Source organism: Culicoides brevitarsis, chromosome 1, assembly GCF_036172545.1.
Source record: "Culicoides brevitarsis isolate CSIRO-B50_1 chromosome 1, AGI_CSIRO_Cbre_v1, whole genome shotgun sequence".
Taxonomy (NCBI): Eukaryota; Metazoa; Arthropoda; class Insecta; order Diptera; family Ceratopogonidae; genus Culicoides; species Culicoides brevitarsis.
In genome coordinates, this window is record NC_087085.1 from 43,687,344 (window position 1) to 43,831,522 (window position 144,179).

The following is a 144,179-nucleotide window of genomic DNA, read 5'->3' on the forward strand; positions in this document are numbered from 1 at the left end:
TTATAAAAATGGGGCATTATCGAAAAGTGCTTTTGCTACTAACGACGCTGCTCGCTGTACAAAACGCAGCGGTGTGTCAGCGAATAATTTCTGGAAAATGTCCCAAACGACGAGTCGTTTCTCAATTTGAGCTTGACAAAGTATGTGACTCTCTCTAATGGAACGCCATAAATTATAACCTCAATTTGCCTCCATTTTTTAGTATCTAGGTCTGTGGTATGAAATTTCTCGCTACGAGCATTTGGATTACACGCCAGATTGCGATTGCATCACATTACGTTACACAAAGGACGATAACGGGAGCATTTTTGTGCGGAATTGTTGCATGATAAAGGGAAATACGACGGAATATTGCGCTCAAGGTATCGCCATGTTGAGTCGACCTGACGAGAATCCCATCAAAGGAAAGTTGAATGTCGAATTTGGGACACGTAAGAAAATTTTTCGAAAATTTTTTCTAACCAAAAGTCATGAAAATTGATATTTCAGAGGTTACAGAACCAAATTACTCGATACTCGCGACGGATTATTACAACTACGCCCTCGTATATCACTGTCAAAAGATCAGTAGGCGTGAGGCTGTTGAATCGGCGTGGATTCTCGCACGAGAAAGACGCCCCGTTGCCAGTGTTCAGGCAAAGATCAACGAACTCATCGACAATTACTTGGATCCGGTTTACCTTTACACGCAAAATCCGAACGAATGTTACTCGTAGATGGCAGTGACTCGAAACTGACAGACAAAAAGTGTGATATCCTTGATTTTAAGTTAAAACTAACTCTGATAAGCGAAGAAATAATATTTAAAGTGACTCTCTGAAGTAATTTTTTTGTCCTATATTCCAAGTGTGAAAAAAAACTCCGAAAAAAAAGCTGCACTCATTTCTCATAAATTTAAGTGTCCTCGACATTCTTTCCTTTCTTTATTCGAGCCTCTTTATTAATAAGAATGAGGATGAAAAAAAATGCACTACTACCTACTATCATCATCGTCATCTGCAACGTGTTTAATTCATCTAAAATGCAGCATTCTTCTTTTATGCCTCCGTCGCCGCGCTACCGTCATTTAATAGTAGTACGTGAGATAATTTTTCCATTCGCGTCTCGTAAAAAAGTGGTAAGGTAATGAATGTAATGCAATGCAAATTTACTAAAAACTGTGTCATTTTCATTTTTCGCGTCATTATCGTCATGGCCTACAGGAAAAATATCTTCACTTTTTATGGGACAATTGTGTGCCATTGTTATTACTATCTTAGACACACGATCTACATAATCTATTTCTTTCACGTTTTTTTCTTACTTTTTCTTCGAAAATGAAGAGAGAGAGAGAAATACGACACGAAAAAATAGTTTATCCCTCATACATTATTTACCTGTGCGATGTAGGAGTTTCGTAATTCGTGCAAATGCAGGAATTTACATTAGCAATTTTGCACAATAGTCAAAAGTTTTCTGCTATAGTCAGTAGGAGAAGAAGAAGAACAAGTCTGATACATTTTTGTTGGATATGAGACGAAAATATTACCATATTGAATTAGCGAGTTGGCAATTTTTGAAATGTTTCATAAAAACAAAAAATTTTGAATAATTTATCGAATTTTTGAAAATTCATTCCATACAATAGATTTAAGCAATTTATCGAAAGCTCCTGTAATAAAAGCTATAAATGAGCTTTAGAATCTTAACATGCGATCAATATATAAAATTTATAAAAAAAAAATTATTTAATAGAAAATGTATTCTTTCTCTTCAAAATCTTGTTAAAATTTCGTATTTTGTTATTCATATTGTTTTTGCACATTTTTGTTTGGTTATTTACAAATATGTAATTTATTTGAAAATGTGTAATGATCAATGTTGAATTTTATCCAACTAATTATCCAATTAAATTCTTGGCTGAAGAAAAATATTTTCTGTACGTCGTTTTAAAAATGTTAGACTTATTTTCAATCCTTAAAAGAAACATCGGAGCAACATATACTTTGAGGTCTTTTTATATTGTTTTTATATATCGTTTTTAATATCTTATATATCGAGATTGTCGTTTCTCTTTTGTGAAAATAAGTTTTGTAATCGTGTTCTACTAAATAAGTGTCAGTCTTTTTGCTTTCCATATCGCTTCCCATCGAATTTACGTCTATTGTATGGTTAATTTTTGGATGCATATTGTACAGAGGCATGAAAATGCAAGTTTGTCTTTTCTTTGTAATTCACTTAAATTTTTAAGATGACTGACTTCGTATTGACTTTGGATTGAACGCCTTTCGAATGACTTTGTTTTCCATGTTTTCAGAGATGCTAAAATAAAAAAAGAACATGAAAAATACTGAGAATATAAAAGAATTGTTTTTCTGCCTTTCAGATGTTTAGAATATACCTTTGAATCTAAAATCTGTTGGAGAATTTACATATTTTATGTTTAGATGTGTATTGTTAAAGGCATAAAATTTAAAAAAATTTTTCTTTATAATTTTTAAATTTTTACAAATATGGCTAAAAAAAAATAAAATTTTTTTATAAATTGTCGAAAAATTATTAAAAATTTAAAAAAAAGATTTTTTTACGTTTTTCTATATTTAATTTTAAAGCATATGAATCATCAAAAAGAAATACAAAAAAAATTCCATAATTTTTAATCAATTTCAAGCTTCAGAACGAAGAAATCGACAATTCGAAAAAAATTACGTATTTTTACGGATTTTTTTACGTATTTTTATATAAAAATTAATTAATTTTTAAATGAATATAAAATTTTTTAAATTTTGCATTTTAGCAAAACCAAAAACAAAACTTACCTCAATCCATGAACTAACCTCCAATAACACAATTGTAACTCGTTCACCAACTTGAAACGCTGAACTACATTCTCCAATTGTAAATCCTCCATGTTTCCAAACGAAAAGAAGCATCGTCGTCGTCGTACTAACACACATCTAGAAAGAAAATTTCCGTCATAAATTACATTTTGTTTCAAAACTTTTTAACAGTTCATTGGCACGAATCAGCAGCTCACTGAAAATAAAAAAAATCAACAAAAACAAAGTTCCTGACCAAAAATTGGGCAAATTAATGAAAATCTGCTCTTTTTATCCAGTTCATTCATCATCTTTTCTCCCCCTTACATTTTTCGCAGCTCCAGATTCTTTTCATCTGTGTTAAAATAAGCGTATTAAAATGGATTAGAGAGCTCAAGTCTTCAACCGGCAAATGAAACGATACGGAAAGTAGCAAGAAGATGATTTGCTACAACTAGTCTTCTCCTTTGTTCGTCTTCTTCTGCTGCTTTTTCTATTAATAAAAAGTTCATAATCATAAATACAAGATGTTGCATGTCTTGCAAAAAAAAACGTAATACAATGGGGAGTTTCTTGCTTCTACGTTTTTTTTTTCGGAAGATGTTGTTAATGCAAATATGAAAAGAAAAGAAAGTACGTGCACGCACAAAAAAGAAACGTGAGTCTTTTTACCTTTTGTTATTTTTATTTTCTCGTATTTTTCTTTTTTTTTCCTTTATAGCAGAAAAAGAAAACACAGGACGCGTCTTAAACAGTAATCGCTGTTGATGATATCGCAAAGATATTGCATTATTGTGCATTTCTATTCCATTTTCTATAAATAGAGGAAAAAAATAAAGGGGGACGAAGCCAATTTATTACATAATGAATAAAAGGGTGGCTTTGTCCTACATCTGAACATTACAACACTTTCACATCACACGCAGAAAATTTCTCGTCTTTCTTCTTATGTAATATTAAAAATGTCGTGTGTGTGCTAGAACAGACAGAAAAAAACGATAAAAGCTGTTTTATTGGAAAAGTTGTCTGTCGTTGTTGTCTGTGATTCGCATTAAAATTGCATGAACAACGAAGTGATATTTGCTCAAACCAAATCAAGCACACTCCTCAGGAAAGCGGCAAGTGTGTAAAAAAAAGGGGAGAAAATTCAATGGAAAAGTAGAATAGAATAGAGAAAAGTGTTTGATTTAATAAACAAGTGAAAGTGCGTGAGATTTGCTTTACATACTTTTCAACATGGGGCACAATGGAAATGCTTAGCAAAGGTACTTAATCGAGTGGTTCGTATAAATATTGACAAATTAGAGATTTGATTCTTATTTACTCTTTTTTTTAAGGGAAACTATTATCAAAAATGAATTTTAAAGACTTTACTTGAAGTTTTTTTTTGTATTAAAAAAATTTAAAAGGAATTTTATGGATTTTTCAATATCGAAGGTAAGTATAATAATTGAAAAGCTTGTAAATGTCAATGACTTATTTGTCTTTTAACTTCTTTCTTTTTCTTTTAAATATATTCTTAGACAAGTAAGTTGCTTTAAAGCTCTTTTGTTTTACTCTATGATAACTCCTTAAGTACTTTTAAAAATACTTGAATGCCCATTATTTATTTGCTTTTACAGTAAAAACATCTTGTTAATGCATTGGTCGCTTATTTTCACACTGAAAATTTTTTCTCAATGGAAAAAAATTGTCTTGAAGTACAAAAGATGTCAGGAAAGTTAAAAATATTTAAAAAAAAAATTAAGAATAAAAATAAATAAGAAAAAAAATTGAAAATTATTCATTTAAATTATTTTTTATTAAAAAAAAATTGATAATAAAATTATTTTTTTCTTGAAAAATTTAAAAATAAAAAAAAATAATTAAAATAAAAAAAAAATTAAAAAAAAAAAAAATAAAAAAAATTAAAAATAAAAAAATAATTAAAAATAAAAAAAATTATTTAAAAAAAATTAAAAAAAAATTATTAAAAAAATTTAAAATTATTTATAATTTATTTTTTTTTTAAATTTAAAAAATAAAATAAATAATTTTCTCGTTAGTTAAAAAAAAATTGTACAATGCATAAATTTGAAAATAAAATTTAAAAAAAAATTAAAAATTATTTATAAAAATTTAAAATTAACTTATAACATTAAAAATATTAAAAATTATTTTTTGTATTAAAAAAATTTAAAATTAAAATATTTTTTTTTAAAAAATTTATAAAAAAAAAATAAAAATAAAAAAAATTAAAATTAAAAAAAAAATTAATTCAATTAAAAAAAATAAAAAAAATTAAAAATAAAAAAAAATTAAACATGATAAAAAAAGGAAAACAAAAAAAAAATAAAAAAAAAAAATTAATTAATTAGAAATAATTTTCAATTTTTAAATTATTTTTTAATATTTTTTTTTATATTTTCAGATCCGTTATTGATTTTTAAAAAAAATCTAATTATTCCAATTAATTCAAACCAAGCAATTATCAACATTTTAACAAAAATTTCAACTAAAAATTTAAAATTCTTACCCATTTCCTCGCCATTGTGCAGCAACTCTTTTCATTTCACGAGAACAAAAAACTAATGTTCACACCCAAGAGACGTAAAAATGAATTGCATGTCGTTAGAGAAAAGGAAAACTTTTTTTTATCAACATTATTTTTTACCTACCCAAACAAAGTACTTGTCTCATTCTCTCTGTCTCTCCATTTTGTCACATAATATTGCGAAAAATTAAATTAGTGGGACTGCAAAATTTTAAACATTTTTTGACATAATATAATTTTAACGCTTTTTTCTTGTTTGAAAAAAAAAATGTTTGAAACTTGTTGTGAACATTTTTCAAACATATTTTAGTTTTTAGTTGGAAACGTTCATTTCACTATAATGCGCCGCCACAGAAAACTGTTGATGAGACTGATTTGTGGTATTTTTTCGTGTGCAAAAATTAAATTTATATTTCATTTTTATTTAGAACTTTGACACGAGAGTAACTTTTCGTGTTAGTTTCGGAATGCTGACGGCGCATTTCTGACACTTTTTTGCAAAAAAAAAAAAAATTTTTTGTATGCGGTAAAAGTTTTGTGGTTTTTTGAATTGACGTGAGTGGATTAAAAATCACTCAATTTGTCTTATCGGGCAACATTGTTGATAATTGTTCGAATAAATAAATAAATATTTATTTGGACTCAGTGATAAGTGAATTTTTAGTATTCATTCAAAAATTGTCGAAATGAAATCGTTCGTGATATTTTTGATTTTTTTCGTGTCTTTTGGGAGTTCGAGGCTTTTTGAGGGACAATGTCGAAGTCGTCCTGCTCCTGTAGTGACTTCCTTTGACTTTTCTCGTTATTTGGGAGTTTGGTACGAGATGGAGTGGTATGACGATGAATATCCAACCGATGATGAATGCATCAAATTTACATATACCCCAACTGGATTCGGTTCTTTTGACTTTTTACTTGAGTCGAAACACGCCAATGACAGTTTTCGTTACGAGAGTTTCAAAGGACATGGAGTTGAAGCATTTCCTGATGAAAAGTTGGGACAATTAAATACGACTTATGGCAAAGGACCTCCAAAAAGAGTAAATTATGAGATTTTAGCGACGGATTATGATAATTTTTCCTTTGTTTGGGATTGTCACAATGTCAATAACACTTTTTATAATGAGAAATTTTGGTATTTTTCGAGAGATTTTAGACAAAGTGAGAGACCTAAAGTAGTTGATGATCTTTTAAAGGAATTTTTTGACCCGCAGTTCATTAGAAAAACGTACCATGGACCAAAGTAAGCCTTGAAAGTCTTAAAAATTAATTTTTTGATTAATTTTTGACGTTTTTTAGATGTTTCATCTCACAGAAGTTCATTTCAGTTGTCAATACGTTACATGAGTTCATCTAAAAATTCCTCTCCGGAGATTATTTTTTGCATTTTGGACTTGAATTGATAACAAAATAAATCTTTTTGTCAGTTTACTTTTGTCTTTCAGTGAGAAAACATGCATTTTTCTCTCCTTTTGTGTCTTATTTCCTTATCAACTCTTTCCAAAGGGCAACATGTAGTTGATCACAATTGTCCATCTCGTCCCGTTTTAACTAATTTCGATTTGAAAGAATATTTGGGACGATGGTATGAGATTTCTCGCTATGAGCAATTCTTCGAAGTCGGGTGTGATTGTGGATTTGCGGATTACACGTTGAATGAAGATGGTACGGTTAAAGTAAGGAATTGCTGTAAGAGATTGCCAAATACGACTTTGTCGTGTTCCATTGGGAAGGCAGCTGTGAGTTATCCGGATGAAAAGCCTTTGCCAGCGAAATTGAGTGTTGCTTTTAGAGGAAAAGGTAATTTATTTTAATTTTTCTTATATTTCAAAAAAAATATTAAAAAAAAAAAAAATTTTTAATTTTAAAAATTAAAAAAATAAAAAAAAAATATTTAAAATTCAAATTTAAAATTTAAAAAAAAAAATTTGAAAAAATTTTAAAAATTAATTAAAAATTTTTTTAAAAAAAAATTTTAATTAATTAAAAAAAAAAATAAAATTTTTTAAAAAAAAAAAAAAATTTTTTTAAAAAATTATTAAAAAAATTAAAAATAGTTAAATTTCAAAAATTTTTTTAAAAAATTAATTTTTAATTCAAAATAAAATAAAATAATTAAAAATTAAAATTTTTTTTTAATTTTTTAAAAATTTTAGTTTAAAAAAAAAAAAAACTTTTTTAAAATTAAAAAAAATAAAAGGAAAAATTTTAAAAAAAAATTTTTTTTTCAATTACTTAATTTTTTTTTTAATAAATTAATTTTTTATTAATTTTTTTAAATTTTTTTTTTTATTATTTTTTTTTTAATTTTAAATTAAAATTATTTTTTTTCTTTAACAGAACCAACTGAATCGAATTACTGGATATTAGACACAGATTACGAAAACTTCTCCATCGTTTACTTTTGCAAACCTTTACCTGAAAATCCTGAAAAGTCAGCAGAAGCTTTTTGGTTGTTGTCAAAGTCGAAAGTTTTAGATGAAGAAACTCGTCAAAAAGCTGACACTTACATTGAAAAATATTTCGACAAAAATGCTATTCGCGTTGCAAAACAAAGTCGTGATCAGTGAGTTTTTTATGTTTTATTTTTTAATAAATTTTTACCAAAATTTTATTTTTTTAGATGCGGAGGCGACAACCAAGATTAATGTTTTTCTATCAATTGGGTGCATCTAAAAATTAAAAATAAATATTTTTAATAATTTTTTTTTTTGTTAAAAAGCTTCAGTAACTTACTTTTCTCCTTGAATAGTCTTTCGGATAACATCACGGTTGAAATGTGTATCAATCAAAGATTCGACTTTGGCTGGGCGAGGACTCAAAACTGGTTTACGAGATAAAACCCACAAAAATTCTATAAAAAAAATAATTTTAAATTATTTAAAAATCAAATTTTAACTTTTTTGACAGAAGATAATTTGACAGCTGTCAAAATTTTTTTTAAAAAAAATTATTTTTTTTTAAGTTCAATTTTTTTTTTTAACTAAATGCCAAAAAATTAATTTTTAAAAAAAATTTTAAAATTTCAAATTTTTTTTTAACAAAATTTTATAAAAAAAAATTGATAGCTGTCAAATTTTTAAATGTCAAAAAATGACAGCTGTCAAAATTTTTTAAAAGAATATTTTTTTTACCATTTTAAATTAAAAAACGTTAAAATTAAAAAATTTAAAAATAAATTTTTAAAAAAAAAATTGACAAAAATTCTTTCAAAAGAATTTTAAAAAAAAATGACAAAAAAATTTTAAAATTGTTAAAAATTCTAAATTTTTTTTGAGAAATTTTATTTCTTTTCAAAACCAAAAAAAAAATTTCTTACCTTCTTTCGTATTTTCAGTCAATTGATTACAATTCCAAACCAAAGAGTAAGTCACGTAATCCGTATCCATCACCTGATAATTCACTCGATTGTTCTCTGCACCGAAAAACGAAACATTAAGCTTTGCTTGTAACGGTTCCTCATCCGGAAATGATACCGCTGCCCATGCTTCAATGGAAGTTGGTCTCAACACTCCATTTATCAACAAATTTTCATTAACAACCTTCACTGTGGCGTTATCATTCAACGAATATGTTGCAGTGACACAATCGAACTCAACCTGGAAATCAGCTTCGTAACGTTCTTGTTCATACCAAACGCCCAAATAATCGTTAACTTTAAAATTTTCAAGAACTGGACGATTTTTCTCGCATTGCCCGTCAAGACGAAGCGCGAAACTGAAATTTACAAGAGCTAAGAACGAAATTGCTGTGAAGAGCTTCATTGTTGATCCAAAACTAACAAAAAAAAATATTTTTGTTTACTTATATAGTAAAATTTTTATCAAAAATGGTTAGAAATCAATTAAAAAAAGATTATATATATGGAGTGTGTTCCGCACGTGGAACCAAATTGGCTAATTTTGGTAACTTGAAATATTATTATTTATTTTTTTAACGCATTTCGATAAAAAAAATTAAAAAAAATTACATGGTTAAAAATATCGCGTGACAAAAAAAACTGTAATTTTAAAAAAAAATTAAAGGTTAAAATTATTAAATTGTTTACAAAATTAAAATGCGATATAATCGTTGGTCATTTCCGTAACGACAACATTTTATGTATTTTTAAAAATAAAATAAAAAAAGATAAGATTTTTTTTCTTATCAAGCTAAAAAAAACAACGAAACTCGTGCGACCTACATGAATGAGTCAAGCTCGTGGCATGTAATTATTTCGGTTCAAAAGTGTGTTGTAAACACTCATAATCCTTCCTCATCCTGACATTTTCCTGTTAAAACATTTAAAAATCTCTCCGGCAAACAAAAGTCGTCGACGACACAAAATTAAGCTTAAAGTATTTTAGGAAATGCTTAAACACTCGCAACTCTCACACATGGGAAAAGAACACTCGACGTTGACTCCAGTTGCGCCATTGTTCGGCGACAACAACAAAAATTTACAAAATCCCCTGCGATGACCTCGATTATATCATCCGAAAACTGTTGTAATGTTTTATCCAATATTAAATCATATTATTACGTAATAACATGAAGGGATTTACTCTCGAAAATTTTTAGAGATGTGTTGTATGTGGTTTTTTTAATGGACCTTGTGTATTATGCGAAAATATGGACAATTCAGGGATGGGAAGGATTTTTTTTGATTATTAAATGGTTCATTAATTTTTATTTTAATTTTTTGTATTTAAAAAAATTAAGTTTTTAATGAAAATTTTTATTTTTAATTATTTTTTAACTTTTGAGTACTTTTTAAATTTTTTTTTTTATTTTTAAAAAATTATTTATGAAATAAAATTTAAAAAAATTAAATTAAAATAAGAAAAAAAATTAAAAGAAATAATTTTTAAATTTTAAAAATTTTTTATTTATTTTAATATTTAAAAAAATTTTAAATTTAATTTAAATATAAATTTAATTTTATTATATTAATTTTTATTTTAATTATTTTTTTAAATTTAAATATTTAAATTTAAATATTAAAAAAAAAAAATGGAATTTTTTATTATTACTAATACTGCTAATTGAAAAAATTTATTTTTTTTTATTTTAAAAAATTATTTTTAAATAAAATTTAAATTTTATAAAATATGAATTTTTTAATTTAATTTTTTTTTTTAAAAAAATTAAATTTTTTTAAAAAAAATAATTTTATTTATTTTTTTTTAAACTTATTTTAAAAATGTTATTTTTCAAATAATTTTTTTTTTATTTTAAATTTAATAATATTAATTTAATTAAATTAAATTTAATTATTTTTTTTTTTTTTTAATTTTAAAAAATTAATTAAAATTTTAATTTTTCATTTTAAATTTTTAATAATTTTTATTAATAATTTTTATTGAATATTATTTTATTTTTTTTTACTTTTACAATTAAAAAATTTAAAATTGATTTTTTATTTAATTTTTTTTTTTCTTAACAAAAATTTTAAATTAAATTTTTTCTTTTAAAAATTTTTTTTTTAATTTAATTTTATTTTTTTTTAATAAATTTTTATTTTTTTTTTTTTTAATTTAATTTTTTAATTTATTTTTAAACATACAAATTTAATAAATTCCTTCCCTGTCATTGACACAGATAAAAAAGGCTAAACAATTTTTAAATCGTCTGTTTATCATAATTTTAACTCTTTGCATTACATTTTCTCACATACGGAAAATACAATTTTGGGACGAACTTTTTAATTTTTTTGTAAATAAATTAATCGGATTGTTACCGAAAATTAAAGTTATTTCTCCTAAAAGGCACGTTTGTGTCCTTTTTCCTTGGCATTTAATTGAAATTGATAAACACTCGAGAAAAAGTCGAAGGGAAACAATCGATAGTTACTCGGAAGGAGAGTAATGGCATTACGTGACCAGTCAAATGAAACAATAAATTTTGTGTACGTTTTTCGTCTTTAGCGAACTATTTGCGCGCCAAAAAAGCATCCAAAGAGGATCAATTGATTTTTATTCATTTACTTTTTGTTTTTTTTTTTAAATATCTTCAAGTGTGCGCTTTTTTTAATATTAAAAGACATTTTTAGTGTTATTGCCGAGCGAACAGGCACTCGACAACAATTCCAATGTTACAGTTATTGTTATTGCGGGGTTTCGTAGAGGAGCTAAAATTTTATGTTGCGAACCCGAGTTGCAGTAAAAACGTGGTTCTTGACTATGGCAATGAATGAGTAAATAGGTCAAGATTTTTTTTAGTGTTTCTTGGTTTTTTTTTAACACGTGGCTGTAATTGCCGCGATTTATGGCGCAATTTTGAGGGAAGTTTTTTTTTTATTTTCTAAAGTTTTAATTGCCGTTGCAGATGACAATCACCCTCACTCTTGGATGGCTTTTCACTAATGAACTTTCTTTTTTTACCTATAGCGATTTTTCAATAGAAGCGATGTTTGAATGGCTTGGGATTCTATTGAAATCCATCTCCATGTCTCGCACTTTGCACTGTGAATAGAAAATGAGGAAATTTAACATTAATAATATTCAAAAAATATTTTTATAAATAAAATTTTAAAATAATTTTAAAATTAATTTTTTTAAAAATAATTTTTTTAAAAATTTTAAAAAATTATTTTTTAATTAAAATTAATTTTTAAAAATTATTTAAAAACATTGTGAAAAATCATTTTTTTTATATTTTTTAATTTTTATATTTTTTTAAAAATTATTTTTAAAAATATTATTTTTGAAATTTATTTAAAAATATATTTAATATAATTTAAAAATATTTGATTTTTTTTTTAAATTGAAAAAAATTAAATTATCAATTTTTAGTTAAAAATAAATTAATTAAGTCCTAAAAAAATAATTACTTTAAAAAAATAATTAATTTAAATTTAATTAAATTTTTTTTATTGTATTTTGTAACATTCATTTTTTTTAAGTTTTTTTTAATTATTTTTAAAAGAAATTTTTTTTTTTTAAATATTAAAAAAAAAATAGTAAAAATTATGTGAATTTTTTTTAGTTATAAATTAAAAAAAAATATATTAAATTAAAAATTATTTAATTAAGTCCTTAAAAAAATTATTATTAGGTACCTCAAAAAAAATAAAAAATAAAAAATAAAAAAAAAAATTAAAAAAGAAATAAAAAAAATAAAAAATTTATGAAAATCTACCATTTTTCATTCGCAGAGCAAAAAAATATTCCAGACAAACAAACAACATGGCAAACAATCAACGACACTGACATTGTCTGCGGAAAATTAATTTAAAAGTGAACAATAACACTCACACGTCTGTCAGTCGATATGCCAGCGCGAGTCGAAAGAGGAGAAAGAACTTTTCATGTTTAGTCGTGCGTTAAATGCTGCCAACACATGAAAACATAAATTTGTCGTCGTCTTGATGTTCGTCGTCGTCGTCGCTGTCTCGCACTATCAAAACATTCAAATTCAAACTCGACGAGAGAAATTGATTTCTGCCTCGAAATGCTCGAATCGCACAAAGGGAACACCTGTAAGTGACATAAGTTGTCGCAATAATGTAAATTTTAAGCAAGGTTCTTGAGAAGCAATTTCACAAAGTTTTTTGATTAATCGTTCGCTTAAAATTTTATTGGAATTCGAGTGTGTGTGTATTGTGTGCGGGAGTGATTGAACGAACGATAAATTAAAATTTCCCTCATTGACGTTTATTGAACATTTAATAGTTGCCGATTTAGTAACGATTTTACTTTAACCACACATGAAACGAGAAAAAATGCTCTGTGGATGAAAATCAAGAAAATTTTATTTTCTTAAAATTTTCTCAAAAAAAAAAAATAAAAATAAAAATTAAAAAAATAAAAAAATAAAATAAATAAAAAAATAAATAAAAATTTCTTGAAACTTGAGTTTTTAAAATTTTTGAAATTTTTAAATGAAGTTTTAGATTTTTTAATAATTTAAAAATTTATTTTAACATTTTTTTTTAATTATTTATTTTATTAAACTTAATGTATTTATTTTATTTTAATTTGATTTATTTAATTAATTTTTTAATAAGATCTTATTTTTTTAATTTTAATTTTATTTTTTTTTATTTAATAATTTTTTAATTAATTTATTTTTTTAATTTTATTTCTAAAAAATTTTAATTTTAATTTTGGAGTTTCATTTGAAGGTTAATTAATTAAAAAATTATTAAAATAAAAAAAAATATTTTTAAAAAATTTCTTTGAATTTTTAAATTTTTCCTTATAAAGTTATAAATTTTTTAGAATTATCGCATTTTTAAGAATTAAGAAGATTTTTTTTTCTAAAAATAATCCATTTTTTAATCATCGAGCAACAAGAAACGACATAGACAAATTTCGTAATAAATAAAAACCGTCTAAATAATAACAATAAAAGGAAGCCAATATCACCGAAAAAACCGTAACAATGTAACCGAGAGTCTCATTGTTGTGAGCGAAACGATGCGAGATGGAGGAAAAGTAAGTAATGACTGCTCAGTTTAGAAACCAATAGAAGGTAATAAAATTCAATGTTCATGCGTCTGTAACAAAAATTGTATTTTGTATCGAAACAAACAATAATAATAATTTAACTTTTCTGTTCCACAAAATCGGATGGCAATAATTCAAAATAATAGGCAATATTTTTTTCTGCTCCAACTCTTCATCGAAACATTTCCTTTTGATTTTTCTCTGGGATGCCATTATGTTCGGTTCCCGGTGAGTTAGTTGAGCTCGTGTGTGTGTGTGTGTTATTTGCTATTTTTGTTATATTAGTGCATGAGTGCGTTGTTGCGTTCTTATTTGCTTCTATGTTTTCCTTTGCAAAAGGTTAGTTTACTTTTCCAGTTAGTAGACGAGGAAGAAGTTTTTATTTTATGATATCGGTAGTCGGTAAATGGGTTTTGAAGACGATTAAGGTGACTAAAAATTATAAAAAAAATTAAATTTAAGTTAATTTTTGTTTTTTTTAATTAATTATTTTAATTTATTTTTTTTAATTTAATTTTATTAAATAAATTAAAAATTTAAAAATAAATAAATTAATTTATTAAAATTTATTAATTATTTTTTTTATTTATTTTTAATTTTTTAATCATTAAGTTTTAGTTGAATATAATTTAATTTTACTAATTAATATAATTTTTTATTTAAATTTTTTTTTCCAAAAATTTGAAAAAAACAAAAATAGAAAAAAAATCATTCATAAGATTTTTTCTTCATTTTTCCTTAATATTTTTTTAAAGAAAAATTTAAAAAAAAAAATTATTATTTAATGTAAATTTTATTTTTTTTTATTTAATTTGTTAAAATTATTTTAATTAAAATTTTTTTTATTTAAATATAAATAAAAATTTTTGAAAAATTTTATTAATTTTAAAATATTTTTTTTATTTAATTTAATTTTTTTTTAAATTTTAAAAAAATTTTTTTATTTAATTATTTTTTTTTAAAATTATTGGATTTTAAAATTAATTTTATTTATTAAGAAAATTTTTTATCTTTTTATTTTTTTAGTTTTTAATAAAATAAAAAATTTTTAAATTTATTTAAAAAATTTTTCAATTAAATAAATAAATTAAAAAAAAATTTAAATTTCATTAAAATTTTTAATAATTAATTTTTTTCAATAATTTATTTTCTAAAAAAATTTTTTTTTGATAATTTTTAAAAATTATCAAATCTTGTCAATGTTCGATGATTCGGGCAGTCTAATAACTTTCCCTCAGTTTTTCACTCACTCACCGACGAAACAAAAAGAAACATAATTGTTTGTCAGTCTCTGGTAGATTTATTAACTTACTCAAACCATTAGACTCGTTCGTTGGCAAAACTCACGAAAAACAGCAAAACAACAAACGGGAAACATTCGTTTTTCCTTTTCTCTTTCTCGATATTTATTGTTATGTTTTAGCCTCGTTCGCCACATTAAATTCATGATATGAGACACAAAAAAGGCACCGAAACGACACGAAACGGAACAAAAATGCTGCCTCGTATGATTGATTGCTGGAAATGGAAAACCACAAAACAATTATGTTACAGTCAATTTTTTTCTCGAGCAAAAAACAAAAAAAAAACGATGAGATTATTTTGCGGTGCACAGCTGACAAATTCCACAAAAATAAGCCTTTAACTAACAAGAAAAGTGCGGTCATTACTTAGGCAGGCAGAATTTTAATTACTCTTGTTGTTTTTCTTTTTCGTAAAAAACTAAATGTCATTTTTATGGTTGAGAGAAGTTTGTGTTCCAAAAGTTTCTCTGTAAGAAGATTTTTCTTGCGTGTGCAAGTCGTTGTTGTTGCACTTTGTTTGAAGCATAAAAGGTTCAATTTCTTGCTTTATAAATTTTACTGCGTAACGAAATAAAAGTAAAACAAGGCTTTGAAAAAGTTTTTCTTGCAAAGAAAAATATTTCGAGCAGAATATTTTAATTAAAGTTAATGAAAATTGCCATAAAATGAATAAATTAGGTGCATTTATTTTTTTTTTTGAATTTTTTAAAAATTTTTAAATTTTTAATTTATTTTTAAAAATTCATTAAAATATTTAAAAATTTATTTTTCATGATTTTTATTTTTTTTTAATTTAATTTATTTTTTTTTTAAAATTATTTAAAAAATTTTTGAATTTTATTAATTAAAAAAATTTTTTAAAATAAAATTTTTAAATTAAAAAATTTATTTTAATTAATTAAAAATTAATTTTAATTAATTAAAAAATAATTTTAATTAATTTAAAAAAATAAATTTAAAAATAAATTAAATTAATTTAAATTCATAGATCAAAATGTACAACAAATTTTTTTTTTTAATTTTTTAAAAAATGCGTTAAAGACTTACATCTCTCTGTCAGTCGAGAAAGGTGTGCTTCAGAATTTATTACGCTCGATAAATGCCCGAGAATTGTCACACACGCGTTTCGTTTGTAGTTAACTTGTTTAAAAATCTTCCTTCAGCATCAGAAGGCAAGACACAAAAAAACAAAACATTTTTTTGGCAAACGATTGAACACAGCAGAAACAAGCGCGTTGTTTGAATGCACTGCAGCCAACAAAAATCACATGGCGAGCAGAGAGACAATTTATACGGAAGTTGTGATGCTAGAAAACAATGGCGAAAATTGCAGCAAAAGGCTCCTCCCATAGAAAAATGACAAATTAAAGAATAAATTATTACTTCCGCATATTTATTTTACATTTCTATCTGCATTAATTTAATTTTTCGAGGGAAATCTGTTGTTTTTTTTTATTTATTTCCCTTTCTTCAGCTGTTCCAAAACGCAAAGAGCGAAAGACATCTGTGACATTTTTGGAATATAATATAGATAATTATATATTTGGCGGAAAAATGTTTAATATTTTTTGGCAGAGCGATTATGAATTGTACAATAGTAAAATTCAAATTTTTTGTCGAAAAATTGATAAAAGTGTATTTTTTTAGTTTAAAAAGTTTTAAAATATTTTAGTTAATTTTTTAAAATTTAAAAAAAAAATATTTCAAAATTAAATTAAAATTAAAAAAAATTAAAATTAAATTAAAATTAAATAAAAATTAAATTAAAATTAAATTGAAATTAATTTAAAATTAAATTAAAATTAAATTAAAATTAAATTAAAATTAAATTAAAATTAAATTAAATAAAAAATTAAATTAAAAATTGAATTAATTAAATTAAATTAAAAAAAATTAAATAATAAAATTAAATTAAAATTAAATTAAAATTAAATTAAATCAAATTTAAATTAATAAAAAAAAAATATTTAAGCCGACAGACAATTTTCCATATTTTTTCCTTAAAATTTTTTTTCATATGAAAAATTAATAAACGAAACAAAATAATTTCCTCCAATTATCACTTCTCACACTCCCGCAATAAAATATCTTCTTATAGCAACAAAGTAGTAGAGTAATCATTAATGATGGTGACATTGTACAGAAGGCGACGGGCGCCGCTGTTTCTCTAACTCTAAAACTCTCTCACGAAATGTTACAAATTAAATTAAAGTTTTCCTTGTGGCAATCACATCTCGCGCACAACTCTCCTCGCAAAATTGATAACAATAATGATAACCACGAACCACACGCCGCGTCGCATTCACCGCACCATAGTTTTAATTTTAATAGGCATTTGCTGTGAAATTTCGAACGCAATATATTTAATGCTGCTGTTTCTGAATATTACTTACGAACCTATATTGGTAAAATTTTCCTAATGACAAAAAAAAGTTTTTTTTTTATCTCGCTTGTCTCTATAGAGAGCGACGGCTTAAAAACAGACAAACTTTTGTTTTGTCGAAAGTTCTCCTATATTTATATTAGTGTTTAATTGAAATTCGAGGTTTTCGCGCAAACAATTGAATAGGAGTGAGTCGATAATTAATATTTAGCTAATATGCTAATATGTTGGAAGACTCCCTGCATCAATTGGGATTTGGAGCCATCAACATCATTTTTCAATTAGGGATTCCAATTAGGATAGAGATGGATAAAGTTTTCAGCGGTTTGGATTTAAATTACTAACAAAATTTTTAAAGATTTTTTTCTTCGCTCTTTAAATAAATATTTAAAAGAGAAAAGTTAAGAATTGGCGTGAAAAACAAGGCCGACGAAAAAAAAGGAGCAGAGAAAAACTGTCGTCGTTTTCGTTGGATCGGAACATATGGTGCATTATTTTATATTTTTTTCTTTTTATTTTTACTGTTATTATTATAGCAGCGCGTTGCATTTTTACTCTCGTCTTGACAATTTCTTTTCTACATCGCTGCTTGTGCTGCTGCTGCTGTTGAGTTGTGTTGCGAAAATGAATTGCAAGCCAGTTATTATTATGACCATTATTATTATCATATTGCGCTCCCCACGAACGTACATGTGCAGACAAATACAAATAGTTACTCTGTGGTTTAAAAATTGATTAATTTTACTCATCGTTTCATTTTATTAAATTCAAACTAATTATTTAATTTTATAAAAAAAAAATCTTTTAAAGATTATTTTGATCTTACGTTAAAAAAATTCAAGAAGTATTTGTATTTTTTTAAATTTATTTTTTCCTATCATTTTTTCTTTACTTTAATTTTTATCATATCAGTGATACAAAGTCGAAGTTGAAGGAATTGACAAAGACGAAATAATAAAAATTTAATTTAAAAAAGAATATGTGTTAAATTAATTTCAGAATCAATTTATTGAAGGCAAGCAATTACCCATTACTACATATTTACATTGAAAACGTCGAGCCATCACTAAATTTCTTGTAATCAACATATTTCGAATGCTTAAAGATAGCAAACCACACACATGATGCACTTAGATACCTCGAAGAGCAAAGGACCTTATGCTTGTAAGTAAGATTAATTTTTTCTCTTAGTTCGAACTTTTTTGCAGACTTGTCATTAATTCTTTTTGTGAACCTTTAATTTAGTATGTTTTCGTCTTCAGTGCGAAGTCACTTACTCAAGCAGTTCTTCAAATGCATTTTTTCCATATCGTTGCTAAATAAGCTTTTTCTTTTGAACTAAATAGCATATTGATTCTTAAAATAAAAATATGTTGACAACTCTCTTAAAGCGTAAACGAATTATTAAGTCTTTCTGCATTCATATGTACATATAATTAGCTTCTTGCCTCATTGGAGGATGAATTTATAAGGTTTAATTTCTGACTAATGGAAATGAGAATTTTAATAACGTTCTATGATTCCTTCTATCAGCCAAGATTGATTTTCAGTTTTAAAAGCTCAGATTCTGATGTTTTCTGAAAAAAAAATAAATAAAAACATGCATTAACTTTAAATCAGTTTATATGAAAATATGTTAAATTTTTTTTTCATACTTATTCTGTTAGAAAAGTTTTTTTTCAATTTTTTAAACTTACTCAAATTTCCATCCTGTAAAGAAATAATTTTAATGTAAATTTTCTTTTAAATAAAAAAAATTAAAATTAATTTAAATTTAATAAATAAAATAAAATAAAATTAAATAAATTTAAATTTAAATAAAATAAAATTTAATCTCAAATTTAAATTTAATAAAAATTAAATTTAAAATAAAAAAAAAATTAAACTAAAAAAATTGTTCAAACTTACCCGATTTCCAACCACAGGGCAAACTGAAAGAAAGTACGAAAGAATCGAGACACGAAAAAAAAGTTGTATGAGAAGACATTTTGCGAGATATTAAAACAAACAAACAGTGAACTGCAAAAAAAAGTGAAATAATAAAGCAGAAAGAAAGAAAGAAAATTGTTGAAGTGGCTGCAGTAGAAATGTGAAGAAAAATTGTAAAGCCCACTATTTTAAAAAGTACTTTGTGAAACATTCTCGTCCTCTCATTGTCGTCATCGTTGTCGTCGTTGTCTGAATGGCAATTTGAATTTAATAAAGTGTGTCCTTAACTGTTTATTGCTGAAATGATTTCTCCTTCCAGTTCTTCGTTGTCGCTATTGAATGGGTGAATTTGCACTGAATGGACGAACTAAACACAACTTTTATAATGGGTTTTTTAATGCAACTTTGTAAATAAAATATAATTTAATGAAAAGTCCTTTCTTGTTGTCTCGGTTTTGTCTTTACAAACGACAACCATGATGATAATGACTACGAGGTGTGTCTGTATTGCGCCAGATAGATAAAAGTTTGTTTTAAGTGCAGACTTTGTGCAAACAAACATGAAAACTTTTTCCTATTTTTCACGGAGACACGAAAAAGGATGGACAAACAAGCTGCAAATTACAGTTAATAAATAATTTTTAGTAATTGTCTTTTTATTTTTCAGCAACACGAATTTTTGTCAGGTTCAAGACGAATTTTGTCGTTATTCAGTATGATGTGATTAGCTCGAACTTGTATCGTATTTTGATGTCTTAAAGTTTCCTTTACTAAACAATCAAAAGCTTCTTCGACATTTTCTCCTGTTTTTGCCGAAGTTTCAAAATATTTCAAATTTCGACTGAAACACCAAAGTTGAGCTTTTTGCATGGAAACTTCCCTCAAATCTTTCAAATCAACTCGATTTCCAAATACAATAATGGGAATTTTTTCATTTTGTGAATTTTCGAGCAAATTCTTGAGCCAAAATTCCAAATGATCAAAAGTTAAAGGGTCAGTTATGTCAAAAACGATAATTGCACAATCAGCTCCTCGATAAAATGGGGCATTGAAAGCCTTATAACGTTCCTGTCCCGCAGTATCCCAAATTTGCAAAGTGATTTGTTCGTTATCGCCATATTCGATTTCTTTCAAGAGAAAATCAGCTCCAATTGTGACTCGGTATTCGTAAGAAAATGTTCGGTTAACGTAACGATGTGCCAAAGATGATTTTCCGACAGCTACATCTCCTAAAACCAAGACTTTGAGGAAGGTTTTGTTGAAAGGCATCTTTGTACGAAGAATTTCTGAACAAAACTAAATTGCTTGGTAAGTACAAACCGGATGTTGATTCATCACGGAACTTTGTTTATGACAAATCCAGATAATTTTTTAATTAAATTTCTGTCTGACTGTCACAATTTCTGATAGAAATCATTCAATTTCAAACTATTTTTTTTTCTAATCAAGATTTTTTCCTACCTTTTTTTCATTTAATTTATATTTTAAAATATTGCCCGCCATTTGAAGCTTCAGATCAGCAGAAACAGTGAGTGACAAAAATAATTTCATTTGTCTCAATTATTCATCGCAGCCTCTGCTTCGCTACTCGACATCACATCCAGAACCCCATTTTTTGTGCATTGTAATCACAATTCAGATCTAAAAACAAAAATTTAATCAACAAATTGTGTGATGAGAAAAACAAAAAAAAAATTGCACTGAATTTGACACAAAACGATCAAAAACAGTGGGCATCCCGGATATTGCGATGCATCAAACAAAAAAAAAATAATAATGAAAAATATTTACCTATAACATTTGGAGCGTTTAAATTTAAAATAAATAGTCGTCCGATTTTTATCTGCACTGCATATGAATTGAATTCAGATTGAAAAATAAAAAAAAAATTGGAGCAAAGATAGGTAAGCAATTTTTTTCTCTCTGTATATGACATGATTTTTGATTCAATTTATCTCAAATAATTTTTTTTTCTTTTTTTTTATAAAAAAATAACATTTATGATTTTGTAGCGAAATCTATTTCAATTAATTCAAACCAAGCTAAAATACATAAATTTCGGTGATTAATGATGCTTAATAAGGAGAAACGCCCTCTAAATGTCAATATAATTAAAAGCGATAATGACCGTGTAAGAAAAAAGAAAAATAAATAAATTGATTCAAATTACCATAAAGAAGTCATCTTCCTTCCTTCTAAATACAATCTACGGGCGAAGAAGGCTAAACCCTTTTTTGACACGAGCCAAGAGAATTCGAAATAGAAAAATAGAGATAGAAAGAGAAAAACATTATAAAGTAAACGACTTGAATTGATGGTGACATTAATTCACTTTACTTTATGTTTCTTTTATCGTTTAGCAGATATTTAAGCAGAATACAAGATAGTGTGAGCAGGAGGAATGGATTTGTTAAGGTAAGAATTGAATTGATGAGATCGTATTTTTAAAAATAATTTTTTATAATTTTAAATAAAAAAATAATTTTTAATTTTTTTGTAAAATCTTAAGAAAAAAATTTAAATTATTTTCAAAAGAATTATTTAATATTAATTAAATTTTAATAATTTTTTTTACATTTTTGTACTCCTCAAAAAAATTAAAATTTGTAAATTATTTCACTTTACAACTTAATATTTTTTAAATTTTAGAATTAAATGTAATTTTAGTAATTTTTTTCATTTTTGTACACCTCAAAAATTTACAAAAATACAAATTAGTCAATTTTTTAATTTTTTCGTAATTTTTTAAAAACTTTATTAATTTTTTTTTTTTTTTCAAAATTTGTGAAAAAAAATTAAAAATTTTAATTTTTTAATTTAAAATTAATTTTTAAAAAAAAATTTTTTAAACTTTTGGAAAAAAGATTTTAAATGTTAATTATAAAAATTATTTTTTAAAATTAATTTTTTTTATAATTAAAATTTTAAATCTCTTTTTCAATTTTTGTTTTATTTTGAAAAATTTTGAAAAATTTTAATAAATTTAAAAATTTTAAAATTTTAATTTTTTTTACAAAAATGTAAAAAAAAAAAATTTTAATTAATTAATTAATTAATTAATATTAAAAAATTCTTTTGAAAATTTTTACTTAAATTTAAAAAAAATATTTTGAAAATACTAAAAATCTAAATTTCTTAAAGAGTACAAAAATGTGAAAATTTATTTAAATTACATTTCATTTAGAAAATTTTTTAAAATTCATTAAAAATTTATTTTTAAAAAATTCCATAAAATATAAAAATTAATTTATTACTTGAAATTTTTAAAAAATGTAAAAATATTTTAAAATCAATTAAATCAATAAATTTTTGCAATGAAAAGTTTCAAGGACAACCATCATTAAAACGCAATTTCCCAACAAACCTTTAAAATTTCCCAAAAACTGTCCTATCACACTATCTTTCTCTCCCCCATTAAGACATAAATTCCTTACTTTTACTGCGTGTTGTTATTTCTCCTTCTTCCTTTTTCTTCGCCTTCCCTTAAAACATTTATGCTTGTCCATTAATTCTCAATTTAAGCACTGATCTCATTTTAATATTATTTTTCCAGCAGTTTCATCTGTCATGTCACCGTTTATCTAAATTCTCCTTCAAAGCGAAAAAAAAGACTCACCGCAGACAAGAGAGCGCGACAAAGCCGTAAGTATACAGTAACAACAGCTGAAAATAGTTGAAAACAAAATTATTTTATGTTGGCACCATTATTGTTGTTGCCCTCATCATCATCTTGTACCATTCCATTCGCAATTTCTAATGTGCGAGAATTTTCAAAAAATACACAGAAAAAAAGCAATAGCCATAAAAAAGACAGAAAAGTGGTATCTAAATGTGTTTTTTTAAAGAAAAAAAAATAGAAAAAAATGTATCTTCCTCTATTTATTTAATAATGTTCAGTTTTCGGTACGGAGTAAAGTGAAATTGTGCAAGAAATTCTATGCAAATGCGTACGGAAATAAAAATAAAGACAGACAATGAAAGGAAATGAACGAACGAATGAAGGAGAGAGAAAAGAGACATTTTCAAGCAATATTTGTTTAGATTTTGGCTTTTTAGCACTTTTAACGTCTTTTAATAAAATTAAATTGAATGGAAAATGGCCAAAGCCAAAAGACGACGACTTGATAATAATCAAAATGGAAATGCAAATCTCTTCATCGCTAATTCCAATTTGATGATTTCAAATCGAACGAATCTCCATTTCTTAAAATCACAAAGAAAAGTCGTGTCTGAAAAAAAAAACTATGGAGAACTCTCAACTGTGTCAATATAGAAAGAAGAAAGAAAAAATTTCAACCATGAATAAAATAAAATAAATTGCATTCTTCATTTTAACTTTTCGCATAGAAGTAGCAGCAGCAGCAGAGTAGTAGTGTTTTCCATTCTAAATACAATCAAATAAATCCGCTTTGTTTTATAAAAATATTTACTTTATTTCTTGATGTTCTTCCGTTTTTTTTTTTATTTTTTCGCGTTTATGCACAAGAAGGAGCACACACTTGAGACATTTGCTTCTTTTTTTTCCAATTGTTAAGTTATTATTATTATCCTTTTGTACTTTGCAGATTTTACAGTTTTTCTTTTCAATTTCAATCTTCGCTATGTTATTTTTTTTTCTTTCTTTCAATTTATCTTAATTTTTTTTCAGTATTCCTTGAAATGTTTTTCATGCTGATGAGGAAAAAAAAATTGCAAAGAAATTGTATTCAAGTAGTTTTGTGAGAGAAAGAAAAAAAATGCAAATTTTTATTATTTTTCTACTTTTTTTTTTGTTTTTGCAGACAAGAAAAAAGTAGAGTTCTTAACTGAATAATTTTTTTTTATTTTGAGGTTTGTTCGTTATTGCTTTAAAGTTGTACTAAATTATTAAAAAATTACAATTTTAAAAAAAATATTTTATAAAATATTAAAAAATAATTTTAAAAAATTTAAAAAATATTTTAAAAAAGATTTAAACAAAATATTTTAAAAAGATTTAAAAAAAAAATATTTTATAAAAAAATTAAAAAATAATTTAAAAAAGATTTAAAAAATATTTTAAAAAATATTTAAAAAATATTTAAAAATGTTTAAAAAATAGAGAAAGTAGTCGTCTTTTTTTGGCAGTTTTGAGTTATAAAATGATTAAAAATGATAAATTAGAGCCCTCCGACAAATTTTTATTCATTTGGAGCAAGATTTGACAAAACTAGCTTTGACACAGTTTTTGACACAGTTTTTTTTGCTCTTGATTTAGTTTTTAAAACAAAACTATGTCAAAGAAAAAATGTTTTTTCAGTTTCAATTTTTTGGCAGTTTTGAGTTATAAAATGATTAAAAATGATAAATTAGAGCCCTCTGACAAATTTTTATCAATTTGGAGCAAGATTTGACAAAAATAGCTTTGACACAGTTTTTTTGCTCTTGATTTAGTTTTTAAAACAAAAATTTTTTTTTTTTTCAGTTTCAATTTTTTGGCAGTTTTGAGTTATAAAATGATTAAAAATGATAAATTAGAGCCCTCTGACAAATTTCAATCCATTTGGAGCAAAATTTGACAAAATAGCTTTGACACAGTTTTTGACACAGTTTTTTTGATCTTGATTTAGTTTTTTAAACAAAACTATGTCAAAGAAAAAAATTTTTTTCAGTTTCAATTTTTTGGCAGTTTTGAGTTATAAAATGATTAAAAATGATAAATTAGAGCCCTCTGACAAATTTCAATCCATTTGGAGCAAAATTTGACAAAATAGCTTTGACACAGTTTTTGACACAGTTTTTTTGCTCTTGATTTAGTTTTTAAAACAAAACTATGTCAAAGAAAAATTTTTTTTTCAGTTTCTATTTTTTGGCAGTTTTGAGTTATAAAATGATTAAAAATGATAAATTAGAGCCCTTTGACAAATTTTCAATCCATTTGGAGCAAAATTTGACAAAATAGCTTTGACACAGTTTTTGACACAGTTTTTTTGCTCTTGATTTAGTTTTTAAAACAAAACTATGTCAAAGAAAAAATTTTTTTTCAGTTTCAATTTTTTTGCAGTTTTGAGTTATAAAATGATTAAAAATGATAAATTAGAGCCCTCTGACAAATTTCTATCCATTTGGAGCAAGATTTGACAAAAATATGATTAAAAATGATTAAAAATGATAAATTAGAGCCCTCTGACAAATTTCAATCCATTTGGAGCAAAATTTGACAAAATAGCTTTGACACAGTTTTTGACACAGTTTTTTTGCTCTTGATTTAGTTTTTAAAACAAAACTATGTCAAAGAAAAATTTTTTTTTCAGTTTCTATTTTTTGGCAGTTTTGAGTTATAAAATGATTAAAAATGATAAATTAGAGCCCTCTGACAAATTTCAATCCATTTGGAGCAAGATTTGACAAAATTTGCTTTGACACAGTTTTTGATTTAGTTTTCAAAACAAAACTACATATGTCAAAGAAAATTTTTTTTTCAGTTTCTATTTTTTGGCAGTTTTGAGTTATAAAATGATTAAAAATGATAAATTAGAGCTTGATTTCAAAAAATAGCTTTGACAAACACTATGTTTTTAAAACAAAGAAAAAAAAATTTTTTTTCAGTTTCTATTTTTTGGCAGTTTTGAGTTATAAAATGATTAAAAATGATAAATTAAAGCCTTCTGACAAATTTTTATCCATTTGGAGCAAGATTTGACAAAATTGGCTTTGACACAGTTTTTGACATAGTTTTTGATTTGGTTTTGCTCTTGATTTAGTTTTCAAAACAATTTTGAATTTTCATTCTAAATCGAGACCTTAGGATTAAAATTAATTTTAAAAAATATTTTCAACAATTACCCTTGACTCGATGAAACAAAAACCCAACAGAATTAGGTCAGTAAGTGCAAAACTACATATTTTTTCAAAATCTAATTTATCATAAAACCATTAAAATTATATTATTACAGAGACACAGAAGGGATAACGAGAGAAGGCAAGGCTTATAATATCCTCTTAAATTTAATGCTTCACATCATTTCCATACACACAAGATTTAAATTACGTTTAATGTTCTCTTGCGATGCGGAAGCCCGGATGATAGTCGTTCGTAATAATAATCATAATTATTATAATTTTTGGGCATGCAAAAGACGTAAGTAGTACGACGACAAAAAGTTAGTCAATTGTAAATGTTTTCGTTTTTCATGAAAAGGGATTTTTTTAATTTTATTTTTAGGTCAAGTTAACGCCTCCAACGACGACGATTCCAATAAAAACTGAATAACGACTTGACACGAAAATTAACAAAAGTGTAACAAAAAGTTAATCCCCGTTGGTTCGCATATTGAGAGGATAACGCATGACGATTATCATTAAAATAATTAAAGTTTTAGTGTTAAAGCCGATAATAAGAGTCGCTTTTCCCCCATCGCCGCAGTTATTTACTTACCGCCCAACATAAACATGGAAGTCGTAATTAAAGTTGATTGCAAAACGAGCTGGAGTAAAATCGGGTAATATGTTCCTCGAACGTACATGAAGCAAGATTAAATGTTTGATGTTACATTTATTATTACAAAATGAGCATTTAATATATGTTATGCTTTTAGTGTTTCTTCATATGTGCATTTCCTGCGAGAGATACGGGTGAGAAATGACGAGTTAGAAATAATGATGGAAATTTACGGTAGAGTTGCTTTATCGCATCAAGGTGCTTTTAATGGTGAAATCATTGCTAAAGTAACAAATTAATAATAATAAAATGATCTCATGATAATTACTTTTACTTGCAGTCAGATAACGTTAAAGTTTGTACAAATTTTGTGATAAGAGATAAGAGAGAGATAAGTACGGAAAAAGACAGAATTTAAATAAAAATTAAAAGTGATCTAATTAGTTGTTGAGAGGAATTTTGAACTATTTATGAGTAAATTCTAATTTTGGTTCATATTGAATTCGAATTTCTTTATGATCAATTTTATGGTAAATTTTTTTGAAGTATCTTATAAAGAATTTTTTTTAAATTGAGTAATTTCATCCTTTTCAATAGTTTTAGGTTTTCAACGAGGTTAAATTAAAATTGGTAAGATTTGAATTTTTTCTTTTATTGAATAATGTTATTTTTGTTAGAATTACAGAATTTTATCAAGGCAACCTCAACAAGAAAGTATTATATAAGAGACATTTAATATTAGAAAGTCATCCATATTTTCTAACTATTCGCTGCTTAAGAGTTTAATATGCTATAAATCTCTGCCTTGTGAAAAAAACTTAAAAGAAAACGGATTATGCAGAGTATGGAAGACTTTATCTGGATCAAAAATACTTATTGTCTATATGGAAAAGTAGTTCGTTAAATTGTGATTAAAATAATCTTTTTGGAGGCTGTAACATCTTTGATGACACTCCTGATGTGTTCGATAATGTGATTGGGTCGACTCTATTTTAGCACATGGATACGAAAGCTTCGTAACATACACTTGAAATTACTTTTTACCTACTATGTCTATCTTGTCTGATATTTATGTTCTTCAATTTCTTTTTAATGTTCTCTATTATCGATATAATTGTTTATTAATCGTATGTAAACACATGGATCCAAACATGGATCCTTTGATCCAAACATCGTATTAATTTTAAAATATTTTATTAGATTTAAATGAGAAGCAAGCTTAAAAGAATTTTGATTCTGAGACATGAAATATTTTCTTTTCAAGAATTCTTTCAAGATTTTATGTTATTTTTTTTCTTTTAAAATTCAAATTGCGAATTTTATTTCAAATTTTTTTAGTTAATTTAATTCAATACAAATTTTTAAAGCTAAACATTCAAATTGACCCTCTTGCTAATTCAATATTTTCCTAAATATTTACTTTCTTTCACAATAAGATGTTGTGAATCATTTCCTTAACTCGCAGTCTCGATAACCAAGCTGACGAGTGCAAAACACCTTGGCGCAATAAATTGTCGTAAACAAAAACATCCAAACAAACAAATAATAAAATTAAACAAGTCTCAAAATTACATTGCAAGTCACATACTTGTCTGAAGTTCTATCGTCGCTGCAGCGATAAGACCAAATACTTACGACTTTCAGTGTCACTGCAATTCCTCGCATTCACTCACTTGCATTTTATTTTCCATTTTTTTCCCTCATGTATGTGTCTAATCAATTAGCATAGTCTATTGAACGAACTTCAGCCATAAATCTAGTTCAGTTATTTTGCAGTTGTTCGCGGGAGAACAAGTATAAATTTTAATAACAAAAAAAAAAAAAAAATTGTGAATAAAAATGAAAAGTTGGATGATATTGTTTGCCCTACTTTACGCGGTAAACGGTCAAACGCAAGTACCCGGAGTGTGTCCATCGCATGTCGTTCAATCAAATTTCAATTTGACTGCGGTAATAAAAGTTTTTTCACGCAGGAAATGAAATTTGTATAAAAAAAACTTTCATATATTTTTTTGTAGTATGTCGGAAAATGGTACGAAAATAAGCGATATGCTAATAGTTTTCAGAACTCGGGGGATTGTGTGACTGCTCAATATACCATTAATCCGGATAATGCAACTGTGCGCGTTGTTAACGAGATGGTTATTCTCCCGGATACGAAAAATGTTCTCAGTATTAATGGAACAGCTAAATTACAGTCGACAACACCTCCGATCGATGGAAGGTTGTTAGTTAACTTTTTCGGGAATTGGTCTGATTATTGGGTTTTGAACACGGATTATAATAATTATGCTGTTGTTTGGTCTTGTTCTAATGTGGGAAATAATTCCATGCGTAAGTGACTTTTTATTATTTTAAAATTTTTTTTTTTTGATTAAAATTGAAAAATATTTTTATATTTTTTTTTTAATTTTATTTATTAATTTTATTTTAAAAAAATAATTTTATTAATTTTATTTTAAAAAAATATTTTTTATTATTTTATTTAAAAAAAATAATTTTTATTAATTTTATTTTAAAAAAATAATTTTTATTAATTTTATTTAAAAAAAATAATTTTTAATTTAATTTTATTAAATATTTTTTTAAGAATCTGCTTGGATTTTAACTCGAGAAAGAAGACCATCTGCTGATATTTTGAACAAAGTAAACTCATTAATGCCAGTTTTTCGTTTAAATGAAACTCTCTTCCGTCAAACTGAACAATCAAAGAAGATTTGTATGAAAAATGGAGCTCCAGTTATGAAAATAGTTTCACCTATAGTACTCTCATTGATGGTTGGGCTATTTTGGTATTCGACAAGACGATAAACTGTAACAATAGATCGCGAAACAATAAATTGCCTCGCTCACGTGCAGTTTTTGTGTTAATAATAATAAATGGAATGACGTCGTAAATTGTGATTTTTTTTCTTTAAAAAATTTAAAAACTCTAAAAATTGAATCTTTACCCTAAAATTATCTTTAAGATAAGATTTATTGAAATCTAATCTCTTCTTATCAAAAAATCTGCAAAAAACCAAAATAATCGACTTGCATTGTTGTTTCTTCAAATCAAAAAAATCAGTTTGTCTCGAAGATTCTACTCAAAAATACAAAATTTCAAAAAAAAATGCTTTTGCAAATAATTTTCTTATCACTCGCCTTTGCATTTTCAACATCCGCTTTGAAAGTTGAAGGCCCATGTCGCTACAATGAAATAACGGTAATGAAAAATTTGGATTTGAATGCCTATTCGGGCTTGTGGTACGAAATTGAGCGTTATGATTTGCCTCTTCGTCAAAACTCGGATTGCATTAAATTTGACATTAAAAGTGAAAATGGAAATGAAATTTATTCTACGGAAACTGGATTTAATTATTTCAATGGACAAAATTATGAAATAAAAGGTCAAGGAATGAAGGAAGATGGAGTTGATGCGAAATTGCGTTTTTGGTATGAAAATCGTAAGTAAATGAATTATTTTTTTTATTGAGAAATTTTTTTAAAAATTTTTTTATTTTTTTTCAAAAATTAAAAAATTTATTTAAAAAATTTTTAAATAAATTTATTGAATTAAATTAATTTAATTAATATTTTAAAAATTTTTTTAATTAATTTTATTATAATTTTTATTTTAATTTAATAATTTTTTAACAAATTTCTTTTATTTAAAATTTAAAAAAAAAAAAAAATAAAAAAAAATAAAGTTGTTTTAAAAAAAAAATTAAAATTTATCAAATTTATAAAAAAAAATTAATTAATAATCAATTTTTCAAAAAAATTTAAATTTGTTTTTAAAATAATCAAATTTTAGAAAAATTAAATTTAAAACAAAATAAAAATTTAAATTTTTTAAATTTTTTTTATTTAATTTTAGAAAAAAAATTATGTTAAAAATTTTAATTTAATTTTTTTCTTTAATTTTCAGAACAAGAGCCTCAAGACACGAATTATTGGGTTCTCGACACAGACTACAAAAACTTTGCTATCGTTTGGGGTTGTAAAAATTTAGAAGATGGCAATTCTGAGGAATACTATACCTTAATGTCACGCGAAAAAAAGATCACTTCAAATCGTGATGTTCGAAAACGAGTCATGGAAGTTATAGATCAAGCGGAAGTTGATGTCAGATACATTCGCATTACAGTTCAAGAAGATGATGTGTAAGTTTTTCCAATTCTTATCTCAAAAATTTTATCAAAAATTATTTTTTTTTTAATATTTTAGGTGCTAAAAAAGCATTTTTTAGATTTTTCAATGAAAATCTTTAATAAATTCCAAAAATTTCCATTAAAAAGACGGCTCTAATTTATAATTACATCCCTTTCCTTGTTTATAAAGCGACATTTTAGAAGCATCCAATCCATTCTGAGCTAAAATTTGGGTCCATTTTGATCCGTCATTCTCGTAAATGACACCTTTTCGTGTCAAAATGAAATATTCTTCAAATTGCGTATCGTCATCGTATTTTTTGCAACTATAAAAAATCGCATATTCGTCTTTGACGATGTCTAATAAGTAAACATCGTACTTAATTGGCACTAAAAATTGTAAATTTTTAGTCTAAAATTATTTTTAAATTTTTTTTTGTAAAAAAACTTACGATCTGGAATGAAAACCATTCCATGCCCAGTTGGAGAAACATGATCGACAGAAACAAAAGTTGCTCTAAAAAAATTTTTTTTTTTGAAAAAATTCAAGTTTGAGAAAAAAATATTACCCTATCATGCATTTTGCTTCTCCTGCTTCATCTTGATGGCATAAAGTAACGTCAAAAGTTGAACAATTCACGAATTTAAACTCAATTTGGAGACAATTTTTATGAGGACCTGGATTAAGCTCATCGTAGATTGCTGTGTAGAACCAAACTCCTTCCAAATCGTGACAAGGGAATTTTTTCAAGTAATTCATTGGACGACATCCTCGGCATCCTTTATGAAGAGGTTTCTCTTTTTCATCTTCATCGGGATCTTCTACATTTCCTTCGGGATCTTCTATTTCTATTTGTTCACTTTCATTGCCTTCTTCATCATCTTGAGCAAAAGAATTTTTTGCTAAAATCACTAAAATTCCTAACAAGAGAAGCTTTTTCATGTTCTTTACTATTTCGCAGTTAACGTAAAACTAAAAACTTCACTTTTAAGTTTCTTAACTTTAGAGCTTCATATTTTTCATGTTTTAACTAAAAAGCACGTCGCACAATTGTTGACTCTTAACTTTTTTTTTAGTACAGAAAACCGACTTTACTGCACAAATTTTATATTCTGCTATAAATTTTTTAACAGATTTTTTTTTGTTCATTTAATGTCACGCAAATCTTCTCATTTGGTCGCCGAAAAAAAAAACTCTGAATGAATATAAAAATTTTTATGATGCGGATTTTAAAGTTAATAAATTTCCTGAGTAGTTTTCCTCTTTTTCTTCCTCTAAATAACGAAGTCGACGGGATGATTGATGGTTTGTTGAGATCCCGAGTTTTCACTTTATGACAAACAATATTGTTTGAATTGGCAGAAAATTTGATGCTTTTTCATCATTTGATTTAATGACACAAAAAAGAGGAGATTTTGTATTAAATTCCAATAAAATTTCTTACGCAAGATTAAATTTCTGTCGATTTTGACTTTTACAGCAGTTTTTATTATTATTGTATTGTCATTTATTTGAAATGTTTTTTTTTATAGGAGTAACCAGGCGTTTGCATGAAGAGTTTTTTTAATCAGCTTTGAAGTATGCAATGAATATTGAAAAAAAATTTTTTTTTGAATTGAGGGATTTTGACAGTTAATGAAGTTTTAAGGTAAGTTTATTCGAAAATAATAAATTTATAGAAATTTAATTTTAATTGAAAATAATATTTTTTTTTAAGAAAATTTTTTAATGAACTGATTTTCTAAAAATTTCATTTTTACCGAAAATAATATTTTTTTTAAGAAAATTTTTTAATGAACTGATTTTTTTAAAAATTTCATTTTTACCGAAAATAATATTTTTTTAAGAAAATTTTTTAATGAACTGATTTTTTTAAAAATTTCTCTTTTTACTGAAAATAATATTTTTTTAAGAAAATTTTTTAATGAACTGAAATTTTTTAAAAATTTCTCTTTTTTACCGAAAATAATAATTTTTTTAAGAAAATTTTTTAATCAACGAAATTTTTTAAAAAATTTCTTTTTTTACCGAAAATAATATATTTTTTTGATGAATTAATTTTTTTTAAATTTTTACTGAAAATAATAATTTTTTTAAGAAATTTTTTAATCAACTGAAATTTTTTAATAATTTCTCTTTTTACCGAAAAAATTATTTTTTGAAAAATTTTTTTTTTAAATTTCAAAAATTTAAATTTAATTGAAACGATACTGAACATTTACTTACCATTCAACTCCAAAGAAATTCAACCAAAAAAAAATTTTTAAATTTTTAATTTAAAATAAAAAACAAATTTTTAATTTTTTCATTAGAATCGTTTTTTATTCATTTTTATTTACTCTTTTAATTTTTTCTGTTTATTTAATTTTTTTTCGTTTATTTATTTTTTTTGTAAAAAACATATAACTTAAGACTTATTGCAATTTTTTAAATATTTTCTGTTTCATTTAGTTTTCATTAAGTATCTTTCTACGTTAATTTATCGTGTTTTTATTAAAAATTTATTTATTTATTTACTGTTTTCTGATGAATTTTATTTATGTAAATAATTGTAGGTAGGTATTAAGTGAGATGATGTTCATTCAGCGCGTAGTACATTTATCATAAAAGAAGTTCATATCAATAAATAAAAATTAATTAATATTTAATCATAATAAAAAGGACTAGTTAAACTGATCTCTCGCTGAAAAAATTTATTTTTTAACAATTTTTTTTATTATTTTTTATCTTTTTTGGGAATAATAATAATAAATAATTTATCGCATTTATTAACAAATATTTACATTATTCAATAAAATTATTTTTTTTAAGTGATGTGTACATTTTTTGTATGGAGTGTTGCAAAAAGGGAAGTAGGAGGAAAAGTTTTTTTTATTTATTTATTTTTTTTTTCATTTTTTATCATTTAAATAGGTTGGATGGCAAAAATTATTATTACATATTTTTTTTTGGAAGGTAAGTCAGCTATTTAATGGGATATTTATTTACTTTTTTTTAAATATATATCTCTAAAGCGGATGATGATGAATGATATGATAAGTAGTAAAATATTTGATTTGGGAACTTTTTTTTTTAAAATTGATGGATTTTTTTAATAATTAATATTAAAGCAGGTACAATTTTTTTAATCATAAAAAATGAAAATGGATCTAGGTTTTTTCTGCACTTTTTGTGATTTTTTTTAAAACCTCTAACTGAAATTTACAACCACTTGGAGTACTTAATGTTTTTTTTATACAATTTTTTGCTACGACAATTATTTCCATCGATTTAAATTTTAATATTTTTTCATAGGACTCATAAGTGTGCTCTTATGGATTAAAAAAGAGGAAGTTTTTTCTATACATGGAATGAAATGATACAAAAAATGTTAAAATTCGTTTATATCAGTACAGTTTTGATTTTTAAGCCGTCATCGAAGCTATTGATATGAATTTAAAAAAGTAGTCTAACAGTTTGCCTCAAGAATCGCGATTCAGTGAAGAGAGTGTCGTGCCTCGGTTGTTTCCTCGTCCTTTACTTCGACTTCTATTCCACCAACTGTTCGTTTGTTGCTGCTGCTGCGGCGGTCCTTGTTGCGCACTATTTGGCATCATCACATTATTCGTATTATTGCTTCGGTTGGAGTTTTGTGTGTTGTGACTGTATCCCGAGTCAGAACCGAAACTCGAGTCTCGCGAATACACAGCCATTGGTTGTCCATTAGGATTAATAGTTGCTGATGCCGCCATCTGCGACGGATGTCTAAACGTACTAAATTCCGGGATAATTTGGTATGGCGTCGAATATGTAGCATGCGACAGACATCCATCGTACAACATCGAGCCATCATGATGATAAACGGGTTCTTGATACAAGTAGTTTGGATCGCCGATAGGGGGCGTTGCGAATCTCCTGCGATCTAAAGATCGGGGATTCGTTCGACTACGATTGGAAGAGTTCATGTGATGATGATGCAGGGCACGCGGGCGATCTCCGCGGAAAATTGTCGCAACCGGATGATTCGACAATTGACTATTGATACGATTACGACGCTCTACTTCACTTAATTCGCGATCATCTACTGGTCCATAGAAGTTATTGGCGTGATTGTTATTTACATTATTCACAGTATTCACAATGGTACTATTATTATTACTATGTACATTCGCGTTGTTATTGACTGATCCGCTGCTATACGACGGCGGCAGCGACATTAAGCTCCTGTCGTCGTAAATGGCGGGCGGAATGTCACTTCCCGCCAAAATAACGGGCGACGTTGGATCACTTTCAACATGCGCGCCGCCATTTCCGAAAGTATTTGGTAATTTTTGCCTACTTATGCTACTATTCTTATTGCTAAGGTTATTGTTGCTATTCCGACTACATCGAAATAGCCCGCTATTATTGCTATTATTGACACCACAGTCTGAACTTGAATTTGAGTTTCGAACCGCACGCGATTGATTGTCATTATTCGTGCCCGACGAACTCGACGACAGCAACGAATTCCGTTCCGTGCGATTTCTCTCAATCGTATAGGGTTCAACGGGCACTTCGTTACTACTTCCCGCGCCATTGCTACTACTTCCGGTACTCCGTTCTTGATAGATCGTCGCTACTGTAGTGCCATCTGGCGATGATTTTTGAAAGGAACGTTCGCCCGGAAGACTCAACTCATCTTCCGCAAATTCGTCGTCGGAGTGATGCGCTCTTTCCGAATCTGAATCGGGGCGATGTTCGAGTTCTTCGTAGACATTATCGTGCGATCTGTAGGGATCAGGTCCCGGCGAGGAACATATGAATAATGGCGGAGAACGTGGCATCGGGAAACCGCTTGGATAGTGAAGAGCTTTCGGATGGAGCATCTGAAAAGAGAAAAAAAAGACAAAAAATTATTAATAACAGATAGTACGAAATTTATGAGTGCTTTTTAGTACATAAATAAGCTTTAATCCCTCATGCAGCCTAATATTTAATATATATTGAATATTCCTCCATTATTTATAGCCCCAAACTCTTGAATTTATCATTACCACAGAGAACATACTTTACGTCGAAATATGGCATGGCATGGCAAGGAATAAATATGTTAAAGCAAACAAGTTATTCGACGTAAAACAAACAGGTAACACATAACACATAAATAACCTTCTGCGCTGTACTTTGACGACTTCATTGTTTATATTTCTCTTCCAACGGAAAGTACGAGGAAAAAAACTTTGCGTACTGCCTAATACTGATTTGTGAAGAAATTTGCCGCAAAGAGTTTAAATTTATGGAAATATCTATTCAATACAATTTATTTTTCTCTGAAATATCTCTCTGACACAAATTTCAATTTACGTACACGCAGAAAAATGTATCCATTAATTTATTGTAACATTAATGAAATTTCTTTTTTTTTCTCATAAATTTCAGAAATAATTTATATAAAGAAGCTTAAGTTTTTAAAATTGATTTAAAACCCATTTTAAAAGATTTTAAATAAAAATTGATTTTTTTTTTTACTGAAAACATTTCTCTCAGTGTATTAAATCGAGCAAAACGACAACTTCAAACAACTACCTCAAACAGGTATCAAAGACCATGTTTACTCACTTTGATCTTTTTCGAAGCTATGAAACTGCATATCTACTGTCCAAACTAAGTGAGGATTATGTGACACAAAGACATTTTCAGAGAGAGAGACAACCCGAAGAGTCATTGATACAATATTAATTAATGTGAAGTAAATTTCAGTGTACATTCCAAGTCTCTCTATATTTTGTGGTTTACTTTTCGAAATTCCTTCCTTTACTCGGAAAGACTTCATCATTCACTTTATTTTGCAATTATTGTGAATTACAGAGAAGAATGATGATGAGAAAATATCCCAAAATTGAGACACAAAAAGGACAAAACACTTCAACTTTTAATCGCTTTAAAATCTCATATTTCCCATTCACAAAAAAATTTCTATTCAAGTCGTCGTCGTCCAGTCTCTCGATTTCATAGCAACACGAGACGACGAAATACGAGACAGATTTTTTGCAGAGATTTTACTTTGTTGATATGAAGTAATGAATTTCTGCTTATTATATCTTTAAAATGTTGTGACATGTCTTGTCTAAATGTTTTGACAGGTTCGCCATTGAAATTATTTTTATTTATTTATTTAAGTGCACAAAAAATTAAAAAGTGACACAACTCTCGTAGTTTTGCTTCCTGTTAATTATTTCGAATCTTTTATAGTAAAAGAAAATAAACGAAAAAAAATTATTATAAAAAGGAAGATGAAAAAAAGTACAGAAGCGACAATAATCCCTGTTCAGTGCTTTGTTTTGTTCATTCATTCTTCCTTTTTATAACAATTTTTTTCTTCTTTCAAACACTGACATTAACACTATTTTGCCGTTTTTGTGCAAAATACATAAAAAAAAACCTCAATAATCCCTCACTCCTCTCGACACTTTTTCGTCATTACTGAGGCGCTCGGAGTACAAGGAGACGATATGCCAGGTGAAATTGAATCTAAATGAAACCGGAAATTAGGTTTGAATAAAATGTAAATCCATCTCATCCATGCCTCAAGCGAACATTTTTATTTTCGTATATGCCTGAGATTTTGCACGCATCTAAGTGACTTGACGAGAAATGTGTGTAAGAGAAATTTTAGGTATTCGTGGTAAACCATCAAGCAGAACTACGTTGAATGGTTCATGTTTCCTCGAAAAGCAGGATGAGGAGGAAAGTGTCTTAAATTACGCGAAAATGAGGCGAGATTTAAAGATGATTGACATCGTAAAGAGGGATTTTGACGTTAATTTAATCAGAAAAAAAAATGAAAATGGACAGAAATTTTGTTAATGTCAATTTTTTGAACCTACGTGGATGGAATGGTCAAAGGTTAGAACAGAGATTGTAAATTCCCGAAGTCTTCAAGCTTTAAATTAATTTAAAGTTGAATTTTGGGGATTGACAATCTCTGTGAGTCTCTCAAGATTGTAAATTCCCAAAGTCTTCAAGCTTTAAATTAATTTAAAGTTGAATTTTGGGGATTGACAATCTCTGTGAATCTCTCAAAGGAAGGCTTTGGTAAAGTTGTCAATTAATAATTTCAAGTCTTATTTTTCTTTAAAAGGATTTGACTTAAATTGAAATGTTTTCATAATGAAAACTTTTTAACTAGACTTATAAACAAATTTTCTAATCCTCTTGAATTTAATTAAAATTCAATCAGCATAAGTTTCATGTGCTTTCCTCTTCTCTTTTGTGTGACCAAAAACCGAAAAATCCTTATCTCGAATTTCGTTTTGAATTGTATTGGTGTTCGATTTATATTTATTTATATGAACATCATCAAAATGACATTTATTTGAAATATTCGAAACAATAACGGGGCATTATGTTTGTGTCTGTGTGTTTGTCGCATTTTATTAGAAATTTGCATCCCAATAATATGAACTAAAATGGCAACAAAACTTTTCCCTAACTCGCAATGCGATGGCACAGGATAAAGTTTGTTTTGTATCCTCTTTTTGCAAACATGTCAGCAATATTGTTACACAAAATATTTTCAGTTCACTTACTGAAGACTCTTTCCCAAAGACATTTCCATATTGAAACGAGTCGAGAGAGACAAAACATTTTATTTTTAAATAAAGTTTAAATTCATATTTTCATATCCTTTCAGGCTTGCGATCCATATATGCAGCGTGTTATTATCGGAATGCACACAAATGAAATGGGCATTAGTAAAAATTTTATCGTAAATTACTTTAGTCTGGTTGGCTTTTGAAAACAAACATCAGAGAGAGAGAGAGACAAGCAAATACAAATGAAGGAACTTTTTGCGGACATTTATTGAATCGAACATCGGAGACAAAGCCCGTACATTGTAGTTTGGCATGGAAAAATAACTTTTTGTATGAAAATCACCACATTTGGACATTCATTCCAAGAAGGTTTGAGATAAATTTAGCCACACATATTTGTGTTGGGATTTTCGTATTATACCAATTCCGGAAAGTTATCATTAACATTATTTGTTGTGTTTTGAGCATTTTTGTGGAATTTGGGTAAGTTTTCAGATTTTATCGAAAAAATATTATTTTACAGGTCCTCGAACTGAAGAGCCCTCGAGCTATAATATTTCAAGTAATCCAAACCAAGCACGAGCGGTGATTAATTTTTCACGCCTCATGAATACAAATTTGAATTGAAATGAGTGGTTTATTTAGGATTTTAATATTTTTCAGGGGTTATCGAGCATCTATATCGAAAGAACGAGTCTCAAGTGCTTTTGTTGTAAAGTAAAACAATAGCACTTCTCGTTTCCTTGCTTTCACACAAACTTGATGTATATTTATAAACTCGTATGATAATTTATGCCACCTTTTCGCGTTCATATGAATTTTATTTAAAAATCGCTTTTTAATCTTTTTATATAAAGTTTAATGAAGTTATCATCATCGTTTTTTCTTTAACGTGTTTTTTTTTTATTCAGCAAGTTGTAGAGACTTGAATAAATTTTAACAAGTTCATCGTTGAGTTTTCAATGAATGACACTAACGTTTAATAATATGACACACGGAGGATGAATGAATGGCGGTTTAATTAAATTCAGAAAAGAAACAAAGTTCTCATCATCATCTTCTTGACGCTTGCATGTGTATGAAAGATGCACATTTTCATCATCACTTTATGCACTTTTTACTTCTATAAAACTGAAATGTATTAAAAAGCAGGTATGTAACTTCAAAAGGGCAAATTATTTTAAAATTTTTATATTCGTATTTTAATTTTTTTTAATTAATTTAATATTTTTTTAATTTTACATTTTTTTTTATAAAATAATTATTTTTTTAATTGATTTTTTTATTTTTTTTTTTTTTTTATATTTTTTTAAAAATTTATTTTAATATTTTTTTTAAATAATTTTTTTATAAATTTTTTTTAAATTATTTTTAATTTTTTATAAAAATTTTTTATATTTTTATATAAATAATTTTTAACTTTTTTTTTGTTTTATATTTTTTGAAATAATTAATTAATTTATTTTTTAAAATTTTTTTTAAATTTTATTTAATATTTTTTTTATAAAAATTAATTTAATTGTTTAATTTTATTTTTTTAATTTTATTAAAATTTTTTTTTATATAAAAAAATTATTTTAATTTCATTTTATTTTTTTTTTAATTTAATTTTTTTGTTAAATATTTAACAATATTTTTTTTTTTACTTTTCAGATATTTTCTTTGAGAATTTTTGTGAAATGGTAAGATTTGATTTTTTTTTAAATTTTTTCCAATGAATTATTCCAATTAATTCAAACCAAGCATAGAAACGAATTTTATAAAAAAATTCAAAAAAGGGATTTTCTCAAGAAACATCTCTGTTAAAACGAAGATAGTGTTGTGTTAAATATGCAATATAATATAAATGATACACTTCACGTGTTTGTAAAGAACATCATCATCATCGTCGTTCTCGGCGACGTCAACAGCGACGATACTTGACAACTTCTCCTTTTGTTTCTCCCAATTGGGGTGTGTTTAAAGCGAACGCACTGATGACGATGACTCGACACTAAATTTGACGAGTGTCAAAAAAAGGCTTCTGGAATGTCTTCATCATGAGAAAACCGAAAGAAAGCTACGAGATTAGTTTCTCATATAAATCCTGATTGATTGACCGTTGCAATCATTCGTTGTTCTTTATGACATTGCTTTCATTATACTATTCCTCTAAATACAAAAAAAAACTAACCTCAAACAGGTTTTTGTTCGCAACATGAACGAAACGCAGTTGGAGCCTTTACTAAATATTTCATGGCAACAAATAATTGCAATAATTCTCTTGCGATTTGCAGTTATATAACCAACAACGACGTATGTATGTTAATAAAAAGAGGCCGAGAGTAAATATAATAGTAATAATATCAACTTCTCTATGAAATGCGAAGCGGAATGGAAGGAATGATTTATTTCGATGAAAACTGTCATCTTTTGTAATTTAATCGGATATTTCAATTAAAATTCTCAACCTTTGCAACTCACATGGAATTAATGCAACAACGATGTTGAGAGATAGGTAAATAATGAAATAACTGAAATAATAAATTCTGCTGCATGTCAATTAAAATGAACGGGAAATGTTGTAGAAAATGCTTCGTATCGCATTATGACACTTTTTACGGAGAAATTTTTTGTTTGTTTTTTTGGACAAACAAAATTTTTTTAACACTTACCTCCATATTCGGATGATGATGTCGCATAACGAGAGGTCGATGTCCCAAATGTGCATCGGGATCTTCGTACGTCACTCCCAGCCCGTGCGGAGATACTGTCGTGCCATCCAAAGGACCTCGGGTTGGTGTCTTGCAGGGTAAGAAATTTTGCACTTTTCGTTTGTGTCTGAAAGGAAAAAAAAATGTAAAAAAAAATTGTTAGTATTTTTAAACTTGTAGGACTATCAAAAAAAAAAGTTTAAGAGCACACTTGAAGGGAAAAAAATGATGTACATGGGCATCGAAGGAAGCAACGAAAGCGAGACAGACATTTTTGTGACATTTTCAAGAGTAAGTTTTGAAGGACTCTCATTGCTTTTATATCTTAGTCTTTAAAGTTCTTCAGATTTGAAGAATTCAGTCTAGTTCTCACACAGCATGTCTGATAATTTGACATACCATGACGATGCATTTCTCTTGATTTCTCCTTTAAAAAAATTTAAAAGACAGAAATTTAAAAATCTTAAAGAAATTTGAGCAAATATTAAAGACACTTGCTTAATACGAGCAATTTGTTAAATCCCTGTTCATTTAAATATTATGCGATCGAAATGTGTCAAAAGGATTAAGAATCTTTGTATTGAACAAGCTATTAATAATGATTAGTTAGCACTGAATTTAAACAAATTTCTCATGAGATCGATACCTCCCACAATGTTTAACCTAATAAGATATTCCCTTTCATGCCATCGAATTGATGACGCTACTAACGACGACGACGACAATTGAAAGGAATTCCTGTGGATGTGTGTGTCCATACTAATGAAGAAATCATCATCGGTAAGCAATCATTTATCATCTGCTTGTCGCATGAATGAAGTGAAGATAATTTACCTGCCTTTTCCTGCATTTCATTTCATTTCAGGCACATACTTATGATAATCCGTAGTTATAATAATAAATTATTCAATTTTTTTTGTCGAGCCGAAAATTTCTCCTGCATTCGAATTGAAGCGGTGCGATTGTAGATGAGATCATTTAAAATTAATGTTGATTAATTGCATTTTAATACGAAAATTGAACAAATAATTTTCCATTATTATTTTAATCGTATCGCACATGGTATGGAAAAAAATAATAATATAATTAAATTGTGTAAAAATAATGTGCATTGCAAAATAATCGCGCGCACGGCACAACTCAACTCAACGAAGCGAATGTTGATAAAATTATATTGAAATATTGTAAAAAAAAATGCGTATCTGATTTAAATTTGCAATGGTAATCGTTATTAAATGACGTCTCTTGAGGGGGTTTTAAGTAACTCGTGAAACAAATAATGCGATTTTAGCTGATATGGAATACTTCGGAGCTCAAGAGACTTGGATCAAATGGGTAAGTTTTAAAAAACTTTTAAAATTTCACAAGACTTGTCTTGAATTGGTGACCTTTGCAAAAAAAACTCAATTTCAATACGAAATTCATCGTAAATCGTAAAGCTGTTAAAGGATATTTGTCGAGAATCATTGCTTGCTTATTTGTTCGCTGACAGCTATTTGTCGAGTTACACAATTTTACATATTGAATAACAAAATGGGCATAAATCGCATTTGTGTAAGTCAGCTTCTTTTTTCCTCTGATACATAAGAGATTTTGTTGTCCTCCAACCAGCAGAGACATTCGTCAAGCATTGTATATACAACAAAACGTCAAGTAAGTACTTTTCCTATCCTTTTTTTCGTTGCTCACATTCGTTGAAAAGTAGTGAAATCCGATAAACTGGCATTAAGTAAAATTGTAACAAAATCAAATCAAATACCAACTGGAGGCGTTTTTTACTTCGATACTTTTTTTACATTTTGAAATTTGCTTTATTCCTTTTTTCATATAAGAGGCAAAATCCAGAACAAAAAAAAATTCATGGAAAGGATAAAACTTGTCGTGATTCCAAACTTTTTTTTATTTGACAATTAAACAGGAATTTTCTATGAATTTTAAACCAGCTAACAAGCTGTCGTCTACGAGCTGAATGAAAAAAAAGTTCGTTGTTTGTATTTTTCCAAAAGTATATAAAAGTACATAAAATAAACGCAGAACGTCTTAAAGGCAAATTTAAATTGGAATCGATATTTTATGCGCAATTTTGCGACTGGAAGACAACGACAGGTAAACTCTTGAAACATTGTCTGTTTTTTTGTCGCATTTTATTTTTTTTTTTAAACGAAAAGCAATAAATTTTGTCAAAGTCACCAAAAAAAAAATGAAAACGCGCGAGCAATATCGATTTTTCGTATAACCTTAAACTGTTAGTTGATTTTTCTGTATAACGAAAAAAGAAAAATATTTTTCATTTTAAAACGTGGTAATGTTATGACTTCCAGTTTGCTACCTTTTATCAACTTAAACTAATTGCATTTCCATTTACTTTAGTTTTTTATAATCGGTTAAAGTTTTTTCCTCTTTTTTAAAAAATTCACAGGAAAAGTACAGGAAAAAATTCAATTATAACGTGTTACCGCATTGGAGTAATACAACTGCAGTAGATTCTCGGAAAAAATGCATTTGTTAAGTACACCTTACACTTTTTTTTACGATATTCAGGGAAAAAAAGTGTTAAGTATTTATCTGTTCTTTTAACAGCTTAGCTTTACATAATATTAACAGTTTTTTTTTCCTTCCTGCCTCTCGAATTACCCAAAGCCCCATCAAAGAGCAACAAAGGCATTAACTTGACGCACACAAATACATGGCAAATATTTCGTGACACCATTACAAAAGTTTTAAGTATGCCTTTGAGAAAATTTGTGCGAAATTTCTTACATTTTGTCGTAGAAGGACCATCATCACCATTTAGACAAAAACTTTAGAATCTAATTAAATACCCTTTTATTTCGCTATTTAACTGGAAATAAAATAACAATTTTTGGTACGATTTACGGATTTAATCGTGTGACAAAAATTATCATCATCATCATCATCATGGTCGTTGGTTGAATTTAAGGAAGGATAGGAAAATGTCTTCGGGGAGTTGTAAAAAAGGATATGAACAATGTTTCTATCACCCGCAACATTTTAAGGCTTTTCGAGGTAAGTTGCTTGATTGCTTTTTAATCCATGTCTTTAAAATTTTATTAATTTTTTTTTTTTAATTAAAATTTTTTAAACTTTAATTTAGAACAATTTTTGACAGACAGACTTTATAAAAGCCCTTAAAACGCTTCTTTTTTTTTGAAAAAGTTTTTGAACCGAAAATAAGGAAATACAAGTGAAAACAATAAAAATTCATGTAAAAATGGGTTTTTAAAACTTTTAATTGAAAACTGAGTGAGTGATGTTGAACAACGATGTTGGTCACTTTTGTAATCCCTTAATTGTAATAAAAGTTTACATTTAAGGATACAGAGAAATTGAAGAGAAATCCTTAAAAGGCTTCTCTCTGATCCATTTTCTGAAGCATTGCATTCAAATAAATATTTTTTAACGACTTTTTAATGAATTGAAATGCTAGAGGCAATCATTAAAATGGAAATATGAGCTGTTTCCACATTTTTTTCTGCTGTTTCTGCATGAAAATGGCAGCAAAGCGAAATGAATGATAAAAAAACGCACACATAACAAATTTAATTAAAACTTATTTCATTTATTTCTATCTCGCTTTTTTGTTCGACAAAACGTTAATCAAGCGGAAAGTTTGTTTGAAATACATTTTCATTAATAAATGATAATTGCGCGATGATAATTAGGTCAAATTCTTTTTTTTTTTTTTTTAGGGAAAAGTGAGGAAAATCCAAGCGAAACGAGAACAAAACAAACTACGAATAAACACATTATTTTAATGGATTTTAGAGTTGAAAATGTTCGTGTCGGATGGCAGATGAGTGATGTGTTTGTTTATTTATTTCCATCGGGATCGGTTGCTTCCGACGGATAGATGGATGAAAATGTCAACATTTTGCGATCTAATGCTTTCTTTAATGGATTTTGGCTTTGCTGCCTCTATTTAGCAAGTCGATTCAATAACTTTCAAAACGAACTAATGGATTGTGTCTCACCTCGTGCTCCTTCATAGTCGTCATCATTGTTGTTGTGACCAATATGGCATGAATGCATTTATGGTAATGAAAACGATGGAGGAGTAAGGAGCTATTTGTAAATATTTAAACGAATCAAAGGTAACAAGAGAGCAAGCAAGATGGAATACGAGACGTGCATTATTAATGATCCGTAAAGGTATCCGAGATTTGATGGATCGGGGAATAAGGAATTTATGGTTCCAAAAGTCTAATGGGAATCACATTCTAATGGGGAGTTAATGGATGGAGTAAAATTAAATCATATTTCATCACTTTTCGTAAGTCATTAGAGGGAAATTCTTTGCAGAAGGATGCACGAAGAAGAGAATGATGACCACTCTCACTAATGAACTCATCGTTCATAATAATCACACACGAACACTTTTCTATTGAAATTGTAAGTATTTTATGTTTCTCAAAAAAAAATCTTTTTTTAATTTTTCATATTTTCAGGTTAAAAACCTATGGAAAAAATCAATTTTTCAATTAATCCAAACCAAGCAAAATTTTATTAATTTTCAGATTGAAAACCTATGAAAAAACTTCAATTTTTCAGTTAATCCAAACCAAGCAAAAATTTTATTAATTTTCAGATTGAAAACCTATGGAAAAAAAACTTCAATTTTTCAGTTAATCCAAACCAAGCAAAAATTTTTTTAATTTTCAGATTTCAATCCTTAAAAGGAAATAAGTAATCCAAACCAAGCAAAAAAAAACTTTAATTTTCGCGAAACACAAATTTTTCACAAGACACAAATTTAAGAAGAACAACTCTCAAAGTAGGTCAGAGATAAACTTTTCTCTCGAACATTCATTAACAAAACTTCTCCTGACATGGAACCTTGAATGGATGACTTAGCCTTAGACAGACAAACACTCACACGAGAGTACATCAATCATTTGGAGCGGAAATTAATTCATTTAGTTGCGAGGAATAATTATTAACTCACACACTGAACTGTTGTTGTTACGGGTTTCAAGAAAAAATATGAGAAAAAACTTCCTGTTCATCTTTTTTTTTCTTGCTCTTTGGGTTAATTCTATATCTATTCATTTAACAAAAAAAAAACTTGCTTGAAAAATCGATCATTACCTTTCGTAACAGTTTTCCTAATTTCACGAAAAGGAAAAAATAGCAAGAAAAAATGTTTGTTTGCCATGTCAGGTGAGGCGTTCTTGAACAAACTTTATTAAATAATGACTTAACATTCTCTCAGTTGGTAAGCTGTATGCAATTTGTTAACAAAATATCAGCTCGGAGAAAAATACAAAAAAAAAAGAGAACAAAATGAAAAAACTTTTGTTGTTGTGTATTTTTTGCTTGCATTTCCTTGGAAAGTTGTACAAAAACTTTTTTCCAAGCGGTATGATTTATTGTTGAAAATTGTGAAAAATGTTTAAAAAATTGTAACGAGCACCTAATGAACATGAAAAAAGTGTGACACTTGCTTGTTTTTCAGCTTCGTGTTTGTTTTCCTCCGACAAGTACAAACAAAATAAACGTAGAAAAAATGGTAATTTGCCAAATTATTCATGATTCATGAAGACAATACGCAGAGAAAAAAAAGAGATAAAAATTATTGTACCTTCAGTGAAAAATCCAATTGACCCACATATCTCAAGTCAAACAATTAGCTTTCGACCTTTTTCAGCACTTTGTTCGCATAACTTTCCGCATAACTCAGCGATGATGAAAAAAAGGACTGAAAACACCATCTGTCCTTTATGATATATAGAACCCAATCCTCTACATTTCCTCCTTGGCATGAGTTTCGAACAGAATTATAAAAAAACCGCAAGTAAGAAAATACAAATAACACAAAAAAAAAATGTGAGACTTGAACGAGATAAAAGTTGAACCGCATATGTGTAACATACAGAAGCATTTTTTGTGTGGTTTTTTCCTTTTTCCAACCGGATACCGAAAACACACACATGCCAACCAACAAACTAACAACTCTGAGAGAGAAACAACAATCAGACACAAAGCATCCTTTTTTTGTGTCTCTCTCTCCCGCCATGAATGAATGGCGTTGTTAAGTTTTTTTTGTCATGTAAATAAATCGGAAAATATTATTATGGTTTTTCGGTCCTCCTTCTAACAACTCCTCTCTTTCGCCAACAAAAATACAACAATACAACTTGCCTGTAGCCAGACTGTTGTTATTTTTATTATCATCTGAATTGTTATCATTCATTCCATCACTCCAGCCTTGCTATTGAGACACGAGTCGTACTACTTGAAAAGACGATGAAAATCGAACATATTGTAATGTTTGATGACAATGTTCGATATGGAATTTTACCACAATTTGATGATCATTTTTGAGAAAAAAAATAGATTTTTTGATGTTAAAGAGTCTGTCGGTAAAATTAAAATAAAAAAAAAATAATTAATTATAAAGAATTATTTATTTTTTCTAATATGAAAAAAATAAGATTAATTTTATTTTTTTTATTTTGTTTAAAAAAAAAATATTTTTAAAAATATTTTTTTATTTAAAAAATAAATTAATTTATTTAAAATTATTTCTAAAAAATTTATAAATTTATTTAAAATTATTTTTTAAAATTATTTCAAAAAAATAAATTAATTTATTTAAAATTATTTTTAAAAAATATTTTTTTTATTTAATAAAAAATAGCAAATTTATTTAAAATAACTTTTTTTTAAAGAAATTTTAAGACTTTTAAGAATTAAATTTAAAAATAAATTTAAAAAAATTAAAAATGAGTTAAACAATTTAAAATTATTTTTAAAAAATATTTTTTCTTATTTTAAAAAATTAATTTAAAATTATTTCTTTAAAATAAATTTTGAGATTTTGATTTTTTAATTTTTTTTTATAATTTATTAAATTTAATTAAAAATTAAACTTAAATATTTTTGTTTAAAGCTCTTTAAAATAAAATTAATTAAAATCATAAATTTTTAAAAAAATAAAAAAATCTTAAAATACGCTTAAATTCATTCAAAAAAATTCTTTTCATCTTATAAAACTTTTTTGGCAACGAATCATTATTATTGTGATTTTTCATAGAAAAAAAAATCTGTAGAAAATCTCAATTCAAAACGACAATAAAAATGAATCAAATGGAATATTTGATGGGCGATGATTCCATGTCGATTATCATTACTAAAACTTTTTTTGTGCTCAGTAATAACATATAATAATCGTTTATCAACCAAGAATAACGGAACCAAAACAAGAATTACTTGATGATTTTTTTTGTCACACTTTTAAAAATTTTTTTTTATTAAGTCTTTAATTAGGAAATGAAATTTTATAATGAACTTCGTTAATAAGAGACAAAATTCGACACAGTCAATTAATAATTCAAGTTGAAATTTGATTAACACCTAATTTTTAATTTATTTAAATCTAGCTCGTGCCCTTTAAAAAATTTTTAAATATTTATTAATAATAAATTTATATTTATTTATAAAAATTATTATTAAAAACTTTCATCTTGAATTAAAACATCGAATATTTTGTCATTTATCGGCTTGAGTCAAAAGCTTACGAGAATTGTGTATGTTTTAACAAGTTATGTTATATTTTTAATGCAATTGATTTCCAACATAGATATGGATTTTTTTTGTTAAAACATTCACATTCTAAACATTATGTTTTAATATATTATTAATATATAGAGAAAAAAGTCACATAAAAAATTTAAAAGACAAGAACACTAATCTAACTTGATTTGCTTAAACGCCTTATGTCAATGTATAAAAGTATATTTTATAATCCGCCTGTTTATAACAATTTTATCATGTCTGTTAGTAACTGGTTTGGTTTATGTTGCCAATACAAAACAATATACAATAATAAGGAGATTAGTACGACATCAAGTTTAAAACATTTAATAAGTGTTTCTTTTTATTTTTTTAAATAATTTTTTTTCTTAATATATTTTATAACATTATATCATTTTTGCGTTAAAAAGAATAACAAATGCTTTATCTAACAAAGTAACATGTAAAGCATTGTAAAGTATTGTAAAGCATGTCAATACATTATTATATGATTATCTGTGCTTATGGCATACTTATACACTGCTTATATGCTTCGAAAAAAAAGGCGAAATAAATATTCAAAAAAAATAACGAAATAAATTTATTGGATTATCACTCCTTTTTTATACATTTTTATACGTTCATTGTTTTATATACGTGAAATTTTTGAATTATTAGCTTTGTGATAAAATAATGTTATAAGAGAAAACGAAAAAAAAAATCCAGACAATCACTTATAACGCATGTATTTTTGATAAATGTGTGAGGATATTTGACATGCGACAAGATATCTGGCGTATAGAGTTTGGAATAAATTTTATGTTATGGGCCATGTGTCAATTTTATGATGCTTGACATTTATCTTAAGATGTGTTTTTTGGAGGATTATTACTGCTTGTATGTATTTTTTGTGGGTTATGTGGTTGGTATGACAACATAATATTTCGTGTATGGTTTTTTTTTGGAGTCATCGTTATTATTATGTTGTTAACGCAACATTAGACAAGAAGTGATTAAAGTAAAGGATGTATTATTTTTTTTGTTCTGTTTCCTCATTTTTTATAAGGATTTTTAAAAATTTTAAGTGCATCCTTTTTGTGATTGTTGGTTTGATAATAATTAACGACTGTTTTTTTATTTTATTTTTTGTCTGAAATAATTTTTTTAAAGATAATGACGATGATTTATTAACAAAAAAAATTATATAAAAAAAATAAAATTTTAAAAAATAAATTTTAAATATTTAAAAAAAAAAATAAATAAATTAATTTCAAAATGAAAAAAAAAAATAAATATTATTTTTTTAATTATTTATTTAATTTTTATTAAATTATTTTTTTTAATTTGTTTTTTTTTAAATTTTTTAAAATATATTTTGATAAAAATTGTAATTTTTTTAAAAATTATTTTTTGTTTAAATTAATAAATTATTTGTTTTTTAATTATTTAAATATTTTTAAAAAAAATAAAATTTTTTTTAAAAATATTTTATTATTTTAAAATAAAAAAAAAAATTTAATTTTAAATTAAAAATTTTTTTTAATTAATTTTTTTAATTTGAAAAAATAAAAATTGTAAAAAAACTTTTTAATTAATAATTTTTGTTTAAAAAATTAAATTTATTTTTTTTTAAAAAAAATTTAAAAAAAAAAATTTAATTTAATTAAATAAAAATTTTGTTTTTTATTTATTTAAAAAATTATTTATTTTTTATTAAAATATTTTTATTTTTTGTTTTAAAAATAAATTAAATGAAACAATTTTTGACAATATAAATTGATCAAAATTATTATTTCGTAAAAAATTGAAAATTAAAGAAAAAAATATATTTTTTTTTATAAAAAAAAATATTTGACATGAAAGACAAAAAATTACGTGACCCCAATCTGTCTTCAATCTCAATTATCTCAAACAAAAAAGTTCAAAGATTGGATTGCTTACACTAAAATTCTCGAGTAAACAACGAAAAAAAAAATAAAAAAAATTACAAAAGAAATACAATTCTAAATGTAATACTATAAAATTTCATGTGTAATCAAGAGTAAGAGAATACCGTTGAACATGAATTCGATTTTATTGGTGGTTGAAATTCGATCGCATTCAACGAACGGTCTGTTCATCAAAGTTTTATTTTTTGGGAACGTAGACGTTGAATTATTTGTGAAGTGATATGTTGACACTTTACACCGCGACACAAACAACAGACAGTTATTTATGATGCGACAATCTCTTCTCGTTCCTTGGTTGTCGCGGAAAAATCTCAACTTGTAGAACTTTGTGTAATTGATATCTTTTTGCTTTGAGATTGAGATGAAAATCGACAGAACGTGAAATGAATATGTTGACAGTTGTTCGAAAAAAAAAATGAAAAAATCATGTAGCAACAAATTTCGTGGACAATAAATTAAAAGTTGGAATTAAATGTTTAGATGAACAGGAAGCTTCTGTTTTGGAGACTTAGACACATAAATCTAACGTATCTGTTCATGAAAAAAAAAAATTAAAAGAAAAAAAAATAACATTAATTAAAACTTGTTAGATGCATTTCAGTCGCACTCTTCATTAAACCAGCCTGAGGTTGTTTGACTTGAAAACTTTTTTTTATGTGTTTAAAAAGTTCTTCAACAAAAAATGATTTCAAGACGAAGATGAAAAACCGATATTAGAGGTCATGTTTCCTTTCATTCTTCTTCGTCAATCTTGCCAAAACTACAATAGAACAAGGAATATCGCCCACAGCTAAGAATGAAACTAACTTTCAACATCACACAGAAGAAGAGAAGAAAAATAAAAAAACCACACAAAAAATGTACAACACAAAAGTTTTAGGTGTGTGAGAGAACTCTGAGAGAGAGTCGAAAGGAAAGAAAAAGGTGAAATTCAATTTTCTTGTCGATTTAATCTGACTTTTTCCCTTTTGTGCCATGTATTGTGCCGAGTTTTTATTTTTCTTCTTCTCTTTTAGTTCTTGGGAGTCGAGACGAGACGAGAGAAAGAGTTGAAAAAGTTGAATTATTATGATAATAGTAGAAAGTTTCGTCTTTCAACACATCCATATCTACATCTCTTTTTTTAAACTGTGAGAAGTTGATGTTTCGTAATAATTTTTTTTTTATATAAATTCATCAGGTAATTTTTTCTTTTTTTTAATCAATTTTTCTTTTAGTTTTTCAAAAGACTCAAAATTTTGAGTATTCAAGTTTCAATTTCAATTTCAAGTTTCAATTTCAAGTTTCAATTTCAAGTTTCATTTTCGAATTTCAATTTCAATTTCAATTTCAATTTCAATTTCAATTTCAATTTCAATTTCAATTTCAATTTCAATTTCAATTTTCAATTTCAAGTTTCAATTTCAAGTTTCAATTTCAAGTTTTAATTTCAAGTTTCAATTTCAAGTTTCAATTTCAAGTTTCAATTTCAATTTCAAATTTCAATTTCAATTTCAAGTTTCATCGTATCGCTCGTATCGCGATAAGACAATCAAGGAGGCACGGCAATGGCAAGACAAACAAGAAGAATAATATCGTGATAATTAAATCCCGTGCAGATTCTGCGGTTGCATAGCACTGATAGATATGCAACTCGGCAAAACAAACATTAATTAACATTGCATCATGAGTAGAATGCGATTTATGAAAAAAAAACAAGCTGAGAAAACTTTGTTGCTTATCTCATTACTTTTTCGCTTGTAAAATTCCTTGCTAGCCGTGAACTGAATTGAATATGAATATGACACAAAATGATAATAATATTAAACAACGAAATATAAACAGTGTGACCGTAAAAAATGCAACCAAGCAAATAACAACAAAAACCTGATGTCTGATCAAATCGATGAATATTTACATTTAAATGCGAAACATATTCGCTCAATTCGACCACACCTTGTGATTTATTTTCATTTATTTTATATTTATCTTCCGCTCTGTGTATGTTGCTGGCAGAAAAAAAATACCTTTAAGGGCAGGCAATAAAATAATGCGCGCATCTTTATTTGCTGTTTGATTGCATTTTTATTCGGCACTCGAAATTTTTTTCTGTGTGTTCGATTATAATCAAGACACTTGCCTTGCCTTCGAAAATTTATTGAAACCAAAACCGATTGAATTATGTGCATTCTGACTCGCATTTGGATGGAAATTAGTTTCGAAGAACATGTGTTTGTTCATTTCTCGCTTTTACGATCGTAAAAGGCATAAACTTGTGCTCTGAAAAACTTTTCGTAACGATAATAATAATCATAAAACTTGATACAGATGACACACGAACAAAAACAAAACAAACAAACAAGTCTTTTGATTAAAAACAGCGCGAATCAAATGTCATGTTTTTGATTTTCTTACATTCATTATCGTCGCTGAAAAATATTTCAAAGAGCAAATTTCGGAGGCGCATAAGAGGAAAATATGTTTTTGACACAAAAAGGCTTTTGTTTTGTTTTTAGCTGCTGGTAATGATTTTCTTGTGAAATATCTCTAAAGTTTCTGCGGCGCATGAAAGTGACTTGTGTGAAGATGTTTATTGTTATTATTTTGGTTGTTTGAGTCTGACAAGCTGTTTAAGTGGATGCCATGACGAAGTAGAAGAAAATAAGAATCTTTTGTGTGTGAGCTGGATGAGACAATAGATTGGGCTTGTTCAAACTCGTCTTGCAACTGTCATGTCAGGAGAATCAAAAAGTGAATTGGTGAGATAATTGTAGCTTTGGAAGTTTTTAAAAAGTGTCAAAGAATCATTTGAGGTACTTGAGGAATCGTTTTAGATTTTTATGAGTTAATTTTTGAACTGAAAAAGTTCTTTTCAACTATTGAGAGTTCATTAAAAAATCTTGAGAATTTATTTTAGTTCATAGAAAATTATTTTCGAAGTCTTTCAATTTTTTTAGAGCTTCATTTTTGAATATTTAATTTTTAATCATTAATTTTTAGCTTTTAATTTTTTATTTATTTATTTTTTGATTTTTAACTTTTAATTTTTAATTATTTAATTTTTGATTTTTCATTCTTAATTTTTAATTTTATTTTTAAATATTTAATTTTTTGTTTTTTAATTTTTATTTTTTAATTCTTAATTTTAATTTTTAATTTTGATTTTTATATTTTTAATTAAAATTTTTAAACCAACGCGTTTTTTCAAAATTTTATTTAATTTTTTGGAATTAATATTTAATTTTGTAATTTTTATTTTTTTATTTTTATTTTTAATTTTTAATTTTTTGTCTAAAAATCATTTTTAATTTTTTTTTAATTTTTATTTTTTATTTTATTTTTTAATTTTCATCAAATATTTTTTTAATTTTGTAATTTTTATTTTTTTTATTCTTAATTTTTAATTTTTATTTTTTAATTTTCAATTTTTAATTTTATTAATTTTAAATTTTGAAATTTTAATTTTTAATTTTTAATTTTTAATTTTTTTTTTTTAATTTTTTAATTTTTAATTTTTATTTTTTAATTTTTTAGTTTTTAATTTTTAATTTTTTTAATTTTATTTTAAATTTTAAATTTTTTAATTTTTAATTTTTTATTTTAAAAATTAAAAATTTCAAAATTTTGAAATTAAGCTAAAAAATTTCAAACTAAATAAACGATAACTTTTTTAGACAAAGTCAAACAAAAACTCTCCAATTACAGAAAATCACGCCAGACGCCTTGATTTTAATTGCTGTTGAACAAAAGACGCGACAAAAGGAGAATTTTCTGTTGAACTTTATTGAATTACGAATTCATCGTATATTGAAAGGGTTCCATGTCTGTTGCTCACCCCTTGACTCGAAATTTTTTGCATATCATTCTAAATCTCATTCCATCGTCTCTCTCGCTCAGTAGACAGGAGAAGAATCCCTTATTTACCTCTCACTTGTTCGTAACTTTTACAACATTGTTCGCCACTTAAGAGCAACAGCACAACAAACAAACTGATGACTCACTCTATTATTATGATTATTGTGCTTTGTTGGTAAGTATGATGTGTCGACTCCAACATATGTCAAATTACGGCCCTTGTTCGTCTTTCTTTCGCCGTTTGTATCAGGATATAATTTGCATGATGCCGCTTTACTTGGGCCGCTTATTATTACAAAAATAAAATATTTTCATACAAAGGCGTCACGATATCATGATCTATTATGTCAAAATAAATATATGTGCGCGTCGCTTCGATCGTGGCTCGTTTGTAGCTGAGGTGTCGGGATGATGACATTTGTTGGGACAGTCAAGATTATTTACTTTTCGGTTCTTTTCATTTGCATGCACGAGACACGAGGAACAGAAGAGCTGTCCGTATAAATATTCAACATGTGAATCTTAATGCAAATCGACTCGTTGGAATTTCGCATTTTATTTACTCGCAATGGTCTTCACATAATAAAATAATAATAAAAATATCATGACACGATTGGTGTTGGAAATGTGATACATTTAATGCCTTTTCATTGTCGGTTGTTGTGTTTTTTTTTGTGTTCATGCAATGTTAATGATATTTCCATTTTGTAACAAACAAATGTAGAACAAAACAAAAGGTGAAGCCAAAGAAATATTTTTTTATGTAAATCGGTTTTCGGTTTGCTTTAAATGTTGTTTGTACGATAAATGAGGAATGCGATTGTTTTTCGATAAATTATTTAAAAAAAAATTTTTTTTTTCAAGAATTTGAAGAGCAACAAAGTATCAAACCCTTTTACTGAAATTTCCGGAATCATTAACATGGCAAAGAATTGCAAGGGTTTTACTAAATGGATGACAAAAAACTACTGCAATGATCTGCATTGTGATTTAAATTTTAGAGTAAATTTGAATAAGTGAGAGAGAAAATGGTTTTTCTCTATTCAGAATATCGAGAGAAGAGAAATTGATTGCCAATTTTTTTTATTAGATTTTTTTTTAAATTATTTTCATTTAAAATTTTGAAAATTTTCAAAAAAATTCATAAAAAAATTAAAATTTAAAAAAATAATTTTTTTTATTTTTTGAAAATTCAAACTTTGAAACTTTTATTTGAAAATTATTTAAAAAAATAAATCCAAAAAAAATAAAATTTCATAAAAAATTTTTATTTAGAATTATTTTCATTTAAAATTTCGACGTCAATTTTTTTATTCAAAAATTCATTAAAATTAAAAATTATTATAAATTTAATTAAAAATATATTTTTTTAAATTTTTTTTTATAAAACTTTAAAGTTCAAAGTATCAAAGAATTATTTTTATTTTATAAAATTTTATTTTTTTTTTGGTTTATTTTTTTTTAATTATTTTAAAATAAAAATTTTGAAGTTTGAATTTTCAAAAAATAAAAAAAATTATTGATGTATAAATATTTTTTTTTTAGTTTTTGAAAATTTAACTTTAAATAAATAAAAAAGAAAATAAAAAAATATATTTTTAATTCTTTATCGTTAATTAATTATTTTTTTTAAATATTCAAGATTTTAAAAATGATAACTTTTTTAATTAAATTAATTTTTTTTAATTAAATTAATTTTTTAATTAAAATATTATTTTTTTAAATAAATAATTTTTTTAAATTCTTAAAAAAAAGTCTAAAAAAAACATCAAAACTATTCAAACTGTACGCCATCTTCCCAAACCCTTCCCATACCATTTTTTTCTGCAAAATCCAATTAGCACATCTTTCCACGACTCGACGAGTGTTGAATATTTCCAACATTCATCAAGTACTTAGTAGAAGAAGTGTGTGTGAGTGTTTGTTTGATTCTGACAGTCAGTCAATGAATACGAGTAAATATAATAGACCTTGATTACCAATAATCATCATCCTCATCACCATCATCATTTTCATCTCTTTCGTCGTCGATTCGTTGCCAATTCCATTGATTTTCAGTCAATTCCGCTCGTACAATTATTATTGAGCACTTTTTGTTATTTTTTTCTGTGTTCTGTTAGATTGCAAGTTTTTTAAAGCAATAGAATTCATACGTTGAATAATATTCGTGCCCGGTAATAAATCACAAAAAATTAAAAAAAAAAGATAATAAATTAGACTTTGTGTTGATTTATTATGAGTTACCATAACAAACCCTTTTTGTAACCGATGAATAAATATTGATGGATCAAACACTAATTATCTGAGGTTTCTCCGTACAGGGCATACTTGTACAGAAATATACGTAGTTCTATAGATACACGTGAAATTCTCTTCTTTTCATCTTATTACGAAGTTATTATTGGTAATTCTTCTTGATTCTGTAGCTTTGACACCTTTAATATTACCGCGCATTTATTATTTATGATGTAAAAAGCGAAGATAGTCGAAGAAAGACATAAATTATGCAATAAAGATCGAATAGAGGAGAACGGATGATTAGCGCGACAGTAAAAATCCATAAAAGTCAAATGTCAAGAGATATTTAAACGAACTCTAATGAGACAACTTTAACGTTTTTATCATTAGTTTTCTCTTTACATTGTCAACGAAAGACGTTACAAAGTATTGAACTCAACCTTCATTCATATTAATAAGTGTCTCTTTACACGCCTAATTGAACAATCTTTGCTTTTTTTCCTTTTTTTTAACACAAATCTGGGGAGAAAAATATTAAACACGCAAAAAAAGAGGTTAGGGACCTAAAATAACAACGATAATTAATCATTGAATTAAAGATGTCAATTAGCCATTTGTTGCGTTTCGTATCGTTTTCCACGTAAAATCATTAATTACTTAGAAAAACCGGAGGAAAAACAACAACAACACATTGAAAGGTCGAATTCCCAAAAAATGAAACCAACAAAAAAATAATTGGATTTAAATTAACCTTAAAATCAGTCAAAATTGTATTAAAAAAGATGCGATTGTTGAGAAGTGATTAACCTTCAAACCAAAAAACATCATTGTTATCGATTTTATTTGCTTTTCATGCTTTTGTGAACTTTGTTGAAAAAAAAGAAGAAATAAAAATCGATTAAACTGTTTAAATGATCTTGAATTTTTGTTCAATATTCATGTACGCGTTAAAAAATGTAACAAAAGGGTCAATTTTTGATTTCTTTTGTTTGAGGTTATGTTGTGAGGTAAATATTTAGGTTGGAATAATTGTGAAGAATGTTTCTCTTTGTTAAAAATTTTTTGTTCAATTTTTAAAAAATTATTAGATTTTTTTTTATTTTTCAACGTGAATTTTTTTAAACTCATAAAAAAATTAAAATTAAAAAAATGAAATTCGTAAATCGCTTTTTTGCTAATTCAAATATTTTTTAATTAATTTATTAATTTATTATTTATTAATTTTTTTTATTTGAATAAATTCATTTAATTACATTTTTAAAAAATATTTGAATTAGCAAAAAGGCTATTTACAAATTTCCAAATGTCATTTTTTTAATTTTATTTTTATGAATTTAAAAAATTAAAAAATAATTTAAAATTGAAAAATAAAAAAAAATCTAATATTTTTTCAAAATTAAGAAAAAAATATTTTAAATAAGATTTAATATAAAAAAGTTTAAAAAATAATTCTAATATGTAAATTAATTAATTTATAAATAAAAAAAAAATAAAAAAAAATTAATTAATTAAATAAAAATTATTTAAAAAAATTGTTTAAAAAAATATAAATTAATAAAATATTTTTTTTAAATTAAATGGAAAATTAAATTCAATTAAATTAAATATATTTTTAAAAAAATAAATAAAATCAAAATTAACATGAAACATTTTTCTTCATTGCTTCAACCTCTTTGAATAATATTTAAATTTCCTTGAAATAAAAATCACGCTCAATTACGAATTTTATTGCATGAATTAAGTCATAAAAAGTGAAATTTTAGAACATTTTTTAATGATCCGTGGAACAGCAAAAAAATTTCTTTTGTTCTTTTTTTTATATTTTTTTATTACTTCACTGACCGACAACATTTTCATCGTTAACCAACTAACCACATATTGATCTCTCGTCTTTTTCTCGTCTTCGCTCTAAAATGTGCCTCTAATAAAACACACTTGTTACACAACAACATGCTTAATATTTTTTATCGTTTGTCATGATCTGTTGTGTGCACATTTTTATGCGAAAAGACTTGGAAAATCGGAACGGAAGAAATTTACAACAGATTTTTATTAGTAACCGTATTTAATGAATGTCTTGTAGGGTGTCTCTGAGTGTTTTGATATTTTGTTTGAATATTAAAGAATAATATTTTGCGAGAGACAAAGAAAGTTTTTTGTTCGAATATTGTGACATATGGTACCGGCATCATCATCATCATACAAAAAAATGTATAACAAGTCGAGTGGTAGCCTCCTCCCATATAATCATACACATTATTATTATTATTATTATTATATTACTACACTACACAACATAGGGCCATTATGTACGGTGCTAAATTTGATTTTTATGCGTAAAATTTTCATATCACATCATTTTATTATTGCCTCTTGTTTCTCTCATCTTTTATGTTTAGTATGTTGAAAAGACTTTTTTTTCTTCGTCTTCGTCTTTATTTTAGACAGAAGAGCTCCTATCATGATCATCATTATTATTGCTTGCAGCATATTGTTAAAAGTTACTGTTTTTATGACATACAAAACTATGTTAAATGATGGGGTTTCCTTGTCGTCGTCGTCGTCGGCGTTACGAGATTTGAATAAATGTCAAAAAGTTGTGCTCAGTTTTTTTTTCGTTACTTACGACGAAGACGTTTATTTTAGGTTTTGATGAAATTACGACACTTACCTAAAAAGAGAAGAAAAAAAAAAATAAAATTATTAGTTAAGTTTTTTAAATTTAATTTTAACTATTAGAATTAATATTTTTTGTTAAAATTACGGAAAAAAATTTATATTAATTTTTAATAAAAAAAAAATAATTAAATTAATTTATTTTTAAAAATAATTTTAATTTTATTTATTTTTTGTTCATTTTCAAAATTTTTAAAATTAATATTCTTAATAAAACATTAAAATATATTTTAAAAATTTTTGATTAATTTTTGTTAATTTAAAAAAAAATTAATATTAATTTTTAATAAAATATTAATTTATATTTATATTAATTTATATTTTTTTTTTATTTTTTTAAATTAATTATTTTTATTTTTAATTAATTAATATATATTTTTTTAAAAACTTAACAAAAAATTATATTGATTACAATAAAATATATTTTTAAAAAATTTTACTTAAAAAAAATTTTTATTCAAATTTTTTTTAATTAATTTAAATAAATAATAACAAAAATTAATTTTTTAATTCCTTATTAATATAAAATATTAAAATATATGTTTAAAAATATTAATTAAAAATTTTATTTTTTTTAATATTAATTATTATTTTTTAGAATTTATTTTTTATTATTATTTATTAATTATTAAATAAATGTTAAATAATGTATAATTAATTGTCGAAATAAATTCATATTTAATTAAATAATAATATATATAAAAAATATTATTAAATAATTAATAAAATAATAATCTCAAAATATTTTTCATTCAAATAAACATTATAAATAATTTATTTAAATAATTTATAAAAATATTTTGATGACCTCCCTGAAGTGTGCTTGACCGTAAATACACTTTGCCTAATTGTCACACAAATTTCGGTATTTCTCTTTTAAATATTTTTCTTTCATATTCATTATTACAAAATTTATCATTATTATGTTATATTTATTATAATAACCAACTCACAAAATTCTTAATTTTTATTCCGAAAGTTAACCCGAAAAGTACTTTCAAATTTATTTATGTATAATGACATAATGAAAAAAAAGTTAAATTAAATTTGAGAGTAAAGTAACATTAATAAATCTTTTGTATCCAATAAATAATAAAAATAATAAAGAAAAAAGTGTGTGAGCATCTTTTTTGTATCGTATTTAAATAAAATTATTTTTCGTTGACTTCCCTTTCATTTTTTTTTCTCTGTACAAATTTGTTGTTGTTTTTGTTTATATATTAAAAGTTATAAAAATATAAATTTGTATAAAAAAGTACAGAGAGAAAAAAAATTGAAGATGATCAACACTATAAATAATATTAAGTGAGTTCAAGTCAAGTGTTCTGTTGAAATTTCTTCCCAATGTATAAAAATATATATGATTGTATATATATGTATAAAGATATATATTGAATTACACACAAATTTATTATTCTAAAATTACAAATAAATTACCACGAAGACTTTTTGTGAATGGCTCTTCATCATCAAATATGAGAGATGTTCTTTTTTTTTCATAAAATTTTATTTATTATATTTCAATATACATTTGTATATGTTTGCATTGTATTTATTTATATAATATAATCCTTTTATGAAATTTAATAATCTCTTCATTCAACTCGTTCATTCATTTCATTTCAAATGTTCACATGAAGTGAATTCCTCTCCATAAAGTTCAATAAAGTGTACTTGAACTTTTGTATTTAAAAAAACTTTTTTTTTTTTTATTTTTGTCAAGAGTTCATTATGATTGATTTTACCGTATCTCACATTTGTACTTGATTTCGGATTAATTCAATAAGATAAAAGAGAAAAAATAGCGCGACGACCAAAATGTAGGTCGTTCGTAAATAAATCCGGGTCTGTAATTTCTCAAAACAATAATAAAAGGGATAATCCGTGAGTATCAAAACGGAATTACTAAAAAATCTGTTAGGGACACATTTTTTTCTCTCTTCTCCGTTGCTTTAGTGTCTTAACACCAACCGGCAGGCTTGGATTGTTCGTGTGAAAATACAAAAAAAAAATGTTTTCCTTGTTTGAGGAAAGTTGTCGTTCATTCAATAATGCTTAAAGTGTATTTTAGGTTTTAACCACGTGGTTTATATACCCACGTGATTTATTTTAAGTCAATTTTTAAATATTTTGAAAACTTTTTCAACGTATTGAGTATTTATAAATATTGTCCCAATGCATATTTTGAGTTTTTGTTGAGTTTAAAATATATTTTATGAACCTAATGCACATTTTGAAAAATTTAACCACGTGACCTATTTTAATTTCTTAAATATTTTAAAATATTTTTTTAAAGTTAATTTTTTTAGGATTGAATTTTTAATATTTTCCCAATGCAAATTTAAAATTTTCCCTAATTTGAAATTTTGAATTTTAAGCCCAATGCACATTTCAAAAATTTTTCAACCACGTGACTATTTTTTTTTCTATGAAACGTGAAACGACTTGACCTAAAAATCATCGACGTACAAAAAAACACGTAAAACCATATTAAACATTATTTGAATATACATAAAGCTCCTACTTTTTTTCTTGTTCGTTCATGAAACGAACATACCCTGCTTAAGGCAAAATGTGATAAATTTGGCGCTAAATCAATATTTGGGGACGACAATATAAACTTTTGTGTGTTTGTGTTATCTTATCTCCTTCGTTTCGTATAATAATATGTCTTCCTTCCCTTCTTCGCACGTCGCACATCGCAACCAAAGCCCAAAATCTAAAGAGTTTAAGCACCAGCCATATATTATCATTACTATTATCAATAAGATTATTATTATTATTATATGACACGACGACGCAGCGAAAGGAGACAAGACACGAGCACGTATCGAATCATGAGGAAATGAAAGGAAAGGAGTCATAAAATATATTTACGTAAGAGATATTGTGGCTTCCGGAAGAACATTTATTATTAATAATAATACAAATTTTCAAAAATCTTCGGAGACATCAAATCCTAATTTATTGCTGGCTCTCTGTTTGTCTCTCTGGACAGTTGCTTTGCTTGCTTAGGAAACGTCTTTTCTTGTCGTGTGTCGCTTTCTCGTCGGATATTGTTTGGAGACAACACACAAAATTTATTTATGATTATTATTATTCATGTGACAAAGTATTGTCGTCCATTTGTTTAAATGCTCATAATAATTTTCTTGACTTGACTTCAAATGTCATTGAAAATGTGAGAAATTTACGTGATTTTTTTTTTATTTTTTATATAAAAAAATTCACATTTAAATTTTTTAATTAAAAAAAAAAAAATAAAAAAAATAAATTTTAAAAAATAAAAATATTAAAAATAAAAAAAAAAAAAATAAAAAAATTATTAAAAAAAAAATTTAAAAAAAAATTAAAAAAAATATTTGAAAAAAAATAAATTTTAAATTTCATTAAAACACATTTAAAATTTTTTTTTTATGAATTTTAATGAAAATAATTTTTTTTTATTTTTCACATTTAAATTTTTATTAAAAAAATAAAAAAAATTCTTTTCATTAAAATTCATAAAATAAAAAAAAATAATTTTAAATGTGTTTTGAATGAAATTTAAATTTTTTTTTTTTTTAATATTTTTTTAATATTTTTTTTTTTATTATTTTTAATTTTTTTTTTTTTTTTTAATTTTTTTTTATTTTTTTAAAAATTTTAAAAAAATTTTTTTATTTTTTTTTATATTTTAATCTAAAAATTTAAATTATTCAAAAATTTATTTTTTTTTCAATTGAAATTTATTTTTATAATTTATTTAAAATAAATAAAATAAAAAAATCAATCATTCTGAACGAAAAAATCCCAAAAATTTAATTTCAACACGTTAAATGTCCCTTTTTTCTCACCCGTAACCGTAATCGTTGATTTTCTCTATAACAAAAAGGTCATTTATTTACTTTTAAAGAGATTTGTCTGGATGCCCATCGTCTTCACGAACACACGCTGGGCAGACAAACAAACCGATAAAAGCGAAAAAAAAAAGAAAAAAAGTATGTCAAGTATTTTCCTCTCCATCTCCTTCTCAAGCCCAAATTCAACGAAGACTTAGGACAGCCTCAGTTATCGAAACCAAAGCTACCACGAACCGAATGAAAGAAAGATAATCAGATTATCCGTTAAGTAAATGAATGAAAAAGAGATATCAAGAGAAAAAGAAAAAACGGAGCCCAAACAAAAATATAACAATAACAATCATATAATGGTAAAAATTCAGAGAACAAACAATAATATTATTATCTTTTGCCATTATTTAGACACACACACACACAGGAAATATATTCTACAATAATAATCATTATTTTGGACTCTCGAACAATTTTCCGAACTGCGGAAAGGACAAAAGGAAGGAAGAATAAGACGAAAGAAAAATATTTTTGTCTTATTAAAAAACATAAAACAAATGAAAATTACCATAACAATAAGATTATTTCATACCGAGAAGAGAGTACGAGAGTATGAAATGATTTCCCCTTTATCAAGAATAATAAATTTCCTTTTATTCTTTTTCCAACTTATTCTACTCTTGCCTCGTTTTTATCGATTCGAAAATTTTCCTCTACTGATATTTGTTCTTCTGCCCAAATTAAATTTGTTGCCAATTTGTTGAGCATCCAGATTCGGAACGGACTCAATTTGTAAAGTAAAGAAAAAATCCAGTAAAAATATATATAAATATATATGAAATTTAATAAAAATCATGTTTCTGTTCGTTCCATCTTATGAATTCCATTCGAATTCAATCCAAGAGGAAAAATGTACAAAAAATTTCAGATTTTTTTTAAAGCGTTTCTAAAAAAAAATTGAGAAAAAAAGTCTGTCTGTTAAATTATGAATTTATTTAAAAATTTTCAAAATGTGCATTGGGTCAAAAATTTAAATTTTTTAATTTGTATCAAATTTTATTCAAAAAATTAATTGAAAATAAAAATTTTGAATTAAAAAATTATTTAGAATGTACGTTGGGATAAAATTTTATAATTTGCATTGGGAAAAATTTTGAAATGTGCATTGGGTCAAAAATTTAAAATATACATTAAGGCAAAAATTTTTAATTTATATAAGAAATAAGTTAATTAAAGCTAAATTTAATTTTTAGAAATGCGAAAATTAAAATTTACGCTAAAAATTTTTCAAAATGTGCATTGGGCAAAAAATTTAGAATGTGCTTTGGGTCAAAAATTTCAAAATGTGCTTTGGGTAAAAAATTTTAAAATTTTAATTTGGAAAATAATTCAGATTGTAAATTAGGGCTAAACTTGAAATTTTTTAGATGTAAAAATAATATTTTACTTAAAAAATATTTTTAAATGTGCATTGGGTCACTTTCACGTAATAAACAAATCAAAATGCAGCAGTATCATTTCCACGAAAAATTTAACATTTTTTTCTCATGTTTGTTGAGTGAAATAATTTGAATGAAAAGAATTTTTTTCCTTAAACTTCATTTTCTCAATTATATTATTATTTTTATTATTACTTTTCATGAAATTATTTTTCTCATCATCATCATCCTGTACTTTTTTTTCTTTTCTTATTTTTAATACGAATTTCGTTTTCATTCTTTTTGTGTTAGTGTATTTCGTCTGAGTAATTTTCATATTTAAAATGAAAATTCCAATTTTTTTCTCTTCATTTCTCTTTCGCTTTTCATTTCCTTATAATAATTTTGTTCATGTAAAAAATTTACTTCTTTAAATTTTTTGGGCAAATTATTTTATTTATTAAAGACTCAAAAATAAAATAAATTATTTTTTTTTGGACATTCATCAAAATTCATAAGTCATCATTCGGGACATTAAAAGGCATTAAAAAGGGTTGACAAAAAAATTTTCTAAAACATCTTTACTATTAATTAAAAGAATCTTAAAAGAAAATGGGACAAAAAACAAGAAAAACGAACGAAGGCAAAGCCCAAAAAAGGATAAAGAAAAATTTATTAAAGTTATTAAATGTTCTTTAAAAAGTATCAGCGACAAATTCGTACAAAACGAAAAATACAAAGAAGAAAAAAAAATGAGAAAAGATAGTTGAACCATGGAATTATGATCCTTGTCACACGCTCCATAAGAATATAAAAGAGTAAAGGGTCAAGAAGGGAAAAGATTAAAGAACACTCGTTTTTTGTTGTGTCTCTTTTATTTATTTTTCCACTTAAATTTTCCGAGCTATTGAAATATAAGAAGATGTTGCCGAGAGATTTCTTTGTAGGTATTTAAGTAAATGTTTATTTACGTTCCCTTTCCTCGACGGCATGTTTTTCGAAGTATTTTTACAAGATAAAGTTGGCATCAAAAAGATTCATAAATCGAAAAGGGATTTATTTGAAAAGAGACAAAAAATAATAATGAACTAATTTTTTTTTGTAAAAATTAATCTTTAGACAAAAAAAAATTAAAATAAAAAAAAATAAATTAAAAAAAAATAATAAAAAAAATAAAAAAAAAAATAAATTTAAAAAAATGTATTTAATGAAGTTTATGGATGAAAATTTTTTGAAATTTTTTTTTCGCGCTAAACCTTCCTTGAGTCATAAGAATCACTTTTCTCCATGAAACATATGCTCGGAAACGCATAGTTTTTGCCACAAAAGCTTACTTTCAACTTTTGTAAGGCAAAGTCAAAATAAATTTTATAAATAACTAAAATAAAGAAAAATTGTAATCAGACGAAATCTGCATCTATTTGTGACACCATCGCTCTTCATTAAAACCTAACTTTATCCCTCATTCCATGGTTTTTAGCTAGATTGATGATGATGAGGGAGAACTCTTGTTTTTACAAGTACAAGAATATTAAAAAGAAAAAAATATAATAAATAACGCCTGGTCGCTTAAAGAACAGCAAAAAAATAATAGACTTGAAGTGAATGGGAATCGCCATTCAAGAGAAATTATTTGGCATTAAATTAACAGATGGGAGAACATTTTTCAGTTTCACACTTCTTTCATGCCAAAAAGGGTCTCTTTACAAAAAAAAAAAATTGAATGAAAAATAAATCAGGTGACCGAAAAAAAAGTGTGAATCTTGCTCTTGCGTGCAATTTCATATTAATTACGAGTCTTTTATGTCTCGAAAATATGGAGCAATTTTCAACTTGTTTTCTCCTTTCTCTACTTCATATCAAACTGTCAATTAAGTAATCAGAATATAATGGGCTGTCATCCCTTTTATCATTATTATTATATATATATTGCGTTCCTCATGCACGTTAACGTTCGATGTAACAAACAAGAAAAAAAAGTAGCGATAGCGATGAATATTAAAAAATGTCATCGTTTATGTGGGCTGAATTGGTGTAGAGAAAAAATTGTTTCTCGCAGAATATTTAAGAGAAATTTATTTTTTTTACTTTAATTTAAATTTTTATTTATTAAAAAAAATTAAAATAAAATTAAATTTATTTTTTATTTTTTAATTTTTTATTTTTAATAAAATTTTTTAATTTTTTTTAATTTTTTTTATTTTTATTATAAATTTTAATTTTTTTAAAATAAAAAATAAATTTAATTAAAAAGGAAAATTATAATTTTCAAATTAATTTAATTTAAACAAAAATTAAAAAATAATTAAAATAAATTAAAAATTATTGAATTAAATTAAAAAATTAAAAAAAATTATAAATTTATTTTAAATTTATTATTTTTTAAATTTTTAATTTTTAAAAAAAAAAAATAAATAATTTTTTTTTATTTTTTACATAATTTTTAATAAATTTTTAAAATTTTTATTAATTTATTTTAAATATCGATTAAATTTTTTAATTTTTATAAATTTAATTGAATTTTCGTTAATTTTAAAAATTTTTGAAAAATTAATTAAATAAATTCAAAAAAATAATAATATTAATTATAAAAAATAATAATTTTTTTTTCACAGCGAAACATGAAATTTTCACAATCCATTCTCAATTTCAGTGCATTTTTTCCATTACCCATTTTTTTATTATTTTTCATTTTTCCAATCGAGTTTTTCAACATTATTACAACGAACGTCGAAAAATAATACAAAAAAAAGCGAGACATCACACGCCCCAATTAAAGTTGCTCCGTTCGCCATCCTTCATAATTTGTTACTAAAAGCCCATAATCATTTGCCAAGCCTTTTACCGCGAGATAATAGGTAATTTAATCTATAACATGTATATTTTTTTTTCGTTTATCGCCCATTTTGTCATCATCATCATTAAAACCCACAAAAAAAAAGCGAAACGAAAAATTGCTTAATTATCATTGAGAATTGTTTCGTGGGCCAATTTTTCAATCGAACGGATTTCCATCATCATCATTAGTCGAACAAAATGCACAAAAATAAAGGCTTTTTCGTTAAACACACATATAATTAATAATAATTTGACCACACACGGGGCATTTAGGTAGTTGTCGCCGCCATTCGAGCTTATTTTATTAAAATAATCGTGGATGGACAGAAAATCAACATTAACTTAATTAAGAATTGCCGTGTAGCGAAATTAACATAATAAATATTATAAAATGTGTTCGAAAGTTGCCTCGATGAAGTAATTAGGAATGTAAATGAGGAAGTTGATTATGTGATGGAGTTATCGCGCGCCACTCGTTTCATTGTTCAATCCTCGCCATATAATTTATTTAATAAAATTTAACGATAATTTTCAACTTTTTTCCCTCTCTAAAAATTTTTTTTTCGCAAAAAATCATAAAAAAAAACGGAAATATGATTTATTGCGTCTACAATTTGCGCCAGTTGTTGTCGCACTTCTGCATATGACAAAATTTTCTGTCTTACAGATGTTTGCAATGAAATGCAAAAAAAAAAAAAAAATATAAAAGAAAATAATTTAAACAAGATTATTACATTTTTCAAGTGCTTCACTTTTGACAGCAACTATTTTGTTCTCTTAATTATTGCAACAAGGAATTTTTATTTGTAATTTCTTACTTTTTTTTCTTGTTGTGAAAAAAAATTAAATAAATAAATAAAATTGTAATTAATTAGTGCAACAATTAAAATGTAAAATAAAAGAAGGAAGGAAGAAAAATAATTTTTTTCTCTCAAGAGGTCAATTTCAACTCTTTTTTTTCTTGTACAAAAAGTAATTAAAAAGGAGTTAATTAGAAAGAAAAAAAAAGTTAATTTTACACAGATTAATGACCTATTTTTAAACAGATATTAAAGGATTTTACGGAAAAAGGGGATTTTTGCACGGAAAATTTTTAATTACATTTTTTTTTTCAATTTAATTTTAATTAATTAAAATTTATTGTTCAAAAAAAAAAAAATTTTTTTTTTTTATTTTTAATTTATTTTTTTTTATTAAAAAATTTTTTTTTTATTAAAAAATAATTGTTTTAATTTTTTTTTTAAAATTTTTTAATTTTTTAAATTTTTAAATATTTTTTTAAAATATTTTTATTTTTAATTTTTCCAAAAATTAGTAAAAATAAAAAAAATAAATTAAAAAAATTAAATTATTTAAAAAAATAAATTTTAAAAAATAAAAATTTTAAAATTTTTTTTTAAAAATTTTTTAATTAAATTAATTAAATTTATTTTAAAAAAAAAATATTTTTTATCGATTTTTTTTAATATTTAAAAATTTAATTTTACTTTGAAAATTAGCAAAAATTAAAAAAAAATTAAAAATTTAATTTAATTAATTAAAAATATTTATTAAACAATTAATTAATTATACAATAAAAATTATTTTCTTATTGCTTGAAAATTTTTTTTTGTATCTTAAAAAATATTTTGAAAAAAAATAATTAAATTTTTAAAATTTTCAATTAATTAAATTTTTTTAAAAAAAAAAAATAATTAATTAAATTTATTTAAAAAAAAAAAAAATTATCGAAAGGCGATTTTAATTTAATTTCACGATGAAACTTCTTTTTTATAAAATAATATAAAAAAACTCCCATTGAGTAAATAAATTTTAACAAAAACATTCCCTAAAGAATTTCCTTAATTTTTTTTTAAATTAGCCCCAAAAGTTTCAAATTTCCATTGAAAAAAAATTAAAACAAAACCGGAAGCGTCAATCACGCCGTAAAAATGTCTCTTGGGTGCAAAATGTCTCTTTGTACCATTTCCGCTTTTATCTTTACCGAAATTCGCGTGTCAATTATTAATCACTTTATAAACGGCGAAAAGACAAATATTTGCGCGACTTTTATGTTCTTTAATAACAAAGGAGTGCCAAACATAATTTTTGTTGTTGATGTCTCGTTGATTTGACGACAATTTTCGTACCGACTTCCGAACAAAAAAAATGAAAAAAAAATAATCCGGAAGAAAAATCGATTATTAAATTCTTGTTCCAGATTCTCCGAAAGTAGAAAGAACATTGTTTGTTTGGGAAAACTTAAAATCATATTTACACAGACTTTCTTCAAACGAATTTTGCTGCACGAAGAATTCTTGTCGAGCAGAAAAAACGAAAAATAAACCCATATTTTGCACATCATGTTTTTTGCTCGACTTCCGTAAGTTCACAGAAAATGTGTTCGAAAGCTAAACAAACCAAACAACTGCTTCATGCATCATCATGCCAAAAAGTGCGCTTTTTCCTTGCGTATCTCCGAAGCATATTTAAGCACTTTCGCATTAGCAATGGAAAAGCCATTTTAAGAGTTTTATCATCGTCATCCTCGTCGTCGTCGTCGTTGTCGTATCATCAACTTTTCTGCATCGGAACGAGAGCAAACATTTATTATGGTGTAAAAGTGCATCGAAAATTTGTGTGTTTCTTGTTGTTGTTACCCGGAATTGAGCACACAAGACTCGAAATTACTTGCGTTTGTGCAAAAGTGTGTTGTTAGACATAAGCTTTTTACATGGACTGTTGACTAGTTGTTGTCAACACGGGCATTAGATGCACTCGGTATCGTTGCAGTTTTATGTCAAAATGTCATCTAATCCAATTTATCGAACGAGAACTGGTCATCGAACTCGGATTTTTTTTTTTTTTTTTTTTCATGAAAATTTTTAATTTTTTTTTTTCATGAAAAATTTTTTTTTTTTTTTTTTTTTCATGAAAAATTTTTTATTTTTTTTTATAAAAAATTTTTAATTTTTTTTTCATTAAAATTTTTAAATTTTTTTTTTTTAATAAAAAATTTTTTAATTTTTTTTTTCATGAAAAATTTTTTAATTTTTTTTTTTTATCAGAAAAATTGAATTTTTTCACATTTTTTTTAAATCCAGAAATTGACAAATTTTTGTCCTCCATAAAAAAAATTCGTCAAATCAAATCAATGACAGACAAAAAAAAAGTCTCTTGCTGTGAGATTCAATTTCTTTCAATATTTTGTGACACGAAAGCACTGCGCATTAATGTTTGAGTGAACAAGCAACAAACATTTATTTTTTATTGATTTTTCGACTTTTTATTGTGTGAGAGCATCGTATTTGATGAAAAGTCATTTTTTGCGCCCGGAATTCTTTTTATATCTTTTTCTGTGTGTGAAATATGGGAAAACATGATAAAATAGAAATAAACTTCATGTTTTAAACATCAATCATTTTTCATCATCATCTTCCATTCAACTTCAGATACGGGAAAAATTTAACGAAACTTTTTAACTTTTTTAAAGAAGAAATTTTTTGAAAAATTTTAAAAATTTTTTAAGGAGTTATTTTTTAAATTATTTAAATAATTTTTATATAAATTTTACTAAATAATTATTATAATTTTAAATTTTTTTATTTAATTTTAATTTTTTAATTTTTTTCAAAAATTTTTTTTTTTTAAAAAATTATTTTTTTAAAAATTATTTTTTTTTTTAAATTATTTTTTAATTTTTTCTTAATAATTTTTTTATTTAAAAAAAAATTTAAAAAAAAAATTAAATTGAAAAATAAATTTTATGTGACAATTCTTCGCTTTTTTTCATAAAAAAATTATTTTAAAGATATTTTCGCATTTATTGACACACACACACAGATGTTCACTTCAGTTCAACAAAACTCACACACAAATATTTCTGATTGGCATATTGACTGACTGAACGTTTTTTTTTTCTTCAAATGCACACCCAGCAAGTAATGTAAACACAATTCACGTAATTCGATCTTTTAATGAGATTTTTTTTATTTTTTTGCTTTTTTCCCCGATTTTTGAAACGCACGATGAAAAGTTGATGGATGGATGTTGGAAGATCGACAAGTCATGTCAATTGTTGTTAAAATTGTTGATTTTGCGGCTTTTTTCACATTCTTCAGTGAAATATTTGATCGCATAATTTTCACATGTGTTGTTAATGTTCCCGTCAATTTGCGGTAATTATTTAAGGAAAATGTTTTCTTGTGACCTGTTTTCATGCTTTCTGTTTTTTTTTGTGGTTGGAAAAATACTCGAGAAAAGGAGATTAGGGATTTTGCCTTAATTAAAGTGTTGTTGTTATCTCTCTCTCGTATTCGCATTAATCCACAAGTGACAAGCGTTACGCACCTTTCGTTGTATTATCTGCTGGTTATTTATTAAGGATTGCTCTGCGGTTTGAAAGGAGATGATTTTTAAGATTTCGGAAGAAAATTTGAGGTCGCTAAAATTAAATTTAAGACCTCAAGAGTTTCAAACAAAGCTTCTGAAGTTCAAATTGAGACCTCAAGAGTTTCAAACAAAGCTTCTGAAGTTTAACTTGAGACCTCAAGAGTTTCAATTCAGACCTCAGAAGTTCAAATTGAGACCTCAAGAGTTTCAAACAAAGCTTCTGAAGTTCAAATTGAGACCTCAAGAGTTTCAAACAAAGCTTCTGAAGTTCAAATTGAGACCTCAGAAGTTCAAATTGAGACCTCAAGAGTTTCAAACAAAGCTTCAGAAGTTCAAATTGAGACCTCAGAAGTTCAAATTGAGACCTCAAGAATTGAAAATTCACATCCTTTCAACCCACAGGACAGAGAAAATTCGCAGAAAAAACAGTCCAATGATTGACTTGCGTTGTACCGTAATCGCCTGGCGAACGTTAACGATAGATGATGGTAATCCATTTACTAATAGCCTTAAATAAATTATTGGACTGTGTTATGTTAAGTGAATGTGTGCTCATGTCTATATTTTCCCCAATATATTTTATTTTATTTTTGTCGGATTTTTCGATGGAATCCTCTCAGGTGATAATGTGTTTTTTTGTTTGCTTCCATTAACTTCATTTAATACAATTTCGAGCAAAAATTTCTCAAACGAATTTCACGCAAAAATGCTCACTTTTTGTGTTGATTAAAGACCACGAGAGAGAGAGATGATCTCAAAAAGTGCATGCCAAATCAAAAACCCTGTTTACTTTAACGAACGAAATATTTATTAATTACAAGCTTTACTGCTGTGCTCGAACTGTTGATGACGACTATCGAAAATACCCGAAATTCCAACTGTTTGCGAAAATAATTATTTTGCAGCAGAAAAAAGCAGCAGAGTGCAGCATGGCAACACAATCTCGACCGCCCATTGTTAAATATAGGCTTTAAAATATTGATTTTTTTTCTTGCCATCTGCGATGCGACATGAAAACGGGAAACATTTCGCTTTAATCGCTTGTTAAAAATTTTTTAATTTTTTTTTCTCCAAAAAAAGTAAGTATGGAACACAAAAATTGCGTGACATACAAAATTTAATGATTCAATAATGAATTGAACGAAAAAGGAGAATTTGAGATAAAAATATGCAAATCAGCAGTTAACGACACGCGAAAGACGAAACTTTAATCTAATTAGCTTTGAGAGAAAATTTTCCCTTTTTTGATTATTTGTCAAGTTTTCAGCACACGAGTTTTGGTAATGTTGGCAAATTGCGCAAATAAAGAGGAATTTTCCGCGACAATCGCTTTTAATTAAGATCTCGGGTGTCGCAGAAGTGCAGCTTTAATGCGTGTGAGTAACGGAATTTTGTTGTAATTAGTTAAGCAGACGTCGTTAAACAAGTATTTTACAAGGGAAAGGAGTTTGGTGCAAAATTAAGGGAAGGTACGACGTGACATACAAACCCACAGACGATGTTTAATGATAAAATGTAAAAATTTTATGTTTTTTGGAGATACAAAAATTTGCGAGGTAAGAAATTTTAATTATATTTTTTTTTCTTTAAAAATATTAAAAAAAAAAAAAATTAAATAAAATTAGAAAAAAAATTAAATTAAAAATTAATAAATTAATTATTAATTTAATTTTTATTTTTAATTTTAAATTTTTTAATAATTAATTAATTAAATTTTTAAATTAAAAAATTAAAAAAATTAATTAAAATTAATTAATATTAAATAATTAATTATTTTTAATTAAAAAATTTATTTAATTTTTTAAATAAAATTAATTTTAAAAAAAATAATTAAATAAATTAATTAATTTTAAAATTAATTAATTAATTTTTTTAAATTTAAAAAAGAAATCATTTCATTATTAATTTAATAATTAATTAATTAATTTTTTAAATTAAAAATAAATAATTTATTAAATTAATTTTTAATTTAAAAATTAAATATTAAAAAAATATTTAATTAATTATTAAAATTTATTAAAATTTTTAATTTATTTTATTTTTTTTTTTAATTTTTAATTAATTAAATTTTTAATTTTTTCAGCTTTAAATCAATTTCAATTAATTCAAACCAAGCATAAAAAATTTCAAAAAATTAATTTTTTCAGTTTTCGAAACAAAAATTTCTCACAATTAAATATTTTCTATTAAATACCAAAAAAAGAACAGACAAAACTCTATTTTAAATACCTCACACAAGAGCGACGCGAGGATAAAGGAAAAACTTTTTGAGACAATTACACATGTCGTAGCTTCGTGTATCTCCGTCTCAAGTCGCAGCAGACAAACTTGTGGAAAAACAAAGGTAATTTCCATGGTGCTTCACAAGAATTTTATGGCATTTTAAAAGAATATCTTTCTCTGCCATTGTTCACTTCTCACAGCACTCAACGACGAAGAATAGAAAAAAGAAAATAGCTCAAAAGACAGGCATTCCATCGGTAGGAAAAATTCTTTGCATGTAGCATGGGGCACAATTTAATTGTGTTTTATAAAATTTTCAAACCAGTAAGAAAATAAATTTTCTTGCTTTGTTATTGACTCGGCACAGAAGAAGTAGTAGCAACCGCCCGAAAATCTACTGCGACGTGCCTTAATGAATTTTTATTTCGTTCAAGTGCCTTTTTTTCAGTAGTTACACAACTGTAAATTCCTCTCTTTTCTTAATTTACGACCGGCAAATATTTCTTCGGTGTAATTGATAAGACGAAAACTTTGGGAAAAGTAATGGATATGGATACTTGTAAAGTTTGGGTTGTTTTTTGTTAGTCGTTTAAGAGGATCACTGAAAGTTTGAACTTTTTATTTTAAGTTTTTTATGTTGATATCGTCACTCGAGTAGTTGCGGTTTGTTTGTTTGTTTTTAAGCGGATTTTTACTTTGATGGAGGCGCATGATGATTTTTCACTTCTAAAAATTTTAATATTCTTTTTACTTTTTACTTTTTTTTAATTCCTTTCAATTTTTTAAAAATTATTTTTTTTTCAATTTTTTAAATTCTTTTATAATTTTTAAAAATTTTTTTTTTTTTTTTTTTTTTAATTTTTTTTTATTTTTTGATGAATTTCCATTTTTTTGACACTTACCTAAAAAGAGAAAAAAAGAAAAAAAATTAATAAAAAATTTATTAATAATATTCAAGGTTGTCTCAAGGTCATTTCAGAAAGGTCGCAAATTGAATGCAAATAAAAATAAAAACTATTTCCTCCTTTTTTCTTTCTGATTTTTTTCGATAAAAGTCTCTCTCTATTAGAACTTTTTTACGACACAAATAACAATCGATTCACACCCAAACTGTCTCCGTCGCCTTTTGTTGTTGCGGGATTGATGGAAACTCAAACAACAATCGAATTTGTTTCCATCTATCCGACATAAAAAATAAATAAGGAAAGTTTGGTAGTGTTATCGACGATTCACCAAAAAAAAAGGAAGAAAGAGTCCGTTGATCGGTAAATATTGATTTGTAGTCGTTCCTTATCGTCGTCCTCATCAAAAGAGCATGAAAGAACGACATTTATTCAATTTTGTTTCCTTTCTTCCTTTTTTTCGCTCCTTTCTCTCTAAGGGGTTGAATAACCTTTATTTGAGTTTTATTCAAGCTGCTTAGTTTGTTGTTAAACTTCAATAAAAGTCATCGAATTGATTTTTTCTCGTTCCTCTTTTCGCAATTTTCTTTTGTTTTGGAGAATGTTTGTGAATTTTTTGTCAGTCTGTGGCAAAAATTTTTAAAATTTCAGATTTAAATAAAAATTTTGAATTTGGTCAAATTAAATTTTAAAAAATTATTTAGAATTAAAAAAAATAATTTTTTTTATTAAAATTAAAATAAAAATTTTAATTAATTTAATTATAAAAATTTTTAAAAAAATAATTAATTTAAAAAAAAAAAATTTTTTCATTATAAATTATTTTTATTTATTCAAAAAAAATAATTAAAGTGAAAAAAAAAATTTATTATAAAATTATTTTTTTATTTATTTTAAAAAAAATTAAATTAAATTAAAATTAATTCTAATTAAAATTTTAAGGTAAGAAATTAAAAATTATTTTTTTAATTTTTTATTTAATTAATTTTATTTTTTTTCAGCTTTAAATCTTTTTCAATTAATCCAAACCAAGCATAAAAATTAATATAAAAAAAAATAAAAAAAATATTAAAAAAATAAGCAAAAATTAAAAAAAATAATAATTTTTTTATTTTAATTAAATTAATTTATTTATTTAATTTTTAAAAAAATTAAAAAATTATTTTAATTTTTTATTTAAATAAATAAAAAAAAAAATAAAATAAAAAAAAATAAATATAAAATATAAAAAAAGCACTCAAGTCAATTTCTCAACTGAAACTCTTGAAAAAAAATCTTGCAAGTATTTTTTTTTTTGCTACAAAACATTGACTTATATATCGACGATAACGACAGATATCGAAGAACAAGAGCAATTTAACTTCCATCACTCACTCGATGAATGGCACTTTTTACAGAGAAAGTCTTGTTTCTTGCCATGTCTCGTGTAACGTAATAATAAAAAAATAACATTTATCCGAGAAATCGACCTAAAATTAAAGGGAGATGGGCACAAATTGGTTTCAAATCCGACAGTGATTATCGCTGCGCGCCGTGAAAATGAAAAATTGACTTGTCGTTAGTGATAAATTTGGGGCCTTGATTTTTTTTTCTTGTCATTGGTTAAATAAATGAAAACAAACAAAAAATATTTAAAAGGGGAATTTAGGAAAAATGACACAGATTAAAAATTGAGACGCACCCTTAAAAAAAGTTTAAGTTTACATTGCCCCCAAAAATTTGTTTGCGACAATTTTAATGTCAACAGTTTATCACGTTGCTTTCATTAATCTGTCTCTTCCGCTTCAGTTTTTTGATTTGCATGGATTAGACGTTTTTTTTTCAATTTTTCTTTCTTTCGTCTTTTTTGTTTATCTTTTATTTTATTTTTTCTGCTTTTTTCCATCATTCTTGATGATGAGCAATTTTTCTTGGTACAATTCTCCATTAACTCTCGTTTGTTTGTTTTGTTCATCGCCATATTGTTCGCAAGCAAAAGTACTTTTAAAGCTCACTCGGACTCATTTGTGCGAGAAAATCCATCACAAGGGATGCCAATTGCGAAAATTTCCTCGTAAAATCATTCAAAAGCGTTCTTTTGAGCAATCCTTGTCCGAATTCGAACGGAAAAAAAATGTCAGAGATGATAAAAAAAATATTTAGACAACAGAGATTTCAAGCTGTCAGAAGCATTCGTTTCCTTTTTCTCTACTTTTCCTCTGCTTCACTCATGGAATAATTGAAAAAATTGTGCAAAACAAGAAAAAAAGGAAGCACATACAAAGACCAGACAGGCAAAAGCAACAGCAGGAGAAAATTGTAGAAATTGATTGCGTCTCTCTTTATTTTTTGGAACGCAAAAAAAAATGATAAAGAAAACCGCTTAATATCAAAAAATCATTTATTATTAACTTGACTTGTGTGAGCTTTACTTGCTGCTGCTGCCTTGACCACAAATTGAAATGTGAAAGAAAAAAAAATTGGTCTCTAAAGACAGAGAGAGACATTTTCCGTAATTCACTTTTGACAGCGAGGGACAGACATTGAACTTTTGCCATTTTTCCCAAAGTATGTCTTAACTAGTTATTAATTATTGCCATTCAATGTCTCTCTCTTTTTTATCTGTCGAGTTACTTTGCTTTAGTGTAGAGAGCACGAGAAAGAATAATGATAAAGGTTATGCAACTTTGATCCCTTTTATTCGCTTTTTGTTGAGTTTTTGTTTGGATAAGTTTTTTGTTGTGCAAGTGACATTTTTAGTGCGTTTCAGAAAGGAATTTGTAAAAATATTACTTAAAAATGCTTAAAAATTAATTTTTATTTTAAAAAAGGTAAAGCGTTGCTTTAAATTATTTTTAAAATTCTCAATAATCTCAAAATTTTTATAATTTTGCTCATAAATGAAAAGCTTCAAGTTCAAATTGAAAAATTTTGCTTAAAAATTTATTAAAATTTGTATTAAAATACTATAAAAATTCAATAAAAAAGTAAAGGCGTTGCTTTTAAAATTAAAAACTTTTTTAAAATTGAACATAAAAAGAAAATTTAAAATTCTTTGAAGAAGATTTTGCTTAAAATTTATTGAAATTTGTATAAATTCGCCCAAAATCTCGAAAAAAAGTAAGCCTTCAAATCATTTTTAAAATTCAAAAATCTTTTTTTATAAACTTTATTGAAAATTTGTAAAAAAAATTTTCATTAAAAAACTATTTTTAAAAAAAAAGTAAGGCATTCTCTTAAAGTAAAGCGTTTTTTTTGTAAAAGAATAAAGCTTTGCTTTAAATTGTTCAAAATTAACTCAAAATCAATTAAATGCTTATTTAAAAAGTAAAGCGTTACTTTGAAAAAAAAATAAAGCTTTGCTTAAAATTCATCGAAATTTGTCCAAAAAATCTAAAGCGTCGCCTTAAAATTATTTAAAAATTGTTCAAAAAGGACTTTTACGTCTCCTGTATTCTAACTTTCAATTTTTCTTCTATCATCAATGCTCCTTTGCCATTCAATGCCCGCAAAGCAAACCAAAAGTACGAGAAACAAAAAAAAATCACAACGATAATGGAATAAAAATGAGGAAGGAAGCAAATAATGGGGAGGAACACGGCACAAAAAAATCTGCGGTAAAATTAATGAAAACCATACAATTACCATCTTTCGCTCTCCTTCACTTCTATATCGACAAAATGTGACCGAACACGAAAAAAAATGGAAATAATGTGATTGGAAATGCATAATGATAGCGCTAACTAAGACATACACGAAGATTGATTGAGTTAATTTTTTTTCACTTGGATTTTTTTTTCGCTACTTGACGGTAATCGGTTTGATCGTTACTCGCTTCATGATAGATCTCAATTATGATCCATTTGATCCATGGTGACGTGCGTAATATTTTAATTGCTTTATTTATGATTTCAGTGGTTTCATTACGCGCGTCACGGAACACGAGAAAAAAAAACAGAAGAAAAATGCCGCTGACTGCATTCTGACTTGAAACTGACGATTATTGAGTAATACGATGATGACGGGAGAGGAATTTTTTTTTACGAAGGTATGAGCTTTAAAAAAAATTTTTTTTTACGGTTCATTTATTGTTACAAACGAGTACGATGGGGATAAAAGTGACTCCCCACGAACATCTTGATATGAAATTCAACAACAGGCTCTTCAATTATTATTTTTTCTTTTGCTCGACTTTTTTTTTTGATAAATATTGATTGAAGCAAGAGAATTGACCACAAGTAGATAATAACTTCATCGACTAGTTTCTCATAACTAGTTGCTTGTTACGTTGCTATTGTTCGACGCGAAACCACAGAAACGGCAAAATGTGAATTATTTATGACTTTAATTGATTGTTTTCTTAATTTATTATATCGCAAAAGGTGATCTTAAATTAAGATATTCAGTCGTCTTCCACACTCCAAGCAGCGAAATTCAATTCGAAGCAGTAATCCTGATGTATTTATGCACTTCTACACTCCTCGAACACATATGAAATAAATAAATAAAAATTTAATCAGAAAATTAAATGTCTCATGTTGCGAAGGTCGCTGCTGTAGTTGCTCTTGCTCTTTTTTGCTCTTGCTTGCGGATTAAGTAGATTACAATGTCTCTAATTCTCTATATTATTGTTTCCTTTTCTCGTATTTTTCTTTTGAATACTTTTTTTTGTTCATGTGTGATGCAATTTATTAAAGCGCAGAGATGGATTTGTGAAAAAAATATTTTTTAAGTATAAATTCAATAAAAAATTAAAAAAATAATTTAATTAAAAATAATATTTTAAAAAAATTTCAAATAGGTAATAAAAATTTTAATTTTCATCTAAACTTTTTTTTTATTAAAAAAAAAAGATTTTAAAAAAATATTTATATTTTTATTAAATTTTTCAATTTAATTTTTTTTATAAAAAAAATTATTTTTTTAAAGTTTTATTTTTAAATTTTTTAAAATTATTTTTATTCTTTTTTTTTATTTTTAAAAACTTTTAGAAATTCATGAATTTTTTAAATTTCATAATTTTTTTTTAATTCATTTAAAATTTATTTTTTTTTAATTTATTTAAAATTTAATTTTTTTTTTTGAAAAAATTTCTCACAATATAATTAATTAATTAATTTTTGAAATAATCTACTGTTAAAAAATATTTTTTGAAGTATGAAAAAAAGTAAATTAAATTAAAATTAAATTTAAAATAATGAAAATTTAATAAAAAAAAAATAATTTTTATCCAAAAAAATTTTTTTTGTTAAATTTAGATTTTTATTAATTATTTTTTTTTAAATTATTTCATTTTTTTTTCATAAAATCAATAAATTTAAAAAATTTTATAAACTTTATGAATTTTTAATATTTTTTTTTTGTTTTTTAAAATTTTTGTAATTCATAATTTTTTAATTTGTATTTTTTTGTATGAATAAATCTTTAATATTTTTTGAAAATTCATAAATTTTTTTTTTAAATTTCTTATTAAATAAAAAAGTAAATATTTAGCGGTTAATTAAATTTTTTAAAAAATAATTATTTTTTTTTTTCATTGAAAAAAACTTTTGAAGCATGAAAAAAATAAATTTAATAAAAAAATTAAATATTTAAAATTAATTAAAATTTTTGAAATAATTATTATTTTTCTTTTAAAAAATATTTTTTTAAATATAAAAAAAAAAAATTTTCTTAAAAATTTTATAATTTAAAAAAAATTTTTTTTTTAATTAAATTTTAATTTTTTTAAATTTAAAAAAATAATTATTTTAAATTTATTTGAAATTTTTGAAAAAAAAATAATTTGGAGCTATAAAATTCTAATTCAAGTCCCTTAAATGTTCCATCCCTGTCATTAAATTGCCATAACATGCATCCTGCTGCATTATTCTTTTTGTGTTCAATTGATGTGTGCTCATGTGTGTGTGTTTTGTTATCTCATTATGTAAATATATTGGTGAATATGTTCGATGTTCTCTTGTTCTCCTCTCCTTTCTGTGTCGTCGTCGTCGTAATTGGATTTATTAGCAATTCATAATTAAACGATTCAAGGTAATTTTACAATATTTTGGATCAAGATTGAATAAATTGCATTATTATCTTTGAATGAATTCAAACAACTCATGAGACTGTGTGGGAGACGATGATCGAAGGAACTTTTTTTTTCGTTAAAGAGAGACTGACATTGTTTGAAGCAAATATGCTCGTTCCGTATTAGGATCGCAAAACACGGAACTTTATCAGTACTCTATTCAATTGAATATTTATTTTTAGTTATTTTAAGGTATTGAATATCTAACGAACCAACAAAACCAACGAAAAAAAAACAACAACAACAACTATTTGTGTGTTATCAAAAATACTGATCAAAAATAATTAACTTCAATTCCATTTATGTATTTTATTAACATTTGTATTTCATTTTATTTTATTTTTTCGTTCGTTCGTTGTTTGTTTGTTTGAGCCAAAAGCAAATGTTTGAAATTTAAACAAAATGAAATGAAACGAGTCACTCAGGGAATTTAGAACGTTGTTTGAACATTTCACAGTCCACAGTCCCACACAGCTTTTGTATTGAATTGTTTTAAAATATAAATAATAATAATAATGCAAAACAGTAGCAGCAGCAGCGGCGAGGTTGGCATGGCGCTTGCTTGTGCACGAAAGAGAGTAATCGAGGCAGGTCAGCAGAGAGATACTTTTTCATTAATTCATTAAATTAAATTAAAAACATTATTTTTGAGTTGATGCAAATCCGCATGCACGGCGTACAAAATTCAAACAGGCAGACGGTATCTGATTTAAATTTTGTGAACGAATGTTTCTTTGTATGTACGTGCGAAGTGCATTGGGAATAAATTAAAATCACGTTTGTTTTGTAAATTTTTTTTTTTGAATCGATATGGATAAACACAGGGTTTGAGAAAAAAATTAAATTATTTAAAAAATTTGAAATTAATTTTTAAAAATATTTTTAAATAAATTTTTAATATACCTAATTTTTTTTTGTTTTAAAAATATTTATTAAAATTTTAATTTTAAAATAAATTAAATTTATTTTTTTTTTTAATTTATTTTTATATTTTTTAATTTATTTTTTTTTTTAAATTTTTAAAAAAAATATTTTAAATATTAAAAAAAAATTTAAAGTTTTATTTTAAATTAATTTCGTTTTAAAATTGAATTTACAGAAGAAAAAATATTTTTTTTATTTAGAAATTTTTGCAAAAAAAATTAAATTTAATAAATTTTTTTAAATTTTTTTTAAAAATTTTTTTTTTTTATTTTTTTTTTTAATTTTAAAAAAAAATTTTTTTAAAAATTAAGAAAATAAATAAATTTTATAAATCATTAAATTAAATTTAAAAAAATTTTTTTTAAATTTTTTCATATAATACATACAAAATTAATTTTTGCTAAATTATTTAATTAAAAAAAAATAATTTTTTTTAAATTATTTTTGAAAATATTTTTTAAATTTATTTAAAAAAAAAATATTTTTATTAAAGAAAAAAATATTTTTGCAAATCTTATTGAAATTTGAAACATTTTAATTATTTTTTAAAATTTTAAAATTTAATTTATTGAATATTTTAAGATATTTATAGAAAATATTAAAAAAATTTTTTTTTAAATATTTTTTAATTAAATATTTTTTTCAAGCCCTGTTCAACTACCATAGAATCCCAATTTACTAACAATATTTCCTGTACACTCATTTTAGGGGTTTTAGGTTAACGCGATGAGTTTTGCGCTGATGATGAATATTTTTGATTGATTTCCGACGATAAGGCACACAACCCATTATACTTTGTTGCGCTGTCTATCTCGAAGCGCGCTCACATGAGGCAAGAGGAAAACTTTTAACAACCATTTAAAATACTGTTAAACATGATCATTTTGTAATAATACAACTCACGCGTTTCTTGTATATAATTAAAAGTATGTTATTTGATTGGATTTGATCACGTACGAGTACATCAAAACATATTTTCAAGCGGTCTCTCGTAAAAAAAGAGGCGATCACGATTTTTATAAAAAAAAAGAAGAAAAAAAAATAATTCCAAACATGAACAATTCTAATCATTATTTTATTATCATCTATCTCTCAAGTTCAAAGACGTGGAAACATTAAAACAGGATGGATGGGCGTCGTCGCCGAAGTCAGTCATAAATCAGAATTTCGTTTGATGAAATGTCGTAAATTTTTTTTTTTTGCTTTTTGGAATCAGCAGTTTTCGCAAGAAAAATTAAACTTGGAGATTTTTCAGTACATAAATCATGTTTATTGCCACGAAATTATCTTATTTAAAATAATAATAATAATAAACATTTCGTTGTTTTACAAGCTTGTTGAGTTTCGTGGAAAATAATGCGAAACGTATGGCAGGTTTTTCGTTTTCGCAGACACAACAACGGCTTAATTTTATGATTTCGAGACAATTTTCTTGAACATTTATTTTGTTCGCATTTGTCGCGCGGAAGAACTCGACATCATGTTTGAATTAAAATTTAAATGAATTTTATGAGTTTTTCTGCATTTCTTATTAGCAACGTGGCTTTTTCATGGATTTTTGCCAATTTTTTTTTTATTTTATTTTTTTTTTGTTAAAAGGAAAAAAAATTGTAATCTTTGAAATAATTTTTAAAAATCTGAAATTAATTAAAAAAATTTTTTTTTTAATATAATTTTAGTTGTTTTAATAAATATTTATTAAAATTTAGATTTTAAAATAAATTAAATTTAATTTTTTTTTCAATTTCTGCCATTTTTTAAATTTCGAGATTTTTATATTTTTTTTTTTTGTTTAAAAAAATAATTATTTTTTTTTATTTCTAAGTTTTTGCAAAAATAAATAATTTTTATTTAAAATTAAAGATAAATTTTATTTTATCTAACTTAATAATTTTTTAATTTTAGAAAATAAAATTTTATTTTAATTTAAAAAAAAATAAATAATTTAAATTTAATTTTTTTAGATTATTTAATTTAATAGATTAAAATAAAATTTTACAAAAAATAATTAAAATATTTTAAATTTCAATAAGGTTTTCTCGAATATTTAAAAAATATTTAAAAAAAAATATTTTTTTTCCAAAAATTTAATTAAAATGAATTAATATAAAAAAAATTAAAAAAATAAATAAACCTAAAGTTTAATTTGATTTTTTAAAATTAATTTTAAAATTAATAATATTTTTTTTTCTTTAAATTAAAAAAAAATAAATAATTTTTTTTTTTTTAAAAAAAAAATAAATAAAATTTAATTTAATTTTAAAAAAATAAATTAATTAAATTAAATAGATTATTTAATTTATTAATTATTAATTTATAAAATAATTTTTATGACTTTTTCTACATTTTTTATTATTAGCTACGTGGCTTCTGTGGATTTTTGCCAATTTTTTTTTTTTTTTTTTGTTAAAAGGAAACAATTTCGTAATCTTTGGAGGATGTTTTCATGGTTTCCTAACATCTTATCATGTTATGATTTTTGTTTGGATTCTTGTTTCTCTAAATGTGTGTTACGAAAGTTACGAAAATATCACACACTCGACACCACAGCCATTTGGAAATATTTTCAAAACAATTTAAAAAGTTTGTCTTTCATTTCTGATGACTACAACTTTTTGCTCAGTTTTCATGTTATTTTTTCTATGAAATTGCTTTTCCTTGTTTTATTTTTTGTTTTACTTTTTTCGAATTCTTCCTCTTCCATGTTTTTTTTTTGTCTTTTGTTGGAATTAAAGACATCCTTAAGACGCTTAAAAAGGGACTTCTGACCTAAATCTTGAGATTAGTCAAAAGAATTTGAAAGCAAAACATTTCAAAGTACCTCAAAGCCATGGAAACGTGAGCTTAACATCATAAATTTGCATGCCAATCAATTTCTTGTCAATTTTTCGTTCGATGCTTATCTTTAACCATCGAACGCATGTCTCATCGCTGCCATCATAGAACAAGAAAAAAAAAGTTTTTGCCAAGTTTGGTTCCCCCGATGATTTGCGTGCATCATTCGTCTTTTCGCAATATGTTGACATTGTTTTAGAGCAAAATTTCCTTGTTCGTGTAAACAATAATAAGAACCATAAAAAAAGATCTAGATTAGAGGCAAATATATGTTTTCTCCGTCTCTCCCTCTCACTCAGCGAACAACTTTCGACATATGCTAGAAAACACGTAAATTACGCTCGAGGCATCAGTAGAAAAGCCTTTGCTGCTGCTTTTGTGGTGTTGTTTGTAATAATCATGTGTCTGTCATTTTTGCCTTTTGCGCTATTATTATAACAATTATGATGTCAATATGTATAATGACGATAATAAAGTAACAAACAAGACAGGAGATGCGATACGACGTGACGTGATATAAGAAGTTAAGTAGCAACTAAAGGCATTAATATGGTTTCATATCAAACGTAGATCGCAGATATTTCGCTGAATTGATGCCGAAAATCAAAAAGGTCACATTTTTGTTTTTTTTTTCTTTAAGACTAAGGCGAAATTTGGTATGCAAAAGGATTGCAAAAGTCACTCATGGATTCTTATTAAGATAAAATCTTGAGCAAGACGCGACAAATGTGATTAAATGGCACGAAAAGGAAGAAAGCAGCCTCAGGGGTAAGTAAGTAGAAAGTGTGTGAATGAAGTACTGCAATGCAGATATGTACCTTTCTTCTCTTACTTTTATTATTACACATGAGCGAGTGTGTGGAAGAAAGATGCTTTTGACAATTTTCGTGATGAATTTGTGTTTCGCGGTAAGTTTTATTATTTTTTTTTTATTTAAATTTATTAATTTATTTATTAAAAATAAATAATAAAACTAAATAAAATTATTAATTAATTATTAATTTCCATTTACTTTCAAAAGAATTAAAAACGAAGTTTTTAAAAGTAAAAAAAAATCATTTTGAATTCTCTTGAAAACCTGAATGAAAAAATTATTAAAAAAAAACTTTTTTGATGGATTTTTTTTTAAATTTCAAATATTTAGAATTTTTTTATAATTTTAATTAATTAATTAAATTAATTTTTTTATTTAAAAAAAAATATTTTTTTTTTTTATTTTTAGATTTTTAATTTCTGCAAAGAAGAAATTATTTGAATTAGAATCTGGATGTTTTTTGGAATGAAAAATTGGAGTTTAGGTAAGTTTTTATTTTTTAATTACAAAATTTATTTTTTAAGATTTTCGAGTATTTGAATTGACATTCAATTGCTTCAATTAATCCAAACCAAGCTAAAAATAAATAAAAAATTATCCTGAATATTTTACAATTCCATGTTGAAGAAATATAGCTTCTTAAAGCAGTTTAAAAATAATTTAATTTATCTTTCATTGAATATTTTAATTTTAAAAATTAAAAAAATTAAATTTATATTTTTTTTATAAAAATTTAATTAAAAATTTTTAATTAAATTTTAATATTTCTTTATAAGTTTAAATATTTTTTTTTTTATTTTAATAATTTTTTCCGAAAAAAAAATATTTAAATTTAATTAATTTTAATTTTGAATTAAATGAATATAAATTATTTTTTAATTAAATTCTATAAAATTAATTTAATAAAATTTAAACATTAATTTTTAAATTTAATTTAATTATATTAATTTAAAAAATTATTTGAAATAAATTTTTTATGAAAAAAAAATTTTTTGTATGACCTAAAATTACATTTTTTATTTTGAGCAATTTAATTTTTTTTTTTAATTTTTTCAATTATTTTTTATTTAATTAATTTTAAATTTATAATTTTATTTTTAAAAAATTATTTTTATTGTTAAAAACGAGTTTAAAACTTTTTTTAATTTTTTAAAAATATTTTCAAATTTATTTTATTTTATTTTTAAAATAATCTGAAAGATTTAACATTTCTTAAACTTCGCGATACATAAATTTATCACACTAAAAACAACGAAGATTTAAAAGGAGACAAAATTTATTTAATTTTTTCCTTCACACTCCATACTTTTGCACATAAGGTCCTAATGGGCAACAAAAAAAGAAATAATTATGAGTCACATGCGATATACGATGCGACAGACTCAAGAAAAAGACCATTTCTCGTCGTCTTAAGCTAAATATAATAATAATACACATAATTTACTGCATTAATTTTTTTTTTGTTCACTGCGCACTTTTTCTTTTATTATACTTTATTATTCCCAACAACAACTCGGTATAACGGAAGACCATGAAGCAAGAAAAAAAACACATCTATCTCTCTGGAAAGATATTTCCATTAAAAACGAAGACAATGTCAAACTAACTAAGTATAGTAAAGTCAGTCTATTAAATTAAATTATTAAGATGCAAGTTTATTTATTGCACGTCCTGCTACCATTAGATGCCGTTTTTTTTTCGACTTGTCTCGGCTTGGCTTGTGTGTGAATGTTATTTAGACCAAACGGCAAAGGGAGTCATTGTTTAGGCGGAAAACAACGGGAAATGTGTAAGGAAATGACTTAAATTTTTCTATTAAAATCTCTTTTTTGCTCGCCAGACCGAGGCGAAGGAAAAAGTTTTGCCAACGAGAAAAAAAAAGTTAAGACACAACAATTTTTTTTTTTTTGAAGAAAGAAAAATGTTTAACAATGTGATGCGCCGTACAATCGGATTTTCAGGAGAATTGCAGAAATAAAAAAAAACTTTTCTTGTTTAAAATAAAAATAAAATGCAAAAAGTTTAGCTGTGTAGAGAAATCCAAGCCGCGTAAATGCAGTTTTATTTTTTTTTTCATCTCTTGGAGGAGATATAAGACAGTACAGTAAGCATTTAATAATGAACAGAATAAAGAACAAATTAATTGACGTGGATTATGTCATTTAATTTATTTTCTCTCGTTGTTCGAGACACGACACACGAGAAGAGACAGACAGGAATTGACAATCACTCTACTTTTCGCATTGCTGAGCATTGTCACGGGCGCGCTTTATGTAGGAGTTGAGTACACTTTATGAGTGATCGATTTATTTTCATTTCAGGCTTTTAAACACTAATTAATGAAGAAATAATCTGCATGCAGTTTGCTGCAAATTGTTTGGCAAAAATAGCAACAAAGAGAGACGAGGGACAGCAATTTGTATCAATTTTATGTAGAAAATAATAAAATACGCCGTAGAAAAGAATTTATTTGTGTGTCGTTAAAAGTAACGGTAGCTCTTTGTTTGAACATTTTTCTACTAAACTCGCCTTAAACTCGGCGAAGAGATTCGCAGTCATCGCCAGAAAGGGAATGATTGGTTTTACATTTTTAGATGCACTGATTTATAGTTTTGTCTGCAGCAAAGTTGTTTTGTTTCAGTAACAACATATTCAGCTACAATAAAAAAACAAGAGAGGAGACGGAAAAAATTGTAGTGAATTAATTGGATGTTGTTTCGGAGTCGGAGTCATCTCTCTTTGCGTGGATTGTGAGAAATTTGTGTGTCGCCCATGTTATTTAGATATATTTGATAATTTTTTAATGTTTCGTTTGATTTAAATTTTTTACGAAATTTTTCTTATTTAATAATTTTTTTAATTTAAAAAAAATAATTTTTTAATTTTATGAAATGGTTTTTTAATTTTTTTTTAATTTTTGAATTTTTGAAAATTTTATTTTTAAATTATTTAAAAAAAATTAAAAAGAAATAAAAATTTTAATTTTAAATTATTAAAACAATTTTTCAATGTTATAATTTTTTTTTTAATTATTGAATATTTAAAAAAATAATTTTTTAATTTTAAAAAATATTTTAATTTTTATTTAATTTTTTTAATTTTATGAAATTTTTAAAAAAAAAAATTTATTTTATTTTTTAAATTTTAAAAAATTATTTTTAATTTTTTTAAATTTTTTTAATTATTATTTTTTTTCTTAATAATTTAAAAAAAAAATTAATATTTATTTTTTAAAATTTTTGAAATATTTTTTGAACTCTTTAAAATTTTAATTTTTAAAATTTTTATAATTAAAAAAATTTAAAAAAATTTAAAATCTAAATATTAATATTTTTCTTTCAAAATTAAAAAATTAAAATTTTTAGTTTTTTAAATTTTTTAAAATAATTATTTTTAAATTTTTGAAATAATTTTTTTTTTTTATATTTTAAAACTGAATATTTGAATTATTTGTTTCAAATTATTACGTTCATTTTTTTTATTTTGTAAAATTTTTAATTTCATTAATTTTATTTTTTTTAAATTTTTTAACACGAAATATTTTAAAATTAAATGAATTTTTTTTTTAATTTTTTAATATTTTAAAATTAAATATTTATTTTTTTTTTATTTTTTAAGTTATTAAAAAAAATTTAATTGTTTTACTTTTTTTATTTTTATTAAAAAAAAAATATTTTGAATTTTTTGAATAATTTTTTAAAAATAAAATTAAATTTTTCTTCAATTTTTTTTTTAATTTTAGAATTTTTTATTTTTTTTTTAAGAATAAAGAAGCTGAAATGAAGTAAGTTACTTTTCGAATCTATTCCAATTATTCCAAACCAAGCAAAAACAAATTATTTGACCAATTAAACTCAAAAAACTGCGAGACACAAATCCCTCACAAATCTTAAGTAAGTACAAACAAAAGTTTCCCGCAAAATAATGTTTCTCGTCTCGAAAAGAAAAAAAAAGAGTTAATACAGCACACGGTAATAAGACACAACAAAAAAACATAATAAACGTGAACAATCATCAGATTCTTTTTAGAATTAAATAAGAAGGAGGCAAAAAAAACACAACTTATAGCGAAGGAAGGTAACATCAACCATAACATCAACAGAACGGTAAAGAATGTCAAATGAATGTCTTAATGAAGTCATTTTATTATTACGCGCTGTGTAATCAATCTCGTAGTTGTTGTTGTTGTTGCTGTTTTTTCCACAAATAAATTAAATTACAAGTTTTTGTCTTGTTCGTAATTCCATTATTATTATTATTATTACGAAAAGAAAAAAATCTAGCAAGATCGATAATAAATCTCGTGGTGTAACATTAACTCGCTATCGATGGCATTTTTCTTAATTGAAATACGCATCAAGTCGAGCGCAACTATGTGGTCTCTTAAACAAAAAAAAAAATTCGTAATTATCTGCGAATTCTATTCGTTCACGTTTTTTGCTTTGTGACGCGATGAGAACCGACCATGATACGCAGATTTTTTGCCGAGTTCTATTTCATTCATCACATGTTGTGTGAAAAAAAAAATAAAAAACATGGAAGTTAAAAATAAATAATTTAAAATATTTTTGGGGACGGTTGATGTTCATGTTCTATACTTCGCAAGCCACTCCCTCCGCTGTAATTATCGTCGAATGCTCTATTTATGATTTTTTTTTCAAAGAGGTTCGAAAGTGTTTTTGATGTTATCACGGGACTTCAAAAGGTGACAAAAAAGAGAAAGAAAAAGCCGCCGCATCACTTTTTTATATATTTTTTTTGCCCTTATCTGATGGCAAACAATACAACAATAAATAATAAATAAAAGCTATTGAGCGGTTGATTTATCACTTTGAGCCTCGTGACAAGGTACACAAAGACGAAGCGAAAGGGTTCTAACTACCGGCTGCTAATTTCAAAGCAGTTTCGTAATGTAGCTGTCAACTGAAAATGATGTATTACCCTAACAAAAAAAAAAAAAAAAAATTGAAATAAAAAATTTACCCTATGGGCAAAAAACGGGTCAGATTGATCGCTTAAGGGATCAGGTTGACCCCTCAAGAGTCAAATTGATCCCTTAAAGGAATTTTTTGATTCATTAAGGGATCAATTTGTTCCGTTTAGGGTTCAATTTGGTCCCTTAAGAGATCAACCAAATCCCATAAGAGATCAGCGGATCTTTTAAGAGATCAGCGGATCTTTTAAGAGATCAGCTGATCATTTAAGAGATCAACTTGATAGATCTTTCGAGTTAAAAATCTACAGATCTAAAAAATTGAATCTTTCAAGAGGTCAATTTCATCTCTTCAAGGGGTAAAAATTGACTTCTTAAGAGATCAAACTGACCTCTTGAAAGATTCAATTTTTCGGATCTGTAGATCACCAACTCAAAAGGGGATCAGGTTGATCTTTTAAGGGATCAGGTTGATCTCTTAAGGGATCAATTTGACTCCTGAGGGGTCAACCTGATCCCTTAAGTGATCAATCTGATCCGTTTTTCGCCCATAAGGTATGAAATTTGGAACGTGACTCGAAAAAAAAAATTAAATTAAAGAATTTGATGATGGCATTTTGAGTTCTCGAGATTTAGTGAACTAATTGTTCATCAGATGTTCTCGAAAGAAATTCTCATAGATCGTGAAATGATGATTGCACGTTTGCGTGTTTCACAAAAAATGTGACAAAAATGACACCCAACCGTTCTTCATGCCTCATAAACTGTCTATGTCTCTCTCTTCTACAAGTTAAATTCTGTCTTTTTAATTCAAATTTACGGTCATCATGCTATTTATCGCTGCAAAAGTAGCAAAACAGCGACACACTGGCATTAACTAACTAATAAGCGGTCTTATTATATTTTATTTTTTTTTTGCATTGTTCCATCTCACGTGTTTGTGTTTGTTTTAAAAATGAGAATAAAAAGGTGTTTACGGGAACAATAAGGCGGCAAATGAGCCCTAAAATTACATTTACACACAGTTTTTCTGTCGTCGTCCTCTGTTTAAACATTTTTTTTTACAACAACAACAAATGTGTCGCCGCTTGTTTTCTCCTTCGTTTGCGCTTCCACAGTTTTTGTGTTATTTTTGCGACGAAAAAAAAAATAAAATAATAATAATAAGGAGGAATTCATGTAGAGAAGAGCGTTCGAGAACAGCAGAGAATTTAACAGGCGGTAAGTATTGAGTACATAAATTGTGTTGACATTCGGGTTGTTGGTTAACAATGCACTTAAAATAGCGGCAAATTTTACATTTTTTTGCAATTTAAACCAATTTTCAGTTTTTTTTTCTTTTCTTATTTTTTTCAGGTTGAAAAGAAATTGAACAGAAAATGAATTTTTTCTTTGTCATGACCCTCGGTTTCCGTTCGAGTTTTCGTACAATGTGCTGTTAGTTGAATCATCATTCCGTGAATTGTGAGAAAATTGATCTCGCGCATTAAAAAAGGTAATTTTTCAAAAAGTTTATGAAATAAAAAATTTACTTAATAAAAAATTTTAAAAAAAATAAAATAAAATAAATAAATTTAAAAATAAAATTAAATTAAATTAAAAGAAAATTAATTTAAAAATAGTTAAAGAAAAATTTTATAAAATAATAAAATTAAAAAATATTAAAAATTTGAAAATTTTATTAAAAATTTTTTTTTTATTTTATTATTTTTTTAAATTTTATTATTTTATTTTTTAAATTATTTTTTTTAAATTTTTTTTTTTTTAAATTTATTTTATTTTTATTAATTTTTTTTATTTTATTTTTTTTAATTTAATTTAATTTTTTTAATTTTTTTTTAAATAAAATAATTTTTCGAATTTTATTTTTTTTTTAAAAAAAAAATAAATTTAATTTAATTAAAAAAAAATTTATTAAATTAAAATTTTTTAATTTTTATTTTTTTTTATTTTTTTATTATTTTTTTTACTTTTTTATTATTTTTTTTTTATTTCATTTTTTTATTTTTTTTTATTATTATTTTTTTTTTTATTTTATATTTTTTATTTTTAAATTATTTTTTTTTTAAATTTATTTTTTTTAATTTAATTTTTTTATTTTTAAATTTTTTTCATTTTATTTAAATTACTTTTATTTTATTTTATTTAATTTTAATTAATTAATTTTTTTTTAATATTTTTTTTTCATGAACTAATATTTTCGAATCAATGGAAAATTTTCAATTATTCCAATTAATTCAAACCAAGCAAAAAACAAAATTTAAAAAAACTTCGAGACACAAATTTCTCACAACCTGCACGATAAGTAGACGACAATTCAATATCAATTCATTTCAATGTGTCGTCTCTGCTCTTTTAATATCATTATATTAAGATGCAATGACTAATAAATAAATTAAGCGTAACATTGTCTTGTCGTGAAAATAAAAATGTGCTGAACACTGTTATTTTTTGCACATTCACCGCACTCTTCGCAGCTCATGTAGAGAAAATTGTCTTGAATTCTCCTACTGTATACGACTTTTCGACCGCAATGCTTTTGGCATTTTAGTTGCAAACGATAATTTAAGGTTTCATCTTCGATTCCTTTTCGTTTTTCGCTTCTAAACAAGATGATGATGATGATGATGATGACGAGACGGAACAAGACGGAGGTGAAGATGAAGAACAGTTTGAGTTAAACGTAATTCCATGTTTTGTTTGGTTGTTATTTTATCTTTTATTATATTGTCTCAACTTGATATATTGGATGAAGAAATTATTTTAATCGCTTAATATCATGTTTTATGTACTCTCTGCCTCATTTGCTGCAGTTCTCAAGAAAATCTGCAGAATTTGATTGAATTGTTATAAATTTTTCTACGAACTTTTTTATGATTATCCATAAAAATGAAGAAAATTTTATCTTTCCCATCAGAAGGTGCGTAATGATTATTTATCCATATTGTTTTGCTAACGTTTAATTTTCATCTCAAGTCTTAGTCATTAAATGCTCATTGCGCAATGCGAAAAAAAGTACAGAGAGAGAGAAAAACAACACAAAATTAATTGTAATAATCATAATAAATTATAAAATGCTGCCTTTTTTGCTTTACAACGTTCGTTACAAGACAAGCAATAATAATGAAACAATTTCTGACTAAGACGTATCAAATGCGCGTTAAATGACGACTACGTGCTAAAGCTAAGCTCTGCGATTTGAGGCAAGGTATGTGTGGATAAATGTAATAAAATGAAGACATTTACTTTTAACTCGCGTGACCTGTTGTAAATTAAAATGAACTATAAATAATATTATTATTTGTGGTGTTCCAACTTTGGCATTTACTTGGAAATTTGATATCAGGTTTGGATGCAAGGTCGGCGAATGAAAGGAATTTGTTATGATTCAAAAACTGAAGAATTTTAATCCTTAAGGAGCTTTTAACATCTCTTCTCTTTGAGTTTAACACTTTCAGAAGTTAAAATAAGCCCTTTAAGATGTTAAAAGGCTTGAATTAACTTCTAAAGTACTCAAAGCCCCAAGAGATGTTAAAATTAAGGATTAAAATTCTCCAGTTTTGCCTCCTACGCGTTTTACCTTTAATTAGTAACTAACAAAAAAGTCGTAAAAGTATCAAAAGTTTTACCACACCGAAAAATAATATCTTTTGTACTTATTCATGAATTGATGTTGCTGATGAAAATAGGCTATTTATACGAAAAATGGGCGTTTTAATACACCTTTTAATTTATATTATGCCATACACTCTCTCTCGCTCTCATGTGCTTACAATGTTGATGATACGTATCAAACTTTTTGATATCTTAATTGAAATCGTATTGCTCCTCTCTACCTTTCCCAGTTTCTCGTAGCAGCGTTTTTCATCACCTGTTGTCGTTGATTTTTAACCGTTTCTCCATTTATTTATCAATTAATTTAATACCGTAATCGTGTATTTAATTTTTTTTATTTTTAGTTTTACGAAAGAGAATGGGACTTGTTTCTAATATTTCTCTATTAAGGCAAATAAATAATAAATAAATTTACAAACGACGCGAATTTATTAATATTTTACGAAATTCATGATTATAAAGAATTAGATAACGATCAACCTTTTTTTTCTTTTTCATGATTTTTGAATCTAAATAAATAATGCGAATGATAAAAAGTTTTAACAGTGAGGGGCAATCAAATTTTTGAACTTTACATTTTTTATGAATAATTGACGTTGTTCAACGTAAAAAAAAATAAAAGTTGAGAAACTTGAACAAGTCAGGTGTAAATGATTTATTTATCATAATTTGCGTTGAAATCGAAATTAATATATAAATATAAATCTAATAACAACTTTTAACGTGTAAAGTGATGTTGGAAGGACAATTTGTCTTTTACAATTGTACAGAGTGTTTTATTTTTACAAATTTTTATTTAATTTAAATTATTGAATTAAAAAAAATAATTTTTATTAAAAAAATAAATAAATAAAATTTAAAAAAATATTTAATTTGAAAAAAATTAATTAAATTAAATTTAAAATAAAAAAAATTAATAATTTTTTTTATAAAAAAGAAAAGTTAAACATTATTTTTTTTTTCACGAATTTAATGAATTTAATTGAAAATAAATTATTTTTTTTAAATATTTAAGAATTATTTAAATTAACAAAAAATTATTTCTTGAAACAAAATAATTATAATTTAAAAAATAATTCTTTAAATTAAAAAAAATTAATTCTTATTCAAAAAATAAAAAAAAAATTAAAAAAATATTTATTTTGAAAAAAATTAATCCTTTGAATAATATCAAAAATTTTTGAAAATATTTTGAAAGAAAATATTTTTTATAAAATTTTATTTAAATAGGAAAATTCAAAAAAAAATTTTTTTTAATGAAAAAATTTTAATTTTAAATATAAAAAAATATTCAATATTTAATAATTCCTTGAATTAAAAAAAAATTAAAATAAAAAAAAATTAATATTTTTAATATTAATAAAATTATTTAAAAAATTATTAAAAATTCATAAATTAAAAAAATTGAAATAAAACTCCCTGTATTTTATAAAATATTAATGATGAGAAACAAGTTTCTGTTGTAAATTGCCCTAACAAGCCGAAAATTCCTGTTTTTATTTTCGTTATCTCTAAAATTGTTTCATACACATGTCTCGGGCATACGAAAAAAAAAGATATACAAAAAGGTGAAAGGCGATGTAATTGTTTATATTTATTATATTATCATTAAAAATGTGTACGAAAAATGTACAAACAAGTTAAGTTGTTAGTTTTGCTGTGTGGCTTGTTCTTGTTTCGCTGCAAATATCTTGTGCGATATTATTATTACACAACAACAACAACGGCAAACATGCGAAAAAAAATTTTTTTTTGATTTATGGGTAAAAAGTACATAATATATGCATTTGGCTCACATCCACATCAGACAAGACTTTAAAAGTTTTAACGAGACGAATACTCTCTGCGAGTGATAATAAAGCATTTTTCCTTGCAGTCTCTTTATTATTGCTTCATTTTTTTTCTTTCTTCGTGTTAACAACATATTCACGATATCATGAAACAATGAAATAACGCATTTTATCGCGCTCTCTTTCACTCGCAGAGTTAGTTTCTTTTCTGCTTCTCACACACAAAAAAAGGTAAAAACGAAACAAAAAATTGGAATAAATATTTTAATGTATACCTTGAAGCATTTTACATAATAATCAAGCAAGTTCCTGCATTACCGAAGGAACAATAATAATAATATGTAATAAAAAAGGCATAAATGTGCGTGTGAGTTGTTCATATCGCATCGTAGAACGCCATGCCAGAGACACACAAGCGATGCATAAGATGAAAGAATTATGTGCTCTCTTTCATCTTCTTACGCTTAATAAAGTCATCAATTGTGTGTCATGTTAGTTGCAGGCTCTTGTTTTTCTTTTTTTTTTGTAGCAAGTAGGTTACAAAAAAAATTACATTAATTTTTCAAAAGCGAAAAAAAATCGTATGAAAAGTTTTAATGGAATTATTTGCTTTTCCATCCTTTGCATGCGGATGAATTTATGATTAATTAATTTTTTTGAATTAATTATAAAAGTTTTTTGACAATTTTTTTACGTCAGTCGTGATTCGTTATTATCGTTCTTTTTTTCCTTATTTTTCGTTTTTTTTTTCATTTTTTTTTTTGTGAAAAATTTGGACAAACGAATAAAATTGGTATCATAAATTTAATAAAAAAATAAATTTATTGATGCAATTTTTTAAAAATGAAATAAGTAAATAATTATTTTAAATTTTTTAATGAAATTTATTTAGCAAAAAAATTATTTATAATTTATTTATTAAATAAAATTTATTTAAAAAAAATATTAATAAAAATTAAAAAATTTTTTTTTAAATTTGCAAATTTATAAATAAATTTATTTTTATAATTTAAATAAAATAAAATTTAATTTCAAGAGGAAATTCTAAATTTCAAATTTGTTAATGTCAACTACAAAAAAATAATCGATAAAATTAAAAAAAAAATTTTGAATTTGAATATTTTAATTTTTTTTTATTAATAAATAATTTTTTTTTTTAAACAAATTTTAATTTTTTTTTTAATTTCTTAAATTTTTATAAATTTTCTTATAAAAAGAATAAATTAAATTTTATATAGAATTCATCAATTAAAATTAAATTTTCGATTTTTTTTTTTAATTTTTGACACATTTCAAAAATGTATTCAAGCTATAAAATATTTGTAAATTTCAATTCAAAAAATGATCGTTAAAAATTAAAAAATATTTTTTTTTCCTGAATTTGAATAAACATTAATTTTAAAAATCTTATAAATAAAAAAATAAATTATTTAAATAAAATAATTTTTTTTTTAAATTTTTTTTTTTTTGAAATTTTTGTAAATTTTAAACCTTTTTAAAAAAAATTATAATTAAATTTTTTTAATTGATGATTTTTTAACTAAATTTAATTTTTATTATTTTTGTAAGAAAATTTATAAAAATTAATTTTAAAATTTATTTATATTTAATTAAAATAAATTTATTTATTTACTTATAAAAAATTTAAAATATTTTTTTTTCTTGAAATAAAACTTTAAATTAAAATGTCAACAAATTGCCCAAATTAACCTTAAATTCATTCATTCAAATTTTTTTTCCGCGAACCAACCAAAAATTTGTCATTTTTCTTCGAAATCTAATATTTTATGGTTCACCTCTTTTGAATAAATTAATTCATTTACATTTTTTATTAAATAAATAAATTAGCGATAAAATCATTTTTAGATAAAAATGTGACTTTTATCCATTTTTTTCGCAAAAATCAAACATTAATAACTTAATTATTGTTCGTAAATAATTTTTTACACTCTTCACGCTAATAATATGCATGATCAATTCATTCTACTTAAATACGTTATCGTCCGATCAAACAGGTTTCTGCAATTAACATTCATTCAAAAGTTGCAGATGAAAAAAAGTTCATAGTTAAAATAATGAAATAAACACCATCGAAGCTGCGCGAATCCATATTAATTTCTGCAGTATCTGGTTGTTGTGGGTGATAAATTCTCTCTGCTCGTAACGAAACGCGATCCAATGCGGCGCGGCGTTACAGCAGTAGGCAAATATGTAATTTATGGGAAAATAAATTAGCAACAACTCTTTTTTTTGTATTTTACGTTTTCTTTAATAATATTCAAAACGAAGAATCCGCATATCCAACTTCTTCTAAGGAATTTTAATTATTTTTATGTATGTCTGAGTCGAGTAAAGGTAACGTCGGTGTGCGGCGTGTATACATAATTTATTAGGTGATTTACAGAGAATTTATTACGTTCATTTTAAAATTGAATTTTGTAGAGTCGAGGCTCAATTGAGTTGTTAAAATAAATATAATAATAAATAAGTTGCGACAGATAGCTGATAAGAAATTACAGAAAAAAAAGGAGTGACCTTCATTTAACCTTGATTGGACAAGAGAGAATAATTAACTGCATATTGGATACTTACTTCCATAAAAATAACGATGTTATCAGGATGATGAAGACTAATAAAACGGTGATTAACAATACTATGGCTGACGTTTGGAACGACGGACCGCTCACGTAACTAGCATCGATTGTCTGAAACGAGAAAAAAAGAGTTATGAATTAATTTTTATAAAAAAAAAAAAATTGTGCGAAAGCAAATTATTCGTGCGGATGATATGTCGTTCGTCTTCGAAGAGAAAAATGCGGAAATTATTAAGCACGAAAAAATATAAATATTTTACTTTATTGAAAAAATGAAAAGAAATTTTTTCCGTCGTCTCTTATGCTTGAAGTCTTGAAAGAAATAGAGTTGAGACGTATAAAATATAAAATTTATTATTGCCATTGAAATTTTTTTTCTTTCATGCGTGTGTACAAACTTTTCCTCATATATAACTCAAAAAAAAAAAAATGAAAATTCAGAAATTGAATTTTGTTTATGAATACTTCTTTATGCGAAAATAATAAAAAAAATTGTTCAAAGTTAAAGAGGAAGAAACATAAATAAAAAAATAACTTTAATGGAGACGACTTGTACATACGAAAAATTTCGGTAAGTATGTAAAAAATTTTCAATTATTAAATTTATTTTTTTTATTTTTAGGAAATGAATTTTTTTGAGAAGTCAAACATTTTTGGTAAGTAATTTTTTTTAATATTTTTTTTTAAATATTAAATTAAACTTTTATTTCAGAAATTATTAAAGATAAAATAATTTTTTTTCCAAACCAAGCAATTTTGAATTTTTTTACATTTAAAATTTTAATTTTTGACACATTTCAAATATACATTCAAGCTATAAAAAATTTCAAATTTGTAAATGTCAATTCAAAAAATGACCGTTAATATTTTAAAAATAATTTTTTCCCTGAATTTGAACAAAAATATATTTTAATTTTTTTTTAAATTTATTTTAATTCAATATAAATAAATTTTTAATTTAATTTTTATATATTTTCTTATAAAATAAAGAAATTAAATTTAATTAAAAAATTAATTAAAAAATAAAATTTTAAAAAAATAAATTTAAAACTTTTTCAAATAAAAAATAAAACAAAAAAAAATATTATAAGTTAATTTTTTAATTGATGATTTTTTAATTAAATATAAATTTTTAAAAATGAAAATTTATAAAAATTAAATTTAAAATTTATTTATAATTTAATTAAAATAAATTTATTTATTTTTTTATAAAAAAATTAAATTTTTTTTTGTTTCTTGAAAAAAAAACTTTAAATTAAAATGTCAAAAAATTGCTCAAATTAATTTAGCCTTAAATTCATTCATTCAAATTTTTTTTTCCGCGAACCAAGCAATTTTGAATTTTTTTAGAACTAAATTTTTAGGTTTTACAGAACTTTTTGAACATTTAAAACGATTTAAATGAACAGAAAAATTGACTGACGAAAAAATTTAAAAAAAATATTCTTTAAACGATCGACTTTAAAAAAAAGCATTTCCCTTCCATCATCATTCATTCCCTTTCAGTACTTATTTGATATCACTGCTCGCATCATTCAAAAGTACTCCGTTACTTGACAAAAGACGGATGGATGTCTAGTCTAATATTTCTCTGTCTCAAAAAAAAAAAAATATTTGAAACGAACGAATCATGAACGGAAGCGAACAAACGTGTGAAGACATGATAGATGTTCATAAGCTTTGCTACTCACGAAAAAGTACCTGAAAAAAAAAACTATGGTACCTCGAAAATATTAAAAATGTACACACACACGTGTACTCCAACACAAAAAGAATAAATAAAGGGAAAACTTTGACGTGCTTTCGTACACCTGAAGTAAAGTAGTTGTGAGGCAGAAAAAAGCATAAAATAAAAAATGGAGAAAAAAAAGTTTTACTTCCGCTCTTGTACGCAGCACAAAAATTCGCAAGGGATGTGAAACACATCTCGAGTGACTTTGCGAGTGAAGAGAAATGTCATGTCACTTGATGCCGGGATCACAAGTCAAATTCGGTTCCCTGAACGAACGAAATTTTTCCTTCAAGGCAACTTGATTTATTTCTTCTAACTAACTTCACACGTTTTTATGGGATGACAAAGAAAAATGGAACGAATAAAGGGAACATATTCCCATACAAAAAAAAAAAATAAAAATAAAAATGAAGAAGAAGAAAAGTTAACATTTGAAACATTTTTCCATTTCCTCGTCGTCTCGTCTCATCTCATATGTCTCTTTGCGAAAAAAGAATTCCGCCTAAAAAGTCTGTTCATGTTTTATTTATTCAAATTTTTTATTATCATTATCATCGTTGTAGTTGTTGTTGTTGTTGCTGTAAACCATGTATTATCCTGTCTTTTGTGTCAGAACATTAGTCAGAGAGAGAGACGCGGAGATTCACGCATGAATATGAATGAAATGTTGATGTAATTGAATTTACTGACATTTTTACGGGAAAAAGTTCTTTGAGTGCTTTTTTTATATTAAATTTAGCGAATATTTCAAGTACTTTTTTTCAGCTTTTAAAACTGAAAAATTTTTAATATTACATTTGAGAAATATTTTAAAAAAAATTTTTCAGCTTTTAAACCTAAAAAATTTTAATATTAAATTTAGCGAATATTTAAAAAATTTTTTTCAGCTTTTAAGCCTAAAAAATTTTTAAAATTAAATTTGAGAAATTTTTTTTTCAGCTTTTAAACCTAAAAAATTTTTAATATTAAATTTAACGAATATTTTAAAAAATTTTTTTTTCAGCTTTTAAACCTAAAAAATTTTTAATATTAAATTTGAGAAAAATTTAATTTTTTTTCAGCTTTTAAACCTAAAAAATTTTTAATATTAAATTTAGCGAATATTTCAAGTAATTTTTTTTCAGCTTTTAAATATGAAAAAAAATTAGTATTAAATTTAACGAATATTAAAAAAAGTTTTTTCAGCTTTTAAGCCTAAAAAATTTTTAACATTAAATTAACCGAATATTAAAAAAAATTTTATTCAGCTTTTAAACCTAAAAAATTTTTAATATTAATTTTAGCGAATATTTTAATTTTTTTTTTCAGCTTTTAAACCTAAAAAATTTTTAATATTAAATTTAACGAATATTAAAAAAAAATTTTTTTTCAGCTTTTAAACCTAAAAAAATTTTAATATTAAATTTAACGAATATTAAAAAAAAAATTTTTTCAGCTTTTAAACCTAAAAAATTTTAATATTAAATTTGGGAAATATTTCAAGTATTTTTTTTTTTTTTTTAAATTTTGAAAAAATTTACTTAGTTAATAAAAAAAGGTCAGAAGCTTTTTAGATAGATTTTCGAGTATAAGGAAATTTCCCTTAATCTTTGCTTTTAATTTAAAAGCTTGCTCTTAACTACATACTTAACATTTTTCCTTCCTCCTTTTTTTTCTTTTTACTTGCTTTTTACACACACTCTTACACGCAACGATTATCGTGTTGGTTACTTTTATCCCTCCATGCGAAAAAAAAGAACGAACCAAAGGAGGAGCATTGAAATTTTTCCTGAAGGCGATTCTCTTTATTTTGAGTAATTGCACTTATAGCACTCATCGTCATGATCGTAGTCATCATTATTAAACATCAAAAACAAGCATCTTCCGCACACCCATGTTTTTACGCCAATCTTGTTTTTTTTTGCTCTCTCCGCTCTTAATCTAAAGTATATTTGGTAATTTCATCCCTCTTTTATTTTCCTTTTTTTTATTTATTTTATATTTACTTCTTCTACATCACATCACGAGCTGACATTGTTTGTTTTTCTTGTTCTTCTCCTTTGTTACTTCGACGCATGTGAAGTGTTTTCTTTTTTTTTTCGCAAAGAACAAGCTTTTTTATGGGTTCTAATGCGTCTTAGGCGTTGTCAAAGGTTAACCACGACATACGTATACGACATTAATTAACAGCAAAAATGGTCTCTGTGGAATGCAAAATTTTTCGTCTTACAATTTTCAGCGTTGTTTATTGCCTGTCAGAAAAAATCCGTGTCATTTGCCATAAAAATGGTTGTTACACGTATTTTTTTTAGCTTTGCGAAAAAAAAACAAAAAAAAATAATAATAAAGAGAATTGAAGTGGCAGATTCAACACCCTTTTTTTCGTGTGTTTGAACCGTTTTCAGCTTTTTTTATGGCTTCGCAGGAATAAACAGGTATGAGAGCGGATTTTACGATGATTTTAACAGTATTCGTGGAATTTTTATGATTTATGGAGACGTGATGTCCTTTTTTATGAGGAAATTGAAAAAGAAAAAAAAAATAAAGGAACAAATTTGAAATTAATGTAGTTGAAAAATATACGCTAGATGGCGCTTTATTTGACTTAAAATGAGTTTAAAGTTAATTTTGCGCCATCTATCGGATGTTTTTGAATTGAAATTGTTTTGAAAAGTGTAAAAATATTCTCTTTGTAGATTTTTCAAAAGAAAATTTCGATTTTGAGCAGTTTTATAGGAATAAAGCGCCCTCTACTGAATATTTTTTTTAATTCAAATTATTTTGATAAAATTTTTTAGATTTTTTAACATTTATTTGATAAAAGTTTTTAAATTGTTTCGAAAAAAAATCTTTTCTATGTGATAATGAACAATTTTTACAGTTATAAAGCGCCATCTATTGTATGTTTTTTTTGAATTTTTTTAATAAAATTTTTAAGATTTTTGACTATAAAACTTGAAAATTTTTTTGGAAAAAAAATTTTTTAGATTTTTTTTAAAATTTTTTTGTATGTTTTTTAATGAAAATTACTTTTTTAGATTTTTTTTAAACTTTTTGAAATTTTTTGATAAACATTTTTAAATGACTTCGAAAAAAATCCTATCTATGTCATTAATTGATAAAAAAAACAGTTTTAAAATTTATAAAGCGCCATCTATTGTATATTTTTTTTAATTAAAATTTTTTTAATAAACTTTTTAAGTTTTTTTGACATTTTTCAAATTAAAACTTAAAAATTGTTTTAAAAAAAATCCTCTGTATATCGGAATGTCGGATAAAAAATTAATAAAGCGCCATCTAGCGTGTTTTTTAAAAAATAAAAAAAATTAAAGTTATTCATTTAATAAATTTAATGCATTGTAACACTTTTCAACGCTCTCATATTAAAGTAGCTTAAAGCTTGAAAAAAAACCTCTCATTAAATTACCAACGAACCAAATTTTACACGAGAGCAAACAGGTAAAAACATTGCTCCCTTAAGTCGTCATAACATTTCCACACTCATTTCGCCGCTGTGTGAATATGCGGAAAAAATGAGAACGAAGGACGTGACAAAGGAATCAACCAGCGACAAGTATCAGAAAGAGCCATAAAATTATCCATTTAATACTGCAACGTCATGGCGGCGCGCAGAAAAAAAAAATTGTAAGAAAAAGAATGAAAATTGTTCATATAGACGACGAGGAAATTAACATAAAACTTTTTTATGGTTCAATTCTCTCCTTTTTGAACATTATTTTAATTCCCAATTGTCTACGAGGACGACGCAGGTACGAAACCACGTGCTGGCTTGTCATAAAACAAAGTGAAATTAAGATTTTTTTTTAATTTTTCCGCTTTTACTCCGTGGTCGCTTTTTTATCTTTGCGCACTCTTCAAATATTAAATAAAGAATATAATTTAAAATTCTTTATTTTTTTGTGCATTTTTTTTTCGCTTCGTAAATATGTGCTGTACATGCCGGATGTGATTTAGCACCAAGCAAGAGATAATTTTTTTTCGAGAGAAAGCGAACGAAGGGGGATTTTTATGACGGTGATTAAATTTCCGTTTTCTCGGCTTGCATGAAAATCCAAGCAATTAACGAGATAATAAGGTTAAGATAAAAATTTTGTGGTTTCGTTCCATTAGTTGAACAAAAAAATTGAATTTTCTTTTATTTACGCTTTTCATTCAAATAAATTGAAAAGAAAGCTTTTTGCTTAAAAAAAAATACAACAAAAGTCAAAAACTCAATTCTGAGTTTTATTTAACAACAAAAAAAAAATCGTCTGGAAAAATTCGAAATTGTATATCTTCGCTTTTATTCGAGGCATTTATCAAACATTTATATGTACTCGAGTGCAGTTCTCTCTCTCTCGCTTGGATAAAAGACTTTTCTTCATACCTTTTTTCTCCGATTTCATTTCAATTCCATTATTATTATTCTTTTTTTTCTGCAGCATCACACATGTGATAGTAAAATGTTTGTTCGTTGGTCCATAAGGAGATAAGGTTGCAGATGATGCAGTTTTTTTCACAGTTAGACGAGCAAGTAGTTGACATCTGTTGTAAGAAAATGACTTGACTTGACATTTTTTGAATTAAATAAATTTTATGGAAGAAAAAAAAAATTTTTTTTGGAAAGAACATTTTTCTTTTAATTTGAGTAAAAATGACGATAGATGGCGCTTTATTTTTAACTTCAAAAGTGTTAAAAAATCTTTTAAACTATTTATTTTAACTTTTGTTTGAAGATTTAAAAAAAAAAATCGATATAAGGTTCTTAATTCGATTTTATTAGATTTAAAATTAATTTTCTTAAAAATAAAGCGCCATCTAACGGACATTTTTTTTCAAAATATTTAAAATATTTTACTTTTAGATAATTTTTTTCATAGAAAATGAGTTATTTCGACAATTTTTGCATTTAATTAAATTTTATGTAAAAAAAAAATTTAAATTTTTGTTTGAGAAAGAATTGTTTTATATACTTGAGAAAAAAATGACGATAGAGGACGTTGTATTTTTTGCTTAAAAACTAATAAAAAGTCCTTTGAATAACTTTATTCTAACCTTTCTTTGAAGAATTTTTCAAAAATTTGTTAAAAATTTCTTTTACAGGTTCTTAATAGCTTTGAAATTAATTTTTTAAAAATACAGCGCCATCTAACGGATATTTTTTTTATAATTTTTTTGATAAATTCAACTCTTAAAAGTTTTTTGATATAAAATGAGCTAAATTTAGATTTTTATATCAAAAAATTAACACTTTTAGTACTTAAAATTAACCTTTTTATATCTCACAGAGCCTTTTAAAGCACTTGTACAAGAGCAAACAGACCAAATGTGGCAATGCATTCAATTCTCCCAATCTACAGTATTTGTGATGTGAGTGCTTTGGAATATGTCAAACATAAAAGGACGATTCAATTGAAGGAATTGAATAAAGAATTGCAAGAAGATGATATTTAATCCAATCCTTCTGTTAAACTCGGAAGAAAGCAAATTGAATTTAGATTTAGTTGGCTATGTAAAGATTTTCTCTCTCAAGTCCTTCAACAAGTGGTTTATTTTTTCGAATTTTGCCTTTGTCAATCAATATTTAACTGAATTTTACCTCATTTTCCATCAATTGTTTGGGCAAACAACAAACAAAGGACCCGCCTCCCAAATGATATTCGCAAAAAATTGCACTTGAGTCAAAAACAGTCAACCCCTATCACGCAAGCTGCCAGACATGGAGTTATGAACCATATCAGTTTCACACAAGCATATGCACTTCAAACAAAAAAAATACTTTTGTTGTCGTTTACATTACATTGCAACCACTAAGAGCGGCAGACATGCATTCGTTCGTGTGTAATTACGATAATTATTCTTCTATTTTACATCATTTGATCGTGTTTCTATACAAAAATTCTTTTGTTACGAAAAAAATTGCAATTCAAAGGTGTGTGAAGTGAAAAAAAACGAAAGAAAAGGGACGATGACGACGACGTGTTGAAAAACAAAAGGGAACATTTGTAATGGCGACATGAGTGTTAAGTTACAAAATGGCGGAAGGTTATAAAAAAGGCTTTATGTTTTTTGAAATGAAAAAAAATATTAATGTCTGTCTGAATTAAATTAATCACGTGGTTTGAAAGATCTCATTAAACCACGTGGTTTGAAAGCTCTTATTAAATCTCATTGTTCAGTTTAAAAAGATCTTTATCGAGATTTAATGAGATCTTTCAAACCAAATTCTTTTTTCAAACCACGTGGGTTAATGAGATCTATTTAACAACAAGATCTGATCTTAAACCACGTGGTTCAATAAGATCTTTTAAATTAAAAGATTTGAAAGATCTTATGAAACCACGTGGTTTAAAAGATCTCATTAAATCTCATTGTTCTAAAGATCTCATTAAACCACGTGGTTTGAAAGATCATATCAAATCTCATTGTTCAGTTAAAAGAAATCTTTCGAACAATGAGATCCAATAAAATTTTTAAACCACGTGGTTTTGTAAGATCTTTCAAATATTTTGAATTAAAAGATCTTATTGGACCACGTGGTTTAAAATTTGAAATGCGCTCAAATAATTCATTTGAAAACTTTTTCATTTTGAAATCGTCTTAAAAAGTGAATTATTTGAAAACGAAAAAATACTGAAGAAAGGTAAATTATTACTTTCTTCCAACAACGACGACGACCTTAATTCTTACAATGCTCTCTCGACATGCAAGGCAAGAGGACACAATTTACTCAAGTTATTTGTAGAGCCTGGAGGGATGACGACGATGATGATGACGATGATACTCGAGCACTTGCCTAGTTATTAGCTATCATCGCGTTTGTTTGTCGGCATGGAAGAAACGACGTCGAAATGAAAAGAATTTATTGAATGAATAGAAGACGAAAAAAAATGAAAATGAAAGGAAGAGAAGGAAGTGAAAAAGAGGATGAAAATAATAAAAAAAAGAAAGATACAAAAGCTACGGGAAATTATCTTATTGATTTTCTGTACGTTTTATGAACGACGCGAAATTTCATTTAAAGCGCTCATAAAAAAATATTTATTATTCATTAGGGTACTGATTGGTTATTGGGCTGAGTTCCGTCACGAAAAAAAATACAGGAAAAAAATATTAATAAAATTTTCATTTTTGTTTTGTGTTTGTCTTGATCATCGTGATATCGATATCGAGACGCAGAAATTTCGAATAATAATAATTTTGTGGTTTCCTTTTCAATTTTCCATGATTTCCGTTTCGATTTCGTCGTCTTAAGAAAATCAAGCTAAATTTCTAAACAAAAGAGTCACTTACCGGTATGGCTTCGCACATTTCAACATCTGGCATAACGGAATCCTCCGTGCACGTAATTAGCTCGTGCATGAATGGAGGTCTCGGCGGGGGAGGAATTAAAAATTCCGGCGGAGGGCCAGGACCTCCGCAATCGTCACAATCGAGATCGGGATCCCAATCCATGGCGCCAAAAATTTTTTTCTCTAAGGGTATGGATGTAAGAGGATTATTTTACGAATTTTTTTCTTGTGTCAGTTCATTTCGTCTGAAAAGAGAGAAAAAAAAATTTTTTTGTTAATTAGTGAAAAATTGAAATATCTGCAAAAAATTTTAATTAAAATGCGAAAACAAACTAACAGCTAATAAAACTAATTAAATTAATGAAATTTAAATCTAAAAGCAGCGAGAGAGAGCAATCACCTCTGATTTCAATTGTATCAATTCAGAGAGTGACCAAATTTTCCAATATTGCATTTATTTTGTAGTTTGGTTATTTTCCTATTTTCAATGCAGCCTCGCAATATTTTGTTATCATTATAATTTTATCGTTATTAATAATAATAATGATTCACAAAAATTATAAATAAACACAAATAAATGCAAAATAGTTAATTTGCATATTCAATTAGTAAGTAGAGGGAAATATTTTTTATCATTATTTGCCAATCTCGAGCATCCGCTTTAAAATATCCATAAAATATAATAACAATAAATAAACAAATCGCCATTGTTCGCGGAGGATTTTATGCTCATTATGATGAATTTATTGTTTGGTGAAGCGAAAATTTATAGTTTTTTTTTTGGAAGTAGATAAATTTACTTTTTTAAAATAATTATTCTATTTTTTTAAAATTTTATTTTTATTTATTTTAAATTATTTATTTGAAATAATATTTTTTTTTTGAAAATTAAAATTTCCGAAAGGTTTTTAATATTTTTTTTTAATTTTGATTTTTTAATTTAATTTAATTTAATTTTTTTAAAATTTTTTTAATAATTTTTTTTAATTCTCCATTAAAAATATTTTAAATTAAAGAATTATTAAAATTTGTTTTTTTTTAAATCTTAATTTAAATTTATTATTTTTTTATAATAATAAAAAACATTAATTAATAAAATATTTAAAAAAAAAAATTATTTTTATAAAATTTTAAAAAAATTTTAATTAAAAATATTTAAAAAAAAATTTAAAAAAAAATATTTTTTTACATTTATTTAATTTAACTTTATTTTTTTTTAAATTAATTTTTAATAATTTTATTTTTAGTATTAACTCCATTGAAAATATAAAAAAAAAAATTAATTAATTTAATTTATTTTTAATTAATTAATTAATTTTTAAAGAAAAAAATGTATTTTAATTAAATTTTAAATAGGAAAATTTTTTTTAAAAATATTTTTAATTAAAAATATTTAAAAAAAATACTTTTTTTATTTTATAATACCTAATTTAAATTTAACTTTATTTTTTAAAAAAAAAAATTTTTAAGCAAAATTAAAAATTTTTCATTTAAAAGAAATTACTTTGAAATAATTTATTTTTTTTTTAATTTTAATTTTCAAATTAATCAACAATTTTTCCATAACGTCACTTTCGAAATTAATTACATCTTTAACTCAATTAAAGTAAAAAGTCGTTAATTTCCCAAAAAAAAGTATTTCCTTTAAACATTTTATTAATTTTCTTCCACAGGTTTCAAAGACAAAAAATTTTACAAAAGCCAACGTCGACGAAAAACGACGACGACGACGAAAAGAACTTGTTTACATAATTGGCTTCATTTATTTAAATAGGATGTTTTTGCTTCTTCTCTTCATTTTTACTTATTTTTTTTTTGCATGTGCGTCTAAAAATATGAGAAAAATATTAAAATTTGTTTCGTGCAAGCACGTGATGTGACTTTAAAAATCGTTCCACGCACCAAAAAAACATAATTTTCGAAAAAAATAAAAACTTTGATGAAGAGAGGAGCGAACATGAATTATAAAAGTTTGAGTTCTGTCATTGACAGCTCCCGTATTCAGTCGCGCTGCTGCCTAACTTGACAAGGGGATGTTTATTGTTGTTTTATTAATATTATTAACTTGAGGCACTTTTGATGACCTTTCATGACTTTTTTTGGCGAAACAACGAGAAGAGAGTTGTTTGGATGATTTTTCGGTTAAAGTCAAACAAGAAATTATGCGGACAAAGTAAATATACAATCAACATCCCTTTTTGTTTTTTTTTGCATACCAAAAACACACGTTGTCGCATTATCTTGTTGTCTTTTGTACCAGCAAGTTACCTTCATCATCAGTTGTTAATACGAAAACTGTCAAAACAGGAAAGTTTTCTCGTGAAAAGCAATTTAAGCGCATTTTTTAATTTTTTTAGCCGATAGATGGCGCTTTATTTGTAAAATTTTTTATCAAATTTGATCGAAAAAGACGAAAGATGGCGCTTTATTTAAATTTTTTATCAAATTTGATCTAAAAAGACGATAGATGGCGCATTATTTAAATTTTTTATCAACAGATTAAAATTTTTATTAAATTACGATAGATGGCGCTTCGTATGAAATTTTTGTTTGAGTTTTGTATGAAAAACTTCAATTAAAAATTTCAAAAAGACCCTTAAAATACATTTTTTTCTCCCCTAAAATGCTTTGAAATGCATTACAAAAGGTGAAAATGACTCAGAAAGCTTGAAATGAAAGAGACTAAGAGGAAAAACAATTGTTTGCACACACACAAAAAGACCTTCACATGAAATAAATGGAAAAACATAACTTACAACTTTTTTTCCATATCCCTGTTGTTTAGTCTCGCTCTCTTGGCACGAAAGACTTACTACTATTACTTATACAGAGGGGAAACTTGGATATATGACCAAATAAAATCCAAAAAGGAAAAAAACTCATTTTTTTTTGTTGAAGGTACAAACAAACAAAAAATATATAATTTTAGACTTTATTCATATCGTCGTTGCGTGTAACAAACAGAGAGGAGATACCGGCATGAAAAAAAAAACTTGGCGATAATAATAATAAAAATCGCCTACAAATACAAACAAACACAGAGGGATGAAAAAAAGCCTGCAATCTCCGTATTTTTTACGTCTTTTGTCCCTTTTAGTTTTTTTTTTCTACTTGCAGAAACGAAAACGATAAACAGGTGTACGAGGCAGGAAGTAATGGAATACAATTTTTTTCTGCTGATAACGTAGACCCGTTAATATATGTGAAGACACGGAGCATTGTCTGCCCAGTCGACGGGAAAATGTGCAAACTAAGCGACGTCATAATCTGTCCTTTTAGAGAGGAAAAAATCAATAATTTTTTTTATGAAGGTAAATGAATGAATGAAAAGAGCAATCATTGACCTACTTTAGTCATTTTCTATTCATAGTTTTTTTTTTTATTAAAAAAGGTTTTTTTACAACCCAGACAATATGGCGTTAATAGTTGCTGAGATGATGCACAATTATTACTAAAGTGTGCAGATATTTTGATGAAAGAAAGTACGTGAGATGAATATTAATAGAGGATTTTCCTTGTTTTTAAATGCGGTTTTTGTTCTCAACAATTTTTTCTATGTTGGCGATTTTTTGTAGAATTTTTTAAAAATTCATTTGGATATGCTGAATTAAATTTTATGTGAATAAAATTATTTTTTTTAATTAATTAATATTTTTTATTTTAATAAAAAAAATTAATTTATAGAAAAAAAATTAAACTTTTTTATTTTTTTAATTTTTAAAATTTCATAAAAATTAAAGAAAAAATTAATTATTTTTTATTTTAATAAAAAAATTAATATTTTCAAATAAATGTAAAAAAATTAAATTTTTATATTTTATTTTAATATTTTTAATTAAAAATATTTTTAAAAAATTTCTTATTAAATTTCATAAAAAAATATTTTTTTTTATTTATTTTAATATTTTTTATTATTTAATTTTTTTAATATTTTAAATTAAAAACAAAAATTAAATTTTATTAATTTTTTAAATAAATAAATAATTAAAAATTAAATAAAATTTTAATAATTTTTTAATTAAAAATTTTTAAAAAGAAAATATTTTTTTTTTAATTTAAAATTTCATAAGAATTCATAATAATACGAAAATTTTTCTTTGAAGCTTAAAAATTTCTTAAAATTAAAAAAAAAAAATAAAATACGTAAAAAAATACGTAAAAAAATTCTTTGAATAAAAAACAAAAAAATTCCTTAAAAATTAAAAAAAAAAATCAAAAAATATGGGATTCATCGTAAGTTAACATATCAACACTGCTCATACAAATTACATGAAAATTGTCTCATAAATCCCTCTAAATTCTAAACTTTAATCCACAAAATGTGACTCAAATGATTTGTTTTGTTTTCCAGTTAATTTATTGTTTGATTATTTATCACATCTCTCTTTTTTTGACGAAATCAAATAAAAATTAAAAAAAAAGGAAAAATGTGGAAAAAATTTGTATGTACCTACTTAATGACAGTCATTTATGTCTTCCTCAATATTTTTTTTATTTTTATAAATAAATAAATACTTCAACTATTTATAACATGGGTACTTGATATGATAAAATAAATAAAAATATTTGAGGTTCGTCAGAAATTTTTGAAGAAAACGACTTAATAAGAAGAAACAAGAAGACAAACAGAATTTTTTTTTCTATTTATGTACATTTAAATACATGAATAACCGATAACGCAGATAAATAAAAGTTAAATACACATTTTTTGTGTGTTTACTTTTCCCTTGTAAAATAACAATAACAAATAATGATGGTTTCGTTACGTTTTTTTTATGTAATTTTTCTTCATTTTTTTTTCAGTGTAACTGAAACTTTTTTTTTGTAAATATACAAATAAAGAAACTTTATATGGAAATACATGAATTTACTTTTAAAAAAAGAGTCGCGCTGGAGTGTCGCTCTTTGACTAAATAAAACAAAACCGAGACTTTTGCGTATAATTTGTGTGAGTATCACATTTCTTTTCTTCTTTTGATTTTTTCCCGCAATTTGTTCTTGATCATTTCTTTTTTTTTTTGTTCTTTTTGATGTCGTCGCACGCAGAAACAACGCATGCCGCGTTCACTTCATGATGATGTGACGATGATGATGAAAGATATTGTGCGTATACTAATTTAATTCCCAAAAGAAAGAAAAAAAATGTGATTTTTTCCTGTGCGTCATTTTTGTTTGTTTTTGTCGGAAAGGTGTGGAATTCGCGACGACGACAATCGTCACTTTTGTGGTAAATTTGTCTTCGTCTGCGGTACAAGTGTGAATTTATTGATCGACTGAATGTTGGCAAATGCAATAAGAATCAATTTACTATCGGGAGAGACACGACTATTTAATGTCAGTCATAAATGGAGGTGATAAAAGTCAAGGGAATAGAAGATATGTCATTCTTTTGCTTTTAACTTGAAGGCAGAATTTTTTACTCAGTTAGAAAAAAATAAAATTTATAAAAAATTAAAAAAAAGATTTATTTTTTAAAGTATTTTAAAATTGTTAAAAATTTTTTAATTTTTTTGAAAATAATTTTTAAAAAATAATAAAAAATTAAATTTTGATTTTTTTTCATTTTGTTTTTTTTTTTTGTTTAATTTTGTTAAATTAAATTTTATCAAAAAATGATAAATAAAAAAAAATTTTTAATTAATTTTTTTTTAATTTTTTAATTAATTTTAATTAAATTTAATTAATTAAAAAAATTAAATTAATAATTTTAAATTTAATAATAACATATTTTTTTTAATTTTTTTAAAAAAATTATTTTTTTATTTAAATATTATTTATTAATAAAAAATTATTTGAAAAAAAATTTTAAAATTTAATTTAAAAATTTTTTAAATTAATTTTTTTTAATTTTTAAAATTTTTGAACATAATTTAAAATAAAAATATGTAAAAAAAAATATTTTTTGCAATTTATTTTTTTTATTAATTAAATTAAATTAATTTTTTTTAAAAAAATTTCAATTTTTTTTTTTTAAATTTTTTTTTTAAAAATTTTTTTTAAAAAATTAAAAAATTTTTTTTAAAAATTTAAATTAGTTTTAAAACGTTTTAATTATTTTTTATTTTTTAAAATAAATTTTAATTTTTTTAAAAAATTTTTTTTTAATTTTTTTTTTAATTTTTTTTTTAATTTTTGTTTGTTTATTTAATTAAAAATATATGAAAAATTAAAATAATTTAAATTAAAAATATTTTAATTTATTTTTTCAAAACATTTATTTCTACATGAGCTCTTGAAGAAAAATGTTAAGTATGTAAAAACTCCATCTTTTTCATCTTCTTGTTAAATTCCAGAAGCTCTTCTAAATGAAATCATTTATTATTTTTTTTTGCACAGACACTCACATTTTTACACTCTCTTGTTAATTACCACTAATTTTTCCGAGTCCAGTAAGTGTAAATACATTGCAGAAATAATAAAAAGGCAGCCGACCTTAATTTTTTCTCCTATCCAGAAGTGCAAAAGAAGAGAGGAGTAAACAGAAGGAATTATTTTTTTTTTGTAATTTACGGAATTGTGTACAATACTTGTGCAAAAAAAAGACTGCTTGGGCAGGAAAACCGACAAAAACATCCCATTATTATTAAAATTTTTATTATTTTTTTGTAATTTTTTATTTTTAGGATGGAGATGAACAAAAACAAGGAGAAGAAGAGTCAAGTAAGCATTCCATCCTTTTTTTGTTTCATTTTTGCTAGACTGTTAAGTTCACTCATTATGATGAAATAAATAAACTGAAAAAATATAAATATTAACATTGTCTACTGTTATTTATGGTGCAAAAATTCAACTTTAATTTTTTGTGTGCTTTTTTCCTTCATAATTACCCGTAATTTCTTCCATAAAACGCAAAAAAAAAGTTACTTTGGATTTTTTTTCGAAGAATTTTCCCATCAACGAAGGAATTTACGGAACAATGAAACAATATATTTCGAAAAAATGTCCCTAATTATCACTAAAAGGCTACTTCGTGGATATCGCAGCTATGCAAAAATACCTTTTAATGATGTTCCTTGTAGCTTTTGTCTCTGGAAAAAATGCGCTGTGAGACATAAAGGAGCGACAAAGTACCGAGAAATATATAAATTTAAAATAATAGACATAAAATGAATATATTTCTCCATTGAATATTTTGTGTATCCACGAAGCGCATTTAAAAAAAAATTCATAGCGAGTGAATAAAGGCGGCCTTTATAATTTCAATCGAATGAATTGGACATGATTAAGCACTATTTTTGTTTATATATTTTCAGTGCGCGCTGCTTTTTTGTGTTTTGTTGTTGTTGTTGTAGTTTAAACGCGTCTAAAGTAATGATAAAGTAATAATGGCACACAAAAGCGGACGTCGGCGCGATGGAAGCATGACAGTGGCAATTTTTTTAAAAGTAAAATTGTTATAAAACATTAAAAACTTTAATTTTCGAAACAATGAATGATTACGAAGGAACATTTTACGTAAAATATAAATATCATAAATGTTGAATAATAAAAAAAAAATTTTAGGCCATTAAAAAATATTTTTTTATTTTATTTAGAATTAATTCATTTTAAAATATTTTTAACATTTTTTAATAATTTTTTTTATAAAAAAAAATAATTTAATTTAATTTTAAATAAATTAAAAAAAAACAAAAAATTAAAAAAATATTTTTTTTAATTCAAAAATTTTTTTTTTTAATTAAAAAATATATGAAAAATTCAAATAATTTAAATTTAAAATATGTTCATTTATTTTTCAATTTTTTTTATTTTTTAATATTTTTTTTTTATTTTTTATAATTTTAATTATTTATTAAAAATTATTATTTAACTAAAATTTTATTTCAAAACAAAAGTAAATGAAAAATTTTATAAATAAAAAAATTAAATAAATAAATTGATTAATTTTTAAGTATTGAAAATGTAATAAATTTATTTGATTTAAAAAAAATAGTTAAAAATTTTATTTTTTAATAACTTTAAAAATTTTAATATTTTTAATTTTTTATGTATAAAAAAATACTTTTTTTTTTTAAAAAAATTAAACAAAAATTCGATAAAGCTTAACTAATGCCTATAAAACTAAATTTTATCTCTTTCCCCAAGAGTGAGTGAACGAGTTCAATTCAAAAAAAAAAATACATAAGCGTAATAAAAAGCCAATTTTATAAAATATTATTCATTGTTTTAAAAATATTTCCTTTATATCTACAACTTTTTTTTACCGCATTTTTTATAAATTGTCTGTTCTTTTGTTATATTTTTATTATACATTTTTTGTTATCGGTATTGAACTTTATCCCCATCTATCTGGGGAGTCCCCGAAAAAAAAGTTCTTCAAAAAAAATTGCAATTTACCATCGCAGGATCATCATCATGATGAACATTGCCCCGAATATAAAAAATAAACATAAAAATATGTGCACAAAGATGATAATAGCAGAAAAATAATAAAAACACGTCGAACTGAGCATACAAATAGCTTAGTTCGGAGGTTTTATGTGAGAGACGAAAAAAAGGTATATAAAAATAATAATAATAATAAATGAAAGCGAAACAATATCTACAATAACGATTATTATTACGTGAAGCACATGTGCAATGCCAATGCGCGGATAAGTCGCACGACGACGACGACGCGATACTTTTTATTGTGTGCCATATGTGTGATAAAAAATAAAATTAAAATAATTTTAACCTTTGTCACTCTCTTGTGTATGTACGTTGGAACTTTTGCCTCTAAGACATCCCCGAACGACGACGCAACAACAATAGATATTGATAAAAGTAACAATAAAAGTAATAATAATGATGCAGTTTTTATTTTTCTTTTTTTTCATAAAAGGAATATTTTTATCGTTCATTTATGTGCATATCTCGTGTCGCTTTACACATGTTTGTTCGTAACAATATGAGCGAAAAAAAAAATAATAATAAAAGAAAAATATTGTTTGTTGTTATTTTATCGCGTCGCGTATTTAAAACAATAATAAATCGATTGTGCTGTATTAAATACAATTTCTGTGGAAAAGTTAACATTTTGAAACAATAGCGTTGCCTTTTTTATTATTTTATATTTTTACTTTAATAATCATAATAATACTAATAAGTGGATAGAATACAAAAACAACGACGAGTGTTAAACTACAAAACCGCAAATAATGCGCTTAGAAAGGCATTTTGTACATATATGTTGAGAGTCGTCGCTCTGACAAGCATTAAAGTTTTATTTGTAGTAACAAGTAAACCGTTCCTACCTTTTTGTTGCAAACTCTTTTTTAATTTTTAATACAAAGAAAAGTTTGCTTTACAACAAAAAGGAAAATTGTTTGTTTGTGCTGGATGTGTGGCAATGTATGACTTACCTACCTACCTCAGCAAAGAAAAAAAGGTTATCTTGATTAAACATCATCTTTAGTTATTATTATTTGCAAATATTTTTGTATGTATGTTGCGTTTATATAATCGCTTCATGTAATAAGGATGGAACGAGTTTAAAAAATGTTTCAAGTTATTAATTGATATTTTTTTTTCTGAATTAGAAAAAAAAAATGAATTTTTGAAAAAAATGATGAATTAAACCAAAATTGTTAAATTAAACAAAAATCAAGTATATTAGACGTAAATTAACTATTTTTTATAGAATTAATCAATTTTTTATCAAAAGCCAAAATATAAGTGTTAAAGTCAGTTGATTTACTCAACTAAAGTATTCCATCGGGTTTGATCTTTTTGCTTCCTTTAAAAAAGTGAGGCATATACTTTAATGCTGCATTCTATAGGTGTTCGTAATATATTGTTTGATCGATCTATGAGAATAGTTATTTTCCGATTTTGATGACGAAGTTTTGGATCTGTAGTTTTTCTGAAGTATTCGATGAGTTTTTTTCTTGTAGACTAAAGAATTTATTTTGCATTAAGAGTTTCATGTTTTGCTCATTAGGAAAGTTCTATTTCATTCTGTTCATCTTAAATGGGATTTCAATTTATTCGAATATAATTTCAATCACTTTGAAGAGGTCTGGTTCTGATTCGTTATATAAGCGATGTTCTCATAAGTCTAAGTAGTTCCTCATGGTAGGTAAGAAAATATTCAATAGGTAAGCTGCTCTTAAACTTTTTTGTTGTTCTTCAGATTATTGTGATTATTCGATATTATTGCTTTGCATTTAAAAGAATAAACTTCTGATATTTTTTCTCCTGAAACTAAAAAAAATTAAAAAAATAAGTGATAAATAAATTTAAATGAAACAAGAAACACTTTTTAAACTTGTATCAACCTCACATGAAAAAATTTGTTGCAAAAAACGATGAAGAAGTGTTAAACGCTTCAGTCACTTGGGAATGTGCATTTTTTATTTATTTATGCCTTTATAAAGCAATTAAATTATTACAGTATTAATCATGGAGGTCTAACTTCAAAACTTTAATAAACAAAGTAAAAACTATTACGAAAAAAAAATATTTTCATAAAAATTTTTCATACTTTGTTTTTGCGACATGAAAATTATCATATATGCGTCGTTTGTAACTCAAAAGCCGCATTGTCGCGTCGTTGCCATTACCATGTAATGCTCATGCGAGCTAAAAATGTAATAAAAATTGCTCACAACACTACTTTATTTACATCATGTGATGTTTTTAAAGGAATTGCAGATATTTTTTTTGCAAAGTAAAAATGAATCTATTGTGAAAAATAATGGAATTTACGTCTCTGCTGAAAACAAAACAAAAAAATGTCGGCTTTTGTTGACAATCTCTACTCGACCTATTTCGGTAGACTGAATTTATTTTGACCCGAAATGTGATTTAATTTGAAATATTTAGCGATAAATCTCAATAATAATTATAATTATTTATTTAGGGACACGCATGATTGCTTCTTCATTCGAAAATAACATAATGAAGAATCAAATAATAATTTATAATTTTGAAGCGCATTTCCATGAAATTGCACAAATTTTGATTAAATTAAATGTTTTACCATCAATTAATTAGTGGCGTGGCATCAGAAGTCATCTCTCTCGTTTGCTCCTCGAATATATATATGGATTGAACAATAAACAAATCGTTGTTTGTTTGGGAAAATTTTCGCAAATAACAAACACGATTCAAATTAAATGCATGATTGATTAAATCTAGAATGGAAAATAGTTTTGTGACGGCAAAATTAATTAGAATCAAAATTCTCTGTGAATCGAAAAGAATTTGATTTGAGTCATCTAATTCAAGAAGAAAAGTTCAAAATTAAAATTTTATGTTTTTAAAAAATATAAAAAAATTAATTAATTTAAAAAAAAAAAATTAAATTTTTCAAAAACTCAAAAATTTTTTTTGGAAATATTTTTTTTTAAATTTTTTTTTATATTTTTGAAAAAAAAATAAACCTTTTAATTAATTAAAAAAAATTTTTTTTTTTCAAAAATATGAAAAAATTAGAAAAAAAAAATATTGAAAAATATATATTTTGAGTTTTTGAAAAAATTTAAATGTTTTTTTAAATTATTTATTTTTTTTATATTTTTAAAAGCTCAAAATTTTAATTTTAAACTTTGTTCCTTGAATTAATGACTCAAATCAAATTCTTTTCGATTCATAGAAAAAAACATACTAAACTTTTTGAGTAAAAATCCAAATTTGTTTGTTTTTTTTTTGATATCATTCTGTCATATTTAGACACATTCGTTTGCCGCCCATTACTTGTCGCTGTCGAAAATGTCACAAACAAAAAAGCCACATCACAAAAGAACCAAAAATTCCAATATCAGTCAAGCATCGACTGCACAAACAGCAGCATGGGTATCTCCGTTATTTTCGCTCCATTTTGTGTGTTATTTCAAATTTTTGGTCTAACTACCGTCGATTACAGCGGCAAATTCAGACACAACAAAAAATGCATTTTTTACTATCAATGCACCTTGCTACTCATCATTTTCGTGCTTTTTTGCTGCATTTGGACATATGCCGGCGCACTTTTTTCCGACGACGATCCAATTGGGACACTAACGGATATGATACAGGTTATGGTGCCCTTTTGTGTACTTTTTATCGTGATACTCGAAGGCACAACGACACGCAGCCTGCAAGAAAAGTTCATGGAAACCATCACGAGTATCGATTCGCAATTACATTCGATGGGAATTGATATACGTGTGAAGGAACGAGCCATGCTGAGGCCGTATACGATGAAAATATTGCTCCTCAATGGCGTAAGTTGGACTTTTGAGTTGCTGATTATCGTTTCGTTCTACCTGCGAGGCAGTTGGATCTACGATTGGACAATAAAGCTGCCTGCGTTTTCGGTTAACCGGATGAGTGATTGTCATTATATGCTGCTGATTGATTCGCTGAGGCTGCGAATCGAAAGTTTGAATGAGTTGTTAACGTCAAAAGAGGAAGTTCAAGTGAAAAATTTGAAAATTTTGTATGAAAAGTTGTACGAGTTGACGGATGTAATTAACAAACGAATGGCAAAGTCGATATTGGCGACAATTACATCGAATTTTGTTGAATTGACCATCAACTTGTATTGGGTTTACGCTTATTTGCATGTCAAAGTAATCGTCAAAGGTAAGTTTAAAAAAAAAATTATTAAAAAATTTCGTTAAAATCTAAGAAAAATGTTCAAAAACTCAGATTTTAACGAAATTTTCCTTCACAGAATCCTATTACTATCCAATTCCGCGCATCATTTCCTTCGCCTGTCTCTTCAACACTTGCGAACGATGTTGGCGCCAAATACGTCAGATAAAGTTGCATGTCGCATCAATTGTCAAACGCCAACCAAGTCTTGTCAACAGCGTCATTTTACGTCGTTTCACGATGCAAGTACGCCAATCGCCGCTCACACTCACAGCTAATCAGCTTTTCGTCATCGATTATCAGGCACTCTTCGCTGTAAGTAGTTCTAATTTACATTTTTTGAAAAAGTGTGTCAACTAATGTCGTGTCTCCCAAAACTAACAAACATAGATTATTGCCACAAATTTCCTGTACATGCTGCTATTTGTACAATTTATGCCGAACGTTGCCTAAATTTATCAACGCGCCTACGAACTACCGGTTTTAGTGTCTTGATGTCTCTTTTTCTAATCACATTAAATTCGTGTTTTTTCACGTGTGGCAACAAATGCACTGCGATACGAGGACAAAACCACAAAACAGAACGCGCGGAGAAATGACTTGTTTGATTATTTATCTAATTTGACAGTTGACAGTTAGATCAGCATTTTTTGTCATCGTGGTCATGTAAAGACCGTGTTCCATAGCACGGAGATTGCTTAAATTAGATACAATGCAAATGATATTATTTACAAGATATAATAATATAATTGCCTCCATAGTATGGAGTTGTGTGAAAAGTTTGAGTTTCGCAACTTTACAAAAATTTGCGAAGTTAAGGTTTTCTCTTATTGTAACTTTTTGTAAGGTAAGTTTTGAATTTTATTCATAAAAAACAATTATTTAATAATAAAAGACTAAAAATATCAAAAGTTTCTGATATAAAATTCATTTTAACCTCAAAGGTCATTTCAAGGTCATATGAGGATTATTCAAGAGCGAAAAGGTTTTTGCTTCTTAAAAACTTATTAAAACTCAAAGGCACGAATTCTATTGAAAATCTCAAGACAGAGAAGTAATTTTAAACTTGTATGAAGATAGAAACGAATTCAAAATCTAAAAATTGAACTTAAAAAGAAGAATTTGAGAACATCGAATGAACTCATGGCAATTATTATTAAGATAGATTATTTTTTCTCAATAGAAAAAACTGTACCTATGAGGAGTAAGGAAATTCGCAGTAAAAATTAAATCTGCGAAACACAAATTCCTTACAATTTCCAATCGACCATCATAGTAAAAAATCAGATAAAAAAAATCTCCATTGCTATAAACAACATTTAAAGAAAAAAAAAATCTTGTCGCTAAATATCACAGCTGCGAACAATGTCAAAATACATTCGACGAAAGTAAACAGATATCAAACGAAACTTTGATGATGATGAAATCCAGATTGAACTTTGAATCAAAAACCAAAGAAAAACAAAACTCGAGAGAGATCAAAAAAAAGAGTTATAAAAATATCAAACAACTAATCATCAAAAAATTATGTTCAATCATTAATAATATCATCTCGGCTTGTTTTGGTTTCCTCTGTTTCCAAATGTGAAATGTGTTCGTTTACACTTTGGTACTGTACCTGTTGTAGTTGTTGTGTTGATGAATGAACCAAGATTAAAGAGAAAAAATATCATTGAACACGTTTATAATTTAAAATTTTTTTTCTTTCGATTTCGAGACTTTTACTTAAAAAGACTTCGAAAATCAAAGTGTGGAGAAAACGTAAAACTTACTATCTTGATCAATTTCAAAAAGTTGCAAAGTGACAACTATACGAAGCAACTATTTAGATAAATAAATAAAAAAGTTAAATAACTTCCCGAGCAATTCCCGAAATATTTAAATTTACCAACAAAAAATAAATAAACAAAAATATTTCGGGTAAAATGTTAACGAATAATTTACAAAGTTTGTTATTTTTTATGGGCAGATTCACAGGAAAATGTTCGGTCTAATTTTAATTTGCTTTTTCCTTTAGTTTTTGCCATCCATCCTTGCTCTTTGCGCAACATGGAAATTTCCGTAGTCTGAATCATTTATGTGTTCTATAATAAAATGTGTAACATATACCCTGTGGGCGAAAAAAGGGTGAAATTAACCCCTTAAGTGGTTAAATTAAAACCTTAAGAGGTAAATTAACCCATTAAGAGGTAAATTTATCTCATAAGAGGTTATTCTGACCTCTTAGAAGGTTAATTTGATATTCAAAACGGGTCAAGTTAACCTCTCAAGGGGTCAGAATAACCTCTTAAAGAGGTCAATTTAACCTGTTAGGAGATAAATTTACCTCTTTAAGAGTTAATTTATCTCCAAAGGGGTTAATTTGACCTCTTTAAGAGGTTATTCTTACCCCTTCAAAGGTTAATTTGACCCCTTTTGGAGGTATCAAGTTAACTTCTTAAGAAGTTGGAATAAACTCTTGAAGAGGTCAAATTAACCTCTTAAGAGATAAATTGACCTCTTAAGGAACTAATTTATCTCATAAGGGGTTAATTTTACCCTTTTTTCGCCGACAGGGCAGAAATGTAGAATACAAGTAAAATACTGAATTTTGTTCTTTAACGACAAACATTTTTTTCATTCACTCACATTTTGTCATTGTCATTGTTGTGCCTCACGTTCGAATTCGTTTTCAGCACACAAAAGTTCCTACAGAGACGACACATATCGTATAACGATAAAATTTATTCACAAGACATGAAATAATGGGTAAATGAATGTTGTAGAAAATATATAATATTTTTTTTTTGGGAAACTGCTGCCGTTTTGTTGTTGGAAGTTAGACATTTGTCTGATTCGGGTCTCTATCTTCGTATACCGGGAATTTTGCGTTTTGTTCTGTGTGAAATATTCACAAACCTGACCTAGTTTCATACAAACAAAATTTTATATATTTAAATGATATAAATGAGTTTTGTATGTTCTTGTTGTGGCACAAAATGAAATGGCTTTTTTTCTCTTTTGGTTGCCTGATGTTAGACTTCTCTCATTTATATTTGATATTTATTTCATTATATTAATCTATGTACCACTGAATACGGAGAAATTTTGTGGATGAATTATGGACTACGAACGTGCAAGAATTCTTCGATCTTGGGTCAAGGTTTGGTAAGTACTATACGATTAATTAGAAATTCATTACAAAAATTGCGGGTCTTTTAATCTTTTTTTTAGCATATTTTTTTTATTATTTTTCTTTGACAGGAAAACATATACATTTTTATTGTTCTTCGGCCTTTTTTTGGAATGAGACTCTAAAAATAAAATAAAATAAAAAAAAAAATAAAGTGCGACAGAGACCGACAGTAATTAGCGCCCACTTAAATGTAAAAGTTGTGTCTTTTTCGGACAAACGCGGGCTACAGAAAGAAGAAAAAAACTGTCGACTTGTTTATTAAAATTCTATAAAACTTGTAAAAAAAAGTATTTTATGTTTGTTTGGGCCCATGCAGTATTATATGTGCGGTAATAAAATAACCTGTATCTTTTTATAACAATTTTATAACAAGTTAAAATGTTTGTCTGTGGATTTCGAGAGTACTTGTGAAGAGTTGATGATAGTTTAGTTTGTGTTTGAGTGTCGTTTCGAAAAGCAAATATAATATTAATAACAATAATAAAAGGAAATGGAATGGACTTTGAATATTATATGAGTTAGTTTAGTCTAGGTTGGTGACTAAACTAGCATTTAAATATTGATATTTAAACAATGAAGATTTTTTTTTTCATTACATCAATGTTGAATAAACACTTTTGAGTAAAAACACTTAAATTTACTCATGATATGATATCTACTCCTTTCATACGAGTTTAGGTACTTTATCCATTCATTATGATAAATATTTGCTCAACTTATAGAAATGAAGAGAAAAAAGAGAAAGAAAAAATAAACAAAACAATGAAACGTATTATTTACACCTATAACAATTCATATTCAGAGTAACAACAAACTAGATTAACTTTTAACATTGAGAAGAAAGGAACGCAAAATTATTAATAATATTTGTAATAATAGAAACAAAGTATTTGTTTACTTTTTGTATTTATTTTTGTTGTATTTTATAATAAATAGTTATTTATTGTTTAGATTTTTTCTGTTTTGTTTATTTTATTGTCATGATTTTTTTTACAGTTTTACAGATCCTGACAATTTTATTGATAAGGTAAGGACGTAACAAATTTTAATTTTAATATTTTTATTAATTATTTTTTTTATTTTTAGATATGAAGCTTTTCAAAAAAAAGGAAAAATAATTAATTTTAAAATTTTAATTTATTTATTGTAATTTATAATTTATTTATAAATTTATTAAAAATTTGAAATTAAATGTATGAAATATAAAATGAATAAAAATATATGAAAAATTGTCAAATTTGGTTAATTTTAAAAAATTTTAATCAAATATTGACAAGTTTTTATAACTTCTTTAAAAAAATTAATTAAATTTTTATTTGAAACAACCTTTTAATGTTTAGTTTTTTGTATTTTTTTCTGTTTTTTTTTTTTTGTTTTATTGTCATAATTTTTTTTAGAGATTTACAGATCCTGACAATTTTATTGATAAGATAAGGACGTTACAAATTTTAATTTTTTTTTATTAATTTTTATTTTATTTTTAGATATGATGCTTTTTAAAAAAAGGAAATTTTAATTTATTTTATAATTTTCAATTATTCAATTTTTAAAAAATTTGTAAGGAATTAATTTTTCAATATTTTTATAAATTATAAATTTTTTAAAAATTGTAAATAAAATTTTAAATGAATAAAAATTTGGAAAATTGTCAAATTTGTTTAATATTAATATTAAAAAAATATTAATCAAATATTGACAATTTTTCATAACTTCTTTAAAAAAAATTTTTTTTAATGAAATTTTTAATTTGAAACAACCTCAAATCCGTTATTCAAATAAACAAGCATCCCTTCGAGCTCAACAAAATATTTGCTGCGCGTTATATCATTAGCCTATATCTTGTTAGTACTACTCAATATTATTTTATTATTATTTATTTCCTAAACTATTGTGCGAGGAACAAATCGAACAAACTGTATACGAAAGAAAGTCTACAATTGTATATTGAAAGACAATGCGTTGCGTATCATATATCATAAAAGATTTTCTATTATTTTACATCATTATGTTGTTTTGCTGTTATAAAATAAGCTCCAGCTAATATAATCATTTATATATCTTTTTACACAAAGTACAATATTTTGTTACCTACAGCAAATTATTATAAATAAATACTTCAAAAACGTGTTTCTACATTTATTTTACACGAAGCACGAAGAAGAAGAAGAAATTTTTGCTGCAACGGATGTAGGTAAGTAACGTTCAAAAGTCAGCGTACCGATGAACGAAGAACACTTAAAAGTGATAGCTCTTTACTATTTGAATGCGAAAAAGATGGATGAGGCATGATTTCATTCGAACAACTATTTAAAAATAAAAGCGATAGGAACTTTTTTTATTTATTTTGATAAAAAAAAGTCCAATTTATTTTTAATTTGTTAAAAAAAGAGAAGATGTCTTAATTAACGTCTTCTATTCAAACAGTAAATTCATCAATATTCAAAAAAACGAAAAAAAAACTGATAATAAACATATAAAAAAAATACTAATCCAAGTCAATAGAGCACGCACAGCGCAGCAGACCAGAAAAAATTAGGTCCCTATAATAAATTTTAATTAAGGCTTTTTTTTCTTTTTTTTCATATTAGAAAAAACGCAAGAAAGACTTGGTAAAAAAGAACATGGTAATAATTTTATTCAATATCACCGAATATCAACATATTTAGGTAGTTTTGTGTAAATTTGTCTCTATCTTAAAATTTATATATATTTTTATATATACATTTATGTGTTTATAAAAAGAAATAATAATATATGGAGATTCTGTTATTTTTTTCCAAAACTAATAGCAGACACAATTTTTATCATCTTAAACCATTATTAAGACATTTATATGTAAAAACACATAAAACGAAAAAATAAAATAGAAAAAAAATTAGTGAACCAATCTCGGAAATTCGATACTTTGTTACACTTGTAGTAACATATATTATATTAAAACATTAATAATAAAACAATAAAAATCGAATAGTTAAAAACAAAAATAATCATCGAATTAATTTTAGAAAACGAAATTGAGACGTTTTTACAGACTCTATTTTTTTACGACTTTTTTATACAAATTAACTATTTTTTTACATAAATATTAAATTTAAAAAAAATTATTTTGCTAAAAAATATTTTTTACCAAATTTATATTGTATTTGCCCCAAAATTTTGAATCCAACGCGTTTTTGGCGAAAAAATCGTTTGTTTATCTTTATAGTTAATTTGTTTTTTTTTTAATTTTTTTTTTCAATATAAATTTGTTTTAGAAGTTGAAAACTTCATAAAATACATTTTTTAATATTATTTTTTTATTTATTTTTTTTAATTTTTTTTTTAACACTTACCTCGTAAATTTGTAGAATTAAGAATTTAATTTTTTTTGTATCCAAAATATTAAATAATATTTTTTTTTTTGTAAAAAAATACAAAAACAAAATTCACCAATAATTTTTTTTTGTTTAGTCGTAATATTTATAATACAATAATATTACTAATAAAATGCACATAAAATTATAAATAATAACTGTATTTGACGGACTTTTCTCTTTTATATTTTTTCAACTTTTTTTTTGTTATTTCACAATATAAATTTACTTTGTGTGTTATTTTTACGAGACAACTACGACACCTGTAGTACGAAGAACTACTTAAACTTTTTTTTTTATTATTGATGATTTTTTTATGTTAATAATTTTTTGATTTCTTATTTATTATTTTTTTCTTCCACTTTTTTTTTCTCTTTTTATAAATAAAGAAATATTTATTTTGATATATTTTATTCGGACACTTTTTTGCCTTATTTTATTTTATCATGTATTTATGTCAGTTTTATCATATTTTTATTATTATTATTTAAGCACATTGATACTTTTTATTCAATTCACTTACTTAATAATGATACATGATATGCAAATATTTTATTATTATATTTAAATATTTTCTCACTTTATGCACCAAAAAATATATATTTTATGTATTTATTGAGAAATAATACAAAATAATCAGCTACTTGTATTAAATAAATTTTGTTCGTATTTATTTTTGGTTTTAAGTGCAAATAATCATTGATTTTAACGATAATAAAAAGTGATGATGTATATTTATTTAGTAAATAATAACAATAATAAATATATAATTTTATCTCAGTTAAGTAGGAGAATTGCAGATTTTTTCTCACATAAATTTCTTAAATTATTATCATTTTATATTTACTACTGTCTTTTTTTGTCAATTTTATTTATTCAGTAAAATAATAATAAGTAGTAAATGTTTGTATTGAAATTTTTTGCATTAATTTTTAGCACACTGCATGTTCATGTTTTATATTTTTTTTTTTAGTTCTTTGCTGGCCTGATTCACAACGATAAATATTTATTTAAGCAGGTTTCTTGATAACTTTATTTTATTTATACGTTTATTTATTATTTTATATTTTTATTAATAAATCAAGTTTATTAATTATTTTTCGTGTTAATTATTTTTTTATTAATTTTTTATTTTAATTATTTTTTTTCACTTTTTAATATAATCCAATTTTAGTTTTTATCCGATGGAATTTTTTTTTTATTTTTTTACGAAGGACGAAAATTTTCCTTGTGAGTTATTTTGCAAGATGTTTGCAAAAATTCTTCTATAATTTGGCGAAAAATTCTATAACGTCCATATCTACCGGCGTTTCATTCGACACTGACTTGAAAATTTCGTGAATTGAACAAGGCGGTGTATGATTTTTCTGTACACGATACATAGAAATTGTACAACAGAGAGTAAATTTAAAGAGAGCGAGAGAGAATTGAGAGACATGTGTTTTTTTCGTACAACGGAACAGATGAACGGCGGTACGGGAAGGTGCAAGAAATGCATTCTAACACGTGGGATGATAAACGTTGAAGTCTAGTCCTGTATGAAGTCTATGTTGGATATACGAAAACTCTCTCAATTCTCTCTCGAAAATTTTTAAGGGGATTTTTTCATATACACTTTTTTTGGTTCGAGACTTCTGAATTATTTTTTTTGCATTCGATTTTATTTCTTTTTTATTTTTAAATTTCGTTTTAAATTTTCTGAGTCACTTTTATAGTTTTTTTTAAGTTTGAAATAAAATTCCAAGTTATTTTAGAGATTCATTCATTTTCAGTTGCTTTACCTACCTCACCGAAAAACGAATAAAAATAAAATATAAACATAAAACGAAATCAGAGAAAAGATCTGTCAGCGCTGCACAAAATTAATAGTGTTTGAAATCGAAACAAATGGCACTAATAAGACACACAATCCTTTCAACTGACAAATAATAATGTCCAACGATCTTTTATGTTATTGTCTCCTCTCTCCCATTGCTTTTATACCTTCAGTACAAACAGACAATAAAACAATATTACACTAAATAATAATAATAATATGCCTATAAAAACAATTTGACAGCAGCAGCACAAATGTTCAAATTCTTCACCTTTTTATCAGTTTATCCGCATCTCATCTCAGTTCCTTGCATCGCTTCAGACAATCACACTTTTATTTTTATTTTTTTTCGTTATTTATCGCTTTATATTCATAAGCTAGGTAGACTTCGAGACTCACATGAATTGACTCGAAGTGAGAAGAGACAAAACAAAAAAAATAAATATAAAAGAATAAAACAATAAGATATTGATTATCCCTGCGTTCGTTCACATCACATGTGAATGTGTCCTAATCGACAAAACTTTTTCATTAATCTTGAATGAATACAGTGAAAAACTTACAGACGATTGGATTAACATAACATTCTTCCTTGTTATTCCTTTTTCGTTCCTTGTTCATATGTTTTCTTGGAGTTGTGAGAAATTTGTGTTTCTCATCTTTTTAAGTCAAATTATTTCTTTTGACCTTTAATAAAGAAAATTTTATAAAACTTCAGAATTTAATTTTTTTTAAATGGTAACCATTAAATGGTTACTTTCAGTTACCCAGCTTTACATCTAACTTTACATCTACAATTTAAAAGTGACTTAATATTCTTGACATTCAATAGCTCATGTCTCACGACAACTCGGCTTTAATTTTTTGATGTTCAAAGCGAGGTTCAAAGTTTTAAATTGAATGAACTGAATTAGATAAAAAAAGTTCTTGAATCATGCAATTTTTTGATTCTGATGAATCGAGGTTTAAATGAATTTATTCAACAAAAAAAAGGTTTTGAGGTCGAGCTTTATTCATTCAGACCTAAAAGCTTGAGGTTACCTAACCGTTTCAATTATACAGAAAATCTGAAAGAGAAATTTAAACTTCATTCAAGGTTATATAAAGGTCAATTTTATGTTTTTCAATTTTCAATTGCAATTTTGACATAGCTTGTATTTGACAAGGTTATTTGAAGGTCAAATTTTATTTTTTCAATTTTCAATTGTACTTTTACTTATTAACTTGTTATCTTGTTCCATTCTTACAGGATGATATTAGATTTTTTCATTCGCGACTTTATCTTTAAAATAAAGCATGAATTTGACAAAAGTTATTCAAGGTTATTTGAAGGTCAAATATTCATATTTTTCTGATTTATCTGAAATTTGGCATGGATTTGACAAGGTAACTTCAGTATTTGATTCTCAAGAAGTTGAACTCTTTAATTGTAAAGTTTTTATGCTTGGTTTGGATTAATTGGAATAGATTTAAAAACATCTTCTTTGGCTGATTTAAAATAAATTTAACCTAAAAATAAAAAATTGGTTAAAAAAATTGAAAAAAAAAAACTTTTTAAAGAATTTTGTAATTAATATTTAAAAATTTGAGATACTTACGAAACTTTTAAAAATAAAAAAAAAAATTTTAATTTTTTTAAAAATAGATTTTAAATATAAAAATTTCACAGGATGAAACAAATTACGAGAAACAAGAATCCTTCGCAACTGTAAAGAAAATTGTGTTTGTCTCGTATTATTATGCATTATGCGAAGATCGATAACATGTTTTTAATAATAACACCACGTTGTTCTCCTACCATAAAATTACATCACTATTGTTTTGTTTTGTTTCACCTTATTGTCTTTTTCACTGCTGTTGCTGCTCTTTTGTGTTCTATGTTCTGCTACTAGATGAGACATGAAGATGCCTTCGTACGTGCACAGACAATCGAATCATTATTTGATTTAGTCATTTGATATTATTTTATATTTTATTGGCTTACTTGTGTGTAATTTTATGGTAAAGTGCCTATTATGACAACATCTCCTTGTCTCGAGATCCTGAATGAGATGTGTGACTGCTGTAGGCAAGCATTCTTCTTCTGCTTTTATTTTTCGTTATTTAGCAGATAACTCGCAATGTCAGTAAATAAATAAAAAGTAGAAAATTTTTGTGAGACATCTATACTTCTTATTGTTCGAGTCAACGAAAAAAAAATGTTCTGTTTTTGATCTTGATTACTGTTATACGATGATGATGGCAGCAGCCAACGTTGCTTATGACAACTTCAGTGCAGTTCTCGAGAAATGAAGGAATACAAAGTAGCAATGCGCCGTCAACTAAGCTCCGTGCCTATTGTTGTTCGCTTCTTTGCCAATATAAATGATGATGATATCAAATAATAAAATATCTTCAAACCACACACAAGCTCAGTCTCCTTGCCTTGTTATCCAATAACTTCGTTTTTTTTTTTTTTGAAGTAAATGGGAAAACGGTAACCGCAAGAATGTCTCCTCGTAACAAATAATGCTGAAACTAGAAGCAAAGAGAGAGAGAAAAAAAACAATAGAATCCCATCCATTTATAAATGATTTGAAAAACCAAAATGACATGAATTAAGATGGATTATTCCCTCTCGCTTGAATTGGTAGGACGGCGCAATTTTTGGGAATGAATCTGATTAATATGATGAATATTTAAACAAGTGTGGGAATTGAATTTACCTTAAGAGACATGGCGGAGGAAATTATTGAGAAAGAAAAGTAAAGTTATTTCACGAGAATTTGCTGTTAATGGTAAATTATGAGAATTATTGGTAAGTTTGTTTAAAGATAATTTATAAAAATTTTTATCAAACAAAAAAAATTAATTTATTTTTTTAATTTTAAATAAAGATAATAAAAATTTAAAAAAAATATTTTATATAAAATTTTCTGAAAAAAAAAAATTTTTTCTCAATTTAAATTTCTTTTTACTCTAAATAAGATTTAAAATTTAAAAAAAAAAAAATATAAAAAATATTTGAATTATTTTTATTTTTGAATTATTTATTATGAAAGAATTTCAATTTAATTTTTTTTAATTTGAAAAATTTAATTAGTTAAAATTGAAATTAAATTAATTATTTTTTTTTCAATTTTTTTTAATTTCATTTAATTTTGAACAATTTTTAATTTAATTTTTTAATTTTTAATAATTTTTTTAATTAAAAAATAAATGAAAAAATAAATAATTTAAAAAATAATAAAAAAATTTTTTAAATTATTTTTTTTTTAAATTTTTAATAAAGACAATAAAAATAAATTTAAATTAAGTGAAAAAAAATTTTTTAATAATTTTTTGAATTTTTTTCTTTATTCTATATGCTTTAAAAATTATTTAAAAATACAAAAAATATAAAAAAAATATTGGAATTTTTTTTCAAGGTAAAATAATTATTTCAATTTTGATTTTTTTTTTAATTTTTAATACTAAAATAAATAATTTGAAAAATTTAATAAATTAAAATTGAAATTTAATAATTTTATCTTTTTTAAATTTAATTAATTAACAATAAAATTTAGAAAAAAAATTAATAAAAAATTATTTTTTTTATTTTAAATTAAAAAAAAAAACAAATATTTAAAAAAAATGATATTAAATTTTTGAAAAATTTCAAAAAAAAACAAAAAGAAAAACTTACCAAACTTGTACCATCCTATCATTCATTACAAAACTAAACTTGATGATTTTGATTTGGAACTTTCTACGTTCTAACAGCACCAAATCCAAACAATCGATAGCACGATCATTATATTTCCTACAAAAAAAAATCATAACTGCAGTCAAATTTATGATGGATTTAATTGTTTAATGAAATGACAACAACCACGTCGCGTCGTCGTCATCATTACTCCGGAAAAAAAAGAGAAAGAAGAAAAAAATGGAACGAAAGGCATGATGATGAATGCTCTACTTTTAATTGAGGTACGAATCAAGCATTTCTGTCACAATTAAAAAATTTCCAATTATGATGGATGATGACTGAAAACTATTTTCTGGTTGTTTTATATTTTTTTTTAGTTTAGTTTTTGCAACTTACATTTTTCCTCATCATGCTCATAAATTATTTATAAACACTTTTATCACTGATTTATAATAAAATAAAGTTTTTTTTTTCTCATATCTAATCTCTTCTTATACGCAGCGGTGATACCTTTATATGCGGTTTCGTTCCTGTTTATGCTCTTGAAAAATGTAAAGTAAAGTGAAAAATGAATCTAATTCAAGACTCGTATAGAATATTTACATCATCCTACATTATTACTGTATATTATTGATAACACGAAAAAAAGAACATAGAGCGCAAAAAAAACTTAATAAATGAAATATTATTCTTTCAAAGTTTTATAGCTCTTCTTTTTTCTGTTTTAGCGCGTTCCAAACATTCTTCGGTAGCAGCATGAAGAAAAAAATCGGGATAATGTGAAAGTTTTGATGAGTTTGTTGTTGTTATTCAGATTTTTTCTCGCCTCCAGTATAATTTTTTCTTTCGTATTGTATTTTGGCAACGATTGGGACAAATTTGAATATTTCGGGGGTATTTCCCAAGGTGCTGCTCATAAAAGTGCAAACGACGATCAAAAATTCCTTTTTAATCCCCTCTCTCTTAAATAATAAACTTTTTTTTTGCTGTATATTTTAAGAGAACACAGTTGTAAATGTCAATCAAAAATTTTTTATGCCGCTTCGTTCTACTATTTAAAAAAACGGAGGATACTCTATGGGCGAAAAACGGGTCAGATTGAATTTTTTAACTTTTAAGGGATCAATTTGTTCCGTTACGGGTTCAATCTGATCCCTTAAGAGATCAACCTGATCCCTAATGAGATCAGCTGATCCCTTAAGAGATCAGCTGATCCCTTTTCTGATCTACAGACCCAAAAAATGGAACCCTTCAAGAGATCATTCTGATCACTTAAGAGCCTCAATATGAACCCTGAAGAGGTCAATTTGACCCCTTGAAGAGATGAAATTGATCTCTTCAAGGGGTCAAATTGACCTCTTAAGTGTTCATATAGAAGAGTTCAATTTTTTGGGTCTGCGGATGAGCAACTCGAAAGGAGATCAGGTTGATCTCTTAAGGGATCAGATTAAACCCTTAACGGAACAAATTGATCCCTTAAGGATCCTTTAAGGGATCAATTTGACTCCTGAGGGTTCAACTTGATCCCTTAAGGTGTCAATCTGACCCGTTTTTCGCCCATAGGGTGAAGGACATGTCAAAAGGTCTTCATAATATGCTCGCTTAGATTTTTTTTTATTTGAAATTTATTTCCATGTGTGAGATGATGAATTCAATGATGTATACTGATAAATTTAGAATCAGCACAACCCATTTACTCGAACGCGTATTTCATCCTGATAGCGTTAATTACGCGCCATAAATTCCTAATTATTTTGAATGAATGCCATTTTATTATAAATTTCCAACGCGCCGCGAATCAGATAATTTTTAATATGCATGTTGCATGAGATCAGATTACGGTGACCAGAGTACTTTTAAAAACCCGTTCATATACACTTTTTACGCTCTTTTAAAACTCAGAGAGAATCTCTCTCTCCATTGAAATTCTCTGAGAATCGTACGTCGTATATACGGATCAATACACGACGAACAGTGAACAAGTCCAGAGGGAGAGTTGGAAATATTTATTATGTGTCTCCTGTACAGGTTTCGTACGAGGGTATGAAGACACTTTCATTTCCATTTTACGCACTTTATTCAATGCATTTATTATGATGGAGACCGGTTTCTCTTTTTTTTTTTGTTTCAGCTTTGCTGCTACATGAATATTAATGCTACAGCATCGCAGTCGGCGAAGGCATAGAAAATTTTATTACAATAATTCACTCTGCACGAAATGATAAAGGATAACAACGCAGTACAATCGGACACACTGAAATCATGGGTATCAACAGCTTTTTAACGTTAATAACAACAACAACAACAACTGCAGTAAATGGCTACTGTTGTCGATGTTGGAGCACAATGACTGACGAGATAGTTTTTTTTTGTATACATTGGTAAGTGTTTGGCATTCAGTTCGATTTATTTATCTGTTCGATGCATGCTATGGAGTTGCAGTGATAAGTAAACAACATTTGACGTTTTTAAGAGGTTTTTCATAGAGGATTTTGTTATCGATTTTTTTTTTGTATTTTGCACGGATTTGATGTCTCGGCATATTGAAAATTGTTGAGGTATTAAGTTGAAATGATTTTATTTGAAAAAATATTTTTTTAGGCTTAAAAATCATCGAAGTAAAGTTTTTAGTTTGAGCAATTTTTTACAAAAACATTTTTAGTTCAGAATTTTTTAATTCCTTTAAAAAAAAGTATCCCAACTCAAAATAATTTTTAATATTTTTTTATTATCGAATTATATTTTTTACTTTTTTTCGATCTTAATATATCACAGGGAATTCAACGAATTTCATTTATTTTTACTATTTCACAAAAAATTCAATTTTTTAAAAATTATTTTTTTTTAAATATTTGAAATTGTCAGATTTAAAAATTTTATTTTTTTAGAGTTTAGAATTGGAAAGTGAGATTTTGATTTTTTTTTTTTATCTTTTTTTTAATCAACCATTGAATAAGATTCTACTTCAATAATAAATCTGAATAAAAATTTGATTTTCAGATGATTTTATTTTTATATTTTTAAAATTTAATTACCGTAATGTACATAACCTTAATAGAAAATTAAATAATTTGTTTGTTTTTAACTTTTTTTTAGCATAAATATTTGCTAATTTTAAATTATTTCTCATAAAATAAAAAAAAATTAATATAAATTTATTAAAATAAATTAATAAAAATTTTGTTGAAAAAATTGAAAAAATTTGAAAGTTTATCAAAAATATTAAAATTTTACATAAAAATGTTAACAAAATGGATTTAAAAATTAATTTTTTCCATAAGAATTATTGGTATTTATAAATAATAAATTTCTTCATTTTTTGATTTTTTTAAATTGCAGCAGGATGAAAAATTGTGACTATATTAAAAACTGTTTTTCAGGTAAGTTCATTTTAATTATTTCAATTAATCCAAACCAAGCAATTTTTAATAGAATAAAAATTTGAAATCGAATGTTTTTTTAAAATTTTTCTTACAAGCTTTAATTTTTTTTAATTTTTTTAAAAAAAAAATTTTTGAAAAAAAATAAAAAAATTTTTTTTAAATAATTAATTTTTTAATTTAATTATTTAAATAATTATTTTAAAAAAAAAATTTTTAATTGAAATTAAAATTAAATTAAATTATAATAAAAAAAATAATATTGAAAAAAATTGAAATTAAAAAATAAAATAATTAAAATTAAAAATTTTAAAATATTTTTTAAAATAAATAAAATAATTAATTTTCTAAAAATTAAAAAAAAAATAACTGACCAAACTTTCATCATCAATTCTTCGAAAATTGTAAAATTTAATTTTATTAAACAAATTTCAAGCATTTTCGATAAAAAAAATTATTAAAAAGATTTTTTTTAATCTTTTGAAATTTAATTCCCTATCTCGCGATATCCCTTAATTATTCACAGTTTACAACTCTTCACTTGAAATTACATTTCATTATCATCTGAGAAGAATTCCATTTCGAATCGTAACCCTAACAACTTTCATTATTATTTGACAATTTTTAATCCGTTACGTCGATACATCAAATAATTGCAAACAGATAAATATCTTGCATGAGTGCATCACTGCATCCCAGACAAAATTCGACATTCGGGGAAAAAAACGGGGAATATGAACTAATAAATGACCAGATAATCGACTGTTAGTAAAAACATATTTATTCTGGTTTCCTCACAACACACAAAAGTCCTTGTTGTCCCCTAACCGAAATTCTCGGTAAAAACTGCTCTTCACTTTTGTATGATGACACAGTTCCTCTATCGCCTTTTATCTCTTCGTTCGTTCGTTTCTGTTCTATTGTGTCACTTGATAATAATAATAACGAACTTCATAAATTTTCAACTTTTTTTTTCGAATGTGCGTGTGCATGTGTTTACATGGATGCAACCGAATAAGTTGCAAGAAGGACAACAATTGTGTGCCATATGGTCTCATAATGTTATTAATCACTCTGACATTGAATGAAGTTTTCAAATTTTGAATTAGGAAAAATGCAAAAATATTTTTGTGTGAATTTTATCGCTCTTCCTGACAAAAAAAAAGTTATTTTTGCATTGAATGCGGGGTATAGAGATGTTCGTACTGCCCATTGACGTGCATATAGAACAATAATTGCAAAGGCGTTTATTACTGTTGTACACTTATTATATCAATAGATTTACGATGATATGCATTGTGAGTGCGGAGAATAGATAGAGCTCATGCTGCGATCAGATCATTACTTCGATGCATGGTTCGTACGTCGCATATTATTATTATGAACATGTTTACAATATATTGTACGACTATTAGTTTTCTTTATATTCTCTTCCTTTTATTTTTTTCAACTTTTTTGTATTCTTCTTAAATCACTTTATTTGCTTCTTCACTTTTTCGCTTTGAACGTATAATTTGTGTGTTTGAAAAAAAAATGAGAGAGGGTCTCAGGCAGAAACACGTCTGTCTAATTTTATGATGATATCTTATTCTTTACATCTTTTTTTTTCGTTACACCTTTAGTTTTTAGATTCTTGCTCTAAAGATACAGAAAAAAGATGCAAACACCTTACACTATACACGAACGAAGAGTTGCTGGGCATATCAAGCGATCTTCATCTCTGATAAATTATAACGTATTTCATGGAAACTTGAACAACAAGTGTTACGGTTTGCATGAGATTTTTTCTCTGTTCCTGAACTCTCCTCGGCAATTGAACGTGCACATGTCATGTCAAAATATTGTTGGAACGGGTTAGATTTCAATCAGATGGAAGTGTTTATTTAACACATTTATGATCCGTTTTTATATGATGAGGATATACGAGATTTTTTTTCATCATCATCATCATCATCTTTGGCGATATGGATCGAGAAGTGTGTGTTAATGTAGGCCAAATTCATCATCATCCTTGAAGTCCTTGAAAATATGAAACGGAGAGGAGGTCAAGGGTATTCACGAGTTTTTTAGTCTTTTTCAGTCAAAAGTCATAATTTTTAAATAAAATAAAGGTTTGAATTAATTGAAAAATTGCTTGGTTTGAATTAATTGAAAAATTTTAAATTTTTTTATATATTTAAATATGAAAAAAAAAAAAATTAAAAAAAATTCAGAAAAATAAAAAAATTTAAAAATTATATAAAAAAAATATTTAAAAATTAATTTTTGAAATGTAATAAAAAAAATAAAAAAAAAATAAAATAAAATAATTTTAAAATAAATGTTAAATTTATTAAATACACCTTTTCTACAAAAAAGTAAAAAATATAGAAGGTTTAATTTGAAATCTCAAATAGAAAATAAAATAAATAAAAATATTTATAAAAATGTGAAATAATAAAAAAAAAAAATTTTAAAAGCTATTTATACAAAAATGTAAATTAAAAATTATTTTAAAACATAAAAAAATAGGAAAATTTACCTCACAAAAAAAAATTAAACTTATAAAATATAAAAAATATATATTTATGAAAATAAAAAATTATCCAAAATTTTAAAAATATTTAAAAATTCAAAAACTTTATTCTAAAAAAAAATTAAAAAAATAAAAAAATATTTTAAAAAAATTAAAATAAAAATTTTAAAAACTTTTTTGTAAAAAAAAAATAAAAATTTTAAAAAAATTAATAAAAAATTATTTTAAAAAATTTTTATAAAAAAATTTGAAATTTAAAAAAAAATTATAAAAACTTAATTAAAAAAAAAAATAATTAAAAGAATTTTATTAAAAAATATAAATTTTACTTTTTCTACAAAAAATGAAAAAAAAATCTTTATAAAAATTTTAAAAAAATTGAAATGAAAAACACGTTAAATCTGAAATAAAGAAAAAAATTGTAAAATAAAAAAAAATATTAAAAAAAGCTAAAAAAATATAAGAAAAAAAATATTTGAAAAATTTTTTTAAGATAGATGTAAAACTTAAGAAACTTACCTTTCTGCAAAAAAAAAACATAAAAATTTTTAAATTTTAAAATATAAAAAAATTATAATTTTAAAAATATTATTAAAAAACGTAAAAAAAAACAAAAATATATAAATATGCTTAGAAAACTGAAATAAAAGTATATAAAAAAATAAATAAAAATTTAAAATCATAAATCCTCATAAAAAGTTAAGAAGTAACTTACTCTAAACCAAACAATAGCAATTCAGTAGCTTGCTAAAACCATCACGAATTCCTCTATAAGACAGGGACAAGACACATTTACTTACGAAAGATGATGATTTTGCTCCTTTTTTTTCATAGCGCACAGCAAAGTTTTACATCACATCAGGTACAAATCTAATTTTCTGCTAAAAAGAATAAACTGCCTGACTTCTGTAATAAAAATAAAAAATATCGTCGGAGTAAAAAAATTTAAAGAGAACGGGAACGAAATAAAAATAAAAAAATATAAAACGAAGAAAATCTAATTTATTTGAATTTTTGATTGACTTTTTGTTGTACTACGTTACTTTTTTTCAGGGAAATTTTTTGCTGTAATTTTTTTTTGTCAATTCAAGGCATTGACAACTTATCGCCAAAAACAAAACAAAACAAGAAACCCATAAAAAAGAGGAAAAAAAATTATTGCATATATAACGAGTTTCCTTCATCAATTCATAGCAAAAGTCATCCATCCTCATGTGAGTAGGTCCCTTGGTTAGTCCGAAATTTATTCAAATTATTTTTTTTCTTTCAGGGTTAGTTTCGAATTGAATTGAGTGTTAAATTATTATCCTTTTTATGGAGATTTTTGTTGGTGACAAAAAACAACAACATTTGGGGATGCAAAATGAGGCGATGAATAAATAAGAACGTCCTTCTTCTTATTTTTTTTTGTCGTTTTTTAAGAAGAAGTAAAGTATCGAGTTGCAAAAAGGTCCATAAAAAAAATAATAATTTAGAAAAAAAAATAATATTGGAAGAAAAAATGTCATTTTCGTACCATATGTGCAAGTTAATTGCGTTTAGGTGTGAAAAATTCATATCTGGAATTATTTCAACCTAAAACCGCCATCATCACTGTTATTTTTATTTTTATTGCATTTCCCTTTTGTGTAAGAGACGATGTAATTTAACGCGTATTGCTGGTATGCACTGACTCTCTTTTTTCGTCTATAGCCCTATATAGAGACGAAAAAAAATTTTTTTTTATTTATATCGATTTTATAAACTAAACGGGTCTGTCAAAGAGAGTTGCGATGTCACCCTTACCTTAATATTGATATTGCAGTTGTTACGCTTTGATGCATGACCTTCTCTAATATGTCTATTGTGAAAATTAATTGGATGCGGCATGGCAGTCAACTAAATTCAAAATGAGTGAAAATAAATTTAGCGGTGAGTAAATTCGGGATAAAATAAATTTTTTTATTTAATTTTAGATTATTCAACTACATCTGTCTTTTTAGCTCCATCGGAAATCGATAATCCCGAAAATTAATGAAAGTAGGTCAGTGCAAACACTTTGGAAACACATAAAACCCATAATTGGAGATTAAACAGGGCAATCAATCAATAAAAGCTTTTCACGTACGTAAATGACTTGGAATTAAATTTCAATCTTTTAACCCTAATCCTTCGAATGGTACGCCACATTATTAAAACCGCAACAAGATATTTGCCTACGATGCATGATAAAGTGCAATATTAATGCAAAATGTGGAACAAGTGAAGAGTTAACAATGTATCGAGTTCCTCTATTGGAGTTGATGAAGTGAGTAAATTTGTATAGAGAGGAAGTAGTTGTTCGTGAATGGTCAGGAATTGTTCTCCTATTTGAGAATTTGGTAAATTAATGGGCTGAAAATGAGTTATGAGGAATTTCTGGTTAACATGGATTTAAGGTAAATTTGAACTTAAAGGTGAAATAATTTAAAAATATTAATTTTAAAAATTTAATTAATAAATATTTAAATAATATTAATTAAAATTAATAATTTTACTTTAAAGAAATTTTTAAATTTAAATTAAATATTATTTAATAACAAATTTAATTTAATAATATTTTTTTTAAATATTTTTTTTATTAATTTTTGAAATTTTCGATTTTCTGATGTTTTTTTTAATTCTTTACGAATTCATATTTTTAAACAACTTTAAGTTTTTTGATTTTTTTTTGTTTACTGACAATTTTTTTATGTATGTTTATTTTAGAATTTTTATTTTCAGAAGGTTCAAATATTTTGTTTAATTTTAATTTTTAAAGTTTGATATTTAATTAATTTTTTTTTTCAAATTTCATTTGAAAATTCAATAAAAATAAAATAATTAATTACTTAATATTTTTTTCTAAAATTATTTTTGTTAAATTCTTTGAACTTTAAGGAAAAATTTAATCGATTTCTTACCTAAATAATTTTTAATATAAATTTTTTAATGTATTTAACTTTTTTTCATGAATTTATATTTTCTTGATATTTTACACATTTTTAATGATTTTTATGGATTATTTTTTTTTAATTTCTTAAAATATAATTTTTTAAAAAATTCATTCGATATATTCATAACCATAAAAAATTTTTTTAACCCATTTTAAACCATGAAATATTTTTAATTTTAATAATAAAATTTATATAATATTTAATATTTTTAATTAGTTTTCTTATTTTTTTTGAACTTTAAGGAAAATTTTTCGCTTTTTGAATTTTTGAATTTTTGATATTAATTTTTCAAGGTTTTAAACTTTGTTTCACGAATTTATATTTTGTTTATATTTTACACATTTTTAATGATTTTTAATATTTTTTTTTATCACTTTTTAATTTTTTTTTAAATATTTTTATTTTTTTTTTTAAAAAATTTTATTACTTTTTTATTTTCAGAGAGTTAAATATAATTTTTTTAAATAATTATTAAATTATTTTTAATTTTTTTTAAAATTATTTTTAATAATTATTTTTTAAAAATTTTAATTGTTTAATTTTAAATTTTAATGTTTTTTCTACTTTTCAGATATTTTGATTGAAATTTATTTTTTTAAAATAATTTTGTTGCAGTTTTATCAAATTTAAGCAAAATTATTCGACTCTAACTCTTGAAATAATTCACCTCCTAAATCTTATCTCAAACATAATAATCGTAATAATAATCGAAGAAGATTAATTTGCAATCCACACACACATACACAGATGGGCGCACGACTTGATTGGATTGTTAATTATCAAGCAGTTGTGTTGATTTTACAATGCAAATATGCATAAGAAACGACACATTTGGACCTATTTACCTATTGAACCACATAAAATGGCACAAAATTCATTTAGGATTTTACGAAAATCTATTAAGAGCTCTGTTATCTTCCTCTTTTGTTTTTCCATTGAACTATCGGTCTTTTCAGTTTTTAATTGAAAAACGCATTGCTTTGCCCGAACGAACATTATCAGTTTGTTTAATTTGTATCATAATAATATGATAAATCTGCTTTGTAGCTTTTATTGGTCATGCCTTCGTTTTGTCTTCCCTTGTAGTTGAATTAGGTTAAAATTTCAATATTGATTGGATTTTCTTGATTGCTTTTCTCTCTGCTAAGATCCTAATGCTTTGTGTCAAAATATAACTCAGGAACATGTTCCCTCCTCAATAATCCTCTATTTTACGCCAAACAAATTTGCTCAACGGTCCAAACACAAAACCACAAAATGAATTTATTTTTAAAAAGTTACAAAAAAATTTTTTTTTTTTTGCTCGGTACGAAACAAACAAAAAATTTCGAACGTAATTCATTGTTAAGCTGGATTAAATCGACAAAAGCAAACACATTCACACACAAAGTAGATCCTCGACGAAAACGACAAAGTTCATGAAACTGACAAATAATAATATGTCAATACACAAACAAATAATTCTCGATGAAATTTTTTCGGGATAATTTATTTAAAGACGTCGACAATGACGAAACGACGCAGATAATGCGATTTGGTTGATGGAAAAAAATCTCTCTCTCGCTCTGTTTGATGATGTGTGAGGAGCATTTCTCGAAAAAAAAATGTTTTTAAAAATTTAATCACATTTATGTATTATTTATAACGCACGTACAGCGACATCCAGACATTTTGCATGGTTTGCAATAATATGAAATGCGTACGAAACATGTAACAGATGATTTTTCGAGGATATTTTCCCGACGAAAAATTTGTACGTGGCAGAGGGTGCATGAATATCATAATAATAATGCGCTGCCTGTGAAATAGGATTAATCAGGCGTGTTTGTAAATGCAAACAGAACTTTGTGATTTGAACGCGAATGTCTGACGAATGAATGTACATCGAAATGATGTGTCTTCACTTCATCGCCTTCTATCTGGTAAGTTCTTTTTTTTTCGTTAATGTGAGAAATTCATGTTTTACGAAATGATTTTTATTTGCGATTTGAACCTCAAGGATTTAATGAAATATCTTTTGGTAATGAAATATTTTTTTACAGTAAGTTTTTTTTTAAAAAATTTTATTTTTTTTTAAATAAAAAAAAATTAAGTTAAAAAACTTAAATTTTGTAAATAAAATAAAATTTAAAAAATAATTTACTTTCTTTCTTAAAAAAAAATTTATTTAATTTTTAAATAAAAAAAATTAAGTTTTATTTCAAAAATCCGAAGATTCAAAAAAAATTGAAAAAATTATCTGATACCTTTTAATTTTTCTTTTACTTTCAGATTGATTTGCGACTATAACAAGTCGAAAAATAAAACCTAATAATTAAAAAGGAAACCTTCGTGTTTGATATTAAAACAAAGAACCCGTGATAAAACAATCACAAAACGAGAAGAGATACATTAGCGATCATAAGTTTTTTTGCAAAAGGCTTTTTTTTTCATACAAAACCCTCAAAATTGGGCTCCTGTGAAAAATATTAGTTGCTTTCGGTAAATTTTTTCGAATATACGTTTTTGTTAAACTACAGTAGGACAACATTTTTCGCTTTTACGAAAATTTTTATCTTTACGGGTTTCATAGATATTTGATGTTTTCTAAAAAATGGTCAAAAATGGCAATTTTTTATATGAAATTAAAATTTGAAACCCGTAAAGATAAAAATTTCCTTAAAAGCGAAAAATAATGTCCTACAGTACTCTAACAAAAACGTATAAGCGAAAAAAAATTCCAAATTCAACTTATATTTTTCATAGGAGCCCAATTTTGAGGGTTTTGTATGAATAAAGCCTTTTTTTAAAAACATCACCCGATTTCAGCATTTCATCGAAAAATAAATGGCATGAGATTTTTTGATGGTTTTGTGTTAGTTAAGCCTAAAGTAGTCCAAAAAACCTAAATTAAAAATTCTATGCACTTTTAGTGAGGCTGGGTATGTCAAAGAGGTACTTGAAAATACCCAAACGCACTAAAAAATGTATAAAATCTCAAAAGCTCAGAACTTTTAATTTAGAGAAAAATTTTTAACCTACAAAAGAAAATAATTCAGAAGAAGAGAAGTTTTTGAATTCGCGAGACACAAACTCTTTACAATTGTTGAAAAATGTACTCTGAATCGCTAAGTAGATTTAGTATTTATTTGTATATCTTTTGAATCTTTGATGGAATTGACGATTGCATAAAACCCTTGTCTCTTCGTTTTTTTTTACAACAACTTCATCGTTTATTCAGATAAG

At 25.0% G+C, this 144,179-nt stretch overlaps 9 protein-coding genes across 9 annotated transcripts; 5 read left to right on the plus strand and 4 right to left on the minus strand.

Moving 5' to 3' along the window:
* Positions 1 to 8: 8 nt before the first annotated feature.
* LOC134837902 (apolipoprotein D-like) lies at positions 9 to 716 on the plus strand. The gene is made up of 3 exons (XM_063853295.1): positions 9 to 140; positions 203 to 431; positions 490 to 716. The coding sequence occupies exons 1-3, from the start codon at positions 9 to 11 to the stop codon at positions 714 to 716; spliced, it is 588 nt and encodes a 195-aa protein (XP_063709365.1).
* A 5,256-nt stretch (positions 717 to 5,972) lies between these two features.
* LOC134838423 (apolipoprotein D-like) lies at positions 5,973 to 6,762 on the plus strand. The gene is made up of 2 exons (XM_063853953.1): positions 5,973 to 6,574; positions 6,631 to 6,762. Exons 1-2 carry the CDS (start codon positions 6,018 to 6,020, stop codon positions 6,686 to 6,688), a joined length of 615 nt encoding a protein of 204 aa, XP_063710023.1. The 5' UTR covers positions 5,973 to 6,017; the 3' UTR covers positions 6,689 to 6,762.
* On the plus strand, positions 6,747 to 8,171 carry LOC134838424 (apolipoprotein D-like). Its single transcript, XM_063853954.1, has 3 exons — positions 6,747 to 7,131; positions 7,672 to 7,897; positions 7,955 to 8,171. Exons 1-3 carry the CDS (start codon positions 6,786 to 6,788, stop codon positions 7,977 to 7,979), a joined length of 597 nt encoding a protein of 198 aa, XP_063710024.1. The 5' UTR covers positions 6,747 to 6,785; the 3' UTR covers positions 7,980 to 8,171.
* Positions 7,898 to 9,123, minus strand: LOC134838425 (apolipoprotein D-like). Its single transcript, XM_063853955.1, has 3 exons — positions 8,651 to 9,123; positions 8,068 to 8,185; positions 7,898 to 8,003 (listed from the first exon to the last, which is right to left on the minus strand). Exons 1-3 carry the CDS (start codon positions 9,093 to 9,095, stop codon positions 7,976 to 7,978), a joined length of 591 nt encoding a protein of 196 aa, XP_063710025.1. The 5' UTR covers positions 9,096 to 9,123; the 3' UTR covers positions 7,898 to 7,975.
* Positions 9,124 to 20,039: 10,916 nt separating this feature from the next.
* On the minus strand, positions 20,040 to 20,645 carry LOC134837903 (uncharacterized). Its single transcript, XM_063853296.1, has one exon. It carries the CDS (start codon positions 20,643 to 20,645, stop codon positions 20,040 to 20,042), a length of 606 nt encoding a protein of 201 aa, XP_063709366.1.
* A 7,607-nt stretch (positions 20,646 to 28,252) lies between these two features.
* On the plus strand, positions 28,253 to 29,673 carry LOC134834878 (lazarillo protein). The gene is made up of 3 exons (XM_063849684.1): positions 28,253 to 28,725; positions 28,794 to 29,109; positions 29,366 to 29,673. The coding sequence occupies exons 1-3, from the start codon at positions 28,615 to 28,617 to the stop codon at positions 29,584 to 29,586; spliced, it is 648 nt and encodes a 215-aa protein (XP_063705754.1). The 5' UTR covers positions 28,253 to 28,614; the 3' UTR covers positions 29,587 to 29,673.
* A 185-nt stretch (positions 29,674 to 29,858) lies between these two features.
* Positions 29,859 to 30,991, plus strand: LOC134837904 (lopap-like). The gene is made up of 3 exons (XM_063853297.1): positions 29,859 to 30,221; positions 30,686 to 30,920; positions 30,985 to 30,991. Exons 1-3 carry the CDS (start codon positions 29,888 to 29,890, stop codon positions 30,989 to 30,991), a joined length of 576 nt encoding a protein of 191 aa, XP_063709367.1. The 5' UTR covers positions 29,859 to 29,887.
* LOC134827003 (uncharacterized) lies at positions 30,720 to 31,990 on the minus strand. Its single transcript, XM_063839525.1, has 3 exons — positions 31,478 to 31,990; positions 31,361 to 31,425; positions 30,720 to 31,298 (listed from the first exon to the last, which is right to left on the minus strand). The coding sequence occupies exons 1-3, from the start codon at positions 31,849 to 31,851 to the stop codon at positions 31,048 to 31,050; spliced, it is 690 nt and encodes a 229-aa protein (XP_063695595.1). The 5' UTR covers positions 31,852 to 31,990; the 3' UTR covers positions 30,720 to 31,047.
* A 2,380-nt stretch (positions 31,991 to 34,370) lies between these two features.
* LOC134837905 (putative uncharacterized protein DDB_G0286901) lies at positions 34,371 to 107,742 on the minus strand. The gene is made up of 4 exons (XM_063853298.1): positions 107,535 to 107,742; positions 98,529 to 98,641; positions 41,120 to 41,285; positions 34,371 to 35,756 (listed from the first exon to the last, which is right to left on the minus strand). Exons 1-4 carry the CDS (start codon positions 107,694 to 107,696, stop codon positions 34,371 to 34,373), a joined length of 1,827 nt encoding a protein of 608 aa, XP_063709368.1. The 5' UTR covers positions 107,697 to 107,742.
* Between the last annotated feature and the right edge of the window lie 36,437 nt (positions 107,743 to 144,179).

Bases quoted from the DNA above. Each gene is read 5' to 3' on its own strand.
- LOC134837902 (XM_063853295.1), top strand. From the start codon at position 9: ATGGGGCATTATCGAAAAGTGCTTTTGCTACTAACGACGCTGCTCGCT. The intron at 141-202 runs GTATGTGACTCT...TCCATTTTTTAG, and splicing joins CTCAATTTGAGCTTGACAAA to TATCTAGGTCTGTGGTATGA. The intron at 432-489 runs GTAAGAAAATTT...TTGATATTTCAG, and splicing joins GAATGTCGAATTTGGGACAC to AGGTTACAGAACCAAATTAC.
- LOC134838423 (XM_063853953.1), top strand. From the start codon at position 6,018: ATGAAATCGTTCGTGATATTTTTGATTTTTTTCGTGTCTTTTGGGAGT. The intron at 6,575-6,630 runs GTAAGCCTTGAA...GACGTTTTTTAG, and splicing joins AAAACGTACCATGGACCAAA to ATGTTTCATCTCACAGAAGT.
- LOC134838424 (XM_063853954.1), top strand. From the start codon at position 6,786: ATGCATTTTTCTCTCCTTTTGTGTCTTATTTCCTTATCAACTCTTTCC. The intron at 7,132-7,671 runs GTAATTTATTTT...TTTCTTTAACAG, and splicing joins TGTTGCTTTTAGAGGAAAAG to AACCAACTGAATCGAATTAC. The intron at 7,898-7,954 runs GTGAGTTTTTTA...TTATTTTTTTAG, and splicing joins GCAAAACAAAGTCGTGATCA to ATGCGGAGGCGACAACCAAG.
- LOC134838425 (XM_063853955.1), bottom strand. From the start codon at position 9,095: ATGAAGCTCTTCACAGCAATTTCGTTCTTAGCTCTTGTAAATTTCAGT. The intron at 8,186-8,650 runs GTAAGAAATTTT...TTTTTTTTATAG, and splicing joins GACTGAAAATACGAAAGAAG to AATTTTTGTGGGTTTTATCT. The intron at 8,004-8,067 runs GTAAGTTACTGA...TTTAATTTTTAG, and splicing joins AAGACTATTCAAGGAGAAAA to ATGCACCCAATTGATAGAAA.
- LOC134837903 (XM_063853296.1), bottom strand. From the start codon at position 20,645: ATGCCTTTCAACAAAACCTTCCTCAAAGTCTTGGTTTTAGGAGATGTA.
- LOC134834878 (XM_063849684.1), top strand. From the start codon at position 28,615: ATGAAAAGTTGGATGATATTGTTTGCCCTACTTTACGCGGTAAACGGT. The intron at 28,726-28,793 runs GTAATAAAAGTT...ATTTTTTTGTAG, and splicing joins CAAATTTCAATTTGACTGCG to TATGTCGGAAAATGGTACGA. The intron at 29,110-29,365 runs GTAAGTGACTTT...TATTTTTTTAAG, and splicing joins TGTGGGAAATAATTCCATGC to AATCTGCTTGGATTTTAACT.
- LOC134837904 (XM_063853297.1), top strand. From the start codon at position 29,888: ATGCTTTTGCAAATAATTTTCTTATCACTCGCCTTTGCATTTTCAACA. The intron at 30,222-30,685 runs GTAAGTAAATGA...TTTAATTTTCAG, and splicing joins GCGTTTTTGGTATGAAAATC to AACAAGAGCCTCAAGACACG.
- LOC134827003 (XM_063839525.1), bottom strand. From the start codon at position 31,851: ATGAAAAAGCTTCTCTTGTTAGGAATTTTAGTGATTTTAGCAAAAAAT. The intron at 31,426-31,477 runs GTAATATTTTTT...AAATTTTTTTAG, and splicing joins GAAGCAAAATGCATGATAGG to AGCAACTTTTGTTTCTGTCG. The intron at 31,299-31,360 runs GTAAGTTTTTTT...TACAATTTTTAG, and splicing joins AATGGTTTTCATTCCAGATC to TGCCAATTAAGTACGATGTT.
- LOC134837905 (XM_063853298.1), bottom strand. From the start codon at position 107,696: ATGGATTGGGATCCCGATCTCGATTGTGACGATTGCGGAGGTCCTGGC. The intron at 98,642-107,534 runs GTAAGTGACTCT...TTCTCGTTTCAG, and splicing joins AAATGTGCGAAGCCATACCG to ACAATCGATGCTAGTTACGT. The intron at 35,757-41,119 runs GTAAGTGTTAAA...TTCTCTTTTCAG, and splicing joins ATCATCATCCGAATATGGAG to ATGCTCCATCCGAAAGCTCT.